Below are 127910 nucleotides of genomic sequence, written 5' to 3'. Positions count from 1 at the left end.
TCTCTGGACCATTCCATCAATGTTGAGGACTCCCAGCACCCACCTCGGGTGTGTCTGTCCCACCTGAAGCCATGAGACAGTGGAACAGGACAGACCCAGGAATGGTGATGGAGGAGTCTGGGACATCGGCTGAAAGTTATGATTCTGTTAGTATGACTTTGTTAGGCTGCTGCTTGACTAGTCTGTGGGACAGTTCTCCCAATGTTGGCACAAATTCCAGATGTTAGTGGGGAGGATTTTGTCGGGTCGACTGGGCTGGCTGTTGATGGTGCCGAGGTCGATGCCGGGTGGTCCGTCCAGTTTTATTCTTCTTATTGTTTCTTATAGCGGTCTGTTACAAATGAGTGGCTTGCTAGGCCATTTCAGTTAAGAATCAATCACATTGCTGTGGGTCCAGAGTCACATATTATTCACAGCAGATTTCCTTCCCTAAAGGGACATTAATGAACTAGATGGACTTTTACAATAATCCAACAGTTTCATGGTCACTATTATTGAAACTAACTTTTTATTCCAGATTTATTGAATTCACTGAATTAACTTTATTGTCTTCCCTCTAAACAGAGAGAAGCACCACAGGCCCAGAATTAACATGTATACCAGCTTGCTGGAAGACATTTATCAAGTTGTTAAAGTGTGCAGGGAGTTGGGAAGGTGTTGGTTGCTAATGGAAGGCCCCTGACCACACAACTTTCCCCCAGTCATGGCAGCGTTTCTTGCTGCAGCAGGTCAGGCAGATGGAGCAGAGGCAGCAAAGAAGACAAGCTGCTCACAGATGGAGGAGGGGGAGGGGGACGTGGGCGCTCAACGGGTGGCCTTCCCCACCTCGAGTCTTCAGCAACGTTCCCTCATTTTTGGGGTGGGTGCCCGGCCCATTCACAATTTTGTGCTTTTGCGCATGCGCAACGTTTTACATTGAAAAAGCCGGTCCCGGGTCGTGCACCTTATAGGGAACGTTGGTCTTCAGGGCTACCCGCACCTCAGCCCACAGCGGAGCGTTTGATGGCTCAGCTTCACAAGGTGGTGCTCACAGAACTCTGCCACCTCAAGGAAAGAGACCTGCAGCCTCAGAGCAGGACAATGGTGGTGCTGCTGGTGATGCCTCCAGGTGACCATGGCCCCGAAATATTTTCGCCAGCGCATCCTTCCAAACTGGAACAGGCGACATAGCAAACATCTTGCAGTTTGCCGTCCGTCGCTGCATCCGGGAGGTCACAGAGGCTCTGTACACTAGGCGAGGGGACTTTATTGTCTTCCCTCTAAACAGACTGAAGCAAGAGGAGCGCACACATGGCTTTGCCAGGATATTGGGCTTCCGCATGGCAGGGAGCCATAAATGGCTTGCATGTTGCTTTGCGGGCACTGTATACGGTAACCACAAAGGCTCTTTTAGCTGTGCAGTTGGCGTGAAACCATGGCCAGCAGTTGCTGATGGTCAATGCCCGGTATCCTGGCAGCAGCCATGATGCCTTCATGCTGCGCCAGTCCCCTGTGGCAGCAATCTTCCAGCCACCAAGTCGAGCCCGAGGGTGGCTGCTGGGCGACACAGCTATCCGCTCTGTGCCTGGCTGATGACTCCCCTCCAAAACCCCACCACTCGTAGCCAGCAATCATATAATGACAGCCATGCAGCCACAAGGAAAGTCATTGAGCAGACCATCGGGTGCTTAAACAACGGTTCCACTACCTTGGCCACTTGGGAGGAGCCCTCCAGTACTCATCAGCGCAGAAGTCCCAATTCGTGGTGGTCTGCTGCATCCTCCACAAACTGGCCATCATGAGGGCGCAGCCCTTGCCACCACGTGTTACGGGAGGATGAAGAGCAGGAGGAAGAGGAGGAAAAGGAAGGGAGGAGGCAGCCTGCAAATCCCCATTCCAGATGAGCTCTCCATGAGCGTATCGTCAGCCTCCAGTTCCCCTGAATGAAACACCAGATCCCCATTGCTCAACCCTTCCCCACCTTACCTTCCCTCTGTCTCGGAACATCACAGCGTCCTCTTGGCCACAATGCTGAAATGAAAGCCACCACAAAACAAACATATTTATAAATGATTAATTACAAAACTACATTATAAAGTCAACTAATCCCCCTTGTGCATTCCCTTATTGTGTGTCTTCCATGTGCTTTTGCTCACTCTAGTGCTCCTAGAAGTGCTACCCTAGTGGCTGCAGCATGGCTGGTGGTAGGCTGCTGACTTTCATTGGGTAAGATTGCAGATGGCCTTGCAGGACAACCTCGAGCAGCTCTGGGCCTCGAAGACCCGGCTGTGGACTGCACCACCTCAGCATGGGCAGCAGCAGTCTGGGCTAGGCTGGCTGACAGGCAACTGCAATGGCACCGGCGGAGTGGCAGTGGTGGAAGTACGAATGTTGTCATCCTGAGAGAGTACAGCAGGTACGAACTCCACAGAGCCACTGCCACTTCCCCCGGGGTGATGCCTCAGCATTCCTAACCAACTGTTGGAGGACAGATTGCAGGAACTGCAGGAAAGGTAACTTCGATGGTATGAGGCGTGAATTGGCTAGAATAGACTGGCAAACGATACTAAAAGGGTTGATGGTGGATAAGCAATGGCAAACATTTAAAGATCACATGGATGAACTTCAGCAAATGTACATCCCTGTCTGGAGTAAAAATAAAACTGGGAAGATGGCTCAACCATGGCTCACAAAGGAAATTAAGGATAGTGTTAAAGCCAAGGAAGAGGCATATAAATTGGCTAGAAAAAGCAACAAACCTGAGGACTGGGAGAAATTTAGAATTCAATAGTGGAGGACGAAGGGTTTAATTAAGAGGGGGAAAATAGAGTACGAGAGGAAGCTTGCAGGGAATATAAAAACTGACTGCAAAAGCTTCTATAAATATGTGAAAAGAAAAAGATTAGTAAAGACAAATGTAGGTCTCTTGCAGTCGGATTCAGGTGAAATTATAATGGGGAACAAAGAAATGGCAGACCAATTGAACCAATACTTCGGTTCTGTCTTCACGAAGGAAGATACAAATAACCTTCCGAAGGCACTAGGGGACAGTGGGTCTAGTGAGAAGGAGGAACTGAAGGATATCCTTATTAGGCGGGAAATTGTGTTCGGGAAATTGATGGGATTGAAGGCCGATAAATCCCGGGGCCTGATAGTCTGCATCCCAGAGTACTTAAGGAAGTGGCCCTAGAAATAGTGGATGCATTGGTGATCATTTTCCAACAGTCTATCGACTCCGGATCAGTTCCCAGTGACTGGAGGGTAGCTAATGTAACACCACTTTTTAAAAAAGGAGGGAGAGAGAAAATGGGTAATTATAGGCCGGTTAGCTTGACATCAGTAGTGGGGAAAATGTTGGAATCGATCATGAAGGACGAAATAGCAGCGCATTTGGAAAGCGGTGACAGGATCGGATCAAGTCAGCATGGACTTATGAAAAGGAAATCATGCTTGACGAATCTTCTGGAATTTTTTGAGGATGCAACTAGCAGAGTGGACAAGGGAGAACCAGTGGCTTTTGGCCAGGTCCCACACAAGAGATTGTTGTGCAAAATCAAAGCACATGGTATTGGGGGTAACATACTGACGTGGATAGGGAACAGGTTGGCAGACAGGAAGCAGAGAGTCGGGATAAACGGGTCCTTTTCAGAATGTCGGGTAGTGACTAGTGGAGTGCCGCAGGACTCAGTGCTGGGACCCCAGCTCTTTCCAATATAAATTAACAATTTGGATGAAGGAATTGAGTGTAATATCTCCAAGTTTGCAGATGACACTAAACTGGGTGGCGGAGTGAGCTGTGAGCAGGACGCTAAGAGGCTGCAGGGTGCCTTGGACAGGTTAGGTGAGTGGGCAAATGCATGGAAGATGCAGTATAATGTGGATAAATGTGAGGTTATCCATTTTGGGGGCAAAAACACGAAGGCGGAATATTATCTGAATGGCGGCAGACTAGGAAAAGGGGAGGTGCAATGAGACCTGGTTGTCATGGTTCATCAGTCACTGAAAGTGGGCACGCAGGTACAGCAGGCGGTAAAGAAGGTAAATGGTATGTTGGCCTTCATAGCTAGGGGATTTGAATATAGAAGCAGGGAGGTCTTATTATAGTTGTACAGGGCCTTAGTGAGGCCTGATCTGGAATATTGTGTTCAATTTTGGTCTCCTAGTCTGAGGAAGGACGTTCTTGCTATTGAGGGAGTGCAGCGAAGGTTCACCAGACTGATTCCAGGGATGGCTGGGGTGTCATATGAGGAGAGACTGGATCAACTGGGCCTTTATTCACTGGAGTTTAGAAGGATGAGAGGGGATCTCATAGAAACATATAAGATTTTGATGGGACTGGACAGGTTAGATGCGGGAAGAATGTTCCCGATGTTGGGGAAGTCCAGAACCAGGGGACATAGTCTTAGGATAAGGGGTAGGTTATTTAGGACTGAGATGAGGAGAAACTTCCTCACTCAGAGAGTTGTTAACCTGTGGAATTCCCTGTCACAGAGAGTTGTTGATGCCAGTTCACTGGATATATTCAAGAGAGAGTTAGCTATGGCTCTTACGGTTAAGGGGATCAAGGGGTATGTAGAGAAAGCAGGAAAGAGGTACTGAAGGAATGATCAGCCATGATCTTATTGAATGGCGGTGCAGGGTTGAAGGGCCGAATGGCCTACTCCTGCACCTATTTTTCTATGTTTCTAGGTTTCTATGTTTCTGTGGACTGCTGCGACACCCTGCAAGCCCTTATCCACACTCGTAAATCCAATCACGATGACAGCAGTCTGAGCTTGTGTGGCGGCAAGCTGAGCCTGTATGAGAGCAGTTTGAACTTGCATGGCACCAATCTAAGCCTGAATGACAGACGTCTGAGTTGCCACTGCAGCACTCAGATGTTAGGTTGCTTTCGCTTGTGCTACAATGACAGCCAAGACATCGCCCATCACACCCAGCATCCTGGTTGAGTCCACAAGTGTTCCAATGGAGTTGCCCATCACTTCCATCCTGGAAATTACGAGCTCCAAGCTCTGCACAAAGCCCTGTGTGGTACACTCATAATAAAGCTAGAAACTGAGTACTGTGTACAACAAGCAAGTGTGACCTTAGCTCCTTTAATAAGATTCCAGAGTGCAGGTACCTCATGGGTGGTCTGCTTATATACTGTGCTCCCAAGGAATGCTGGGATCCCTTGGGACTCCAACACGTGGGCCCTCTGGTGGTCAGGTATCATGCAGGTTACAAAGGGTTAAATACATAACATCACTCCCCCGTGAAGTCAACAGTACACTTATTTACAAGGTGAGACAATATGGGGCTTTACACTCCCGTGATGATTGTCTCAGTACAATTGCGCGTGTGGTGGGTTGGTCAGTTCTTCGCTGAGCTGCTGGGGATGATGAGTTCGGTTTCGTGGTCAACCATGATGTCAGTTGCCACTTGTGTGTGTGTTGGAAGGTCAAAGTTGGTGGTGTCCTCTTCGGGTGTTTGTAGCTGTTGATGAACCGCAATTTGATTTGGTCCAAATGTTTTCTGTTCACTTGTCCATTGGCCAATTTGACCTGAAACACCCTACTCCCCTCTTTGGCTGTGACTGTGCCAGCGAGCCATTTGGGACCATGTCCATAATTGAGCACAAACACAGGATCATTGATCTCAATATCCCGTGACAAATTTGCGCGGTCATGGTACACACTTTGTTTGTGCCGCTTGCCCGCCACGTGATCATGGAGATCAGGGTGGACAAGTGAGAGCCTTGTTTTAAGCGCCCTTTTCATGAGCAGTTCAGCTGGGGGAACCCCGATGAGTGAGTGGGGTCTGGTGTGGTAGCTGAGCAACACTCGGGACAGCTGGGTCTGCACGGAACCTTCCGACACACGTTTCAAGCTTTGCTTGATGGTCTGAACTGCCCGTTCTGCCTGGCCGTTGGATGCGAGCTTGAACGGGGCAGATGTGACATGTTTGATCCTGTTGTGGGTCATGAATTCTTTGAATTCAATACTGGTGAAGCACGGCCCATTGTCGCTAACTAGGACATAGGGAAAGCCGTGCGTAGCAAACATGGCTCGTAGGCTTTCAATGGTGGCCATGGATGTGCTTACAGACATTATTGTACATTCAATCCATTTTGAGTAAGCATCCATGACAACCAAAAACATTTTGACTAGAAATGGGTCCGCACACATGGATTCTTGACCATGGTTTTGAGGGCCACAACCACAAACTTAGCGGTGCCTTTCTGGGTGCATTGCTCAGCTGAGAGCAAGTGTTGCACTGGCGCACGCATGACTCTAGATCTGAGTTGATGCCGGGCCACCATACATGGGATCTGGCTATAGCTTTCATCACTACAATGCCTGGGTGGATGCTGTGCAGTTCACATATGAAGGTGTCTCTGCCTTTCTTGGGCAAGACCACGCAATTGCCCCACAATAGACTGTCCGCCTGCAGGGACAACTCGTCTTTGCATCTGTGGAACGGCTTAATCGCCTCCTGCATCTCCACTGGGACATTGGACCAGCTCCCATGGAGGACACAGTTTTTTTTACCAAGGACAGTAATGGATCCTGGCTGGTCCAGCTCCTGTTCTGCTGGGCCTTAACTGGGGATTCTCGTTCTCAAATGCCTCCATGACCATGAGCAAGTCCGCTGGCTGTACCATTTCCACCCCGGTGGTGGGCAATGGCAGCCGACTGAGAGCATCTGCGCAGTTCTCTGTGCCCAGTCTGTGGCGGATTACATAGTTGTATGCCGACAGCGTGAGTGCCCATCTTTGGATGCGGGCAGAGGCATTGGTATTAATCCCTTTGCTCTCAGAGAACAGCGATATGAGCGGCTTGTGGTCAGTTTCAAGCTCAAACTTGAGGCCAAATAAGTACTAATGCATTTTTTTTACCCCGTAGACGCACGCCAGAGCCTCTTTTTCAATCATGCTGTCGGCCCTTTTAGCCTTGGACAAACTCCTGGACGCATTAGCGGCCGGTTGCAAAATCCCCGATTCATTAGCCTGTTGTAACACACACCCGACCCCGTATGATGACGCATCGCAAGCTAGCACTAATCATTTACAAGGGTTGTACAGGACAAGCAGTTTGTTAGAACACAACAGATTTCTGGCTTTCTTAAAGGGAGCCTCTTGTGAATTCCCCCACAACCAGTCGTCTCCCTTGCGCAGTAGTGCATGCAGGGTGCTTAACCCAGGTAGGAAATTACCGAAATAGTTAAGGAGTCCTGGGAACGACCGCAGCTCCGTCACGTTCTGTGGTCGCGGCGCGTTCTTGATGGCCTCCGTCTTGGCGTCGGTGGGCCTGATACCGTCTGCTACGATTCCCCTTCTCAAGAACTCGACGTCCTGTGCCAGGAAAACACACTTCGAGCTTTTCAACCTGAGTCCCATGCGATCCAACCGAATGAGAACCTCCTCCAGGTTCTTCAAGTGCTCCATGGTGTCCCAACCTGTAACCAATATATCGTCCCAGAAGACCACTGTACAAGGAACCGACGTTAGCAGGCTCTCCATGTTCCGTTGGAAGATCGCCGCGGCCGACCGAATCCCGAACGGGCACCGGTTGCAGATAAACAGATCTTTGTGCGTGTTGATGCAGGTGAGGCCTTTCAAAGACTCCTCCAGCTCCTGCGTCATGTAGGCAGAGGTCAGGTACAGCTTAGTGAACGTCTTCCCTCCAGCCAGGGTCGCAAATAGGTCGTCTGCCTTGGGTAGAGGGTACTGGTCCTGTAGCGAAAAACGATTAATCGTTACTTTATAGTCCCTACAAATTCTCACCGTGCCGTCGTCCTTGAGTACCGGGAGAATTGGACTGGCCCAGTTGTTGAATTCCATCGGCACGATGATGCCTTCCCGTTGTAGCCTGCCCAGCTCAATTTCTACTTTTTCACAGATCATGTCCGGTACCGCCTGAGCCTTGTGGTGGATGGGTCGCGTACCGGGAACCAAATGGATCTGCACTATCGCCCCCAAGAAGCTTCCAATGCCTGACTCGAACAATGATGGGAACTTGCTCAGAACCTGGGTACATGAGGCATCGTCAACGGATGAAAACGCTCAGATGTTTCCCAGTTCCAGCGGATTTTTCCCAGCCAGCTTCTGCCAAGCAACATGGGACCATCCCCTGGCACAATCCACAGCAGGAGTTCGTGTACTGCTCCATCATATGAGACATTGACTTCTGCACTGCCAATTACAGGGATTAGTTCCTTGGTGTAAGTCCTTAGTTTGGTGTGAATGGGCCTGTGAGCCTTTCTGCTCCACAGCCTGTCGAAGGCCTTTTTACTCATTATGGACTGACTTGCCCTCGTGTCCAGCTCCATAGATACTAGAACACCGTTCAGTTCAACTTTCAACATTATTGGTGGACATTTCGTAGTGAATGTGTGTACCCCGTACACTTCTGCCTTCTCAGTACGAGTCTCCAATTCAGCCTGACCTACAGTAGATCGATCTTCCTCTGCAACGTGGTGATTTGCAGGGTTTGCAGCTCGCTTGCACATTCGTTGGAGGTATCCCATTGTTCTGCAACCATTGCACGCATTGTGCTTAAAGCGGCATTGATGGGACTGATGATCACCTCCGCAGCGCCAACAGGTTGTTAACTGCCTCGTATTAACAATTGATGGCGGACTCTGGGTTATCTTAGGTCATGCAGCAGCAGCCGGTGTGTACGTTCTGCCATGTACATTTCTGCTCAAGACCGACGTTACTTTATGCACAGTGCTGGCCGAAATTTCTTTAATCTGCGAAATCTGCTTGGTGTTGTCGCTGGTGGACATAAATGCCTGGGCTATCGTTATGGCTATACTTAGATTTGGAGTTTCTACAGTCAACAGTTTGCGAAGGATTGTCTTGTGTCCAATGCCCAGTACATAAAAGTCTCTGAGCATTTGGTCCAGGAATCCCCCAAATTCACAATGTCCTGCGAGGCACCTTAGTTCGGTGACGTAACTTGCCACTTCCTGGCCCTCCGATCGTTGATACATGTAGAACCGGTATCTCGCCAGCAAAACACTTTTCTTAGGATTTAGGTGCTCCCAGACCAGCATACACAATTCTTCATAGGATTTCGCTGTCGGTTTTGCCAGGGCCAGGAGATTCTTCACGAGGCCATAAGTTGTTGCCCCACAGACAGTTAGGAGGATCGCCCTTCGTTTGGTAGCAATCTCGTCCCCTTCCAGCTCGTTGACCACGAGGTATTGGTCGAGTCTCTCCACCAAGGCCTCCCAATCATCCTCTTCTGAGAACTTCTCCAGGATGCCGACTGTTCTTTGCCTTTTCGCACGGTTGTTCATTACCTCGCCGCCAGTTGGTACACTCATAATAAAGATAGAAACTGAGTGCTGTGTACAACGAGCAAGTGTGACCGTAGCTCCTTAAATAAGACTCCAGAGTGCAGGTACCTCGTGGGTGGCCTGCTTATATACTGTGCTCCCAAGGGCTGGTTATGTGACTGGTTATGTGGCACTGATTATGTGACAGCTTGGCCTGCAAGAGAAAGGGAAGTGCATCAGTGAGTATGATGCAATCTGTTTGGGTGATGTGCCCATCATGGTTGAATAGCTCCCATTGTGCGAAAGGTGTTAGATGCCGGTGTGAGGCTTGCAACAGTGGTAAATGTGTGAGAGTGAGGTGAAGCTATGATTGTGAGCTATGAATCATGATGGTTCATTCACTTACCTTGACCATTCGTGTGAGGTCATTAAATTTCTTCCGGCACTGGATCCCGGTCCGGGAGGAAAGACTGGTGGCACTGACCGCTTCAGCAATCTGCACCCACTACCATTGCACAGTGTGTCTGGAACACCTCCTGGCCCCCTGCAGTTAGGGGACCTGTTTCCTCCTGTCGACTCCCTGCACTTAGGCTGCCAGTGCTGTGTCCAAGAACCGAGGTGCCCTTTCCCTGCCCAGCTGCAACATTGGTAACTTCCTCTTTCCTTTGCTCCACTAAGAATGAGGTGCTTCTTTCAGAGATCTCCTCCTGTTTAAGAAGTGCAGAGAGCTTTTCACTCTGCAGGCATCCTTTAAACACAACTCAGACTTCTCCTGGTATTGGGCCCCCTGCTGAGCACTGAACCAACCAGCAGCATGTTCAGTACTGGGTTCAGTACCTCAATCATGTTAATTAGCAGACGGCACAAATTTCACGTGCTGCCCGCATTACTTTCAACTGCCGCAGGCAGATTACGCATCGCGATCACCATGACCATTTTAGGGCCTTATCCAATTTAGCCCCCTTTATATCTTAGCCAGGGGTTTTAGTGACACTACATTTCCGTGTCAGCACAGCAAACCTTCGCTAACTTCATGATCAATTCCCTTTTAGTGCAGCAGATAAACACTCCCCCCATGTGTAATCTGTCCTTTCTCTCTTGTACTGTACTGTGAACAAGCGCTACCGGGGAGAGTGAAATACACACGGTTCCGCTTTCAGAGTTGTGATCGGGCTGTTAATTTCCGATATGGGACAGACCGTGTACATTTGCAAACCTAAATTTGTCTGAGGAGTGATGATATTTTTATAGTCCAGCAAAAACAACCCCATTTTCCATCTTTTTTTGAGGTTCCAGACCCGTACTTTTCAGGAAAAGAGCAAATGTTTCCTGGACACCAAGGCGAAGCATTGAAACTTACAAGATCATTGAGGCAGCTGTTGAGAATCATTGAACGTAGATAGGCAGGAAGGAAACCGGATCCACCATGAGACAGATTGTGGGTGAGGAAGTAGTCAACAGGTGGGTCACCACTGAGAAACCCAGAGAGGCACACATGAACTGGAGACCAGGAATAAGTAGGCACTGGGGGAACTTGAAATGTGGTAGATTTATATTAAGATATACACACATTAATGCGAGAAGCATTAGAAATAAGATGGGAGAACGGTTGTGCAGTTGAGTAGTGGGATGTAGTGGGAATATCTGAAATGCGCATAAATATTTATACTTAAATATAAATATATTTACTGGAAATGAATACAATGTTCAGTATGTTTAGAAAAGGCAATGGACAGTAAAGGAGGTGTAGGCCTATATGTCAGGGACACCTGGGCAGTAACCAAATCCTGTGGCAGGCAGAAAACGACAGAATGATCCACTTTTGGGAGAGTTCTCAAATGCATAAAAGACCGCTATGAGAAAGAATAAAACCAGACAGACCACCCGGCATCGACCTCGGTACCGGCTACAGACACGACAACAGCACACCCAGCCCAGTCAACCCTGCAAAGTCCTCCTCACCAACATCTTTGGACTTGTGCCAAAATTGGGAGAGCTATCCCACAGACTAGTCAAGCAACAGCCTGACATAGTCATACTAACAGAATCATACCTTTCAGCTAATGTCCCAGATTCCTCCATCACCATCCCTGGGTATGTCCTGTCGCACCAGCAGGACAGGACAGACCCACCAGGGGTGGCGGCACAGTGGTGTACAGTCGGGACGGAGTGGCCCTGGGAGTCCTCACCATTGACTCCAGACCCCATGAAGTCTCATGGCTTCAGGTCAAGCATGATCCTGCTGATTTACACCGACTGTCCTCCCGTAGCTGATGAATCAGTATTCCCCCATGTTGAACACCACTTGAAAGAAGGACTGAGAGTAGCAAGGGTACAGAATGTACTCTGGGTGGAGGACTTCAATGTCCATCACCAAGAGTGACTCGGTAGCACCACTACTGACCAAGTTGGCCGAGTCCTGAAGGACATAACTGCCAGGTCTGCGACAGGTGGTGACAGAACCAACATGAGGGAAAAACGCTACTTGACCTCATCCTCACCAATCTACCTGTCGCAGATGCATCTGTCCATGGCAGCATTGGTAGCAGTGATCACCGCATAGTCATTGTAGAGACAAAGTCCTGTCTTCACACTGCAGACACCCTCCCTTGTGTTGTGTGGCACTACCACCGTGCTAAATGGGATAGATTCAGAACAGATCTGGCAGCTCAAAACTGGGCATCCATGAGGCGCTGTGGGCTATCAGCAACAGCAGAATTGTATTGCTCCGCAATCTGTAACCTCATGGCCCGGCGTATCCTCATTCTACCATTACCGTTATATATTCAGACTATAGATATGCTCTCTGGGTAGTCACTGTATAGTTGCATAAGATGGAGACTTGTTACCTGATGTACTATCAAATAAGGTTTACACTGTGTATATACTATGCTGGCACCACTAGAGGGTGCAACTGGAGGAGACCAGGATTTCCTGCCTCTGTGGCAGAGGCTGTCCACCAGAGGGCACTGCGGTGGGAGACCTGAGCATCACCTGCATAGGTGTGTAGGGCCCAGTATAAAAGGCTGCCCACCATGCTTGTGCCTCACTCTGGAGTTACGAATAAAGGAACAAGGTCACTACAGTTTGAGTACAACACATTGTCTCGTGGAGTCATTCATAAGTGCATTACAGACATAACAACTGGCGATGAGAATACGGACTTTCATGCGATTATGGCTACCTTTAGCACACTAAAAGACATCGCAGAGGGTGATGATTGGGATGCCTTCACGGAAAGGCTCGAGCAATATTTCATGGCAAACGATCTGGCAGGGGAGATGGACACATTGGCGGAGAAGCGCTAAGGCTATACTGCTGACCAGTTGTGGGCCCGAGGTCTACCGCCTCATCAGGGACTTGCTGGCACCCATGAAGGATAAGACATACAATGAGCTGACTGAACTAATTCGCGATCAACTAAAACCAAAACAGAGCATCCTCACGGCCAGGCACAGATTCTACACTCAACATTGACCTGAGGGCCAGGAGATTGCAAAATATGCTGCCGACCTCAGGAGACTTGCGGCACCGTGTGATTTCAGCACGCACCTCAACAAAGCATTCGTTATAGGAATTGGCCACGAGGGCCTCCTTCACAAGCTATTATCTGCCGACACCACAGTCAACCTGCAGAAGGCCATCAGCATCAGTCAGGCGTTCATGACCTCGACCTGCAGCACCAAGTAAATGATTCATCCTGTGGACTCAAACCCGGCAAGTACTGTACACAGAATGGTGCCTTTCACAGGCAAGACTGTAGAAGGTGGCTCTGCCCAGGGCAGAGAGCACAGACCTCAGGGTTCCAGAACTCAGAGTCCGCCGAGGGGTGCTAATCGAGTAGCACCATGCTGGCGTTGCGGAGGAAACCACCGGGCTCACCAGTGTCGGTTTGCTGAGTACGTATGCAAAGCCTGTAACACGAAGGGCCACCTCCAGCGTATGTGTAAAAGAAATACGACTCACCATCTAGCAGAGGAGTCGGTAGATGACTTTGAATCCAGCGGGGAGTATGATGATTTGGCCAGAGAGGCAGCTCAGCCCCAAGAAAAAGTGTATAGAGTGTATACCAGCACCACCGATTGTCCTCCAGTGAAAATGGCGTTCCAGTCTGCATGGAAGTGGACACGGGAGCGAGCCAGTCAGTGATGAGCCAGAATGCCTTTGAGAGGCTATGGAACGAAGAACAACCCGAGCTGGTTCCAGTACAGGAAAAGTTGTGCACCTACACCAAGGAGCTGATCCCAGTCCTTGTTAGTGTGGATGTAAGTGTAATCCATAATGGCGTGGCGCACAAGTTACCTCTGTGGATTGTTGCCGGTGATGGTCCAACGCTACTCGGAAGAAGGTGGATGGGGAAGATCCAGTGGAAATGGGAAGAACTCTTCACTCCAGCAATCGATGTCCGCCGTGCTCAGAGGCAGAGCAAAACCTCACCTTCGCTTGGGCCAAGCACCAGAGAACAGACCAGCGCAGCACCTGAGGCACAGACCGTCCATCACGACTGCGTGGCAATGATCCGACCGGAACGACCTAAAAGTACCTTCCTGGCTCGCCACAGAAAGTAAGTCTTGTCACTATAAGCGCAAGTACCCTCAACGACACGATAAATGTTATTACTGCCAATCAACCTCTCTGGCACTGAAAATGAACTATTACAAGTGTGGAGTCTCTTTCCTTCTGGTATTAATTGTTGTTGGAGATTTTAAAAATTTCAAATTTAAATGTTTTTAAAACATTTTATGCTTTTCCTTTCTGTCTCTTTTTTCTTTCTCTCTTAATCCAATCTTTCTTTTTCTCTCTTTATTTCTCTTTCATTACCTGATTTGGCAGTAAATTCACCCACTAATTTACACCTCCTTCCCAGTCCGCTGTTAATTTCTCAATCCTTCAATCTGATTGGTTAAGGAGATACACAGTTGCTTGCCCTGTTTACTTTGGTCCCAGTTATCCAGTTTCCCTCGCTGTGCCGTTATCAGATCGCACTTTCAGCAACTTGCCACGCAAAAAATTTGAAAACTGAAACATGCACGGGCAAGTCTAACTAATGGCAGATGGCGTTAGATACCCAGCCACAGCAAAATCTGTGCATTATACAGAACATATCGGACAAACAATCCTGATCAAGGCGAAACTAAATGCAGCCCTCAACAATTCCAGATGGTGAGGCTCCAATCAAAGGATTAGAGTTCTCAAATACTTCTTCAAAGGGCTTCACTACATGTGAGTGGATCTCCTGTGAGTTTGAAAGAAAGACTTGCATTTATATAGCGTCTTTCTGACCACCAGATGTCTCAAAGCGCTTTACAGCCAATGAAGTACTTGTAGAGTGTAGTCACTTCCAGTGCAGTGCATTCTCTGCAAGAAGGACAAGAACATTTTGGAGAGACACAGCCAAAAGAACCGAAAAAAGAAGCTGGTACAATGCGAGACTAACGTTGCAGGTAAGCTGCTCCTTGCAGCAGAAACCCACAAAGATGAGGCAGTCCTTTAATGTGAGAAACAAGGCAGCCAATTTGCACACTACAAACAGCAATGTGATAATGATCAGATACTCGACTGAGGGACAAATATTGGGCCAGGACACCAGAGGATAACTCCCCTGCTCTTCTTCAAAATAGTGCCATGGAATCTTTTACACCAACCCAAGAGAGCAGAATGGACCTCAGTTTAACATCTCATCTGAAAGATGGCACCTCCAACAGTGCAGCACTCCCTCAGCACTACACTGGAGTGTCAGATTAGATTTTTGTGCTCAACTCCCTGGAGTGGGACTTGAACCCACAACCTTCTGACCAAGAGGCAAGTGTGCTACCCACTGAGCCACAGCTGACATGCTTGTGTGAGGTGGAGGATTTGCTATTTTATAATGGCAGGAACATTATGCTATGTAAACTACAATATATTAGATTTACTATGCAAGTCACACATTCTTTATTTGAGGATCACCATTTGGTCATGCCTCTAAGCGGCAACTTGGATAATTAAGCTACCGGTTACACTGCAGCTGCGCACTTCTACCACCAGATGGAGCTTCATACTGTAGAAGTTGCAGATCTCCATATCAACAACACCACACTCCCTAACAGATCCAGGACTGTGCCAACATTCCTCGCCCTTCTGCTGGAACACTGCTCACCAGTTTCTTGTTCCCTTTCTCCCTTTTATATGTTTAAGTAAATGATCCTCCAGACTGTTGCAGCCATCTCCCCCCCCCCCCCCCCCCCCACACACAGGGCCCATTTCCTTCCCTGATAAGATACTTGCCTATAGGTTGTTTTTAAGCATTTCTGGCTGTTTCTTGCCCCTTTTGGCACTAGGGCAGGTTTGCCTCTCTCAGAGATTGAGTCTCCCAGCTCTTTGTGCCCCCTCCCCATCCCGCGGAAGTCCAAGGTCACGTCTGCAGGGTCCCTCCTCCAACCTGCGAGTGCCCACAGTGCTGGGCATAGCTTCTAAATTTTAAATGTGCTGAATCACTTGTGGCCTCGCTTTTGGCAGTCTGCCAGATTCAACTAACTAGGACATCCTGGTTAACCTTTGCCACTGGATAAAGACCTAGCTCTGTCGAGCCAGTGTGGTGGCTGATGTGCAACGGTCACCACATGTTAAAAAAAATCCACGCACAGGCATCTTCCACCGCCTCAGCTGGAGTTCAGGACTGGGACATCGGAGGTGGCCTTGGAAATAGTGGATGCGTTGACAGTCATTTTCCAACATTCCATTGACTCTGGATCAGTTCCTATGGAGTGGAGGGTAGCCAATGTAACCCCACTTTTTAAAAAAGGAGGGAGAGAGAAAACAGGGAATTATAGACCGGTCAGCCTGACATCGGTAGTGGGTAAAATGATGGAATCAATTATTAAGGATGTCATAGCAGTGCATTTGGAAAGAGGTGACATGATAGGTCCAAGTCAGCATGGATTTGTGAAAGGGAAATCATGCTTGACAAATCTTCTGGAATTTTTTGAGGATGTTTCCAGTAGAGTGGACAAGGGAGAACCAGTTGATGTGGTATATTTGGACTTTCAGAAGGCGTTCGACAAGGTCCCACACAAGAGATTGATGTGCAAAGTTAGAGCACATGGGATTGGGGGTAGTGTACTGACATGGATTGAGAACTGGTTGTCAGACAGGAAGCAAAGAGTAGGAGTAAATGGGTACTTTTCAGAATGGCAGGCAGTGACTAGTGGGGTACCGCAAGGTTCTGTGCTGGGGCCCCAGCTGTTTACACTGTACATTAATGATTTAGATGAGGGGATTAAATGTAGTATCTCCAAATTTGCAGATGACACTAAGTTGGGTGGCAGTGTGAGCTGCGAGGAGGTTGCTGTGAGGCTGCAGAGCGACTTGGATAGGTTAGGTGAGTGGGCAAATGCATGGCAGATGAAGTATAATGTGGATAAATGTGAGGTTATCCACTTTGGTGGTAAAAACAGAGAGACAGACTATTATCTGAATGGCGACAGATTAGGAAAAGGGGAGGTGCAAAGAGACCTGGGTGTCATGGTACATCAGTCATTGAAGGTTGGCATGCAGGTGCAGCAGGCGGTTAAGAAAGCAAATGGCATGTTGGCCTTCATAGCAAGGGGATTTGAGTACAGGGGCAGGGAGGTGTTGCTACAGTTGTACAGGGCATTGGTGAGGCCACACCTGGAGTATTGTGTACAGTTTTGGTCTCCTAACCTGAGGAAGGACATTCTTGCTATTGAGGGAGTGCAGCAAAGGTTCACCAGACTGATTCCCGGGATGGCGGGACTGACCTATCAAGAAAGACTGGATCAACTGGACTTGTATTCACTGGAGTTCAGAAGAATGAGAGGGGACCTCATAGAAACATTTAAAATTCTGACGGGGTTAGACAGGTTAGATGCAGGAAGAATGTTCCCAATGTTGGGGAAGTCCAGAACCAGAGGTCACAGTCTAAGGATAAGGGGTAAGCCATTTAGGACCGAGGAACTTCTTCACCCAGAGAGTGGTGAACCTGTGGAATTCTCTACCACAGAAAGTTGTTGAGGCCAATTCACTAAATATATTCAAAAAGGAGTTAGATGAGGTCCTTACTACTAGGGGGATCAAGGGGTATGGCGAGAAAGCAGGAATGGGGTACTGAAGTTGAATGTTCAGCCATGAACTCATTGAATGGCGGTGCAGGCTAGAAGGGCCGAATGGCCTACTCCTGCACCTATTTTCTATGTTTCTATGTTTCATTGAAACATCTGTGAACTCTCATGAAAGCAAGCCTTCCTCGTTCAAGGGACTGTCTATGATGATGATGAGATTCTTCTCAAACAGAAATGGGTAAATTATCTGAAATTTGTATTTTCTCCTTTCTTCTTACAAATGCATTTGATGGGAAATTTGGATTGTCTTCACTTTCCACAGCAGAGATCCACTAGTATAATATAATATAAAGGAGTGCTAATGAAAAACAATTTTATGTCTGCATTTTTTCCTCACTCATTTGTGACACTCTCTGATTTTATTTTGTTTCTGTCCTTTTTTGCTCTCTCCTTCTGTATGATAATCATAGATTTTTCTCATTGTCGTGGTCATGTCTTTCCCACTCTATCCTTCTCCAATGCCTCTCCACCAATGTCCAGCTGGGTGGGACTGCACTCACTTGGTTCCATTCTTATCTATCTAATCGTAGCCAGAAAGTCTCCTGCAATGGCTTCTCTTCCCACTCCCGCATCGTTACCTCTGGTGTCCCCCAAGGATCTGTCCTTGGCCCCCTCTTATTTCTCATCTATTTGATGCTCCTTGGCAATATCATCTGAAAATGCGGTGTCAGTTTCCACATGTACGCTGATGACACCCAGCTCTACCTCACCAAGACTTCTCTCGACCCCTCCATGGTCTCTAAATTGTCAGACTCCAGTCGGTGATGAGCAGAAATTTTCTCCAATTAAATATTGGGAAAACCGAAGCCATTGTCTTTGGTCCCCGCCCACCACAAACTGTGTTCCCTGGGCCACCGACTCCATCCCTCTACCTAGCATCTGTCTGAGGCTAAACCAGACTGTTCACAACCTAGGTGTCATAGTTGACATTGAACTGAGCTTCCGGCCACATAGCAGTGGCATAACTAAAACCCGCCTATTTCTAGCTCCGTAACATCGCCCGTCTCCGCCCCAACCTCAGCTCATCTGCTTCTGAAACCCTCATCCATGCCTTTGTTACCTCTAGACTTGACTACTCCAATGCACTCCTGGTTGGCCTTCCACATTCTACCCTACGCAAACCTGAGGTCATCCAAAACTCGGCAGCCCGTGCACCAAGTCCCGCTCACCCATCACTCCTGTGCTCGCTGACCTAATTGGCTCCCGGTTAAGCAACGCCTCAATATCAAAATTCTCATCCTTGTTTTCAATTCCTCGATGGCTTCGCCCCTCCCTATCTCTGTAATCTCCTTAAGCCTCACAACCCCTGAGATGTCTGCGCTCCTCAAATTCTGCCCTCTTGAGCATTCAGCTGACTGGACCATAAACTCTGGAACTCCCTCCCTAAATCTCTCCGCCTCGCTACCTCTCTTTCCTTTTTTAAAACACTCCTTAAAATCTACCTCTTTGACCAATCTGTCGTAACTTCTTCTTATTTGGCTCGGTGTCAAATTTATTTATTTTTGTCTTATAACACCCATGCGTCAGTTCATCTGCTGCTGAAACCCTCACCCATGCAATTTGTTACCTCTAGACTTTGTAACAATATAATGCATAGCGTCCTCTAGCTTGGAGTTATAGCTAGAGTGGAAGCAAGTCTTCCTCGATTTCGAGGGATTGCCTATGCTGATGATTGTAGTGTATGCAGGCACCTTTGGTAATGACTCCACGAGGCAGGGTATGGTATTAAACTGTGTAGACTGTAGTCCTTTATTTGCAGCTCCTCGAGTGAGGACACCAAGCTGCGAGCTCCCTTTTATACTGGGTTACCTGGAGTGTGTAGGTAACCCTTAGGTCTCCAGCAGCAGCACCCTCTGGTGTACAGTAAGGTGTGTACAGTGTAATGTATAATCAGTGTTACAGACATCATATAACAATACAAGCATGCATACATAACAACACTCCCCCCTAAGCATTTTTCAAGTCCTTATTGTAATGACCAGGGGAGGTGATCAGTGGTGGGCTATGGGAGGTTGTGGTGAGGGTTGTGTGGTTGCCAGGTGTGATCCCAGCTGTGTACTCGTACAATGATATCCCGACCGGGGTCAAACAGGGCTGCGTCATCACCCCAACCCTCTTCTCAATCTTCCTCGCTGCCATGCTCCACCTCAAAGTCAACAAGCTCCCCGCTGGAGTGGAACTAAACTACAGAACCAGTGAGAACCTGCTCAACCTTCGTCGTCTCCAGGCCAGGTCCAAGACCAACCCAACCTCTGTCGTTGAGCTACAGTAATCGGACGATGCCTGCGTCTGCGCACATATAGAGGCCGAACTTCAAGTCATAGTCGACGTATTCACTGAGGTGTACGAAAGCATGGGCCTTACGCTAAACATCCGTAAGACAAAGGTCCTCCACCAACCTGTCCCCGCCACACAGCACTGCCCCCCAGTCATCAAGATCCACAGCACGGCCCTGGATAATGTGAACCATTTTCCATACCTCGAAAGCCTCTTATCAACAAGAGCAGACATTGACGACGAGATTCAACACCGCCTCCAGTGCACCTGTTCACAACCTTCGGCCACCTGAGGAAAAGAGTGTTTGAAGATCAGGCCCTCAAATCTGCCACCAAGCTCGTGGTCTATAGGGCTGGGGTAATACCCGCCCTCCTGTACGGCTCAGAGATATGGACCATGTACAGTAGACACCTCAAGTCGCTGGAGCAATGCGCATGCGCTGAAAACCGGCTTTTCTGATCTGTCAAGTTTCTGGCTTGACAGATCATCCGCAGATCGGGAGCGAGGACACTTGCAGGGCAAGATTTCCGATCTTGACGAATATCTTGCCCTGCAAATGTCCTTTAAAATCTTGCGCCTGAAAAAGCAGGAGTATAGCCGACTTTTACAGGCGCAAGTGTTTAAAAATAGACAGAAACATTTAAAAATAAAGTTATAAAAACACATTTTATTTTTGAAAACCCTCCTCACCACGGCAAATTTATTTTAAGGCTTAATTAAAAAATCTTTTTAAAAAGTCGGGAAAATATTTTTTTTATAAGAACTTTCATTTAAATGAATGTTAAATATGTAGTTTATTTTCTATTTTTTATTGTGTTTTGGGTGTTTGGCGGGCCGGGGGGGCGGGTTCTCATTTATAGTAACAGGAGTTCCAGATTTACAGAACTCCTATTACTATGAATGAGAATCTATACTTCACCTGATTGGCTGCTGTCACCAGATCCCGGCCTGCCACGTCCCCACATGCACGCGCTGCAACGCGCAGTCACCAGAGGCCTCAAGCTCGGAAGTTCCAACGGGCGGAGCAGCAACAGATAAGTGCGCATCTTTTTTCTCTTTTTCTGTTGCTTGCCCGTGGGACGAGCTCGAACGGAATTTCAGGGCCTTTATCTCCTTATGTGGCTAGGTGTCGAACTGTGTTTGATAATTCTGCTGTGAAGCACCTTGGGACAGTTTTACTATGTTAAAGGCGCTATATAAATGCAAGCTGTTGTTGTTGGTAGTGTCTCTCTACATTGGCAACTATCTCTTGTCCAGCAGTGCTTGAAGGCTGTTCAGTTTGCCTCTAGCTTGACTACCTGGATCAAATTACACATTCCAGGCAGCAAGCTCAGTGAGTGGTTTCCAATTACACCTCCCACTTCTCCACCGTCTCTATACCTGTACACTGCACAGCACAACATTGTCTAGAAATGCATGCTAAACAAACCACAGGGAATGGAGTCTATAGTAGACATGAGTGGCAACATTATTATTTCATTTGCTAAGAGTCCTTTGTTTTCTATTATTTCTGCCCGTCTAAAAAGAGGGCACTTTTTGTTAGGAAAAAAGAGTTGCATTTATATAGCGCCTTTCATGACCACCAGACGTCCCAAAGCGTTTTACAGCCAATGAAGTACTTTTGGAGTGTAGTCACTGTTGTAACGTAGGAAACGTGGCAGCTAATTTGCACACAGTAAGCTCCCACAAACAGCAATGTCTTCTCGATCTTCCTCGCTGCAATGCTCCACCTCACACTCAGCAAGCTCCCCGCTGGAGTGGAATTAAACTACAGAAACCAGTGGGAACCTGTTCAACCTTCGTCGTCTCCAGGCCAGATCCAAGACCGTCCCAACCCCTGTCGTCGAGCTACAGTACGCGGATAACGCTTGTGTCTGCGCACATTCAGAGACTGAACTCCAAATCATAGTCAACATCTTCACTGAGACATACGAAAGCATGGGCCTTACACTAAACATCCGTAAGACAAAGGTCCTCCACTAACCTGACCCGCCACACAGCATTGCCCCCCCAGTTATTAAGATCCACCAGTGTGGCCCTAGACAACGTGGACCACTTTCCATACCTCGAGAGCCGATTATCAGCAAGGGCAGACATCGACGACAAGGTTCAACACCGCTTCCAGTGCACCAGCACAGCCTTTGGCCGCCTGAGGAAGAGAGTGTTCGAAGACCAGGCTCTCAAATCTGCCACCAAGCTCATGGTCTACAGGGCTGTAGTGATACCCGCCCTCCTGTATGGCTCAGAGACGTGGACCATATACAGTAGACACCTCAAATCGCTGGAAAAATACCACCAACGATGTCTCCGCAAGATCCTGCAAATCCTCTGGGAGGACAGACGCACCAATGTTAGCATCCTCGATCAGGCCAACATCCCCAGCATCGAAGCGCTGACCACACTCGAGCAGCTCCGTTGGGTGGGCCACATTGTTCGCATGCCTAACACAAGACTCCCAAAGCAAGCACTCTAATTAGAACTCCTACACGGCAAGCGAGCCCAAGGTGGGCAGAGGAAGCGTTTCAAGGACACCCTCAAAGCCTCCTTAATAAAATGCCCGCCAATACCTGGGAGACCCTGGCCAAAGATCGCCCTAAGTGGAGGAAGAGCATCCGGGAGAGCGCTGAGCACCTCAAGTCTCGTCGCCGAGAGCATGCATAAAACAAGCGCAGACAGCAGAAGGAGCGTGCGGCAAACCAGTCCCACCCACCCTTTCCTTCAACGACTGTCTATCCCACCTGTAATTCCCATATTGGACTGTTCAGTCACCTAAGAATTCACTTTTAGAGTGGAAGCAAGTCTTCCTCGATTTTGAGGGTCTGCCTATGATGATGATGACATCAGGGAAATCAGGGATAGTATTAAAGCCAAGGAAGTGGCATACAAATTGGCCAGAAATAGCAGCGAACCCGGGGACTGGGGGAAATTTAGAACTCAGCAGAGGAGGACAAAGGGTTTGATTAGGGCAGGGAAACTAGAGTACGAGAGAAAACTTGTAGGGAACATTAAGACGGACTGCAAAAACTTCGATAGATATGTAAAGAGAAAAAGGTTAGTAAAGACAAACGTAGGTCCCCTGCAGTCAGAATCAAGGAAAGTCATAACGGGGAACAAAGAAATGGCAGACCAATTGAACAAGTACTTTGGTTCGGTATTCACTAAGGAGGACACAAACAACCTTCTGGATATAAAAGGGGTCAGAGGGTCTAGTAAGAAAGAGGAACTGAGGGAAATCCTTATTAGTCAGGAAATTGTGTTGGGGAAATTGATGGGATTGAAGGCCGATAAATCCCCAGGGCCTGATGGACTGCATCCTAGAGTACTTAAGGAGGTGGCCTTGGAAATAGCGGATGCATTGACAGTCATTTTCCAACATTCCATAGACTCTGGATCAGTTCCTATGGAGTGGAGGGTAGCCAATGTAAGCCCACTTTTTAAAAAAGGAGGGAGAGAGAAAACAGGGAATTATAGACCGGTCAGCCTGACATCGGTAATGGGTAAAATGATAGAATCAATTATTAAGGATGTCATAGCAGCGCATTTGGAAAGAGGTGACATGATAGGTCCAAGTCAGCATAGATTTGTGAAAGGGAAATCATGCTTGACAAATCTTCTGGAATTTTTTGAGGATGTTTCCAGTAGAGTGGACAAGGGAGAACCAGTTGATGTGGTGTATTTGGACTTTCAGAAGGCTTTCGACAAGGTCCCACACAAGAGATTAATGTGCACAGTTAAAGCACATGGGATTGGGGGTAGTGTGCTGACGTGGATTGAGAACTGGTTGTCAGACAGGAAGCAAAGAGTAGGAGTAAATGGGTACTTTTCAGAATGGCAGGCAGTGACTAGTGGGGTACCGCAAGGTTCTGTGCTGGGGCCCCAGCTGTTTACATTGTACATTAATGGTTTAGACGAGGGGATTAAATGTAGTATCTCCAAATTCGCAGATGACACTAAGTTGGGTGGCAGTGTGAACTGCGAGGAGGATGCTATGAGGCTGCAGAGTGACTTGGATAGGTTAGGTGAGTGGGCAAATGCATGGCAGATGAAGTATAATGTGGATAAATGTGAGGTTATCCACTTTGGTGATAAAAACAGAGAGACAGACTATTATCTGAATGGTGACAGATTAGGAAAAGGGGAGGTGCAACGAGACCTGGGTGTCATGGTACATCAGTCATTGAAGGTTGGCATGCAGGTACAGCAGGCGGTTAAGAAAGCAAATGGCATGTTTGCCTTTATAGCGAGGGGATTTGAGTACAGGGGCAGGGAGGTGTTACTACAGTTGTACAGGGCCTTGGTGAGGCCACACCTGGAATATTGTGTACAGTTTTGGTCTCCTAACTTGAGGAAGGACATTCTTGCTATTGAGGGAGTGCAGCGAAGGTTCACCAGACTGATTCCCGGGATGGCGGTACTGACATATCAAGAAAGACTGGATCAACTGGGCTTGTATTCACTGGAGTTCAGAAGAATGAGAGGGGATCTCATTAAAAAACTTTTAAAATTCTGACGGGTTTAGACAGGTTAGATGCAGGAAGAATGTTCCCAATGTTGGGCAAATTCAGAACCAGGGGTCACAATCTAAGGATAAGGGGTAAGCCATTTGGGACTGAAATGAGGAGAAACTTCTTCACCCAGAGAGTGGTGAACCTGTGGAATTCTCTACCACAGAAAGCTGTTGAGGCCAATTCAGTAAATATATTCAAAAAGGAGTTAGATGTAGTCCTTACTACTAGGGGGATCAAGGAGTATGGCGAGAAAGCAGGAATGGGGTACTGAAGTTGCATGTTCAGCCATGAACTCATTGAATGGCGGTGCAAGTTCGAAGGGCCGAATGGCCTACTCCTGCACCTATTTTCTATGTTTCTATGTTTCTATAATGACCGGATAATCTGTTTCTGTAATGTTGATTGAGGGATAAATATTGCTCAGGGCACCAGTAGTTAAAAACGTCCCTACTCTTCTTCAAAATAGTGCCCTGGGATCTTTTATGCTCACCAAAAGAGCAGACGGGGCCTCGGTTTAACGCCTCATCTGAAAGACGGCATCTCCGACAGTGTCAGCCTAGACTTTTGTGTTCAAGTCTCTGGGATGGGATTTGATTCCACACACTCTGGGTTAGGTTTTTTTGTTTAATAACACTGGGGCAACCCATTGTCTCTTTATCAATGTAGTTAAAAGAGGTATCCTAAACAACCCCACTAGCTCCACCGCCTAGAAGGACAAGGGCAGCGGGTGCATGGGAACCCCACCACCTCCATGCCACAAACATGTTCGAAATAACATTATTATTCATTTGCTAAGTTTTCTTTGTTTTTTTATGATTTGGGTTTTATTAGTTGTGCCCTCCAAAAATGCGCCACTTTTGTTAAGATTTCTTTCTTTGGGTTGATGTCACTGGAGCAACCCAGCATCTCCTTATGGGTTAACAGAAAAAGGCAAATCATCCCCACTTGGACGGGTACTAATCCTCGGCCTTGCTCGTGATGTCCATATCTCGAGAATGAATAAAGTAACCTTAAGTTTTCAATTTTAAAATTCTTATCCTTGTTTTCAAATCCCTCCGTGAGCCCCATTTCTCCCTATCTCTGTAATCTCCAGCCCTACAACCAATGTTCCCTGTCATTTTTTTTGTGCACAGGCTCTTTAACTGGCTGCGCAGCGGCCCATTCAATTTTCCGCACTTGTGCGTTTTTTCCGTTGAAAAGCCGGTGAGCGGCCTGCGCAGGACCTCCAAATTGCCATGCAGCTCAGCGGGAACGTTATCTACACACTCACCCCAAGATCTCTACGCTCCAGCAATTCTGGTCTCTTGAGCATCCCCGATTTCAATCACTCCATCATTGGCAGCCGTGCCCTCAGTTGCCAAGGCCCCAAGCTCTAGAATTCCCAAAACCTCTCCACCTCTCTACCCTCCTTTAAGACGCTCTTAAAATCTACCTCTTTGACCAACCTCTGCGTTAATAGCTCCTTATGTGGCTGAGCGTCAAATTTTTTTGCTAACACTCCTGTGAAACACCTTGGGATGTTTTACTACGTTAATGCTGAGAGGATGTTTCCCCTGGCTGGAGAGTCTAGAACTAGGGGGCACAGTCTCAGGATAAGGGGGCGGCCATTTAAGACTGAGATGAGGAGGAATTTTATTCACTCATAGGATTGTGAATCTTTAGAATTCTCTGCCTCAAAGGGCTGTGAATGCCGAGCCGTTGAGTATATTCAAGACTGAGAATGATAGACCTTTGGGCTCTAAGGGAATCGAGAGCCGCTTTTCTCGTGAAAAGAGAATGCTGAGGGGTGACCTCATAGAGATCTTTAAAATTATGAAAGGTTTTGATAGAGTAGATACAGAGTGCTTCCACTTGTGGGGAAGAGGCCATCAATATTAGATAGTCACCAAGAAATCAAATAGGGAATTCAGAAGAAACTTCTTTACCCAGAGAGTGGTGAGAATGTGGAACTCGCTACCACAGGGAGTGGTTGAGGCGAATAGTATCGATGGATTTAAGGGTAGGTTAGATAAGCATATGAGGGAGAAGGGAATAGAGGGTTATGCTGATAGATTTAGATGAGGACCGACTGGAGGAGGCTCGAGTGGAGCATAAACTCCGGCATGGACTTATTGGGCCGAATGGAATGGCTGTTGAAATGCAAAGAGCTGTGGTTGCAAGTTGCAATACAATAGCCGCCCTCCACCTGTCGGGTCCCAGAGTGAGAGCGAGCAAGGCAAAGATTCAGGTGAGCCGCAAGAACAAAGCACTGGCGAATTCCGGTTAAAGGTTGTCTTGTCCCCTGTTGGGAGAGGCACGTGTTTGGTTTGCTGGTTTAATAATTAATTCCTGTACAAAAACTAAAATCTGTGGGGAGTGTTTATTTTCTCAAATGGAGTTGACTTCAAGTTCTCCTTATGTTTGAATCGGAATATCTTTGGGCTGCGATAAAGTGCTCTCAGCGCCCGCTGAGTTGGAGCGATGCCCAGACGAGTATGTGGACCAACCCGATAAACCAGTTCCCTGTTTACCTCCCATTCTCCTGCTTTCGCTCAACACTGCCGGGGAGAGACAGGCGCTGGCTTTATCTCGGTTTGACCTGAGGTTTGGATAATCTTTGCTTTTCCTCCTTTTATCTGCACTTTTCTTTTGTATGTACCTTTGAGATTTGGATGGTAGTTTGTGGGGTGTAAAAGTTGGGTCACTGGTGAGAAGTTTGGGGAGTTTTTATGGTGTGTGTGTGTGTGAAGGGCTGTGTCCTGCGCTCCTCTCATTCTATGATTCACCTGGGGCCGGCAGATCCCTGTCACAAAATGTGAAACTAGCTCCTTCCGTGTGTCGGGCCCACTCCATAGTGAGCTGTTTTTCTTTCCCCTGTTGTCTCCAACCGTCTAAACTCTGCCCCTGTGCCATACATGAACACCCCTCTTCCTTTTAACGTAACGCAGCGCCCATATTTACTTCGCTACAATGGCTATTCCTCCGCCCTTTTCTTTTCGACTGGAGAACCACTTTTCTCCCCAGTGCCAGCTGGGGCTCAGTGGGCAGCACTCTCTCTCTCTCTCACCTTGAGCACAAAAAAAAATCCAGGCTGATGCTCCCGTGCAGTGCTGAGGGAGTGCTGCTCTGTCGGAGGTGCCGCCTTTTCGGATGCGACATCAAACCGAGGCCCCCGTCTGCTCTTTCTGGTGGATGTAAAAGATCCCACGGCACTATTTCGGAGAAGAGCAGGGGAGTTATCCCCGGTGTCCTGGCCAATATTTTATCCCTCAATCAACATCACTTAAAACAAAAATAGATTATCTGGGCATTAAAACATTGCTGTTTGTGGGAGCTTGCTGTGTGACAATTGGCTGCCGCGTCTCCTACATCACACCAGTGATGTATCAGAAGAGTTTCTAGTCCCCTTCGTTTCAACTATTTTTGATTCAGTCCCAGATGCTGTGGGCATTTAAAGAGGAGCTGGGTAACTGTGAAAACCATCTTCAGTTCTTTGCTAGGAAATGGGGAAATGTTCTTGAAAAGGAATAAAACCGAAAGAATGCGTCTTCAGAGTATTGTTGAAAGCTGTATTAAATAACATGTCTGTAGTAGCATTCCCCAAGACCCTGTCCAGTGACCCACAGAAATTAGCTTCTCCTATCTCATCACTTCTATTCTCTGAAGAAAAAGTACAACCTGCTAATCAGTTATAGCAAAACAAAATGGGGTATTTTGCAAAAGGATTGAATTGCTTTTATATTAGTTTTTTACAATGTTCTGTAGTTGCACGACTCTAAACTACAATCAACTACTTGTATTTATATAGCGCCTTATTAACGTGGTCCCAGGGCGCTTCACAAGAGCGTTATCAAACAAAATTTGACACCGAACCACAAGGAGATATTGGGGCAGATGACCAAAAGCTTGGTCAAAGAGATAGGTTTTAATGAGTGTCTTAAATGAGGAAAGAGAGGTAGAGAGGTTTAGGGAGAGAATTCCAGAGCTTGGGGTCTTGGCAGCTGAAGGGACAGCTGCCAATGGTGGAGCGATTTAAAATCAGTGAAATAAGAAACTATAAATAACAATTCTGATGTCATTTAAAAGAGATATTACATTCTGGATTCTAGTATTTGCAGCGTTCACATTTCCAACAATTTCTCAATGTAATAATTCTTTGTGAAGTCTCAAAGATTACTGTGTGTGACAGTTCAGGGAGACCAAATCTTGATTGCACTTTCAATAGCAAAATGTTATTAAACATGGCACCAACATTTTCAATGTAGTTGGTTTAAGGAATTTTACGATACAGGCGGAGCAGGCTCACGGGGCCGAATGGCCTACTCCTGCTCCTAATTCTTGTGTTCTAAAGGGAATCATTGCTTTTGCAGCAGAAGTCCTACCCCAAAGTGATTTACTGCAAAGTTCCTTTCCCTTAATTTAGTTAGGAGGAATCTTGCTTTTAATGTCTCCCCACAGCATTTAGGGACCTGACCTTTCCCAGTTAGGAAGTCGCCAGAGAGCGGCTCAGCTGACATTATGTATTTCTGTTGAACTAGTGAGATTAATATTTGTTCATTCTCAATATCATTCCAGAGTAGTCAGCCATGTTGAAGTCCAGTAAACCGTGTAGTAAATCTCTGGAACATAGAAACATAGAAAATAGGTGCAGGAGTAGGCCATTCAGCCCTTCGAGCCTGCACCACCATTCAATAAGATCATGGCTGATCATTCCCTCAGAACCCCTTTCCTGCTTTCTCTCCATACCCCTTGATCCCTTTAGCTGTAAGGGCCATATCTAACTCCCTCTTGAATATATCCAATGAACTGGCATCAACAACTCTCTGCGGCAGGGAATTCCACAGGTTAACAACTCTCTGATTGAAGAAGTTTCTCCTCATCTCAGTCCTAAATGGCCTACCCCTTATCCTAAGACTGTGTCCCCTGGTTCTGGACTTCCCCAACATCGGGAGCATTCTTCCCACATCTAACCTGTCCAGTCCTGTCATAATCTTATATGTTTCTATGAGATCCCCCCTCATCATTCTAAACTCCAGTGTATAAAGGCCCAGTTGATCCAGTCTCTCCTCATATGTCAGTCCAGCCATCCCTGGAATCAGTCTGGTGAACCTTCGCTGCACTCCCTCAATAGCAAGAACGTCCTTCCTCAGATTAGGAGACCAAAACTGAACATAATATTCCAGGTGAGGCCTCACCAAGGCTCTGTACAACTGCAGTAAGACCTCCCTGCTCCTATACTCAAAACCCCTAGCTACGAAGGCCAACATGCCATTTGCCTTCTTCACCGCCTGCTGTACCTGCATGCCAACTTTCAATGACTGATGAACCATGACACCCAGGTCTTGTTGCACCTCCCCTTTTCCTAATTGCGAGCATTCAGATAATATTCTGCCTTCGTGTTTTTGCCACCAAAGTGGATAACCTCACATTTATCCACATTATACTGCATGTGCCATGCATTTGCTCACTCACCTAACCTGTCCAAATCACCCTGCAGCCTCTTAGCGTCCTCCTCACAGCTCACACTGCCACCCAGTTCAGTGTCACCTGCAAACTTGGAGATATTACACTCAATTCCTTCATCCAAATCATTAATGTATATTGTAAAGAGCTGGGGTCCCAGCACTGAGCCCTGCAACACTACACTAGTCACTGCCTCCCATTCTGAAAAGGACCGGTTTATCCTGACTCTCTGCTTCCTGTCTGCCAACCAGTTCTCTATCCACGCCAGTACGTTACCCCCAATATCATGTGCTTTGATTTTGCACACCAATCTCTTATGTGGGACCTTGTCAAAGGCCTTTTGAAAGTCCAAATACACCACATCCACTGGTTCTCCCTTGTCCACTCTACTAGTTACATCCTCAAAAAATTCCAGAAGATTTGTCAAGCATGGCAGATGAAGTATAATGTGGATAAATGTGAGGTTATCCACTTTGGTGGTAAAAACAGAGAGACAGACTATTATCTGAATGGTGACAGATTAGGAAAAGGGGAGGTGCAAAGAGACCTGGGTGTCGTGGTACATCAGTCATTGAAGGTTGGCATGCAGGTGCAGCAGGCGGTTAAGAAAGCAAATGGCATGTTGGCCTTCATAGCAAGGGGATTTGAGTACAGGGGCAGGGAGGTGTTGCTACAGTTGTACAGGGCATTGGTGAGGCCACACCTGGAGTATTGTGTACAGTTTTGGTCTCCTAACCTGAGGAAGGACATTTTTGCTATTGAGGGAGTGCAGCGAAGGTTCACCAGACTGATTCCCGGGATGGCGGGACTGACCTATCAAGAAAGACTGGATCAACTGGGCTTGTATTCACTGGAGTTCAGAAGAATGAGAGGGGACCTCATAGAAACATTTAAAATTCTGACGGGGTTAGACAGGTTAGATGCAGGAAGAATGTTCCCAATGTTGGGGAAGTCCAGAACCAGAGGTCACAGTCTAAGGATAAGGGGTAAGCCATTTAGGACCGAGATGCGGAGGAACTTCTTCACCCAGAGAGTGGTGAACCTGTGGAATTCTCTACCACAGAAAGTTGTTGAGGCCAATTCACTAAATATATTCAAAAAGGAGTTAGATGAGGTCCTTACTACTAGGGGGATCAAGGGGTATGGCGAGAAAGCAGGAATGGGGTACTGAAGTTGAATGTTCAGCCATGAACTCATTAAATGGCGGTGCAGGCTAGAAGGGCCGAATGGCCTACTCCTGCACCTATTTTCTATGTTTCTATGTTTCTATGATTCCCCCTTCATAAATCCATGCTGACTTGGACTGATCCTGTCAATGCTTTCCAAATGCGCTGTTATTTCATCCTTAATAATTGATTCCAACATTTTCCCCACTACTGATGTCAGGCTAACCGGTCTCTCTCTCCCTCCTTTTTTAAAAAGTGGTGTTACATTAGTTACCCTCCAGTCCATAGGAACTCATCCAGAGTCAATAGACTGTTGGAAAATGATCACCAATGCATCCACTATTTTCAGGGCCATTTCCTTAAGTACTCTGGGATGCAGACAATCAGGCCCTGGGGATTTATCAGCCTTCAATCCCATCATTTTCCCCAACACAATTTCCTGCCTAATAAGGATATCCTTCAGTTCCTCCTTCTCACTAGACCCTCGTTCCCCGGGTACATCTGTAAGGTTATTTGTGTCTTCCTTCGTGAAGACAGAACCAAAGAATTTGTTCAGTTGGTCTGTCATTTCTTTGTTCCCCATTATAAATTCACCTGAGTCCGACTGCAGGGGACCTACGTTTGTCTTCACTAATCTTTTTCTCTTCACATATCTATAGAAGCTTTTGCAGTCAGTTTTTATGTTCCCGGCAAGCTTCCTCTCGTACTCTTTTTTTCCCCCCCTCCTAATTAAACCCTTTGTCCTCCTCTGCTGAATTCTAAATTTCTCCCAGTCCTCAGGTTTGCTGCTTTTTCTGGCCAATTTATATGTCTCTTCCTTGAATCTAACACTATCCTTAATTTACCTTGTTAGCCATGGTTGAGCCACCTTCCCTGTTTTATTTTTACTCCAGACAGGGATGTACAATTGTTGAAGTTCATTCATGTGATCTATAAATGTTTGCCATTGCCTATCCACCGTCAACCCTTTAAGTATCATTTGCCAGTCTATTCCAGCCAATTCACGCCTCATACCGTCAAAGTTATCTTTCCTTAAGTTCAGGACCCTAGTTTCTGAATTAACTGTGTCACTCTCCATCTTAATAAAGAATTCTACCATATTCCACCTGTATCTAATGTTACTTCATTCTACACATTTAGGTCGTACCACTACTGTAAATAAAATCCTCCTCTTGCTGCGCTTTATATGTGTTGTGTAGCCAGTATGTTTACTCATATTGCAGAACTATAGCTTGTCACTCACTGTGCATTGTTTCTTTGATAAGAGTTATTAGTTGTATTTTGGCCACTCTTTATCGCTGTACATAGAGATTACTGTATAGATTGCTTTTGTATATAGTTTACAGATGTTAGTTTTGTGTCATGGTGACAAATTTATCTGCTTAATGAAAAGCAGATATTTTTATGGTGGACTGGGCAAAGGTCCTTGGCCATATGTAGACTATGGAGATGTATTTAGCACACTGTAAATATTCCAGTTGTACTCCTGAATATAGACTAATTAAAACAAATTTGGAACCAGTTTCGCTCGTAATGTTTTGTGCTAGCCTTTCTGTAAGAATTATTAAAAGTTTTAAGATCGTATGCCAAAGTAAGTTTTCTCCTTTCCACACAGTTTTTCTTGGCTGTACTTTCAGCTCCAGATTTGACGTGTAGACCTGGGAACTAATGAAGCTGCAAAATGTCTGACTCAAATAAAGTTTCAAGAAATTCTGATGGAAGTCGACCCTCTAATAGGCCACATCGAGAAAGAAAACACCAAGACCGTTCGAATGGTGGGAGTAATCACTCTGGTAGCCGTAGCAGAGAAGATCCCAGAGATCCCAGAGAGTCTCGCCAAAGCAAACCATATCCTTCTAGGCAACCGTACCCTTCTAGTGAAAGGTATATTCCATTTTATAATGGTTTTCCACCCTGTCATGTGATACATTCTTTATTTTTATAACCAAGTAACATTAAGTAATCATTTTTTTAGTGTGTGAGAATTCAAAGGCACTTGTTCAGATCAGATGAAGTGATAACGTTGGGCTGGAGTTTTGGCTTTGATTTTTTGTGGCGGTAATGGCGGCGGGGTGTATTGGGGGGAACTATTTTTTTTTTTTTAAATCACAAAAACATTCCCAAAACATTGCCCACGTCACCACAACACAAATCGTAAAATAAGTTAAAAGGAAAAACAATCACACTTACCTTAGGAGTCCATTACTTACCTCTTCGTGCCGGTATCGTTGGACCGCCTGATTTCCCAGGCATTCCCTGCGCGGCGCGCTTTGGGGCATACGGGTTGGGCAAGAGTCAAACCAAGTGCCAGTGTCGCAAACAGAGCGGTGCTGCTCTGCACCGCCGCAAAACCAGACCCAAGGTTCGCTGCGGGGCACTGGAGGCTGACTGCCCGGCCAGAACATCTCATTGCCGTCACTCCAGAGCGAAAAATGAAGCAGAGAGGAGCCGAAAATCCGTCCCAACATCTTTGGATTCAGATTCAATGCAGTTGTGCATTTTTATATAGGGTACTCTCTTGTTTAGTATAGAACAGTATATACGATTTTCCTACCCTGTGCAGTTTGTATGCATATACTTTGAAATGAAAGAATAAGTGTAAATACAAGGTGTAGAAGATCACAGTACATATGATCTTTGGCAGGGATTTTAAAAATCCTGTGACGTTGTGAATTCAAAGGGGATAATCTGTGGCTTGTGAAGCGCTTGGGGCTTCATATGTGTGGTGTCAGCTTGACTCAGTAGGTAGCCTTGCCTCTGAGTCAGAAGGTGGAGTTCAACTTCCAGCATGGCCTTTCACCACATGATCTCGGTTGATCTGGTAGTGCAGTACTGAGTGTGTGCTGCATTGTTGGAGGTGATATTTTTCTGATGAGATGCTAAATCTAGGTTCTGTTGCCTGTTCAGGTGGGCATAAAAATATTTTGTGACGCTGTTTGGTGTCTTGACTAAGATTTATCCCTCTACCAACACCACTAAATATAGATTGTCTGGTCATTTGTTCATGAGCTGTTTGTGGAACCTTGCTGTGTGCAAATTGGCCATCACATTTGCTCATATAACTAACTATATTTCAAAAGTAATTCACTGTTTGTGGAGCCAATTGAAATGTTCAGAGGATGTCAAAGTATCTATATGAATGCATGTTCTTTATTCTTTGAGGAACACTGGAATTTCTGTTGGACAAAAACTTAGTTGGGGAACGATCTTAGTGCAGCATATCTGATCATGATATTTTTCACTTTAGAGGATTATTAATATGACTTAATATATGACTTGGCTGACAAAAACTTTAGGGTTGATTTGCATTAAAAGTAACAACGTTGTCAAGCTGTATCTAGAACATGTTCTGATTTATTAAAAATAAAGCAAAGAATCTTGGCAGTTGAAAGTCTTAGAATTGATGCAATCCATGGCTTTTTGGTACGATAATGTATTGATACATTGTGCATTCATCAAAATGGCTTCCTCTTCCTAGTTGGCTTTTTGGAAAGAATGATGTGCAATCAAAATGATTCCAGCAAAGTGTCAAAGGTATGCACCAAATTTTAGAAAATTGGGATTTGTCTAATTTTTAAAAAAACTGAATGGTCATGTGCACATGCAAACCACAATATGTGGGTGAGGTAGTGTTCGAAAAGGTAGTGATCTAATTTGTGATGTGCCAGTCTAAATATAGGGCCAAGCAGGTCTCTCGCCACAAACATTCAAGTGCCTTTCCCAATGGGAGATGCCACTAACAACTTCTGAGAAGGGATTGGCCCACCACAACTGACTTTTTTTTTTATAAAGAAAAAGGAGGGATGAGTAAAAAATTGCAGACGAAAGACTGGACACTAAAGTTATTTATTGAAGCGGTTTTATAAAAACAAATCATAACTAACAGCGTATACATTTATATTCGTACACTGGCACTCTGCAGCATTGTATGCAGTGATCCTGAAAGATTTGATAAATTGGGCTGTTGGGCAGCTAGACTCCTCCCTCTTCCAAAAGTGCCGACACAAAAGGCGACTTGAGCCATAGTTGTCACTTTTCAACCTTTTATGAATCTTTTAAAACTGATGAAATTTGATAACTTCAGTATATATTCTGTTTCTGTAGACATGACCCACCCGAAGAATCTTACTCCAGACCACCGACTGCTCGATCTCCACCATCTGAACCAAACAGTCGGCCGTCTTCTTCAGCACCTCCCTTTTACAGCTCTGTATCGCAAACCAATAGTACACCAAAAGATTCCTGCGGGACAAAGTGTTCATATTTGTGCTCCAGAAGAGGTATGTATAGTGTCACTGACCTACTGCTGACCTTCAATTTAAAAAACAATGCATCTTACCGTATCATTTTAAAATTCATATACAAAATGTTTTTGCTTTGAGAATATAGGTGATAAGCTTGATGTAAAACAGTCTGTGACTGCTTTACATTCACACTGGTTTGCTGAAAATAATATTTCCCGTTGGTTAAATATTCAGCTGCATTTCATATTAATATATGAGCATGTGGATCTTCACAATACAACGATCCAATCAGATTTCATGTTCAGATCCACATATTCTGAGAGTACAAAAGAATCGTTTTCCATATTACAATATTTTGATCAGCAATACAGTTGAATCCAGGGAAGCTTAAACTAGTTTGAGAAAAATGCTATATTCTAGTACAGGGGTAATTTTACACCTGTGATATCTCGTGCCCAGTATTCTTCAACAGTGAATGCTTTTTCATTGCTTATTGAAGTCTCTTTACTCTCCTTTTCCTTTCCTGTGCCTCAGTGGGTAGCACTCTCACCTATAAGTCAGAAGGTTGTGGGTTCAAGTCCCACTCCAGAGACTTGAGCACAAAAATCTGGGCTGGCACTCCAGTGTAGTACTGAGGGAGTGCTGCACTGTCACAGGTGCCGTCTTTCGGATGAGCTGTTAAACTGAGGTCCCGTCTGCGCTCTCAGGTGGACATAAAAGATCCCATGGCACTATTTCGAAGAAGAGCAGGGAGTTCTCCCCTGTGTTCTGCCCAATATTTATCCCTCAATCAATTTCACAAAAACAGATTATCTGGTCATTATCACATTGCTGTTTGTGGGAGCTTGCTGCCACGTTTCCTACATTACAACAGTGACTACGCTTCAAAAGTACTTCATTGGCTGTAAAGCGCTTTGGGATGTACTGAGGTCATGAAAGGCGCTATATAAATATAAGTTCTCTCTGTCTCTGACTATGTTGGATTATGAACTTGTTTTGGACACTGATTTGGCTTTACATTAAGTGTAGGATATTAAATTTCTCATCTGCAAACCTGGTGTTCTGTGAGATGCTGCAACATTTTGTATCATCATTCCGAGGTCATTTCAAAAAAAGAGGTGGCAGAGAATAGATGCATTTCAGACTGGAATAATGCTGATACTCCGATCTACTAGTCTGACAAAGCACAGGCCAGGAATTTCTATACGGCATCACCGCCAGTTAGCAGTGTTGTCTGGTAGGTCAGCCAGCTTTCAATGAAAAGCTCCACTGCTGGATTGCTTTTCCCACCCACTCCCCTTCCACTTACCAAAGAAAACAACCTACTTACTTTTAGAAACTAATGTATAAGTTGGTCGGAGCATAAACCAGGAAATAGTGAGGGCTTGTAAAAAGGGAACAGCAATAATCATGGGTGCTTTTAACCTCCATATTGATTGGACAAATCAAATTGGTCAGGGTAGCCTTGAGGGAGGGTTCATAGAGAGCATAAGGGATTGGTTCCATTACATACTGCTCAAGGAACCCATCAGGGGGCAGGCTATCTTCGATCTGGTCCTGTGTAATGAGACAGGATTAATAAACAATCTCCTAGTAAAGGATCCCCTTGGAATGAGTGATCATAGCATGATTGAATTTCAAATTCAGATGGAGGGCGAGAAAGTTGGATCGCTAACCAGCGTACTAAGCTTAAATAAAGGAGACTACAAAGGTATGAGGACAGAGTTGGGTAAAGTGGACTGGGAAAATAGATTAAAGTGTAGGACAGTTGATAAACAGTGGCGTACATTTAAGGAGATATTTCATTACTCTCAAAATATATTCCAGTGAGGAGGAAAGGGTGTAAAAGAAAAGATAGCCATCCGTGGCTAACTTAAGAAATAAAGGATGGTATCCAATTAAAATCAAGGGCATTCAAAGTGGCCAAAACTAGTGGGAGGCCAGAAGATTGAGAAGCTTTTAAAAGCCAGTAAAGAATGACTAAAAAAATGATTAAGAAAGGGAAGATAGACTATGAAAGTAAACTAGCATGAAATATAAAAACAGATAGCAAGAGTTTCTACAAGTATATAAAAAGGAAAAGAGTGGCTAAAGTAAATGTTGGTTCCTTGGAGGACAAGACCGGGGAATTAGTAATGGGGAACATGGAGATGGCAGAAACTCTGAACAAATATTTTGTATCCGGCTTTAAGGTAGAGGACACTAAAAATATCTCAACAGTAGATAGTCAAGGGGCTATAGGGGGTGAGGAAATTAACACAATCACAATCACTAAGGAGGTGATACTTAGTAAGATAATGAGACTAAAGGCGGATAAATCTCCTGAACCTGATGGCTTCCATCCTAGGGTCTTAAGAGAAGTAACAGCAGGGATAGTGGATGCATTGGTTGTAATTTACCAAAATTCCCTGGATTCTGGGGAGGTCCCAGCAGATTGGAAAATTGCAAATGTAACACCCCTATTTAAAAAAGGAGGCAGACAAAAAGCAGGAAACTATAGACCAATTAGCCTAACATCTGTGGTTAGGAAAATGTTGGAGTCCATTATTAAAGAAGCAGTAGCAGGTCATTTGGACAAAGCATAATTTAGTCAGGCAGAGTCAGCATGGATTTATGAAGGGAAAGTCACATTTGACAAATTTGCTGGAATTCTTTAAGGATGTAATGAACAGGGTGGACAAAGGGGAACCAGTGGACGTGGTGTATTTGGATTTCCAGGAGGCATTCGATAAGTTGCCACATAAGAGGTTACTGCACAAGATAAAAGTTCACGGGGTTGGGGGTGATATATTAGCATGGATAGAGGATTGGCTAACTAACAGAAAATAGAGAGTCGGGATAAATGGTTCATTCTCGGGTTGGCAATCAGTTACTAGTGGGGTGCCGGAGGGATTAATGCCATCTATTTACAATCTATATTAACGACTTGGAAGAAGGGACTGAGTGTAATGTAGCCAAGTTTGCTGACGATACAATGATGGGAGGAAAAGCAATGTGTGAGGACATAAAAACCTGCAAAAGGACATAGACAGGCTAAGTGAGTGGGCAAAAATTTGGCAGATGGAGTATAATGTTGCAAAGTGTGAGGTTATGCACTTTGGCAGAAAAAAATCAAAGAGCAAGTTATAATTTAAATGGAAAAAAATTGCAGTACAGCAGGACCTAGGGGTCCTGGTGCATGAAACACAAAAGTTTAGTATGCAAGTACAGCAAGTGATCAGGAAGGCCAATGGAATCTTGGCCTTTATTGCAAAGGTGATGGAGTATAAAAGCAGGGAAGTCTTGCTACAGTTATACAGGTTATTGGTAAGGCCACACCTAAAATACTGTGTACAGTTTTGGTTTCCATATTTAAGAAACGATATACTTGCTTTGGAGGCTGTTCAGAGAAGGTTCACTAGGTTGATTCCGGAGATGAGAAGGTTGACTTATGAGGAAAGGTTGAGGAGGTTGGGCCTCTACTCATTCGAATTCAGAAGAATGAGAGGTGATCTTATTGAAACGTATAAGATTATGAGGGGGCTTGACGAGGTGGATGCAGAGAGGATGTTTCTACTGATAGGGGAGACTAGAACTAGGGGGCATAATCTTAGATTAAGGAGCCGCCCATTTAAAACTGAGATGAGGAGGAATTTCTTCTCTCAGAGGGTTATAAATCTGTGAAACTCGCTGCCTCAGAGAGCTGTGGAAGCTGGGTCATTGAATAAATTTAAGACAGAAATAGACAGTTTCTTATATGATAAGGGGATAAGGGGTTATGGGGAGCGGGCAGGGAAGTAGACCCGAGTCCCTGATCGGAACAGCCATGATCATATTAAATGGCGGAGCAGGCTCGAGGGGCCGTATGGCCTACTCCTGCTCTTATTTCTTATGTTCTTATAAGTGTTCGCTATAGGAGAATGGCAAATGCAGTTGCAGAAACACAGTTGTGGCATGCATGATGAGGACTTTCCTAGTTCCACAATGTATCCAGGAGAAGTACACATGAAGAAAGTGTTGGAAGATTTGGGTGCTTGAACCGAAAAGTGTTGAGCGTGAGCACATGTTGATCAGACACTGCACCATACAGCAGGATGGAAGGTTCGTGGAATGCAAGTCCCAGGAAGGGGTCACTCCACAGGCAGAGAAGAGTCAGAAGCAGAAGAAATGGTGACCAATTGTAGGGCAGAGAGGAGCAGAAAACCCCTGTGCATCTGAAACGGTCCAAGTTCTAAGTGCCTGTGAGAAGGACAAGTTTGGAGATGCGGGGGTGGGTACTGCTTAGTAATACTGTTGAGCAAGTGGTTACACAGGGGGACAAAAAGAAAGAGGAGAATAGGTAACCGGTAGAGATACATTAGAGGGATAGGTGGACTTTTTTTGCAGCCATGACTGCAGATCCCAAATGGTGCATTACCCACTGTGTCTGTGACGGCTCTTTGAACGAGTTATCCAATTAGTGCCACTCCTCTGCTCTTTCCCCATAGCCCTGCAAAATGTTCCTTTTTCAAGTGTATTATCCGACTCCCTTTCACCGTTACCATAGAATCTGCTCCCCCACCCCACCCCCAACAGGCAATGCATTCCAGATCATCAGACCTCGCTACGTTAAAATATTCCCCATATCTGCCCTCTGGTTCTTTTGCCAATTATCTTAAATCTGTATCTGTGTCCTGGTTATTGACCCTCCTGCCAGTGGTAACAGCAGAGCGGATGGGAAAACTCTTGGAAAGGAATGGAGAGCAGCCGTGGACGTGGTCCACTTAGTAACAGTGGTGCCAACTCTGGTTGAACGTATTCCTGGAGCTTTGATTATATGACATTTGCCCGACATTTTCAAATGTTGCTGCATTTGGCTTATTAAGATTGGGAGCCCCGTAGTTGAGTGTCTTTGCTCGTGATTGTCTTTCTTCTTGTACTTAAGTTGACTATTTGCTGCTTTCAGTAACACTGGAGACCCCCACAACCCAAGCATTTTCCTGGTTCGGGGTAATTCCCCAAGCAGGATGGGCTTCGACTACAATTCCCACTAGTAAGCGGGAGCCCGCTGCTCAGCGTTGGAAGAGGTGGATACTGGCCAGGGATTTAAAGGGAGCGAAAGAGCCCCGAAGAATATTCCCAAAATTAATTAAGGTCCGAGCCGGATTAAAAAGTCTTGGGACACTAATAACACACATCTGTAGTAGTTGCAGAGTTGGGAAGGATGACCCCGGGTATAATTGAAGCGACAGGCTTTGAAGTTGGGCAGAGAAAGACAGGTTGAGGGGTTTGATGAGAAAGTACACTTAAAATAATGAGTTAAAATCATTTTACAAGTTACTGCAATTTACACTATTTCTAAAACAGTGCTGCTAAACTACTGAGGGTCCATTTTTGTTCTTTCTAAATTTCATCCAATGAGAGAGACTTGATTTGCTGTACTCCATGACTGTGTTCTGCCTGAACATCAACAACAACAAATTATATTTATATAGCGCCTTTAACGTAGGGAAACGTCTCCAAGGTGCTTCGTAGGAATATTATGAGACACAAAGAAAAATTGACACCGAGCCACATAAGGAGAAATTAGGGCAGTTGACCAAAAGCTTGGTCAAAGAGTTATATTTTAAGGAGCGTATTGAAGGATGAAAGAGAGCCAGAGAGGTTTAGGCAGGGAGTTCCAGAGCTTGGGGCCTCGCCAACAGAAGGCAATGGCTGAGCAATTATAATCAGGGATGCTCAAGAGGGCAGAATTAGAGGAGCGTAGACATCTCGGTGGGGATAGTGGGGCTGGAGGAGATTGCAGAGATAGGGAGGGGTGAGGCCATGGAAGGATTTGAAAACAAGGATCAAGTGACAATCAGCCATTGAGTGACACACCACCCACCAATCATGGCTTTCAGACTTCCGCTTTTCTCAAGCTGCCATGTTTGGTGGATAGGATGGGCAGGGCATTCTGGGAGTCGTAGTTCTGCACTCTTGGAGACCTACCACTACCAAAGGGCAGAAGCAAGTGAAGAACTACACCTCCCAGGAGACATGGCGCCCAGATGATTATAAGTGTGGAAAGGTCAGTCATTGGCATGGCCAGGAGAGACATCACAGGCATGAACCACAAATTTTATTTCCCTGTTTTCTCCTGGGTTGCTTGCAGCAGTGCCCAGAAAATTAATCATGCATTCCTGGTGACTCGAGGACAATCAAAGCGGGTTGGCAGCCCTACGTAGGAACAGTGATGCAAGAAAGAATAGAATGGAGGTAGGCAGTGTTGGCAGTGGGACTTCCAGTTAAACCATTGCTTCCCCACTGCTACTGCTTTCAAAGTGAATAAGAAAATCTTGAATAAAAAAGACAGAAAATGCTGGAAATACGCAGCAGGTCAGGCAGCATCTGTGGGGAGAGAAACGGAGTTAATGGCCCCAAGTTTCGACATGATTTGCTCCTGATTTTTAGGAGCAACTGGTGTAGAACGGAGTATCTTAGAAATCGAAATTCTCGCCATTTAGTTTGCTCCAGTTCTAGTCAGTTAGAACAGTTTCACTTTGGAACAGAATTTTTTTTTCAAAAGGGGGTGTGTCCGGCCACTTACGCCTGTTTTCAAAGTTTTGTCAGTGAAAACTTACTCCAAACTAACTTAGAATGGAGTAAGTGAAGATTTTTGTACGCTCGAAAAAACCTTGTCTACACTTTAGAAAATCAGGCGTAGGTTACAAATCAGGCGTAGGGAATGGGGTGGAGGGGGTTTAAAGGGAAGTTTACAAACATTAAACATTTCAGTTTTACAAATAAAGAGCCATCATCAATAATAAATGATAAATACATCAATAAATCAATCAAAAAAAATTAATAAGAAATAATTCTTTTTTAAAAATCAATAAATAAAACATTTTCTACTTACCGACTGCAGCACCGGGAGCCCTCCAACAGCTTGCTGGGATGCCCTCCCCAGTGTGTCTCTGTCAGTGTCTCTCTCTGTCTGTCTGTCTGTGTGTGTCTCTCATTCTCTGTCTGTCAGTGTCTGTGTTTCTGACAGCGAGGGGAGGGGGAGGAGTGGGGTAGGGGGGGAGAAGGGGGAGGGGGAGGAGGAGATGGGGGGAAAGGTGATGGGGAGTGGGGGGGGAAAGGAAGGAGATGGAGGGGGGGAAAGGAGATGGGGGGTGGGAAGGAGATGGAGGGGGGGAAAGGAGAAGGGAGGGGGGAAAGGAAATGGGGGGGGTGGAAAGGAGAAGGGGGGGGAAAGGAGAAGGGGGAGGGAGGCTGAACGGGCCGAGCCTGGCCGGGCCCGAGACTTCGGGCAGGGCCCGTCCCAAGCACCAGATTTACAGGTAGGTGGCGTTGGGTCGGGTCGGGGGGAGCGCGGGTCGGGGGGGGTGGGGTGGTGGTGGGAAGGAGGTCAGTTCGGTTTAGGTCGGGGGGAGGGAGGGAGAGGGTGGGAGGGAGGTCAGGGAGGTCAGGTCGGATCCAGTCCGGGGGCCCGGGGGGGGGGGGGGAAGCGGGAGTCAGGTCAGGTCTGGTCCAGGGGTGGGGGGGGGGAAGCGGGAGTCGGGCCGGGTCCAGCCTGGGGGGCGGGGTGGGGGGGAAAGCGGGAGTGGGGTCGGGGTCGGGTCCAGTCTGGGGGCGGGGGGGGTGGGGGGAAGCGGGAGTCGGGTCGGGGTCGGATCCGGTCCAGGGGCGCGGGGGAAGCGGGAGTCGGGTCGGTGTCGGGTCCGGTCCGGAGGCGGGAAGCGGGAGTCGAGTCGGGTCGGGAGGAAGCAGGAGCTGGCCGTGGGAGGAGCCTTATTCACGCAGCCCCAGTGAGGTCATTCGGCCAGGGCTAGGGGCTGCGTGCTTCGGGCCCTTCCCACACAGTTTCGGGCGCCTGGAGCTACTGCACTTGCGCACCCACTGTAGCGCGCGTGTGCAGAGGTCCCGGCACTGTTTTCAGCGCAGGGACCTGGCTCCGCCCCCTACAGCTCCTGCTGCGCTGCGCCGAGGGCCAGAGGACCTGCAGGGAGGTGGAGAATCTGGAAGTTTTTTTTAGGCGCACTTTGTGGCGCGAAAAACGGGCGTCCAGGTCGGGACTGCGCCGTTCTAGGCGCGGCTCGAAACTTGGGCCCAATGCTTCAGGTCGCTGACCTTATGTCAGAACTGGAAAAGGATAGTGATGTGTAACAGGTTTTAAGCAAGTGCAGAGGCAGCCTAAACTGGGAAGGAAAGAAAGACCAAAAAGGAAGGTCTGTGATAGGGTGGAAGGCAGGAGAGATGAAATGACAAAATGGATGGATGATGGTGCAAGGCGGCAGGAGATGGTAATGGGACAAATAAAGAAACAAAGATCGGTCTAGAAGAAGCTGTAAATGGGAATACAGGTTGAGTGTCCATAATCCGGAAACCTCGAGACCGAGGCCGCTCCGGATTTTGGGTATTTCCGGATTTCAGAACTTCTTTCGGACGTCCCGAATCTGGAAACGCCCAAGCCGAGGTTTGGGTATTTCCGGATTTTGGGTCGTCTTTCTGTAGTCCTTTGCTGCTTTCTCTCTGGTGTATTGGTACAGGACAGCTGTTTTGTTGTGCCGTTCGGGAAGTGCTGTTTGCGGAGTTTCGCCGGCAGTTTTAGACGGACCGTGTAAAGTCCTGACCCTGCAGTACAGACTTACACGAGGCACATGCCGAAGTCAAGGTCACTCTGGACCTGCACCTTTATTTCACAGCTCTCGAGTGCCACACTTGCCTGAGACCTGCCTTTATATACCTGTGTGGGACAGGTATGCAGTGTCTCCTGCAAGTGCACCCCTGGTGGTAAAGTAAGCTTGTGGTTACAGGTCATATCTAGTTACAGTCATGTATAGCATGGTAAGATACAGTTATATACAGTAGTGTGAGATACATGACGGACCGCTGATGAGCAAGGTTGGGCGTGCCATGGTCGCCGTGCTTTGCAGTTTTGGTGTGCCGGTGCCCTGGCTGAGGGAAGACTCCCGTGGGGGGAACCTGCATTGCAGATCCAGGAGCAGCGGTGCCTGTGAGTGTGAAGACCTGCAGAAGTCGGTTGGAGTTTTTGTGTTTTGATTCTTGAGTGTTTTGAGGGTTTTTGTTTTTTTTGCGTTTCCCTGATTTCGGATTGGATTCCGGAACATATTCTGAATTTTGCACGCTCAACCTGTAGCCATCAACAGCTGCCGTCTGGAAAAATGGGAGCAGAGGTTATGATCTTAATATCATGGTAACACCTTGACATATCTAGCAGAAAGGTCTCAATACTCTATTATCCTGAAGCAAAGTTGTATGAAAATTATCCATCTGGCTTGAATACACATCAACTAGCCCTCTTGCTAGAGAATTTAACCTTCTGACAGTAAACTTTAACTTCAGTAATATTTTACTATAAATCGCACCATGATGAAATCGTCGAAATCCTACGATGTGATATATGGTAATGTGTCTTATTTTCTAGTAGATTACAGAAAGATCTACTTTATCCTATTAATAAATTGTAGATCCTGTAGTTCGTCATTACTGCAGTCATGGCACCCTTCAGATTTAGAAGTTTAAGTATTAGCTACAAGCAAAATAGTACAACAACAACTTGTATTTATATAGAAACTCTTAACGATGTAAAACGTCCCAAGGCGCTTCACAGGAGCATTATCAAACAAAATTTGACACTGAGCCACATAAGGAGATATTTGGGCACAGCTTGGTCAAAGAGGTAGATTTTAAGGAGTGTCTTAAAGGAGGAAAGAGAGGTAGAAAGGCGGAGAGGTTTAGGGAGGGAGTTCCAGAGCTTGGGGCTTTGGCAGCTGAAGGCACAGCTGCAATGTTGGAGCGATTATAATCCGGGATGCTCATGGGGTCAGAATTAGAGGAGCGCAGACATCTCGGGCGGTTGTGGGGCTGGAGGAGATTAGCGAGGTAGGGAGGGATTTGAAAACAAGGATGAGAATTTTAAAATCGAGGTGTTGCTTAAACGAACAGGAGCCAATGTAGGTCAGCGAGCACGGGGGTGATGGGTGAGCGGGACTTGGCGTGACTTAGGACACGGGCAGTCGAGTTTTGGATGACTTCAAGTTTATGGAGGGTTGAACGTGATGACTGGCCAGGAGTACATTAGAATAGTTAAGTGTAGAAGTAACAAAGGCATGGATGAGGGTTTCAGCAGCAGGTGAGCTGAGGCAGAATTGGGTGATGTTACGGAGGTGGAAATAAGTGGACTTAATGATGGAGTAGATATGTGGTCGGAAGCTCAAAACTATAGATAAGCAAAAGGGAAAAAAATAAAATATGGTTCTGTTTTGTTGCACAGTAATTGATTTTATAGGTTCTATTATGTTTGTTTCCATATATGCCCTTAAGAAACTACGGTAACCAAACCAGTTTTAACTAGCCTAGTTTCAGAAAAGAGTTATTAAGCCACACCCATGTAAGCACTTTTTCATTGATGCATGGTAAATTTTGAGTTGTCATTATATTGAAACTGTGATACAAGTTTTGACTGACTAACCCACAGCTGTACAGCAGGCATTACGTTATAGCATTTGCATGTGGCGCGTGACTTGTGTCAGCCACGTTTTCCAGCAGTAAATAGTAGATGTACTTGGACTTGCACATTTTTCAGGCAAAACAAAATGTATCTGAAAATGCACTAGATTTATTTTTAGCCACTTGGGAAAATTAAGAATTTTGAATTTGCTTTTGTTTTGAGTAGAGCCGAGCGTGAGCGACACGCAGACACAGTAGTCTAGAACTTTTACTCCTTGGAACGGAATTCAGGTGTAGTGCTGGCTTTGGGGCAGAACCTGTCTGCACTGGGTTTTTGCCCCATGGAAACGAAAGAGTAGCAAATTCTGTGAGTGGGAGTGTTCACGCGCTTCTTCTACCTGCTCCCCCAGGAATCGTGTCAGATATGCCGCCAAAAGGCCCAGGATTTGGGGTGGGGTCATCATGGGGAGGGCGGGGGGAGGGCGAACCAAAGCAGCAGACAGAAGTTCTGCTCTGCTGCACTTACTGTGGTAACAGTGACTACACTCCTAAAGTACTTCATTGTCTGTAAAGCGCTTTAAGACGTCCGGTGGTCGTGAAAGGCGCTATATAAATGCAATTCTTTATTTTCTTTCTTTTTTCGTTTCCTTTTCTTTCCTTTTCTAGAAATTCTAAGCTAGTTACCTTAAGTCAGAACTTTCCTACTATTTTCTGAACTGAATTGAAGTCGACTTTCTAGAGTTTGGGAATTTCAGTTAAGAGGGAAGGACAAACTAGAGACTAAATGTACTATATGTGTCATGCCTTTGTTGATGCTGCAACTAGGTGCTCTGTAATGCCACAGAATATATTAGACTCTATATTCCAGCATTAGTGGTATGGCTCTAATTGCATTCCCAACTCTTGGTGGAATGTCCTTTCAATGCTCAACATTGTGCAGGCAGCTTCCCCAATAGCAGCAAGACCTCCAAAGTACCAACCTTCTATCTATTTTGTGCTGTTTGCTGCACTTACAAAGAACCAGAGGACAGGTAGTCAACTATACTGCAGCAACATTGAAATAATGTTGAAAGAAAAACCAGACTACCTCGTGACGTTTGACCAGTACTGTGTCACTATTTGATAACTTACCTTACGCGCAAGTAATCTTTTAATTGGCTGCCCACCTTCTAAATTCATCCAAGGGCGTCTGCAAGTGAGAATAAGCCTATTAAGATTCCGTTAGATTTCAATTTGTGCTGCAGTCCTTTCAAATCTCTTCAGCCTGTAAATCTGGAAAGGTCATTTTGTGGTTCTTCGTGAATTTCTTTTTAATTGTAAATGCAGGATATAGCAACATTCTGCAACCTCTAAACTATGCAGTGTGGTGTATTTATACAGATCCTAGCTTTGTTGTAGTCTCCTGGTAGCATAAATGTGTGAACTGTGCCACTAGGTGTGGGAGTGGAGGAGGAGGAGGAGGTCTGAATTGCTGCTGTGACTTTTTCATCCTTTGCTTTCACTAGCCGCTGCCTAACCCCCTATGGTAGTGATGAACTTGCCGACTTGCTGGAGGATGATTGGAAGAAACACCATATGTAAACCAATCGGAATCCTTCATTTTCAAATAAGTAATTGTGTAATTAAAGAACTGCAGCTGATGGTATTTTTTTTTAAGTTTAGATATTAGTTTGCTGAAAAAATCGTCAGAACCTCTTGTGCCCATTCTTGTTATATCCTTGCTGATTATTACTGTTATGAGTGTGATGTGCTCAAATATAATTGGCAATTCAAGAAATGAATTGCTCAGAATTGGACTTACTTAACCTATTGCAGCATTATGTGAGGAAACTCGTGGACACAAGTTAAGTTACCAATTGTAGAGATTCAGATATGACCAATTTTTAGTTGTATTGTCTGTAAAACAAATGATAAGTTCTTCTGTTTAACAAGTCACAACTGCTTACTACTAGTCGTTTCTTCACACTACCTTTGACTTCCAAAGATTTTGAATGGTGCTTTCCTAAACTAGGTACCAAAATGCACTAATGAAGTGATCTCAAGGCTTTGAGTTCATCCCTCTAAATATAGGATAATAGATCTTGCTGTCAAACGGAGAGAGACTCAAATTATGTATTTGTCACTGGAACCCCAATTACTGCATTAAGCGTGCTCAAAGCTGCTGGTTTGTGTATTTTGGTTGAGCAGTTGTACATTACGGGTAGTCTGCAGTACAGTTGTGATGTTCAGCTGGAAAGCAGACCTACCCTGTAAGGTCATTGAAGAAGTGTAAATAGATCCTGAAGTTGAAGGTTATTGTCTGAACTTTCCCCGGGTTGAGGAGGTAAATGTGACACTGGTTGGGCTGAATGATCTGTTGCTGTAACTTCTATGTTTTTCCTTGCTTCCTCTCCGTGGATAGACCAAGTTATCTCAGGCTGGAGGAGATATTGTATAGCCATCTATGACCGTTGTACCCCGAATTCCTCGAGAACACTATCTCATTAATCATATCGAAGACAGACGCCAGGATAAGGAATAAGATGATGTGCTGTATTTGGTGCATCTTTTGCGCAAAAGCCTACTGGTCCTGGTAAAAGCAATAAAACTAGATTAATGCCAAGTGAATGGGGTCTCATTAGGGAAGCAGGTAACTTTGTAGGCATATTTGTACAAATTGTAGATTACCGTGATTTCACAGCAGAAACCACGTTAATTTTAGCCATCTCGCTTTGGGCTCACTTTAATCACTGTTGGGTGGGAGGACAGTTAGCATATTGTTGCAGTGCGATGGAAGTTGAAGGTACACGGCAGATTGCAAGCTACCATGGACCTGCATAATAACAGCCAAGTAGCAGAGAGGTCTAGGAATGCAAACTGCAACTCCAGAGTTGTAATGCTGTGCACTTTTCCAGTGTAACCTGAACTCGGTTCATGAACTAGATTGGACTATACCAATGTATGCAGTTTTAAAAACTGAAGATGCTGGAAACACACAGAAGGTCAGGCAGCATATGTGGAGAGAAAAGATGCGTTAGCGTCTTGGATGTGGACAGTTTGTCAAGACTGTGTTCATGAAGAGTCCACGCCTGAAATGTTAACTAATCTGTTCTCACCACAGATGCTGCCTGACCTATACCATTTTCAGTTTTCATTTTGGATTTCCAGGATCTGAAGTTTTTTGTTTTATTGTCTCCTAGTCCTGAACAGTTAAATGAACCTATAAGTTGCATAACTATATCTTGCTGTGTTTAATTAAACTTAAAGGCACCAATTTACACTACAAAGGCGATCAACACATCAGATTTCATTGGTATCATTTAGACTAGAGTATCAACAATACAAATTACATACAAGAAAAACAGGCGCATTTTAATGCTGTGTAGCATTTATGTTATAACATTGTTGCTTGATCCATAAGTTTATCTATTAAAACCACATTGAAAAATCTAATCTTTATAGCAATTTCTAAGAGCTGTATATTCTAGTATTTATTACCAAGTACTTTTTTAACTATAATACAGGCTAGTTATGGACCATTTCTCTTATGCACTCTGGTTCTCCATTATATCCTGTAGTGGTCTGTTCTGGTAAGATAAAAACAGAAAATGCTGGAAATCTCAGCGGGTCAAGCAACATCTGTGGAGAGAAAAGTGTAGTTAACGTTTCAGGTCGATGAGCCTTCGTCAGAACAGCCGAATGTTCGAAATGAACAGGTTCTTAAGGAGCACTGAAAGGGGGAGGGGAGGAAAGGGAAGGTCTGTGATAGGGTGGAAGAAAGGAGAGATTAGAGAGACAAAAGGGATAATGGGCCGACTTGAGATGGTAATCGCAGAAGTTAGAAAAAGGTTTGTCTAGATAGGGTACGAATGGTGGAATAATGATTAGCTGCCATGGGAGACAGAGAGAAAAAAATTACATAAGATCAGGGGGCGTTTTAAAAAAAAAAAAGGAGGAAAGGGAGTCAAAATGGCAGAGATTATGGTCTGAAATTGTTGCACTCGATGTTGAGTCCAGAAGGCTGTAAAGTGCCTAAACGAAAGATGAGGTGCTGTTCCTCGAGCTTGGGTTGAGCTTCATTAGAACAATGTAGGAGTCCGAGGATGGAGATATCGAAGTGGGAGTGGAGCGGGGAATTAAAGAGACAGGCGACCGGAAGCTCAGGGTCACGCTTACGGACTGGATGGAGGTGTTCAGCAAAGCGATTGCTCCATCTACGCTTTGTCTCCCCAATGTAGAGGTGACCACATTATGAGCAGCGAATACAGTATACAAAACTGAAAGAAGTACAAGTAAATCGCTGTTTCACCTGGAAGGAGTATTTGGGGCCCTGGACAGAGGAAGGGAGGAGGTAAAAAGACGTTGCATCTCCTGTGCTTGCACAGGAAGGTGCCAAGGGAAGGGAAGGGGGTGCTGGGGATGACTGAGAAATGGACTAGGGTGTCGTGGAGGGAGAGGTTCCTTCAGAATGCTGAGCGGGGAGAGGAGGGGAAGATGTGATTGGTGGTGGGATCACATTGGAGGTGGCGGAAATGGCAGAGGATGATCTGTTGAACGTGGAGGCTGATGGGGTGAAAGGTGAAGACCAGGGGAACCCTGTCATGGTTCTGAGAGGGAGGGGAAGGGGTGAGAGCAGAGATGCAGGAAATAGAACGGACATAGTCGAGGGTCATGTTAACCATGGCGGAGGGGGATCTTTCGTTGAGGAAAAAGGAAGACATGGGCTTATAATGAATGTTTGTCAATAGTCTATCCCCAGAAATGGAGGCAGAGAAGTCGAGGAAGGGCCACCCTTCCCTCACCTTCACATGGTCTATCTCCGACTCTTCCCTTCCCTTCCTGGATTTCTCTGTCTCCATTTCTGGGGGTAGACTAGTGACAAACATCCACTATAAGCCCACTAACTCTCACAGCTAACTGGACTACACTTCCTCCCAACCCGCATCCTGCAAGGACTCCATTCCATTCTCCCGGTTTCTCCTTCGCATTTGCTCTGACAGCACCACCTTCCACACTAGTGCCTCTGGCATGCCTTCCTTTTTCTTCAACGGAGGATTCCTCTACGCCATGGTTAACATAGCCCTTGACCATGTCCGTTCTATTTCCCGCATCTCTGCTCTCACCCCTTCCTCTCCTTCTCAGAACCATGACAGAATTCCCCTTGTCCTCACCTTTCACCCCACCAGCCTCCACGTTCAACGGATCATTTTCCACCACCTCCAGTGTGATCCCACCACCAATCACATCTTCCCCTCCCCTCCCCGCTCAGCATTCCAAAGGGACCTCTTCCTCCACGACACCCTTGTCCATTTCTCAGTCATCCCCAACAGCCCCTTCCCTTCCCATGGCACCTTCCTGTGCAAGCACAGGAGATGCAACGTCCTTTTACCTCGTCTCTTCCCACTGTCCAGGGCCCCAAATACTCCTTCCAGGTGAAACAGTGATTTACTTGTTGTACTTTCAATTTCGTATATTGTATTCGCTGCTCACGATGTGGTCACCTCTACATTGAGGAGACCAAACACAGATTGGGTGACCGCTTTGCGGAACAGCTATGTTCAGTCCGTAAGCGTGACCCTGAGCTTCCAGTCGCCTGTCACTTTAATTTCCCGTTCCACTCCCACTCTGACAGCTCCGTCCTCGGACTCCTACACTGTTCCAGTGAAGCTCAACGCAAGCTCGAGGAACAGCACCTTATCTTTCGTTTAGGCACTTTACAACCTTCTGGACTCAACATTGAGTTCAACAATGTCAGACCATAACCCTCTGCCCATATTTGGCTCCCTTTCTTCCTTTTTTAACTCCCCCCCCCCCCCATCTTATGTAATTTTTTTCTCTCGGTCTCCTATGGCAGCTGGTCATTATTCTTCCATTCGCACCCTATCTAGACAAATCTTTTTCTAACTTCTGCCATTACCATCTCAAGTTGGCCCATTATCCCTTTTGTCTCTCTAATCTCTCCTGTCTTCCACCCGATCACTGACCTTCCCTTTTGTTCTTTCCTCCCCTCCCCCTTTCAGTGCTCCTTAAGAACCTGTTCATTTCGAACATTCGGCAGTTCTGACCAAGGGTCATCGACCCGAAATGTTAACTCTCTTTTTCCCTCCACAGATGCTATCCCGACCCGCTAAGATTTTCAGCATTTCCTGTTTTTATTTCAGATACCAGCACCCGCAGTATGTTGCTTTTGTATTAGTGTTCTGGTGAGGTGTTGGGACTGAGTGTGCTGTATTTTCCCATTAACAACTTCCTCAATCTGGTTGTTGCAGGATTGTTGCAGATGTTTGAAATCATTCTCAACCTGGTGGTACTGATCTGTGCTGCAGCAACCCAGAGTGCCTCTGCAGGCTTCGATAGTATTGGCGGCTTCGGGAGTGCCTATTATTACAACATGGGTTATGCCAACAGTGGATTTCTAAATCACGAAATACAACAGATCGGCGAACTAGATGTACAGTACAACAAGATGAAGTCGGCCACTGTGTACTGTGTAGTAGGGCTTAGTGCTGTTCTGTTTTCATTTGCTGTGGCCTTTCTTGTTGTCGGGTGCGTAATACAGCACAACAGATCCTCCATGCACCACAGTAAATACTCAAACATCCTGATTATAGAATGTGTACTGAAGGCTCTCGCAGCTGTGGCCTACATCATAGGAGTGGCCTTGTACCTCCACTTCATTCATAAAATTAATGCCACTGATACGTGCAAGCAGAGGGAGTCGCTCTACAATCGACATGGCTACAGCTCAGTGAAATGTGCCATACTAGGCACAGAAGTTGCAGTTTCCATCTTTGCTGTGATGCTGATAATTGTTTACATTGCCAGTGTAGTGTTTGGAGTGTTGGCTTACCGAGAGATGCAGGCGGCACAACCAGAACATACCAAATCTCCAGGGACTTCTACTGTGCAGAAACAAGCTACCTCCCCGGAGATGGTGCCAATGAAATCTGACCTTTCATACATATAAGCTTGGGGGTTACTGGTCCAAAATTAAAGCGCCATTTTAATAATACAAATGGCAAAGATATATTTGCATAATTTTTGGTTTTCGGACGTTGGTCCTTTATCAGCCTGCAGCCAGTTTAACAGGCAAGAACTGCCAACTCGGTCAACCGTGGGGTTAGAGAACACTGAAATCCAATGCTAATTTTATGGACTAGATTCTGTAAGCTGAAAATTGGTTAAATTCCTGCAGTTGCTACCTGAGTTTTAAATAATGCTTTATCTTGGGCTTCACCTACAGGCTTAATTTTGACTTTAAAGAAAAGGGTAACTGTTATTCCTGCACTGTTGAAGCATACTAAGTAACAGGACAGCTAACTTACGGCATTAATGTGTACGTAGGCTGGAGCAGGGTGGATATATGAGCCTCATTAGAGAGAAAGGAAGAAAATCTACGGTAATCCAATTAGATTTTTTCCCAACTATCCATGAATACTGGCTGCAGGCTGATTAAAGATGATTTGCCATCAATTTTTCTTTTTATTTGGTGTCCTTTTGCCTAAATCAGGGGTGTCAAACTGAATTTACATGGTGGGCCTGGTCCGACAGCCTGGCACTTGCCGTGAGCCACAATTAGCAGAAGTTATTTAGAGACATTGGGATAGAATATGTATGCAGTTTGCCTGTTTTCTGGGCGTAAAATGAGTTGGACGTATACCAATTTCTGGGCGCAAGGTCCTACCTAATCTGCACGACGGCATATTTAATCACATTGGTCCTCACTGTCTTTAGGCTACCTGATGATTGCCTGAAATCAGCATTGGATCAATTGTAAATACTCAAAGAAGGGTCCAGTGGCTGTTTGAGGTCCCTTCTTCAAAATCCATGGCAGATCAGGTGGAGCATGCGTCGTGCAAGTTCCAACTAGTCTTTCCAGTTCTACATTGGTCCTCAAAGGGGCCGCTGAAGAAATGCGAGGGAAAGTTTTTATTACTTCCCCCTGTGTGGAGCGTGGAGGAGGAGGGCTCCTCGCAGTACAACAGCACTATTGTGGCCCGCTGCCAGTCTGCACTCAGCCCTCCTGCATCTCCTCAATGTATTGGAGCACGTGATGTAAAATTAGGGCCTGCAGCTCCTCGCATGCATCCTCAGTCTCCGTCACTTTGTTCCCCATTCGCCCCCATCTCCCCCCACCCCACCAGTGGTTCACTATTTACCCAGAGTAATGTTACCAGGCTCCATTCACCCTTTGACTGGCTGTTCCTCTCTCAGCGCCACTCCCACTCACCATGTTGCTTCTTCTGCTCCTGGCTCTGCAGGAAATGCTGGGCCCTATTCTCACCCCATTCTCCAGTCCTCTCTTTTCCCCCATATCCCAACCGCCCTGACTCCTAGACCCTGGTTTCTCTCTCTCTTCCGCCGCCCAAGCCCCATACTGCTGACAACCATTCCCAAGTCTCCATCCCTCCCCCGAGTCCCCAGTTGCTCTCTCCCCAGTTCCCTGTTACTCTCTCCCTGATCCCTTGAGTCCCAATCGCCTGACTCTTCTCCTCCTGTTGAAAGCAGTGCTCGGAGACACGCCACAGCACACTTTGGGCCATATGTGTGACACCTCTGGTCTAAATGGTTGCTAGCCTCATCATCCTGATTAATATCCACAACTGCATTCATTAACTGTGGGTGTCTTAGACATGTTGTAATTCATATATGTTTGTGATCAACATTTCTTACGTGGAACTCCACCTCCAAAGCAGCTCCGTAATACATCGCTCACTTTCAAACATTATTGTAAGTAAAAGTTGAGGTAAATCAGCACCTTTTAGCATTTGATTCCACTTTGCCCACACCACAATCCACTCCCTGGTGAAGAGCATGACTTGCTTCAAGAGCACCACAAACTCTGTTCTTGAACCAGATACTGTGAGGTGGGTAAGATGGTGTCGGAATAAGTTTATTCAATGACCCTATTTATTTATTCCCCACATTTGTTTGGAAATACCTACCCCTTATTTGGCAGTGATGTAATGGAAAGACTCCCCTCTTCAAATGCTGAAATAAAACAAAAAATAGTACGTGCAATCGGGTGACGGACCGCAAAATGGTAAATTTGAATTGATCATAACACTTTATTTAATATAACAAGACATATTCTGCTGATTCGACAAAGTGTAATGGAAGTTAGTGCTGTGTTATGGATACGTCAGACATGGCTTTTTGCCCTCTGTTTCAAAACTAGATGTGTACATATATGCCAGTAGTCTCTTGCATAACTGCAATTTTACTGTTGACATGATTGAGATGAATTGAACAAATTCATATATAAGCTATTATAGAAAAGAAGTGATATATAATGTAAGAATTTTTTAATACATGTGTAAAAGCTGCATTTCTTCGTAAACCATTGAAGTTGGGATTTCTGAAGGAGGTAGGTTAACAATGTAAATACAGAATACTGATGCAGTCTTTGTCAGAGTTTATGCAGTTTGTTTTTGGAGATTGTACTCCGTGAGGCTCCTGACTAGGGAGTGCGGACTTGTGAAATTACCTCCTATATGTTTAGGTCCAACTATCATTAACCCGTTGAAGTGGCACTAGCCTTCTGCTGCTTCTCAAATATACATTGAGATTTGTTTTGTCCCTCCATCCTTTTGCAACCCCTTGAAGTAGCAGAGAATTCTCAGGAACATTCAATATGTGAAGTCACTTGCTTTGAAAGCTCTGCTGCAGACCAGTTGTGCCAGATGCCACAGGATGGTTCTTCTACAGCAAGTGCTATATCTGATTTATAGCACAGCTAAGCTAAAAATGAAATTTGTAGCCCTGGATGTAATTGCCACTGATATTGCACTGATCCGTGACCTCCACCACCTAGAAGGACGAGGGCAGCAGGCACATGGGAACACCATCACCTCCAAGTTTCCCTCCAAGTTACACACCATTCTGACTTGGAAATATTTCACCGTTCCTTCATCGTCACTGGTTCAAAATCCTGGAACTCCCTCCCTAACAGCACTGTGGGAGCACCTTCACCACACGGACTGCAGCAGTTCAAGAAGGCGGCTCACCACCACCTTCTCAAGGGCAATTAGGGATGGGCAATAAATGCTGGTCTTGCCAGCGATGCCTACATCCTGTGAATGAATAAATTTTTTAAAAATCATATGATTGTGTTCGCATTTTCCTATACTTCACCTTGAATCATCATGTGATGGCAGATATATTTTGAAAGGCCAAATTTTCTACAGGCCAAAAGTTTTATCAATTTCCAATGCCATTATATATTGGAATTCTTTATAACCATTAGGTCTTGAGCTCTGATATTTCACTTACTATCCCAAGCAATTTCAAATTGCTTTGTTACACTGGAACTTTCAACATCTAGTTGAAGGAACTTTATTGTAAGAGCAATGATATAGAAACACACAAAAATGAGAGCATGTTACAAAGGAATAAAAACAATGCTCTCATGTTACTTGAAAATAAAAGGGAAAAGTTAACTTTTTGGACATAGGCCCTTTGAAACTGGAAGATACGCAAGCCTCATTTTATAAGATTTAGTCACTTAACGAGAATGAACATGCTGGAAGAGAAAACGATCCGTGGCATTTTGGTAGATGTGTGTTCAGCAGCAGGAGGTAATTCTGCGTGGACTGCCATTAAGGTAACCCCAAGCACAGAGTATGATTTATTTATCAATATTATCGAAACCTTGAGACAAATTACTACCTTAAAGTTGATGGCAGCTATTTTGTTTACATTCTTTAGTGTTTTATTTAGCAAATGTATTGAGGCAGTGTGATGTGTAGGTGAAAAATTAATAATTTGGGGGACTAAAGATATATGGAAATATTGTATCTGCTCTTTTATTGTTCAGTTTATAAAAAATATATTGTCTGTTCATGTAGGGGTTTGCTGTGTTAAGTACAAAAGTGTTTTGGAAATTTACTGTTGCTCTAATGCAAACATTTGACATCCTTGTTTATAGTTTCATTGGGCTCAAGTTTCTGTCCACTGTAAAAACGGCGCACCTTCATAAGGTACGCCGACCTTCTAGAATGAGAAGGTGCCGAAAACTTGCCTGCTAATTCTCCGAGCTCCTCGGGACGTCTTCGGGCTCGGCATAGCGCAGCACAAGGGGTGGGGTGGGGGCGGAGCCAGGTCCCGGCGCTGAAAACAGTGCTGGGACCTCTGCACATGCGCGCTAGAGTGTGCGCGCATGTGCAGTAGCACCTCGCAAACCGATGCTCTGCAGTTCAGCCTCCTGAACAGCCCCTCCACGTTCAGCCTGCAGCAAAACATTTCCCACGTGGATATTATTTTCTCCAGTGGTCAGCCCTGTTACTGTTTTCTGCACCTTTTTCGTGCATTGTTTGCAAGTGTAAATTTACAACTAAAAAAACACAACACAACGCATTATATCAAGTTGGCTGTAGGCTGCAAGTTAATTGACTAGCATTAATTAAAAAAATGTTTTTATTGCAAACTGTGAAATCGTCATGTGGAAAAGCGGATTTTGCGTTGTTGATCAATGCTCCCTTCGAGTATAGCTGCTGTTTCTGGTAAAATATTAGTACCATACATCATCTTTCAAGTACGTGTTTTCTGGTATTGAGTAAATGCACAACGTTTGTCTGCCCCCCCCCCACCCCCGTTCAGCTTCCCCCCCCCCCCCCCCCACCCGCACGTTCAGCCACCCCCCCCCTTCTGGTTCAGCTCCCCCCCCCCCCCCCCCACCCCTCACTGTGAGAAACAGAGAAAGAGACACTGACAGAGACACTGACAGAGACACTGACAGAGACATTGGCAGACAGAAACAGAGTCTGACAGAAACACCTTCCCTTCACATAAAGGTAGGACTTCTATTTTTTATTTGTTATTGATTGGTTGCTTATTACTTTGGTCTTGGTGCTTTAGGTGCAGGGTTCCTTCTATTTTTTATTTGTTAATTAATTGCTTCTTATTTTTTGTGCTTCATTTAGTGCTTGGTGCTTTAAATGTAGTGCTTTGTTTAGTGCTTAGTGCTTTAAATGTACTTATGCTTCTTTAATGTTGTTGTGAAGGTGTCTAGTGCTTTGGAAAATCCTCCAACTTCCCTCTTCCCCTCCCCTCTCTTCCCCCCCCCCCCCCCCACCTCCCCACCATTGATGTTGATGTGTTTGCCTCAGTCAGGAGCCTACACTTGCTTATTTATAAAAAGAGAAACAACTGTCCTCACTCAGCAGATATAAGGCAAAATATCATCACAAGAGATTTTAGGCCATTATATGTGATGTGTTTAATGCTTTAGTTCTTTGTGTTTAATGCTTCCCACCCCCAGTCTCTAGCTGTGCCTGCTCTGAACTTAACTCAAGATAAGGTTTTTCAGAACTTACAAAAGTGGACACTTACTCCATTCTAAGTTAGTTTGGAGTAAGTTTTCGCTGCCTAAACTTGCAAAACAGGCCTAAGTGGCAGGACGCACCCCTTTTTGAAAAGAAAACTGAACTAAAACTAAACTAAACTAACTCACTAGAACTGGAGCAAACTAAATGCCGAGAATTGCGATTTCGAAGATACTCCAAACTAAACTAGTTGCTCCAAAAAAATTGGAGCAACTCCACCCGAAAGTTAGGCCCATTATGTTAGTAGTGATTTTCTTACAATTGTAACACAATGTGATTGATTTATATAACTTAAATTGGTGGGGGGAGAACACGACAAACTTGCTATTTGGTGTTACCCAGCAACGCTGGGATGTTACTGATAGAATTTCAGCCAAATGTAAATTTTGGGAAAGCTAAGACAGGAAAGCTCACGGATGATGATAAATGTGCAAACAGGATACACGACAGGCTATTGGGAGGTTACGGAGTGTAATACATAGTGATAGGATACAGATTTACTCCCTCCATTCTACAGGGAGCAAGTTTTTAATTTGGGGGTGGGGGAAGGTCAGAGAGAAAATTGGGCAAGTGGTCACCATAGCTTCTTGATTGGATTACTGAGGAATGTCTGAGGTCTTTGACATTTTGGGAATGGTGTGTATACTTATGTAAGGCTGGTGGAAAAAGGATGAGTGTGAAATAATATGTTACTGGATGTAACAGTCTTGGGGATTGATGCTATTTTGTTTTTTTAGTATTTAACATTCACTGTTGAGTTTTAGGACAAAAGAATCCATTAATTATGTTACAGTTTATATTGTTGAAATATTACATTGTCCATCCCTATCATTTTCACGGATTTTGTTTCTTCAAGAAAGAAAGTAGATGATAATTCAAATGGATAAGAATTTCTTAATTCAAATTACCTATTAATTTAAAGAGAAATCGATCAACAAAAAAACACCTCCAGTACTGTTAAAATTGCTTAATTTAAACTACTAGATAATTTGTTTGTTTAATCAAGGAAAAATACAATTTTGAATGAGCAGGAGTAGACAGTATACATTCTCTTCCATGCTGTAGGAGCGGAACCCTAAGGCCTTAATCTCAATCTTGCAGCACTTTTCATTTGTGATTTTAAAACTGGTTTACAGATGCCATATTGACCACGACAGCATTTATCAATCCCACAGTTCACTCAGAACTGCATGTTTACTTCTGTCTAGAGCAATATCACCCTGTTACATATATTTAAGTTAATATTATGATCTTGCAGAGCCAATGGAAAGCCTTCCATGGTGTAACGCTCACAATAAAATGATACGAACACAATTATAGGTCAGTTTTCCACTTGCTTTGTTAAAGATGGTTGAAGCTCCAGAATCTCATTTTATTTATTGGTTTACATAAGATCTCTTTTAGTGGCAGTCTGATGACAATATGGTTTTGACTTTGTATTTGAATTCTACTGCAGCAAGGGTCAGCGCCTTAAAAAATACCAGGACCCCACTTTTGCCAGACCAGAGCGAGTTATCAATGCGCGATTATACCTGGGGACATCTACCTTCCCGATCAACAAGGATAGAATAGATAATGCAACTAGCTGAAGCGAAAAGTGGGACAGTATTTCAAAGCTTATTTTCACTACGGTCCTGAAATTTTCTCACCGGTATTTTTTTAAGGTGCTGACCCTTGCCTCAGTAGAATTCTACAAGTGCTGCCTTCCTGGAGTAGCTACTCTCCATGTGTAAGTCTAGGTGATGAGTGTCGGTAAACTATCTGACTGGGGAGGGCATCGCAGCTCAACCCAATCCTCCTTGCACAATGTTCACACATGGATGTACTGCCAGAAAATCTGAAGTAGGAACCCTTCCCAGCTTAGGGGGACTGAGTTTTTAAAAGCCCAGATAACATGTCCTTGGCAACAAACTGGTGAAAGTATAGTGTAGTATATTTTAGTTTTTAATGTGCTTTTACAACCTGCAGATGCAACCATTACAATGTTAGGTTAATGCTTAGAATCTCCCCCCTCCCTACACACACTCACCGTGTGCTCCCCCTTCAGGGACGCCCGTAGCCGAGGAAGAGAGGCGGGCAGTCGGGGAGGATGGTTTCCCCCAACCATGTGCCGATTGGACCTGTTGATGGCCACCTTGGCCAGACCCAAAAGCTGACCCATGAGGAGGTCCTGACTTGCCCGCTCCCCTCTGCACCAGGTGGCCAAAGATCAGGAGCATGGGACTGAAGTTCACCCAGAAGTTGAGGAGCAGCCCCTTCAAATAATTGAAGAGGGGCTGCAACCTCTCGCACTCCACATAAAAGTGGAAAAGGGACTCTTCCAGGCTGCAAAAGTAGTGGGCAGGTACCAGTTTCTCAATTTGTAAGTAGAAATTACTCTTGTAACATCTACAAATAGTGGCAGAAAACCAGTACTACATTATCTTCACTATTTTAGTTTTGTAATTAAGATAAGAACATGAGTTTCTTCACTATGCATTTAATACTAATTTCCTCATGGGTGTAAGTGGACAACTATTTATATCTGTTTACTCCAAACCCAGCTCGATGTTTTCTGAAGCCAAGCTGTTGCATACAGTATCTTTGTGAATAGTAGTAGTTGGATTAAGTACAGCTTTGAAAGATTTTTGGATATATAGATTAGAACTGTATTTTTAGAATATAGGTATCTTTATAAAAGACTACAGTTTTCTGTATTGAAGAATATGTGGCATCAAGTTGTTTTAAGTGGTGGTTTGGTATAAAAATGTTCAGCTCAACTCTTCAGCTATCCCTCTTAACCACTGAAGGATTATTTTTATTCTCAAATGTTTTGGTTAACTTTTTATAACATTTGTAGAGTTGCGAACAGAACAGTGCATACTCCAATGAAATGTGTTAGTATAAAATACAATTTTAGGAAAATGTTTGATTTTTATATGCAATGAAGAAACGTTGCTCCACTTTACAAATGTGATGACAAATCCAATGTTTTTTTTGTAAACTGTAAAATGTGATATGAAGATAAATTGGCTTGGTTTCAGAGATGCAAATTTTTGCAATAACTTGTTTATGAATGGGGGAAATTTGTTTTCAGGCTCGCACATTAAACTTGAACATAAATGTTAAATAGTAACATTTAGATTTGGGTAATGTGTGTATTTTAACTTCATGCTGTATTTTATTTAAGAAAATAAATTGTCTGCTTTTTTTCCTTTTTATAAGTGTTCTTTATTACATCGAATTAAATATAATTTGCTACAGAATATACATTGATGTCTCCTTAAAAGTGTAGAAGATTTTGCAAGAGCTAGGTGGAATATAAGAGATTGATTATAGTCTGCATACCAGGTACTGAGTTCTCAAACTTTTCATTGCCAAAACAACACGACTATTGAAAATGGAGAGAGTGAATTCCAGAATTCTAAAAATGGAAGTAGAATTTTTCCCAAGTACCTGAAATGGAAAAATGTTCTAGTTTTGTTTTTTGAGGAATTGAAACCATAATAGTCAATGCAAGAGCCATGGGCACAAGCCTGAAGGCGTGTGCCTGTTTTAAGGGGGAGTGAAATAGCAGGCTGTTTTCTACTGCATGTCTTGAATGAGGTGAGAATGTAATACTGTACTTCTCTAAAGAACAATGCTAAATTCATTAGCTCTGCAATCTACAGCTTGCCTTTACTTGCAAGTCTTCAGATCATGAGCAGGCTCAGTGGGTAATAGTATTTCTTTTAATAACAGAAATCTGACACTTTATGTGCTGTGAGCTAAGGATGAGAGCAAACGCACTAGTGGTAGGTCACAATGAAATTAATAACATTGGTTTTTTTTGTCAGCAAGTCTTCGGTTTATGGCAGTTGTAAATCCAGCCCCTTGTACAATCTACATAAAAGTTGACAAACTTTGAAACTGCAGCTATTGTCAACAAATGCCTTTATCAAACTAAATTTGTGAATTAATTTAGCCACTGGCTACGAGAGTGTCAAACCATGTCATCATCATCATCATCATGGGCTGTCCCTCGAAATTAAGGAAGACTTGCTTCCACTCTAAAAGTGAGTTCTCAGGTGACTGTACAGTCCGATGCGGGAATTACAGTCTCTGTCACAGGTGGGACAGACAGTGGTTGGAGGAAAGAGTGGGTGGGGAGTCTGGTTTGCCGCACGCTCCTTCCACTGCCTGCGCTTGTTTTCTGCATGCTCTCGGCGATGAGACTCGATGCTCTTCCTCCACTTAGGGCCGTCTTTGGCCAGGGATTCTCAGGTGTCGGTGGGGATGTTGCACTTTACATGGTTTGATAAACACATGCTAATCATTTTATCAACCAATTATTAACACCCAATCAATCTACCAGTTTGAAGAATTCGTTGACAAATATTGACAATCTGTGATCTCAATGTCTATATAATATAAGAATATTGGCATCAAAAAGTGGACATATTTTAGTTATCTTTAGATTCATCAAAACCTTTGTGTATATCTTAAATACCAAAAAAACTTATTTTCAGTTACAAATCACGCTTTTGAAAGTACCATGCTTAAAAAAATGTTGTCCGACTCCGCACGTATGTTTACACGCCCATCCAAAAAGATACTTGCATCATTAAACATGACCATGTGATCAATCAGTACAAAGTAGAGGTAAAACTCTTAATCGGCATCCTCTCTCTATCTCCACCCCATCCCCATTTTAAATAAATTAAAATAAAATTAGTTTAAAATTAATAAAATTATAGTCAAAACAAAATGTTTTATACTTTTGCTTCTGGATTTTGTTCTCTTTTTCTTTTCCTTGTCTATGCCCTTTTATTCATATTTCTTGCACTCATCAAGGTCCAGAGTTTCCGTGGAGCATAGAGCACTTTCGGTAACCAGTATCAGCAAAAATGCACTCCCGGGTCAAGGAAAGAAAGAACGAAATGGCTAGAAATTGAGTAGCGCCCCATTTGGGCGATAACTTTTGCGGGAGCGCGAAGGTATCGCCGGACGCTTCCCAATTCTAGAGGATACAAACTTCTGGTTTAGTGCTCCAGGAGGGAAGTGCTCCATCACTTCCCTTGGGTCGCTAAACCAGGCGAGAGGGGCGATAGTGGCAGAGCGTGGCACAATGTCCCGTCCTCGGCGATGGCACCCGCGATCCGCGCCGATCAGCCCCAAGCGGAAGAAAATTTGAAAAAGTGAGCTGAGGGCTGAATAAAAAGATTTCCCCTACCTCACCGGCAATCACCAACTACCGCTCTCCAAGCAGCCGGCCTACCTTGCAACGCCTCCTGCAGCTGCCGGTGTTGATGCCCAGCGAAGTTTACTCCCACGGCGCTGCGCACCAGATGATGTCACGATCTCCGGGGCGCAGGAGATCGTGGCGTTTGGATTTACTGCCGCTAACCTGCAAGGGATGTTTGCGGGCGTTGGTACTCTCTCCGCGCCCGGTTGCAAAGCCGCTAGCGCACCACTACTGCCCACCCCCCCCACCCCTGGAATGCGCTAACTGGAGACGCAGAGGACGCCAATTTCTCCCCCAAAGATTTGCATTTATATAGCACCATTCACGAACACCGGACGTCCCAAAGCACTTTACAGCCAATGAAGTTGTAATGTAGGAAACGTGGCAGCCAATCTGCCCAAGGCAAGCTCCCACAAACAGCAATGTGATAATGACCAGAAAATCTGTGTGTGATATTAATTGAGGGATAGATAAATATTGGCTAGGACAGCGGGGAGACCTCCCCTGCTCTTCTTCGAAATAGTGCCATGGGATCTTTTACGTCCACCTGAGAGAGTAGGTTGGGCCTCGTTTTAACGTCTCGTCGGAAAGACGGCACCTCCAACAGTGCAGCGCTCCCTCAGCACTGCCCCGGAGAGTCAGCCTTGATTTTTGTGCTCCAGTCTCTGGAGTGGGACTTTGAACCCAAAACCTTCTGACTCAGAGGCGAGGGCTGCTGCCCTGTTACTGCAATATTTAACCGTTACAAAATGTAAAAGGATTTTATATGATTGCATGGTTTTAAAATGTTTGCGTTTTGTTTACAGGTGTCTTTCAGTTTACTGAAATTGTAACCAATCTCTTGGTCCTGATCTGTGTGGCTGCTTCCCACTCGGCAATATCTGGGTACACGTCTATGGGAGGACTTGGGGCAGGTGCTTTCAGCATTGATTCAGCATATAGCCCTTTCCAAGGCACTGAGCTGAAGGAGGTCCGGGAACTCGATATGAAATATAGTCAAATGAGATCCCCATGTGTTTATGGAGGGGTAGTTTTTAGCATTGTTGCAGGTTCTCTCACCCTTCTCTTTTTAGTGGGTGGCGCTAAACCTCTTCACCGCATCTCCTCAAAATTTCTCAAAGCTGAATTTGTGTTTAATATTCTTGCCTTCATCGGGTATATAGTGGGCGTTGGACTTTACCTGCATCTTATAATTCAGGTAAATAGCACAGAGACCTGTAGGTTAAGACACCGTTTGTATGCAGGCCGTGGCTATAACTTTATGAATTGTGATGTTCAGGGAGGAGATGCTGCCGTAGCTTTATTTGGCTTAATTTCTGCTTGCTTGTATTGCGGAAGTGCAGTAATGAGTATCCTGACACTGAGAGATTTGAAGAGAATTGGGAACGATATGTATGTGAGCAATGCAGTCCAACATGACTTCGAGGAAGGTGAATATAAAAAGCGTACAAACCATCAGGGGGGCCACACCGATCAACCACTGACGACCCTTGTGTGAAGTAGTTCGTTTTTCTTTCCCCAGTGGCTCAGCAAGTTTAGTTAGTGAGTAGCTGAGCCATTGAGACCAGGAAAGTCCCCTGTTCAATCTCTGGTCTGTGTTGAGTTAGCTAATCTCATCTGGGGTGACGAAGGGACGCTAAAATTGACCACCATTCCCAAGGTGAGGAAAGAGGACAATCGGTTAGGGTTTCCACTTCTAATCTGCTATCCAGCAACCTCTGCAGGAAGTGTGCACGTATGGATGTTAAGCGAGGACCCAGCCAGACTTGGTTATGATGCCTCCTGGGTCCAGTAGACTGCTGGCACAAGTTGAAGCTCGCATGCGAATAAGGATCACCTGGGTGAGATACTGGAAGGTGTCTACGACCAGTTAAACTGTATGCTTGCAAGGGCAAACACAATTTTTTAAAAATTTGTTCCATTAACATGCTGATAGAATGTGTTTTTAAGAATTAAATTGTACAGTTGTGGTGAAGGCTTATGATCTGGATGTATATTTTTTATAACAGTGACATCACTTGGAAATGACTGTATCCACATGTTTAGTAGCTTAGCTAAGGAAATTAATTGGAAGATACCAGGTTTTACCTCATATTGAAAATAATACATGCTGTGGAAGTTATGATATTCCTCTACACAAATCAGTAAAATCAAATCTGAATGTTGCTCATCAAGTCAATTGTGAAGGCCTGCTGTCCATCATTGTCTGATGGCAATGAAATTGTAAGAAGGCCAGTGTTCATTCTGTACAAGATACAGGTGTAATAATACATCTTGGATTTGAGTCAATGTTGAACCGCTCAAGTTTCACTCATTTTGTCCGACATCCTCTCAATCCTTTTGTTCCTACCTTAATTTTTTTTAAAATATTCATTCGCAGGATGTGGGCGTCGCTGGCAAGGCCAGCATTTATTGCCCTTGATGGTGAGCTGCCACCTTGAACCACTGCAGCCCGTGCGGTGAAGTTACTCGCACAGTGCTGAATTTGTCACAGCAGTTTGGTACAACTGCGTGGCTTGTTCGGCCAATTCAGAGGGTAGTTAAAAGTCAACCACATTGCTGTGGGTCTGGAGTCACATATAGGCCAGACCAGGTAAGGACAGCAGATTTCCTTCCCGAAAGGACATTAGTGAACCAGTTAGTAGTTTCTTGGTCACTATTACTGATACTAGCTTTATAATTCCAGATTTATTTAATTTAATTTAAATTCCCCAGCTGCCATATGACCGGGTTTGAACTCAGGTCTCTGGATCATTAGTGCTGGCCTCCGGATTACTAGTCCAGTAACATAACCACTATGCTACCATACCCATCTATTGCCACTACCAAATATGCATGCAATGATGAAGCATGTCATGTTGCAACAGTTTAATAAATCATGTAAAAATTCAGGTTAATCTAGTGCTTAAGTAGTAAATTTACTGAAAGTAGCGTGCTTCTTACTAGAAGAAAGAACTCAAAATGTTGTTGTCTGATCGGGCAAGTTCACATTTGCAAAGAGTTCTGTAAATGAGGTGAAGCCTAATCTATCAAATGTACAGTAAAATGTTTAATTTTATATCTGATCTTTATTTACTTGAGGCTTAGAACTAAAATGTCCTTTTCCCAAGACTGTCTTGAAAATTGTACTGTAAATAAACTGATTTTCTGAAGTATGCCTTTCATGTGTGTTCATGCCAATCGAGTGGATCAACCTGAGAATTCTGTGCGAGAAAGTATTGTGACAAAGTTCCCCATTTGATCAAGCTCCACATGTGAATGGGAACTTCCAATCATCCTATAGGGAACACACACAAGGTCACTGTCCTGAAAGAATGTTGTTGCCATCTTGATCAGGTAGCCTTCCACATTATGCCAACGATAAGGCATTCTGGTCTGTGCACATAGTATTCCCCTGTCACTAGCAGCAGTTTGTTGTATTGCTTTCCACGTCAAAAACATTTTTGAGCAATGAAATGCAGAGCTGTTTATGAAGCTTATTTTATCTGGCAGGGAGAGTCAAGATGCTAAATTGAGGATTTGAATGAAAAAGGAACAATCAGAAAAAATACTAACCATATGCCATCCAATATCAAACACAAATTATAATTGTGCCAGGACTTGTCATTTGGATTCCAATGGGAGTGAAAATGATGGACCCCATGACAAATGTAAGGGCAAAGTCAGCCAGTGGCTCAGTTGGTAGAACCCTCACCTCCGAATCAGAAGGTTGTGGATTGTCGGAGGTGCCGTCTTTCGGATGAGATGTTAAACCGAGGCCTCATCTGCCCTCTCAAGTGGACGTAAAAGATCCCTCAATCAACGTAAAAAAAGATTATCTGGTCATTATCACATTGCTGTTTGTGGGAGCTTACTGTGCGCAAATTGGCTGCCGCGTTTCCTACATTACAATGGTGACCACTCCAAAAAGTACTTAATTGGCTGTCAACCGCTTTGAGACGTCCAGTGGTTGTGAAAGGCACTATTTAAATGCAAGTCTTATTTAAAGCTCCAGTTGGGGTGGTGTAGAATGTTTCGCAAGGGGTGTCGCGGTTGTGTGAGGCGGATTGGTTGGGCTGGGTGCTCTTTACCTTTCCGTCTTTGTTCATAGGTTTATATGTAACCTTCATGGCTGCTGACCCGAGGGCCGTGTGGCTCTTTGTCGGCCGGCACAATGGGCCGAAATGGCCGCCTCCTGCACTGTAGATTTCTATGTTTCTAAAGACAAATGGAGAATGACCTGAGATGAGGCATTTTGGAGTGGGGGGAGTGGGGGCTCTTTATGCATTCACGAATGGGACAGAAAAATAAATCTGTACCTCTACTTACTGATACACCAGGGCAGGAAGACAACAGGACACAGGAATTTTAGGATGGATTCCAAAGTACTTCTTCACAAGAGGAATGGGTAGCAGAATGTTTGAGACAAGGTCGATGTGTTCATTTAGGCAATAGTCAGATCCTGCAATGGGAGCAAGGTGGTAGTATTCTGGAAGTTTAGAATAAAATAGGGGGGGGGGTGAATCCGCTCATATCGCTAACATGTAAGAGTTGAGTAAGATGAGGGAGGGGAAACTAAATCGTGCAACTGGATCAACACAGAAACAGGAAATGCTGTAACATCAATTTAATTTGTTTTAGAACATCGAGTTAATCTTTGTTGACATTTTAAAAGAAAACAACCTTCGAGTCAACACTGAAATTGTTACTTCTTAAAACTTTGAGGATTTGCAGGAGATGTAGCTTATTTTCTAACTGCATTCTCAACATGCGGGACGACTTTCTCAGCTGACTGTGGCTCTGTCCTGAACAAGTCTGCCCCACCTCTCTCTCTCCCGCCCCACCCAAGTGTTGACGGGCTGGCGCAAGGAAAGGCGAAGGTGGGAGAGTGAGCGGTAGGAGCGCGATGGAAATCGAAGAAGGAGAGATTGCAAACCTTAAAGAAGGGTAAGAATTGCTTGAGAAAGAAAACCGGCTAGACCCCAGTAAGTACAGCAAAATGGGGAGAGAAAAGGGAGGAAATCCGAATTTTCGGTCCTAACTTAGTTGAAGGGGTGTCTGATGTTGCAGGTACCATTTGCGGGAAAATGGCCAAGGTCAAACCATCAGTCTTCATGTTTAGGTAGAATTTCCAGCAATATTCTCAAAAGAGTATTGCAAATAATGGATAGCAGTATGTGTAGAGACACGCCGATCCTGTGTTTTTAACCTGATTTACCTTGAATGTTTACCATTGACAACATTGCAAAATGTTTTTTTTTTTGGAAACCAGGCGATTTTTATGAAACTCACTTGTGCTTTCCAAATAGGAGAGGCAGAAAGAAAGTGATTTTATACTAAAGTATGGAGTGACGCTGTAAACATGTGTCACGCACTCGCCGTGTTGTGGCGCCAGCTCCAAACATTAAGTGAACGGGATGATGAAGGGGACAGGGGTTTGGAAAGTCAGGGTGTGAACGGGCTGGTTCAGCTTGGAACAGCGGCCAGGGAGAGAGGTGGAATCGGTGCTGTGAATGAGTGCAGGGTTTGTTGCAGGGCCCGAAGACAATGAATGGCTTCAGTCCTTCCCGCTCTTTAACAGACAGGAAATTGTGGCTCATCGAAGATTTGACGTCGGACAAAAATCTGGCAGCACAGAGGCAATAGACCCCAGGGAGTGAGAACGTACCCGTGAAAATAGTCTGCCGTACAGAAGGTAAAAATATCTGGAGTCAAAAAAAGGATAAGATGACCTACAAATGTAGCAATCGCTTGCATATTTCTTGTTCAGATTTGTAACTTTACAATGCATTAGCAGTATTCCCATTTTCCATAGATGTTTGGAACATTATATTTAGTCTTGCATATCTCCTGCCCAACCGTTCAATATTTTGGGGTGCATACCATCTGAGCCTGGTGGCTTTTCTACTTTTAGTCCCATTAACTATTTAAACAGGGTTCTTTTGAATATTTAGATTGAGTAATGAATGAGAAACATCCTCTTCAGAGAGTCCGACAGTTTCACTTATCTTGGTAAACATTGAGGCAAAATGCCTAATAATGCGTCTCTGGTATTTTCTGACTTCCAAGTACAGCGTAACTCCTTTCATCTTCAGACGACCCAAATCCTTTTGAAACATTCCTTTTTAAACATTCCTTTTGTGCTTATAAAAACTCTTGCTATTTCCCTTTATGTTGACTACAAGTCTCCCATGTATTCCATACCTTCCCAATTTTGCTTCTTGATATATTTCTCCTAGTTGCATTTGTTATTATGCCCCCTATGTTTATCATATCATAGAATCATACAGCACAGAAGGTGATGATTTGGGCCATCGTGTCTGTACCGGCAATTACCTTAAAGCTGTCCAATTAATCCACTCCCCCCTGCTCTTTCCCCATAACTGCAATTTTTACCCTTTTCAAGTACATATCCAATTGCTTTATGAAATTGCTATTGAATCTGCTTCCACCATCCTTTCATTCAATACATTCCAGATCGTAGCAACTCGCTGAATTAAAAAAATTCTCCTACTTTCCCTCCCTGGATTTTCTGCCAATTACCTTAAATCTGTCTTCTGGTTACTGCTCCTCCTGCCAATGGAGACAATTTCTCCCGATCTACTCTATCATAGACATAGAAACATAGAAAATAGGTGCAGGAGTAGGCCATTCGGGCCTTCTAGCCTGCACCGCCATTCAATGAGTTCATGGCTGAACATTCAACTTCAGTACCCCATTCCTGCTTTCTCGCCATACCCCTTGATCCCCCTAGTAGTAAGGACCTCATCTAACTCCTTTTTGAATATATTTAGTGAATTGGCCTCAACAACTTTCTGTGGTAGAGAATTCCACAGGTTCACCACTCTCTGGGTGAAGAAGTTCCTCCGCATCTCGGTCCTAAATGACTTACCCCTTATCCTTAGACTGTGACCTCTGGTTCTGGACTTCCCCAATATTGGGAACATTCTTCCTGCATCTAACCTGTCTAACCCCGTCAGAATTTTAAATGTTTCTATGAGGTTCCCTCTCATTCTTCTGAACTCCAGTGAATACAAGTCCAGTTGATCCAGTCTTTCTTGATAGGTCAGTCCCGCCATCCCGGGAATCAGTCTGGTGAACCTTCGCTGCACTCCCTCAATAGCAAGAATGTCCTTCCTCAAGTTAGGAGACCAAAACTGTACACAATACTCCAGGTGTGGCCTCACCAATGCCCTGTACAACTGTAGCAACACCTCCGTGCCCCTGTACTCAAATCCCCTTGCTATGAAGCCAACATGCCATTTGCTTTCTTAACCGCCTGCTGCACCTGCATGCCAACCTTCAATGACTGATGTACCATGACACCCAGGTCTCTTTGCACCTCCCCTTTTCCTAATCTGTCACCATTCAGATAATAGTCTGTCTCTCTGTTTTTACCACCAAAGTGGATAACCTCATATTTATCCACATTATACTTCATCTGCCATGCATTTGCCCATCACCTAACCTATCCAAGTCGCTCTGCAGCCTCACAGCATCCTCCTCACAGCTCACACTGCCACCCAACTTAGTGTCATCCGCAAATTTGGAGATACTACATTTAATCCCCTCATCTAAATCATTAATGTACAGTGTAAACAGCTGGGGCCCCAGCACAGAACCTTGCGGTACCCCACTAGTCACTGCCTGCCATTCTGAAAAGTACCCATTTACTCCTACTCTTTGCTTCCTGTCTGACAACCAGTTCTCAATTCATGTCAGTACACTACCCCCAATCCCATGTGCTCTAACTTTGCACATCAATCTCTTGTGTGGGACCTTGTCGAACGCCTTCTGAAAGTCCAAATATACCACATCAACTGGTTCTCCCTTGTCCACTCTACTGGAAACATCCTCAAAAAATTCCAGAAGATTTGTCAAGCATGATTTCCCTTTCACAAATCCATGCTGACTTGGACCTATCATGTCACCTCTTTCCAAATGCACTGCTATGACATCCTTAATAATTGATTCCATCATTTTACCCACTACCGATGTCAGGCTGACCGGTCTATAATTCCCTGTTTTCTCTCTCCCTCCTTTTTTAAAAAGTGGGGTTACATTGGCTACCCTCCACTCTATAGGAACTGATCCAGAGTCTATGGAATGTTGGAAAATGACTGTCAACGCATCTACTATTTCCAAGGCCACCTCCTTAAGTACTCTGGGATGCAGTCCATCAGGCCCTGGGGATTTATCAGCCTTCAATCCCATCAATTTCCCCAACACAATTTCCCGGCTAATAAGGATTTCCCTCAGTTCCTCCTCCTTACTAGACCCCCCGACCCCTTTTATAACCGGAAGGTTGTTCGTGTCCTCCTTCGTGAATACCGAACCAAAGTACTTGTTCAATTGGTCCGCCATTTCTTTGTTCCCCGTTATGACTTCCCCTGATTCTGACTGCAGGGGACTTACGTTTGTCTTTACTAACCTTTTTCTCTTTACATATCTATAAAAACTTTTGCAATCTGTCTTAATGTTCCCTGCAAGCTTCTTCTCATACTCCATTTTCCCTGCCCTAATCAAACCCTTTGTCCTCCTCTGCTGAGTTCTAAATTTCTCCCAGTCCCCAGGTTCGCTGCTATTTCTGGCCAATTTGTATGCCACTTCCTTGGCTTTAATACTATCCCTGATTTCCCTTGATAGCCACGGTTGAGCCACCTTCCCTTTTTTATTTTTATGCCAGACAGGAATGTACAATTGTTGTAGTTCATCCATGCGGTCTCTAAATGTCTGCCATTGCCCATCCACAGTCAACGTCTTAAGTATCAATCGCCAATCCATCCCAGCCAATTCACGCCTCATACCTTCAAAGTTAGCCTTCTTTAAGTTCTGGATCATGGTCTCTGAATTAACTGTTTCATTCTCCATCTCAATGCAGAATTCCACCATATTATGGTCACTCTTCCCCAAGGGGCCTCGCACAACGAGATTGCTAATTAATCCTCTCTCATTACATAACACCCAGTCTAAGATGGCCTCCCCCCTAGTTGGTTCCTCGACATATTGGTCAAAACCTGTTAAGTATCAAATAACTCCACGAGGCTAAGTACAGTGAGCGAGATCAGCCATGACCTTACTCCAGTTTATTTATTCTCAAAGTGAAGATTCAACATGGCTGCCTACATTGTATACACGGCTTGCACGTGTCTGCCAGTGACCATTAGGACTCCGACATTCGCCCCGCCCCGTGGCAGGTACAACCCAGTTAACGTACATAACAAAACCCTTCATAATTTTGAACATCTCTATTAAATAGTCCCTTAACCTTCTCTGCTCTAAGGGGAAAATTCCCAGCTACCCAATCTCCACATAACTGAAGACCCTTGTCCCTGATACCATTCTAGTAAATCTCTGCTCCCTCTCCAAGGCCTTGGCATCATTCCTGAAGTGTGATGCCCAGAATTGGACACAATACTCAAACTGAGACCTAATTAGTGATTTATAAAGGTTTAGCATAACTTCCTTGCTATTCTATTCTATGCCTCTATTTATAAAGCACAGGATCTCGTAATTTTTAACAACCTTATTAACATGTTCATAAACGTGTGCAAAATTAAAGCACATGGGTGAAAAATTAAAGCACATGGTATTGGGGGTAATGTACTGACATGGATAGAGAACTTGTTGGCAGACAGGAAGCAGAGAGTCGGGATAAATGGGCCTTTTTCAGAATGGCAGGCAGTGACTAGTGGGGTACATCAATGATTTGGATAAAGGAATTGAGTGTAATATCTCCAAGTTTGCAGATGACACTAAACTGAGTGGCGGTGTGAGCTGTGAGGAGGATGCTAAGAGGCTGCAGAGTGACTTGGACAGGTTAGGTGAGTGGGCAAATGCATGGCAGATGCAGTATAATGTGGATAAATGTGAGGTTATCCACTTTGGTGGCAAAAACATGAGGGCAGAATATTATCTGAATGGCGGCAGATTAGGAAAAGGGGAGGTGCAACGAGACCTGGGTGTCATGGTTCATCAGTCATTGAAAGTTGGCATGCAGGTACAGCAGGCGGTGAAGAAGGCAAATGGTATGTTGGCGTTCATAGCTAGGAGATTTGAATATAGGAGCAGGGAGGTCTTACTGCAGTTGTACAGGGCCTTGGTGAGGCCTCACCTGGAATATTGTGTTCAGTTTTGGTCTCCGAATCTGAGGAAGGATGTTCTTGCTATTGAGGGAGTGCAACGAAGGTTCGCCAGACTAATTCCTGGGATGGCTGGACTGACATATGAGGAGAGACTGGATCGACGGGGCCTTTATTCACTGGAGTTTAGAAGGATGAGAGGGGATCTCATAGAAACATATAAAATTCAGACGGGACTGGACAGGTTAGATGCAGGAAGAATGTTCCAGGTGTTGGGGAAGTTCAGAACCCGGGGACACAGTCTAAGGATAAGGGGTAAGCCATTTAGGACTGAGATGAGGAGAAACTTCTTCACTCAGAGAGTTGTTAACCTGTGGAATTCCCTACTGCAGAGAGTTGTTGATGCCAGTTCATTGGATATATTCAAGAGGGAGTTAGATATGGCCCTTACGACTAAAGGGATCAAGCGGTATGGAGAGAAAGCAGGAAAGGTGAATGATCAGCCATGATCTTATTGAATGTTGGTGCAGGCTCGAAGGGCCGAATGGCCTACTCCTGCACCTATTTTTCTATGTTTCTAAATCCCCAGGTGTCTTGCAACCCCATTAAAATTGTACCATTTAGTTTATTTTTTCTCTCCTAATTTTTCCTTCCAAAATGCATCACTTCACACTTCTTTGCATTAAATTGCACCTGCCATGTGTCCATTTCACCACGCTATTTCCTCCTGAAGTCTGCGACTGTCTCCTCGCTGTTTACTACATTTCCAAACTTTGTGTCATCAAACACAGCAATCAATTTGCACACAGCAAAGTCCACAAACAACAGTGACATAAATGATCATTTAGCCTATTTTAAGAAAATAAAGGCTTGCATTTATATAGCGCATTTCACAGACCTCACGACGTCCCAAAGCACTTTACAGCCAATTAAGTATTCTGAAGTGTAGTCACTGGTGTAATGTAGGAAACATGGTAACCAATGTGTGCACAGCAAGGTCCTACAAACAGCACTGAAGTAATGCAGAGATAATCTGCTTTTATTAATGTTGGTTAAGGGATAAATATTGGCCAGGACTTCTCCTTTACTCTTCTTCACATAGTGTCATGGGATCTTTTATGGCCACCTGATGATGCAGACAGGACCTCAGTGTTTAATTCTTTATTTGATAGGATTAAAGTTTCATCTAACGTACTCACTCAGTAGTATACTGAAATGCCAGCCTGAGTTATTGTGCTCAAAGTCTTGAACCACATCCGACTGTCTCAGAGGTAAGGATACCATCTCCCAGTCTGGGCACGTATTCTTGATCGTCCTAAGGTGTATCACAGGAGTCTCATCAGACAAAAATTGATACCAAGTCAAATAAAGAGATATTAGGATGGGTGACTAAAGGCTTGGTCAACAAGGTAGGTTTTAAAGAAGGAGAAACAGAAATGTTTGGAGAGGGAATTGAGAGCTTAGGGCCAAGATGGCTGCAGGCCTGGCCGCTAATCGTGGGGCGAAGGGAGTGGGGGATACGCAAGCGGCAAGAATTAGAGGAACACAGAGTTCTCGGAGTGTTGTAGGGCTGGAGGAGATGTCAGAGATAGGGAGGAGCATGAATGTGAGAATTTGAGGCATTGTTGGACTAGGAGCCAATATCGGTCAAGAAGTGATGGGTGAGTAGGACTTGGTGTGGGTTAGGACAGTATTATCCAATATGTTGGGCACTTGCCACATGTGGTTAATTGGGAATCCAGTTGTGGTGAATGTACAGTGAAACCTTTACAAAAGAATATCCCAGAAAATGGAGACTGGGGAATGGGGGCTTGGTGAGGAGAGATGGAGAATGGAGGCTCGGGAGAGATGGGGGCTCAGGAAGGGTGAAAACCAGGCAAGGGTTCTCGGGCACCGAAGGAGAAAGGGAAGAGAAGGGTACTTGGGAGTCAGGCATTTGGGGCTCAAGCGAGGGGTGGGGTGGGTTGGTGGAGGTGTAGAATGGGGTGGACACTAACATTGTTTGCAGAGCCAGCAGCAGCAGCAACAACATGGAGTGGGAGCAGCACTGAGAGAGGACTAGCCAGTAAAGTGGAAGTACCAAGGGGAAAGGTTCTTAAACTGAGCACGATTAGACCTCACCATATCCTTCATTACATGTGGCTCTTGAGGTAAAGACCAATATTTAATGTGAAACAGAAGGGGATAAATATCTGAAAGGAGGAATACGAAGGGATCTGGGGGTTACAGAAGATAGCGCCATCACCAGGGACTGAAGGCCTCCTTGTATGTTCCCCCTCGCCGCTTACTCATGGGTGGTCCCCTGGTTCTCGGAACTTCTCACACAACAGTTGCTGGCGTGTAACCCCGAGCAAAGAGACTCAAGTACAAGGGACCCAATCATTGTCAGGTAAATACAATAATATTTGTAACAATCATGCGATCAAATGTCATGTGATTATGCATCATGTGGTCAGAACATCACGTGATCAAACCTCCAGGAATTCTTCAAACCAGAGTTGGTAACCCTATCCGGGCAGTCCTTCAAACGTCAGTCTGTCGAGCAGCGGGCCATCTGACTTCAGGTGCTGGAATCCATTATTTTTTCCCATTCCTGTCAAAGATTATCCGATATTTGTAATTTTAAATGATATTATCATCATAAGCAGCCCCTCGAAATCGAGGAAGACTTGCTTCCACTCTAAAAGTGAGTTCTTAGGTGGCTGAACAGTCCAATACGAGAACCACAGTCCCTGTCACAAGTGAGACAGATAGTCGTTGAGGGTAAGGGAGGGTGGGACAGATTTGCCGCACGCTCCTTCCGCTGCCGGTGCTTGCTTTCTGCATGCTCTCGGCGATGAGGCTCAAGGTGCTCAACGCCCTCCTGGAGTGGGGTGATGATGGCAGATTTGAAAGGGGGGAATGGGAAGTACCCGAAAAGAGGGAACCACTTACTGGCATGCGGGCCAGGAAAGAACGTTGGGTGGTCAGCAGTTTAGTGGGAATAGGGTCAAGAGAGCAGAAGGTGGGCCTCAGAAACAAGTTGAAGTTGGAGAGAGCTTATGGGGAGATGGGAGAGAAACAAGAGGAAGATGCCAATTCAGGAAGGAAGTTTGGGTAAAGGGAAGGGAGAGATGTGGCAGAGGCAACTGAACGGATGGTCTCCATCTTACTGACCAAGAAGTCGTTGCATTTGTTATTGGAGCTAGGGGATGTAGGGGAGAGGGGTTTAAGGAGACAGCTGGTCGTGGAGAAATGAAGCCGGAGTTCTCTTTGCATTCCAGAATGTTTCTGGCAGAGGAGAGCAGATCTGGCAATGAAGGGCTAAATCAGTTGTGTGCCATAAACGTTCAGGCCTGCGCCCCTTGGACTTAAGGGAGTGAAGATGGGGGCTGTACTAAGAGGGTTCAGTCATGGCGGGAGAGAGCAAGGCATTTACTGGGGATATGGGCATCAGAGGCGGAGGTGAGGGAGTGATTAAGCAGATCAATAGCTGCGTAAGTATCTTAGGGAATGGAGGGCCAAAGCCTAGAGAGTTGAGAGTTTGTATGTCCGGTCTTAGAGATTCAGACCCACTCTGTCTCAGAGCTGAACTCTTTGCTGCGTTCGCTCAGCAAAAACACGTGCGGTCAGCTTCTCAAAGGGCTCCAGAGTATCGGTGCAAGGAATGAACCGATGAAACCATGTGCCTTAATTCTGATCTGGGAAGGCATTTCCTGCTGCTCTGATATAATTTTTAGCATTTCTGACATCAGTCATCCTTTGGCAACCCCTGAAGAATATTGTACCAATTTTTTCTGCAGACTCATATTGCTTTAAACTGGGTTAAAATTCCCCAAACACATTTGATGTGGGCTCTTGCTACTTACACAGATTGGAGTTTCCTGTCACCAATCTGGATGGCTCTGAACCCAGAGTCCAGAAGTAAAAGAATGGTTTGTAATCCACTGTACGACCCAACTTCTCTCTGAAATGCATACTCTTTTTTTCACAAAAATCTAAATGGATAGTGCAACTACTTTCCACCAAACGAAGCATATTACAGGTTGAACCTCCCTTATCCAGAACCCTCGGAACCTGGCCTATTCTGGATAAGGGATTATTCCGGACGAGGGGTGGTCACGTTAAATTGGATGGTACAGGTACTGAGCAAGGGGATATCAGGGCTGGCTAGCTTAGAGCTGGGAGTGCGGCAGAGAGATCGTGGGGGACGCGGTGGATTGCGGGGTCAGGCCAGCGATTGTGGGACTCAGCAGCGAGGAAGGACTTCAAATTGTTCATGTCGGAGTTCTGCGCATGCGCCACCTGGTGGCTGGGAATGGTTCTGGACGAGGGGTGGTTCTGGATAAGGGAGTTCTGGATAAGGGAGGTTCAACCTGTGCATGCAAGTTGGAAGAAATGTTACCATATTCCTTCAGGTAATGAAATCCTGTTCCTGTTCCGCAGAGGTTTGATTAACTCCAAATAGTTGCCCAACATAATGCATAAACCGTAACTGTTTATAATTTCTTTTAATTACAGTCCGTCTGATTCCATTCATGATTTGCAAAACAGGCAAGATGAAACGGAGACAGAATTGAATAATACAAAATCCGGGGAGGCAGTTGTGAGTAGTGCATCCGTTGGGACAACGATTACTTCAACATCCGCGTCAAGTCACAGAAATACAGTGATGGACTTCCGCAAGAGAGAGGAATATCAAAAGAAGAGCAGGGAGTTGAGTTCTACCACCAGGAAACCAATATCCTCTATCACAAGTCGTACTAAGGCTGTACAGAGCTCTGATAGAGTCAAGAACCACGCATCAGTAAGCCAACCCCCCGTAGGATCCAATCAAGTGGATTTGCAGTCGTCAATATTAGGAAAATCTCTTCAGACAGTGGGGAGTTTATCTTCAATTACTGTACCCATGCGTCTGGATGTTCTTGCCTATTTGCTAAATCATGCTGTTATGAGCCCTTATAATGTGATGTCCCAGGTGCCATGCTTTGCCAACCAGTGCAGTATAGCTGCATGTCGAAACACTAGCCCTTACAGCCCTTCCCCTCTGACCTACTGTCCCTGTCATGGGGGAACTCCTAGTGCAGTTGACTGTCATTCAGCATCTATATACTTGAACCAGCAACACAATTCCACAAATGCAATTTATCCCAATCACGCAAGTATTAGTACAGGATACCATCCTGGTCCAATAAACTCAGTGCAAGGTCAGAATTATAGTTATGTTGACCAGCATGTTGCTAATAAAGAAATGGCACTTCATTCAGACAGAATATGGGAGCAAACCAACTCTTCACCCTCCAGAACAAGCGCAAAGAAATGGGATGATACTTCCAGACCAATGCAAACCTTTAATGAAGCTTCTTATACTGAAAGGCACAATAGCAGCTTTAAAGAGGCAAGGAGTTCTTTCACAAGAAATGATTCCAGAAGTACCTCACTTCAAGGAAGTTCTGGGAACTGGAAAAGTAGTCAGAATGATGATCGTGAATGGCAAGGCAGGAGTTTTGGTAGGTCCACAGGAAAGTTTAATGATGATTCAAGTGCCAGTTATAGGAGGGGAGGTGCAGGAGATCGTTATAAAGGGGGGGGCTTTGGCAGAGATAGATCATTTGGGTCAGACTTCAGAAGCAGGAAGAGAAATGAAGGAGAAAACTCCTGGTCCTCGAGTCAGGATTCTTTTCCAGCTCCAATGAGCTGGCAGCAAATAAGAGGGCAACCTGGCTCCACACAACAAGAGGAGCATGAACGCTTGGGAGAGAATTGTAGGTCCAGAATGATTGAATCTACAGATAAAGGGAAGACATCGGTCTTTGCTGGAAAAAGAATTGCATCTGTTGAAGATTGGGATGCAGAGTATGACACAAAGCAATCAAAATCTAGTGGCCGGGAAGAAAAATCATCCATACTTCAACATGCCAAATCAATACACGAAGACTGGGAGACTGAATATTCTGAGGGAAAGGATTCTAAGCAAGGGGGCTCGTTACAGCTTCCACACACAGAAGAAGAAGTTATAGATGTTGGAAAAGAGGACATCAGCGAGCCTGGCAAGAAAGATCAGTCTTCGCTGGGCCAGAACAACGCATCATCTGAAGTAGACAACATATTTAAGATTATGGAGAAAGATGCTACATGCGCTGTTGCAGTGGGTGCGTCTGAAGACAAAACACCCACAGTAGAACGACACGCTATCTCTGGAGCAGTAGATTCAGACATTTGTCAGCATGCTGATGAGTGGAAACCCACAGTGGAAACAAGTGAAAGGGGCCATCAGAGACCATTTGTGGAGACTATTGAGAAGCCTGTAAACGATGCAGTGAAGACTGCTCTGGGAAACGAGTATATTGAGGATACAAACAAAGGACATGAAGAAGAGAGCCCAGCAATGCAGAACGTTAGTGATTCTATAACTTTGATCATGCCCTCGGAGAAATATGAATCTGTGCTATTTTTTGAGGTGGTAGAGTCTGATGTGCCAACTGCAAGTGAAAATGTGATTGAATCCATCAGTGTGTCAGAGAACAAAGAGCTGACAGACATATTTGATTGATAACTTGAGGGGTTTTTTTTACAATTTGAATGAACAAAACCTGGAACAAATATGCACGGGAATTATTTTTTGTTTTGTTTGACTTTTGTAGAATCTTAAATGATAGCACCAGTTTTGCTTTTAACAAAAACAGCAGTTAAGATGCACACGAGAGTTATTTTTTGTTTTATTTAACTTTTGTAGAATCTTAGATTATAGCATCCAAGAACAGCAGTTTAACAAATGGCGAATTTGAGCTTTAGTGTATGATGAGAACATTTTACACAGAAAAACATATGGAAGGCAAAGGCTGGGAATTTTCTCATAGCTGCTCCTGCTCCATGCCATAACTTCGTCGGAAGTGTAACAGAAATCTCGCCACAGAAACTGCATTGTTGACAAAGTTATGGCGGAGGAATGGAAGTAGTTATTGGGACGTTCCGAGCCAAAGTATGAGAGTGTCTGATCCTGTGTGTTGGCTGCATGTCAAAATGATCATTAGTGCATCGTGTTCTATTAAAAGGAAATATTTATTATTCAGTACAAGTTTGGTAGGAACAGAACTATTCAGTCTGGCACCAAATCGGCCCTAGATGTTGAACACAGCTACATCCTTTTAAAGTACCAATGGAAGTTTGGCTTTGTAGCACTACCCATTATTTTTGACCACACTAATAATGTTTATTTTATATACAGCATTAGATAGTCAAAAAGGGATAACATTTTGATTACTCAAGTCTGCATTTTTTACACGGCAGTATGCCAGTGCTTTGGTTAGAAGGATTGTAATTTAAGTTTGCTAAATCCGAGTCTTACATATTTGTCACAATTTGACTGCTGCATCAACGAGCTGCTGCTATCATTGGTACTTTAAAAAATAAACATAGCTGCCAGAGTCAAATTTAACATCCTTTTTGCCTGTTGGCTGATTTGTTTTTTGTGGAATGTTTCTATTCAAATGGTAAATGCTGCTGACATAATCAGGGGGCTGCACCTGTAAAAAAAATACTAAGTCTGAGAGTGTGAGAAAATCGAACCGAGCTTCACAGGCACAGGTCGGTAACCTGCATGCTTCAGTGTCAAGTGCACACAGCAGTGTAGGGCACTTGCTGTCACAAAGTTTCTGCAAGCCTGTTTGTTTTTGAATACAATTAGTATTCACTATCATTTAAATAAAAGGATATTAACACCGTTTTTGACAGATACTTTTTAAAGAAGAACTAATACCCTGTACTGATAGCTATTTGAGCTACAGGGTTATGGATCAAGAGCTGGAAAGTGGGATTCAGCTGGATAGCTCTTTGTCGGCTGGAACGGACACGATGGGCCAAATGGCCTCCTTCTGTGCTGCAAATTTCTATGATTGTGCTGACCAAAGTGCAAGTCAGAAAATACTTATTTTACTCTTTATTATCTATTTATTTTCCGATGATATTTTGAGATTTAATAATTTTCCTCATGCTGAAACAATTGTGCAGGCAAATTGAGAAATGGGACTTATAAAAGTGAGGTGCCCACCATAAATTTTATAGATCCCAGAATGCTTGGGGCAGATAACTTGAATAAGTGAACCTAAATTGATCTACTTGATATTTGATCACTTGATGCTTTAAATGAGTAAGGACTATTTTTTTTTTACTTAAATGGAGTTGGCAATATTCCTGGTGTAACTACCGTGCAAAAGCTTTGTAATGGAGGGGGAAACCATACTCGCCTCACTCATAAGTTGCATTGTCTGCTCGAAGTACCTGGCCGAACAAGGATTTCCATTTGTTCTGATGGCCAGGTAGGAAGTAGTACCAGAGAAAGATTGGATGCTGAGCAAAGAGATGAAAGTTAGCACCCAGACAACTGTAGACTTCAAGTACAGCTTTCTACTCCAAGTCTAGTTGTACCAAGACAAAAGTACATTCCTTTAAATTATTTGGTAAAGCTCTGCTTTTGTACTTGTTAACACCAACTCTCAACCAATGCTACTTGCAACAGATTTAAAAAAAAAATAATTTCTGATGGAGGAAAAATTGCCACGCCTGTTGAAAATTAGCTTCTTGACATATCCAGGGGAGGCGGAAAGTCGTTGTTAATGGAGTGAATGCATTTTCATAAGCACCAGGTCTAAAATGCATTGGGAATAACATTGACAATTGCCATACCAAGCCTTTAGTTTTACTCCACATTTTGCTAAAGTGTGAATTTGGAAAATCTTGTTTCCCAGTGTTCCTGAAGTTTCAGCCTTTGAATGATTTAGAAAGAATGCATGTACAATATAGTATTTGTAAGCTCTGGTTTGAGTTTTTACTCTCCTAAAGTATATTTATGGAGAGCTATTGTTTCTGTTACTAACTGTTCTGCAGTATTTGCATGCCATTTTGTTTTTTTCTGTTGGCTCAATGACTGTGAGAATTGGGATCGATATCAATCATTTAGAAAGTTTTGTGTCCACGAGGTACTAGTGGAAGATGATTATTGCTTTTATTTTCAGAGATGCAACAATAATGCAGTGAGATTTAAACTTGCTGATGCTGTTTTGAAATTTAAAATCGACTGACCACTCAGTCAGCATGATATACTGGAAGGAAAAATCAATGTGTAGATAATTGGCCCATCACAGCATAACAATGAGAAAGAATGGCGATGGTGTAATATCATTAGTAGATATTTATTTAGCAGCTTGTACCAGCCTTAATATGTTGAAATGTGTTGTGTTTTAGAGTTTTCCTTATTTGTTTTTACTGTAGGTGATGTTTATTGATTTTTTTTCTTTTGGGTATAACATTTTTGAAAAGCAAGCAAAAAGAATGTGATGATGTGCTGTTTTATTTCATGATATAATCTGATTATAAATATTTAACTTTCTGCTATTAATGAATAGTGTACTGCTGTAAAAGTTGCCCTTGCACCCCTAATGGCATGTAGTAGTAGCACTCATGCATAAGTCACACACAAGTTCACAGTTCTTAAGACTCTGCATAAAGTTGCAAGTTATAGACCAAATTTTACAATACATGTTATTCAATCAACAATCTGCAAAGCCATTCCTAGTCAAATGTGTTATGATTCCGACCATTGTTAATCTTGTAGAGCAGACTGATTTGTTATTTTGGGCTCCTTGATGTTCTATGATCTTGCATACTGACAGTTCAGCAAGTACTGTGCTACCACATGCATGTTTGTTAACTTCTGGCTATCAAAGTTGTTGCATCCCTGGTGACTTCTGCATTTGTGCAGAAACCATTACCTATTTGCAAACGGCAATTTTAATTTTTTTCGGGACTATAGCTTTAGTACTTCATTGATGAACATTTGGAACAATGCCTGGTTTTGTTACAGTGATATATTGTGTAAACACCTTTTGATAAGGTATTGTAACCATTTGTTTCAATGTGTAACAATAAATAATTTGGTGGAAACTATTGTCTTAAGTATTGTGTTACTCTAAACTTTGACTGTGTACATTACCAAGTTACTCTTCATGTTGTCACCAATGCAATAATTTGTTTCAGTGCAAACAGCCTCTTAGAGCTCCTGATACTACAGTATCTCTCAAATGTCATGCATCGTGCATTTGACCTGACCTCAATGTTCTACCTCGCCACTGGCTAAAAATCAGCCTGTGCAGTTGGTTTGCAGCCGATGAAATCCAGGTTTTACTGTGGGCCTCAGCTCCAAAGTAGGTAGTGGGACATTGGAGACGTAGGGAAAACAGGTTAAGTTTAGAATTTAAAATAAATACATGCAAAATAAAACCTAAAGTAGAAAATATAGGAGCAAGCAGGAACAAAGAAGTGGTAGATTAGAAGAAACATTTTAAAAACTAATTAACACACCAGTTTTGAAGTGTATATAATAATATCTTAACATTACAGTAATAACCATCATTTTGACATCTCTGCAATTACTGTAATGTTTGATTCTTCACTGTCACTGAACTGAAAGATCTATCCATATATTAAAAGTCTTGTGTATGAAGCTTACATCCTGCTCACAAACTTTACTTGTTTACTTTCTGTTGTCCAGACTTTTGAGTAACATTTTCTATGTCATCTAGCCTACCTCAATATGGGTAATGTTTGCCTGAAGCTAAGTTGAAAGTGCTAAGTTGGCTTTCCTGCATAAAAAAAATAGCAACGCTACAGGTGGCAAAAATGTAGTGTCCCATTGGATAGGTAATGGGGCCTATAGTCAGTTTAAAATTATATGTTGGTTAATCCCTGCAATGTGTAGAATGTCAGTACTTTATTGATAGATTGCTATAAGCTCCTGCAAACTTTAGTTTTAATTTAGGTTCTGCACACTGCTCTCATTCACAATGAACCTTAGTCATTTTTTATAATTGCAGTAATCTAGGTCTGATAATGCTCACACCTAAAAGGGCCATGTACATGGAGCTCTCTAGTTGGTTGATTTCAAATGTAAGAAATTGACCTGAAAGTGAAAAAGGGAGCACAGCAACTTTAAATCTCATTGGTGTAAAATTTCCAGAAGAATTAAAGTAAGTGATCCAGTTGCATAAATTTACAAAGCACTAAAAGCTGTCTGCTGGGTAGACGCTGAGGCTGCAGACTTATGGCCATGTTATACTGCAGGTACTACCCACTTTAGCACAATGTGAGCAGGCATAAGTTATACTGATGGCTCTGCACCACTGTTCTTGGAGGTCTGCTCATCATCATCATCATCATAGGCAGTCCCTCAGAATCGAAGAAGACTTGCTTCCACTCTTAAAAATGATTCCTAGGTGGCTGAACAGTCCAATACGAGAACCACAGTCCCTGTCACAGGTGGGACAGGTAGTCATTGAGGGAAGGGGTGGGTGGGACAGGTTTGTCGCACGCTCTTTCCGTTGTCTGCACTTGATTTCTGCATGCTCTCAGCGACGAGACTCAAAGTGCTCGGCGCCCTCCCGGATGTACTTCCTCCACTTAGGGCGGTCTTTGGCCAGGGACTCCCAGGTGTCAATGAGGATGTTGCACTTTTTCAGGGAGGCTTTCAGGGTGTCCCTGTAACGTTTCCTCTGCCCTCCTTTGGCTCGTTTTCCATAAAGGAGTTCCGAGTAGAGCGCTTGCTTTGGGAGTCTTGTGTCTGGCATGTGAGCGATGTGGCCTGCCCAGCAGAGCTGATCGAGTGTGGTCAGTGCTTCAATGCTGGGGATGTTGGCCTGGTCGAGGACGTTAATGTTGGTGCGTCTGTCCTCTCAGGGGATTTGTAGGATCTTGCGGAGGCATCGTTGGTGGTATTTCTCCAGCGACTTGAGGTGTCTACTGTATACAGTCCACGTCTCTGAGCCATACAGGAGGGCTGGTATTACTACAGCTCTGTAGACCATGAGCTTGGTGGCAGTTTTGATGGCCTGGTCTTCAAGCAGGTCTGGAGGTCTGTTAATGTGCAGCCAAATATAGTAACTTTCTAAAGAAAATTGGATAAATACTTTGAAGGAAAAAAAATTCAGGACTATGAGAAAGAGAAGGGGAGTGGGAATAATCGGATAGCTCTACCAAAGAGGCACAGGCACGATGGGCTGAATAGTCTCCTGTGCTGTATCATGATACGATGAAACACACTTAGAATGGGATTTCAAATGGCAACAGTTGCTTGTCATACAGTTGCAGGCCTCTGGCCACTAGGTAGCACTGTTGTGCTTTCTATTCCCACCACCCAAGTTCTGTCCCTCTGTTGACTGGGTAAGAGTTTGTATAACATTAAAGTGCTGAAGTAGCTCAGTGTGAGCTTCTGACCTGAATTTGTTTGAATTAAACTATCGGGTAATTCCCTCTTCACCTTACTTACCAGACCCTCCGCTGCAACACCACCTACTTACATTGCTGCACTGAAAGGGGTACTGAGGTTGAATGATCAGCCATGATCTTATTGATTGGTGGTGCAAGCTCGAAGGGCTGAATGGCCTGCTCCTGCACCTAATTTCTATGTTTCCCATTGCTGGCTCCCACACACACCATCACTATGAGGGTACGGTATAGTATAGTAGTTATGTTACTGGACTATTAATCCAGAGACCTGGAATAATAATCCGGTAGACGTGAGTTCAAATCCCACCACGGCAGCTAAGGGAGTTTAAATTCAATTAATTAAATCATTAATATCAGTATTGGTGGCCATGAAACTATCGGATTGTCGTAAAACCCCAGCTGGTTCATTAATATCCTTCAGGGAACAAAATCTGCCTATATGTGAATCCAAGCCCACCGCGATGTGGTTGACTCATAACTGCCCTCTGAAATGGCCTAGCAAGTCAGTTGTACCAAACCGCTATGACAAAGTCAGCACAGTGGGAGTACCTTCATCACACGGATTGCAGTGGTTCAAGAAGGTGGTTCACCATTACCTTCTCGAGGGCAATTAGGGATGGGCAACAAATGCTGGCCTTGCCAGCGACGCCCACATCCCAGGAACAAATATATATCTAAAAAGACCTGCCTCCTTCCACTGCCTTGCTCCAGTGCTGTGACTCGGCTCTGTCTGAGATATTGCGGCAAGATCCCAAAGGGACCTCCTCTTTTCCCCTTATCCACCCACATCCTTGCGATGGTAGATGCTCAGTCCATTTCTATTCATTTTCTACATTAATTCCTCCCATTCACCACCATAGAATCACAGCAGTCTCCAATGAAATAAAACCGTTAAAAGAGTGAAGAAGGGGAATATCTAAAGTCGCAAGACACTCCTGATCCCAGAATTACAAAGCCCAATCTTCTCGACCATCCCATAAAAAGTTGCCCATTTCCACTCGTTCTATGCGACTTGTTCATAGCTCATCATCTGGCATTCTCAGAAAATAACTTTCATAATCAATATACTTTAAAACCATTACTCTCAACTTTTTTTCTGTGTGCATAAATCTATCTCTTCAACACTCCTCAAATTCACTGTGAGCAAAATCAGAAACATAAAAACATAGAAATTTACAGCGCAGAAGGAGGCCATTCCGGTCCATCGTGTCCGCGCTGGCCGACAAAGAGCCACACGGCCCTTGGTCAGCAGCCCTAAAAGTTACATATAAACCTATTAACAATGACGGAAAGGCAAAGAGCACCCAGCCCAACCAATCCGCCTCACCACAACTGTGACACCCCTTATACGAAAACATTCTAGACTCCACCCCAACCAGAGCCATATGATCTCCTGGGAGAGGCAAAAACCAGATGAAAACCCATGCCAATTTAGGGAGAAAAAAATCTGGGGAAATTCCTCTCCAACCCATCCAGGAGATCACCCTGGCCGCATTCTATCCCCTGCAGTACTTACCATTACATCTGCTCCGTCCAACAAAAGGTCATCCAGTCTAATCCCAATTACCAGCTCTAGGTCCTTAACCCTGCAGGTTGATGCACTTTAAGTGCCCATCCAACCATCTCTTCAAAACATGGGAGATCCACTAGTTTAAAAAAACAAACTCAACCCCAGAGAGTTCCCCGAAATCGCCGGCAGTATAAGGGTTACAGGTATTGTGATAAATGTATTTGTCTTAAGATTGACACAAAGTCAAGATTAGTTTATGGTTGGACTCTTGATAGCTGATAGGCTAGCAGCTTTAAATGGCAAGTCTATTGGCTGCACTAAAAGTTTGGTTCAGCTTATTACTAATGTGCTCATAGCTTTGGCAATGATTCCAAGTGCTTGTGGAACCTTATCCTTCTGTGTTGACATAGTAGAGTTGGTTGCTATGCCTTTCTCTGGGATTCTTGTGGCAGCCTTTTGGGGTGTCAGAGTAACGAATCTACATCCTCAGATAATGCCTCTTTGGATCATCTGTTTTCTGGGTAGGTCCGTCTTAAGTGTTGGTAGGTATACCTGGAGCTGGTTAAAACCTTATTCTCAGGGAAGCTCCTCGTATATTTAAGTTGCACTCTTAAACGTAACTATCTTTGGCTAGTCATGCCCACAAATCTCAGTTTCTGTAAAATCTCTCTACTGCCTTTACAGGAAGCTCTAGGGTCACTTTTTCCACCAGATTTATAATATACCAAAAAACACCATCTTCTACCATTGATTCACAAATAATTGATTTTATCATTAACCAATCCGAGTGACACACACACTGCATGATTTCAGCTCTTTAGATCTCAATCACTTTAAACAGGAATTGTATTGATACCATATAAACTATATACAAAAACATGTTTCAGGTTTACTCCCATAACCTTGCAGTTTTCAATAATAAAGAAATTTAACAAGTCCAGATAAATGTGGCATTTTTTTTAGTCTTTTGACACTAAGCTGTGACCTTAACAACGTAGGTCTACCACTCTGAGGAACGCTTTGTTTTACAGAAGTGTTCATGAGTCTTAGCATTAGGTTTCTCAGAGTTTATCTGGTCTGCTGAAAACTCAATTTTGAGGACATTTTTAAAGTACTTTTTAGGGTATTTTGACTACAGATAGCTTTATTGATCTGGTCCTTGCATGAAGATCCATCTTCCCCATGGCTACAAAGGCAGGTGTTGCTTATTCGAGGAACAGGATTTGATTCATAGACAGAGGTTTTGATGTGACATGACCGCACCTTGTATAGTGCAGTGGAGTTCACTATAGGAAGTGTATGCAATCTAACTGTTTTGTGCTTGTTGAGGGAGGGGGTGGAGGAGGATGCGAGAGGGCGGGGGTGGAGGGAGAGGGAGGGGTAAGAGGGAGAGGGAGGGGTAAGAGGGTGAGGGGGAAGAAGGGAGGAGGGGGGGTGAGGGGGAAGAGGAGGAGGGGAGAGAGGGAGGGATGGATGCGGAGGAGGGAGGGATGGATGCGGGGGAGGGAGGGTGCAGGGGAAGAGGAGGAGGAGAGAGGGAGGGATGGATGTGGGGTAGGAGGGGAGAGAGGGTGAGGGGGAAGAGGAGGAAGGGAGAGAGGGAGGGATGGAGGAGGGGAGGGAGGGTGCGGGGGAAGAGGAGGGGAGAGAGAGGGAGGGATGGATGTGGGGGAGGAGGAGGGGGTGGGGGTGGAGGAGGGAGGGGTAGATGAGAGGGAGGGAGAGATGGAAGGACAGGAGGAGGGAGAGGTGGGGAACTACAATGACCACAATGCAGTGCGGCTGCACGCGGGGGGCTCTGGGAGCAGCGGTCGCGCGGCCAGCCAGCTTCCGGCGGGTTGGTGAGGTTAGATCCGGGCGGGCGGAGTGTGTGCGGGGCTGGGCGCTCGGTGTGTGTCAGTGCGGGGAGAGCGGGGCCGGCGATGCGGGCCCGGGGCTGCAGTGAGCGGCCGGCAGGCCTCTGACCCAGGCCCGGTGCGGCTGTTGCCCTCCACACTCGGTGCTGGCCGGGGGAGAGGCCGGTGCCTGCGGCGCTTTGACCAGCGGCTGTGTGTGTGTGTGTTTAACTCCAATATGTTGCAGATCTGAAGGCTCCCAATATGTTTGGGCTGAAGGCGACCTCTTTCACCACCCTGATTGTCGGGGTTTTTGTCGCCTATGTGTTGCACACGTGCTGGGTGATGTATGGGATCGTGTACACCAAGCCCTGCCCCAACCCCAAGACCAAGAACTGCATCAAGCCTTACCTCGCTGCTAACCCCAGGATCCAGGTCAGTGGCTCGGCTTCTCGGCACTTGCCGGTCTCCAGTATCATCCTATGTGGCAACTGAGTTGATGCCTTCTGTGGTATATATTTAGATCAGCATGTCAACATGATGTGCCTCAAAGTTTTTTAAAGAATGTAGTTTTAACCTGTTTCTTCGCCATTTCTGAGCTGTGTGTATGTATAGTACATATATTGTGTATGTGTGTGTATATATAGTATCTTTAGATCAGCATGTCAACGTGATGTGGCTAAAGTTTTCTAAAGAATGTAGTTTTACCTCTTTCTTTGCCACTCCTGAGCAGTGTGTGTATATATAATATATGTATTTTGTGTGTGTAAATATATAATGTGTATGTATATGTGTGTGTATATAATATATATATAATATAGCATCTTTAGATCAGTTTATCACAATGTGGCTTAAAGTTTTTTAAAGAATGTACTTTTATCTGTTTGCCACTTTTGAGTTGTGTGTATATCGTGTCTTTAGATCAGCATATCAACATGACGTGGCTTAAAGTTTAAAAAAAATGTACCTGTTACTTTGTCAGCTGTTTGGTTGTTAGCTGCACATTTGTTTATTAAGCTGATTTAAATATTATGGGGCAGTGCATCAACTCACTTCAGAAATGTGCAGTTTTACAGTGTGAAGCTTGTGCTGAGTAATGTTCCACTCACAGTCACTCCTCTTGCTGTAGCAACTGCTCCATTGATGTTGTGGAGAGGCAGGTTCACTTTAAAACTACTGTGACTGCAGTTTTAAACCACACTGACTATTTTGCTGAGGATGGTTGCTTCTAGAAAGGTCGGGGAAGGTCTGAACCGTGCATGTTTGAAAATAAAATGATTTTGGGGAGGGTGGGACTGTGGCCAGTGGCCACTTTTTGCAGCTTGTGCCTCAGGTGGAGCTGAAAATCCCCTATTTGATGATGTGTACTGCATTCATCCCATTTAAAAATTTGTAGTTAATGTCGGAGGTCTTGTTGCTGGCAAATTACCAAACTAACCATAGCATATTGAATTGGGTCTGCCAACAGATCCCTGAAGTCATCAGATTTCTCTCATTGGATTTCTGCATTTATTTTTGTATTTGTTGACTTGCTAAAAAGTTGTTGCTGTTGCTGTGTACTAGTAAATGCTTTTTTGAAATGCGGGCACTGTGGTAATGCAGGAAACGTGGCAGCCAATTTGAACACAGCAAGCTCCCACAATCAGCAATGTGATGATGACCAGATAATCTGTTTTTTAGTGATATCCACCTGAGAGAGCAAACAGGGCCTCGTTTACCATCTCATCCGCAAGGCTTGCCCCTCCAGCACTCCCTCAGCACTGCACTGGAGTATCAGCCTAGACTTTTGTGCTCAAGTCTCTGGAGTGGGACTTAAACCCACAACCTTCTCACTCAGGCGCGCGTGCGATCCACTGAGCCATTGATCAGAGTGCAAACGACTAGTTGTGGGCAGTGTAACTCATTTGTTTCTAGTGTTTGAATTATGCAGCCACTCAAACAGCTTATTTTCCAGTACTTGAGATGCATCCTCTATGTTCCATTTTCGAATCGGGTTATTGATACAGGCAAAAGCCCTTCGAATAAGATGTCGTGTAACCTACTTGGGTTAATATTGGCTGTTGTCGGGTTTGTACTGTCTATGGGCCCAAGTTTCCACATGATTTGCGCCTGATTTTTAGGAGCAACTGGTGGAGAACGGACTATCTTAGAATTCGCAATTCTCCACATTTTTTTTTCTGCAGTTCTAGTCAGGTAGAACAGTTCTACTTTGGAACAGAATTTTTTCTTCAAATGGGGGCGTGTCCGGCTACTGACGCCTGATTTGAAAGTTTCCACAGTGAAAATGTACTCTAAACTAAAGTAGAATGGAGCAAGTGAAGATTTTTGTAGAACTGAAAAAACCTGTTCTACACATTAAAAAATCAGGCGCAGGTTACAAATCGGGCGTCCAGAACGAGGTGGGGGGGGGGGGAAGGGAACTCATTAAATTCTACAATAAATCCTTATTTATACTTATACAAATATTATACAAATAAATCCAACCTGAATAAACATTTATAAGCAAAGAAAAGATTAAATAAACCATCTTCCTACTTGTGTGAAAGTGCTTCAGGCACAGAGAATGGTGTAGCAAGCCTCACAAAACGAGGGAGCCGACCGAACGCGGGCGGTGGGGGGGGGAGGGAGCCGACCGAACGCGGGCAGGGGGGGCGGGCGGGCGGGAGGAGGGAGCCGACGAACGCGGGGGGAGGGAGGGAAGGGTGCCGACGAACGTGGGGGGAGGGAAGGGAGCCGACGAACGCGGGGGGGAGGGAAGGGAGCCGACAAACGCGCAGGGGGGGGGGGAGAGGAGGGAAGGGAGCCGCCGAACGCGGAGGGGGGAGGGAAGGGAGCCGATGAACGCGGAGAGGGGAGGGAGCCAGGGAGAGAGCCGACCGAACGCGGGGGGGAATGGAGCCGTTCCAGACGTCTGGCAGGAATAGAAGGCTGCAGGAAGCCTCAGAAATTGAGGAGCCATTTCCCGACGGCAAAAGGGGGAGGTCGTCGGGAACCGACTGCCTCAACTTTCTGAGGCTTCCTGCACCCTTCTCACTGCTACAAGAAGCCTCTGTGCTGATGGCAATGTACTTTTATTAAAAAATTTTAAAAAACTAAACTGCTACAAAGAACTACAAAAATGGCCGAGTGCCAATGTTTTTTTCACACTGAGCATGCGCGAACGCTTCAACGCGCACGCGCAACGTTGCCGGCAGGAAAAAAACTAATTTAAATAGTACCTGCCCCCTCCCACTTACAAAATCGGCGTGAGTGTAGGCTCCGCCCCCCTGCACGCCGCGCCAGGCAGACAAGGAGCTGCAGAACGCTCCAGAATCGCGATTTTTTTTTTTTAGGCGCGAAAAACGGGCGCCCAGCTCGGAGGGCGTCCGTTTTTTTTCTTGTGGAAACTTGGGCCCTATATATGGTGCCTCTTTCCCACGTACATTGCTATAGCTGACCTTGAAATAGTTTGACGCACAACATTACAAAGTTGGTTTTTAAAATGGCAAGGAAATTAAAGCTGAAATCTTCAAATTGTTTGTGTTGATATGTACCTGTTTTTATTGGAACTTGAATAGTTCGTATTTTTTAAAATAAGTTCATATTAGCTCAAACAGTTAATAGGTGACAGCTTTATGTTCCCTTGCCTTGTTAAAAATCAACTTTGTAATGTTGTGTGTTGTCAGCTGCAGGATTGTGCTGGGAAACAGTCGCCCAATTCCATTGAAGCAGGAGCAGTCCAAGTAACAGCACTAAAAATACACCTTTTGTCAAACTAACAGTGCTAAAAAAAACCCAACCCTGACTAAGCTTCCAGAACCACAAAACTCTAAATCATCACAAACCAGCAATTCAGAAATAAAATTGTGAATAGGACCAGGTTGCCTGTTCTATAAGGGCTGGATTGTCAGGATTTAGGAACAGGTTGAACACCCTCCCATATCATCATCCGACCCCAACGCACAGCGTTTACTCCCAACCCCGAGATGTCTGCGCCCCTCTAACTCTGCCTTCTTGAGCATCCCTGATTATAATCGCTCAACCATTGGTGGCCGTGCCTTCTGTTGCCTAGGCCCTAAGCTCTGGAACTCCCTGCCTAAAGCCCTCCACTGCTCTTTCCTCCTTTAAGACGCTCCTTAAAACCCACCTCTTTGGTCATCTGTGCTAATTTCTACTTATGTGGCTCGGTGTCTCATAATACTCATGTGAAGCGCCTTGGGATGTTTCACTACATTAAAGGCGCTATATAAATACAAGTTGTTGTAACCCTCCTCCACAGCAGATAGAATGAGCCTATGACAGAACATTGTGCTTTCTGGGATAATTGTCAGCCTGTAGCTGGGCCGAGATGTGCAGCTGCAACCTGATCAGATCGTCGATGGAATGTGTTCACTTTGATCAGACCACCTTATATTTTCCTCCCAAAACTGACTCCCATCACCCTCTGGCTGAAAAAAGTTATCCTCAACTCCCCTCTAATTCTTCTACCAATTACCTTTAAACCAGGGGGCGTAAATTTAATGTAATTGATAGAAGGATTTGAGGAAAACTTTAGTCACCCAGAGGGCAGTGGGGGTCTGGAACTCACTGCCTTGTAAGGTGGAGGAGGCAGAAACCCTCATAGCATTTTAAAAGTACTTGGATGTGCACTTGAAGTGCCATAACCTACAGGGCTATGGACCGAAAGCTGGGAAGTGGGATTAAGCTGGATAGCTCTTTTTCAGCTGGCAGACACAATGCTGTACTGACCAAACGATGGATATCCTCTCCCTCTCCCTCTCCCTCTCCCTCTCCCTCTCCCTCTCCCTCTCCCTCTCCCTCTCCCTCTCCCTCTCCCTCTCCCTCTCCCTCTCCCTCTCCCTCTCCCTCCCTACTCTGAGCTACGCTAGAGAATGCACTGGGAATGACAATTTTCCCTCCTCGTAGAGATGTACTCTGCTTCCAATCGATGCTTCGGCAAGTTGGTGGTGTGAGGCCTTTGAGCTTGCAATCCACTACTTTCTGGCAACAACAACTTGTATTTATATAGCGCCTTTAACCTAGTAAAACGTCCCAAGGCGCTTCACAGGAGTGTTAAAAGACAGAAAAAAAAAATTGCCACTGAGCCCCAAGAAGAAATTAGGGCAGGTGACCAAAAGCTTGGTCAAAGAGAGAGGTTTTAAGGAGCGTCTTAAAGGAGGAAAGAGGCGGAGAAGTTTAGGCAGGGAGTTCCAGAGCTTAGGGCCTAGGCAGCTACCGATGGTTGAGCGATTATAATCGGGGATGCTTCGGAGGGCAGAATTAGAGGAGCACAGATATCTCTGGAAGGGTTGCGAGGCTGAAGGAGATTAGATATACGGAGGGATTTATAAACGAGGATGAGAATTTTGAAATCGAGGCGTTGCTTACTGGGAGCCAATGTGAGCGGGACTGGGGCTGCCGAATTTTGGATGACCTCAAGTCTACTCCATATGTTTCTCCAGTGAGGTGCGCCACACAAATGAGAAATAGAAATGAGGCTGCATAATTCTTTAATAATCAGATTGTTAGTGGTAGAATTAAAGTACTATTGATTTTGCTGCCAACAGTTGAGACGTTCTTTTAAACGCTGTCATTTTAAGTGTTTTGCACTCGCAAATGTTGCTTGATGTGCCTTTTTTGCATTGCTTGTATCACTGATGTTAACTGACATTTTATTCAATTATTCCTTCAAGAACATGTTCAATTTTGCAGCCTTAAAAAAAGTAATAGTATAATTGTTTTAATAGTTTGCTTGCATTTTGGATTTGTATTTCAGCTGAGCATCTATACTTCGACAAAAAGCAGTGTTAGTGGTGGAGGCAGTCTAAACCTCATGTTGAACATAGAAAACTTTGATGTGAACTCTAAATTTGAGAGGTAACTATTTTCTGCATTTTATTATGTATTTTAGTGTGTTTAGTAACCCATAAGTCTCTTGAATTACAGTGAGTCTTCCACACTAGTCTGTGGGTAGAAGAGTATGTTCATAGTGTGAAGGATGCTGCTCTCTAGTTCAATTCTTCAGTATTTTTTCCAGGATGCAGATGACAGGAAAAATGAATTATTTTTGCCATTAATTCCCAGGTTTCAAACATTGCTTCCTGCTGGTGTGCCACTAAGGAGATATGTACAGTTTTCTACAAATGATGCCCACCTGAATATGAGTAGGGTTCCGGGCCAGTGGTGTGTGTTTGTGGAGGGTGATGTTTTAGAAATTGGAAGGAAGGATGACTAATCCCATGGAAGATTAGTACCCAGGATTTGTGCTTTATGTGATTGCTGTATGCAACCCCCTTTAGTGCTTAATAAGCTGGGTTTGAACCTTTGATTGTAGTTATAAAAATGCTAACTAGCTACATATTAAGATACAACCTACTCTTAATTTGAATTCAGCAACTTTCAATTATCAGTAAATTTTGATTTTTTTTTTAGTACAAAATGCTGCTTTTGTTTTATTTGAGTTACTGGGTAATTCAGATTTTTCACGTAAAAATGGCTTTGAATGATCAGGAGTAGAATAGTTGCTTACTCATTAAGATGGGAATTCTAAATGTAATAATTGGACATAGGCTGAAAAAATGAATGCTTATTTCTGGCTGAACCTTGTAGCTAGAATTTTTCCTGTGGCATATCCTTCTGACATTGAACATTATGCAGCCAACTCCTCTTATTCCAGGGTCATCCTGGAGGGCAAGGACAGCCCAAGCTGTGAGCAGCGAATGGACTCCAAAAATCTAGGCCATCTGCACAGCTGTGTTTACTATAGCTCTCACTTTTCTAAACCGCACTCCCGTGCTCTACATCCTTCCCAATTTCCCCTGCAGCCATCGTCCGATTCTCCAGGATGCCCATATTTGGTCTTTCAGCTTCAGACCATGCAGTGTCTCTTTCTCAGCTTCATACTTGCTGACCTGGCCAACCTCATTTATCCTTCCAGCATTCTTCCCATGTGTTGTAGAACTTTTGTTACTAGCCCTTTGTTAATAATCCCATGCTTGACATTTCTAATCTCACTTATTATCGCTCTGTCTCTAATTTCTCCTTTTCTGTCCAAGCTCCTTGGACACATACTCAAGTTATTGCTACTCATTGAATCTCAAGTTCCAGTTTATGACCAGGCAGCAGTCCTCTGGTCAAAGTCACCAACTTCTCAACTATCTTGACACTGTTGACTATTCCATTCTCCTCAACGGTTTCTCCTCCACACTTTACTACTATAGCACTGCACTTTTTATGATTCTAATCCTGTGTGTACCAATGTAGTTGGTGCAATAGTTTCTTGTCCTATACCCACACAGTCACCTCTGTCCCAGGGCTCCCTGTTTGGTCTGTCCTTATGAATAACTGCAGTTGAACATCCAAATTGAGAGGCGCAAGGCTTATAGTATGATGTGAAAGTGAGGATGAGGATCTTGAAATTGATTCGTTGTAACCTCGGGAGCCAGGGGAACTGAGAGAGAATGGGTGGGGGAGTGATGGGTTTGGGACTTTGTGCATGAGGACTCTCGTGCCTTGGAGTTCTGGATTAACTGGAAGGTAGGGAGGCCAGAAAAGGATGGTGCTTGAGATATTGATCCTCAAGGTGATGAAGGCCACATCGTCCGCATGCCCGATATGCGACTCCCAAAACAAGCACTCTACTTGGAGCTCCGACACGGCAAGCAAGCCCCAGAAGAAACACTTCAAGGACACCCTCAAAGTGCAACATCCCCACCGACACCTGGGAATTCCTGGCCCAAGACCGCTCAAAATGGAGGAGAAGCATCCGGGAAGGTGCCAAACACCTCGAGTCTCTGCGCATGCTCTCCTCTTGCTCCCGGCAAACAGCAGAAGGAGCGCACGATAACCCAGGCACCCCACCCACCCATCCCTTCAACCACTGTCTGCCCCACCTGTGACAGAGGACTGTAGGTCCCGCATTGGACTCTTCAGTCTCCTGAGACCTCATTAGTATGGAAGCCAGTTACCCTTGACTCCGAGGGACTGCCTGAGAAGATGAATGAATGGAGGTGGATTTTGACGGCAAATACAGTGAAGTAAGATCAGAAGCAATTGATGGTGTTGGTGGGAGAAGATCAATTTCTTGTTTACTCTTCAATGCCAGAAATTGGGGTGTGGATTAGACATTTCAACTTGGCTAACTGCATTGAATAGAGTGTGTCATTTGCTAAGTAACTTGTGTTCAATTTGGGTTAGCATGGATGAGGTGTTTGATGACCATTTCATAGATCAGTAGTTTCCTGGCTAATTGTTAAAGATTTGGCACCTTACAGAAGAGCTGCTCAGTGGTGGAAACTCGCCAAGTGAGAGATATCAAGTTGGAGAATTTGTGGATTAACTTTGTCACTAAACCTTTTCATCAAATCTAATGCATTGGATTGGGTCGTGCAATATATACAAGAACACTATTCTTTCACCTCTGACGCCGAGGTTTCCGTCCATCCCAGAACAATTGAAAGTCTTCTCTCTGTCATGATTGTAATGGTGCTATGTTGAGGGCTCAGCTCTATTCCTACTGGATATGAGTCTATAGTAAAAAAAAAACTGTCCTTAAACAGAGCACATACTTCATTAATATGAAAACTGATACCCTAACCCTAAATGCAGTTGTCTCCTGCTCCCTTGGTGAGAATATGTTGTGTCCATCTATTTAGGGCATTCAATTTTGCTAAGATATTTTTTTTTCTCTTGTGAATTATGGATGTCAAGGATAAATATTAATACAGACTGGTTGGGCCAAGTGGACAGTTTCATTGTTGTAAATATTCTTCATTACACAATATCATTCACATTAAAATAATTGCTGCTGTGTGGGAAGAGGCATGTACTTTATGCAAGAACTGTGAGATCTTCATTGTGTTGTGTTCACCTATAATTCTTAAAACCGAGAATTCCTGGTAAAATGAGTGAAACAAGTATTTTCTGGCAAAACGTGTAGCCAGAATGAATGAGCATAGTGTGTTTTAAAGGATTGAGAAATAGAGAAACAGTGATCTGCAGATTGAACCCCATCACAGAACTCAGGAAAACTTGGTTAAACATATTTGTAGTGCGCTGCACGCTTCAGTACTTGTCTGCTTTTATATAGAGTAGTGATAACTGGCTAATGACATACCTGGTAAATGTCCTTTTGAATTCCAGCAATAGCTGTCAAAATTATTGGAGATAATTAGGTAGAATGAGTTTTCATTTGGATTTAGTTTCTAACAATCCCCTGAATTTATTTTGAATTCTACATTCTTTGAAATTCAAACTTGGTTTATCATTTTATTAATGGTTATCGAACAATGCTAGGGTAATATGCATATAATACATAACCATTTCTTCTATGAATCATTCTACCTCTTATACTCTTCTTTATGTTTTTAAAGGGCCGTCAATGTTTCATTACCAAAGAAAACGCGTAGCAATGGGACACTGTACACTCATTTGTTTCTCCATCATGGTGGTCAGCAACCTTGGTATGACAGCAAGCATGTGTATGCCATTGGACATCTTACAACCTACATGATTCCTAAACCCGAGGAAATCAACCTAATTACAGGAGAGACCGACGCCCAAGTACGTGTTGTTTTAAATATGATGGATGGAATTATAAGTAAAATTAGAAAGTAGATTTTCTTTTTTTTGCTGTTTGAAAAATAAATTGAAAACATGTAGCACATTCAGACTGGGCTGCTGTTGATGGAATTGGTAGCAAACTGACACTATAAGCAAGGAAAGCTTCTGTATTCGGAAATGGTGCACTTTGTGAAAAGAGCTGATTTCAGCAAAAGTGATCATTTTTTGATGGTTAATGGGCCGAGCAGCTGAAGCATTCATACCTGCACTGCACAGCGAAGTGGTTTAAATTTCTTATTTCCAATCATTGACGATGATAGTAGCCCTACCACTAGCAAATGGTTGCTGTTTCTGACTTTAAAGCCTGTGTCATTAATAAAATGATTGCAGTGTAATTTTGCATTTCCCAGTTGCTGTGCCAGATAGCCTAATCGGTGCTGCTAATGGTGACTCTTCACCCTGACTTTTGCGAAGATTCTTAATATTTGAAGGTGATGCAAGGCAGTATGGAACCTGCTGCTTTTAAAAGTAAAATCTCATTATATATTGCCTTTGTGGCAGTGCAGTCCCTTTTTGTTTTCTAAACTTTCTTTGCACTCATCGACCAAACTGCCCAGAAGGCTCAGAGAACCTGTGCTGGAGTATTAAGGGGATGCTCAAAAGTATTCTGCTGGCGCATTATTGTGGATGAGTCCGAGGATCTTGCTTTTCTCAACACTAGCAAGACCAGAACCATAAAAATATAAGAAATAGGAGCAGAAGTAGGCCATATGGCCCTTTGAGCCTTTTCTGCCATTCAGTAAGATAATGATCTGATCTTGGCCTCAACTCCACTTTTCTACCTGTTCCCCATAACTGGTGACTCCCCTATAGTTCAGGGATTTGTCTATCTAAGCCATGTCCAGTAGACACCAAGTCGCTGGAGAAATACCACCAACGATGTCTCCGCAAGATCCTATAAATCCCCTGGGAGGACAGACGCACCAACGTTGGCGTCCTCGACCAGGCCAACATCCCCAGCATTGAAGCACTGACCACACTTGATCAGCTCCGCTGGGCAGGCCATATTGTTTGAATGCCAGATACGAGACTCCCAAAGCAAGCGCTCTACTCGGAACTCCTTCACGGCAAACAAGCCAAAGGTGGGCAGAGGAAATGTTACAAGGACACCCTCGAAGCCTCCCTGATAAAGTGCAACATCCCCACCGACACCTTGGAGTCCCTGGCCAAAGACTGCCCTAAGTGGAGGAAGAGCATCTGAGAGGGCGCTGAGCACCTCGAGTCTCGTCGCCGAGAGCATGCAGAAATCAAGTGCAGACAGCAGAAAGAGCGTGCGGCAAACCACTCCCACCCACCCTTTCCCTCAACGACTATCTGTCCCACCTGTGACAGGGACTGTGGTTCCCGTATTGGACTGTTCAGCCACTTAAGGACTCATTTTAAGAGTGGAAGCAAGTCTTCCTCGATTCCGAGGGACTACCTATGATGATGATATTCAATGACCCAGCCTCCACAGCTTTTTGGGATAGAGAATTCCAAAGCTTCACGACCCTCAGAGAGGAAATTCCTCTGTTTTCAATCAAACCACCCTGTTTTGCGCCCACTGAAAATCCTGCATATTATTTCTTGCTAACATTGACTTTCCTGGGAGTCTGCTTGAGCTCAACCCAATGGTACACCGCCTTGGTGTCTTGTTCAACCTTGCGCTGAGTTTTGAGCCCCATATCCATATCACAGGACTGGCCACTTCCATCTTTGAAATGCCTAACTCCGCCCCACTGCAATCTCAGTCCATGCCTTTGTTACGTTGAGACTATATTTTTCCGATGCTCTCTCCACTTTACATAATCTATAACTCCCGGAACTCTTGCTACCTGCACAAATTCCTGGTTATCTCTCACTGGGCTCTAAGTGACTTCCATTCTCAGTGCCCCCATTTTAAAATTCTCATACTTGGCATCAAACTTCTCTATGGCCTGCTTTTCTTCTGCAACATCCTCAACCCCTGCATCCAAGCCCTCACTGCTTTTCCTTCCTTCTGGTCTACTGCACTGTCTCCTTCCCCTCCTCCCTGGGCCCTGCAATCAGGGGAGGAGCCTTTCGCCATCTTGCACCCACAGTCTGGAACTCTATCCCTAAACCCCATTTGTCATGTTACATCTTCAAAAGCCTACTTCAAATTCTTGGCGGCACTTTTGGTCACCACCACTTCTTCCTACTTGGATGTATGACTCGCCTTGGGAAGCTTTGCTGTGTTAAAGGCACTGTATAAATATACGTTGCTATAACAATCTTGGTTCAGTGGGTGATCTTGTGCTCCATATTCAAATTTCTGTGCATGAGGGATTGAATTCTAGATCGCAACACTTATTTGGGAGAATTTGAATCTTGATATTCTGTGAAGAGTTTTTATATATTAAGATTCCAATTTATTGTATAAACCTGGAAGTCTGCTTTAAGTCGTGATATTCCGGTGATCTGTTTCAGAGAACTAACAAACTGGCGATATCTCGGCAGTCTTAATAAGGGTCTACCGTAGCATGGAGTAGGCAATACTCTGTGTTTTGTTGCATAGATATTAAAGTTCAACAGCCTGAAAGTAGAATAGGGCATGGTAGTTAATCCACGAGGATGACTGACTAGGATGTGTGTAGAATTGTTGATGTAGTCTAATGTTGCCACTGGTGTGTTTACCTGGATATTTATCTGAATAACAGATGGTTATTCTGGATTAATCAAATCCCAATGCCCATGCTAACTTATTTTAAAAGTTTCTCCTTTTAGGAGTTTTAAATTCTGTTTTCTGGTTACTCGTGAGATTATCATTGAGCAAGATTAACTACTGTTTTCCTTTGCAGAATCAATGTTGACTTTCTTTTCCCCACAAAACCAGGAAACAGCAGCTAATGCTGAAACTAAAGTTCCAGACCAGCCTGTCGCGCACTGGCGGTCAAAGCTCACCATCAATATCATGGCTGACAACTTCACTTTTGATGGAGCTGCACTTCCTGCTGATGTACACCGATATTTGAAGTTGTAAGTTTATTACTAATTGTACAGATTGCAAACAGCTTCATATTGTTAAGTACATTTATATTTATCTAGCTGATGAGCTATGTAAAATTTAACAGAAACTTTGAATTACTGCACGTTGTAACACATTGATTTTTTTTTAAAGCTAAGGGCACATATGAGGAAAATCTGTTTTATGCAACGAGTGGTTAGGAATTGGAATGCACTGCCTGATAGAGTGGTGGATACAGACTCAACAGTAGCCTTCAAAAGGGAATTGGATAAATACTTGGAGAAAAAATTGCAGGGATATGGGGAACGAGTGGGATTAACTGGATGGCTCTTCGAATGAGCCAGCGCAGAATTGATGAACCTAATGGCCTCCTGTGCTGTACTATTCTGATTCTATGCTCTGTAGAATCACATTTACATGTGGGAGTACCATGTGCACAATTTTACGCATGAAATGCCTTTCCAGATCTTTGAGGAATCTCTGAGGGAGACGAAGTCTGAGGGGCTTGCTGACACAGCCATTATTCCCAAATCCCCACTCGACTCCCACTAACTATTGCTTGGAGCAATATGAAATAGATGTACTTCATGAGAAGACTCTTTTCTGTTCTTTTAATATTTCATGTAAAATAAACCCATTTGATGATTTGTAATTTGCCTTGTCTTAGCAGTATTCTTTTCAGTCTGTTTTCTGAAAGATAGGGGAACCCCTATTGGTGGCACGTGTGAAATCACAGTAGGCAACACAGAGAGCTAGGGGTCTTTGCGTGGCATGGGGACCGTAACGATATCACCGAACTACATATTTGGCAGTAAAACTACTCTGCAGATCACAGGTCAGCTTACAGGGCTAGGGGCATGATACTGAACCCAAGAGAATATTTAGTACAGACCTGAATTTGATGATAAACTAGGTCGGCTATGCGGCCTCCCATAGGGAAATAGCTTGCGAACACTCACTGCCTAGGCTAAGACTAAGACATGACCACTTGGTACGAGTGGCATCCATGGGATAGTACCTCAGCAGGATCCAAAAGCTTCAGGAAATGAGAGAGAAAATTGGCAGAATAAACCATTTTTAAAAAAAGTGTTCTACACAGAGGACTCCTACAAGGTAGAAACAGATTGCATGCTATTAATCTATTAAGATGTTTTGATCCATTTGGTATGTTTATAGAAAAATAACATTTATGCAATTTGTATGCAATAAGTATTATTTTGATCTCTTTCTGTATTTTCTTTCTATCTCAAAATGTGAGTACCAAGACGGACTCTTTAGTCTCTTACTGGCCAAAAGCCTCTTCTCTTATTTAAGCTGCGGTTTAAAATCCTATGCACGTAGCTTAACTGCTCCCCTATTAATTCCTACTGCTAGTGGTTTGACGTGAGGGATGTGTAAGAAATTTGATCTGTTGAATTTGGGATTGTGTCCAGAGCTCTGATTTTCTTCCCCAAATACAGACCTGTTAATTTTGAGAGTTAATTACAAACTAAAATGCAGTCTCATTCAGAACACAGATTTCTGTTAAAACATCTAAAACCTTTTTTCCCCACGTTCATATGTTTTTGTAGCCAAATTAAGCAACTAGCTGGCTGCTGAGTCTGAAGTACTTCAGCACACAAAGGTATCATTCTGTGCTTTTAAAAAGGTTTATGTGACCAAGTTCCTACTCCTTTTTACACTTCAATTCTGATGTTTGGAAGGTGAGAGACTGAGAAATGTTTGCATTTAGAGGGACCTGGATGTCCTTGGACATGAATCACAGAAAGTTTAACATGCAGATACAGCAAGCAATTAGGAAAGCAAATAGTGTTTGTTACAAAGGGATTAGAGTATAAGAGTAAAGAAGTCTTATTGCAATTATATAGGGCATTGATGAGGCCACACCTGGAGTACTGTGCACAGTTCTGGTCTCCTTGCCTAAGGAAAGACATACTTGCCTTAGTGGGAGTACATTCCTGTCTGGCGTAAAAATAAAAAAGGGAAGGTGGCTCAACCGTGGCTATCTAGGGAAATCAGGGATAGTATTAAAGCCAAGGAAGTGGCATACAAATTGGCCAGAAATAGCAGCGAACCTGGGGACTGGGAGAAATTTAGAACTCAGCAGAGGAGGACAAAGGGTTTGATTAGGGTAGGGAAAATGGAGTACGAGAAGAAGCTTGCAGGGAACATTAAGGCGGATTGCAAAAGTTTCTATAGGTATGTAAAGAGAAAGAGGTTAGTAAAGACAAACGTAGGTCCCCTGCAGTCAGAATCAGGGGAAGTCATAACGGGGAACAAAGAAATGGCAGACCAATTGAACAAGTACTTTGGTTCAGTATTCACTAAGGAGGACACAAACAACCTTCCGGATATAAAAGTGGTCAGAGGGTCTATTAAGGAGGAGGAACTGAGGGAAATCTTTATTAGTCGGGAAATTGTGTTGGGGAAATTGATGGGATTGAAGGCCGATAAATCCCCAGGGCCTGATGGACTGCATCCCAGAGTACTTAAGGAGGTGGCCTTGGAAATAGCGGATGCATTGACAGTCATTTTCCAACATTCCATTGACTCTGGATCAGTTCCTATCGAGTGGAGGGTAGCCAATGTAACCCCACTTTTTAAAAAAGGAGGGAGAGAGAAAGCAGGGAATTATAGACCGGTCAGCCTGACCTCAGTAGTGGGTAAAATGATGGAATCAATTATTAAGGATGTCATAGCAGCGCATTTGGAAAATGGTGACATGATAGGTCCAAGTCAGCATGGATTTGTAAAAGGGAGATCATGCTTGACAAATCTTCTGGAATTTTTTGAGGATGTTTCCAATAAAGTGGACAAAGGAGTACCAGTTGATGTGGTATATTTGGACTTTCAGAAGGCTTTCAACAAGGTCCCACACAGGAGATTAATGTGCAAAGTTAAAGCACATGGGATTGGGGGTAGTGTGCTGACGTGGATTGAGAACTGGTTGTCAGACAGGAAGCAAAGAGTAGGAGTAAATGGGTACTTTTCGGAATGGCAGGCAGTGACTAGTGGGGTACCGCAGGGTTCTGTGCTGGGGCCCCAGCTGTTTACATTATACATTAATGATTTAGACGAAGGGATTAAATGTAGTATCTCCAAATTTGCGGATGACACTAAGTTGGGTGGCAGTGTGAGCTGCGAGGAGGATGCTATGAGGCTACAGAGTGACTTGGATAGGTTAGGTGAGTGGGCAAATGCGTGGCAGATGAAGTATAATGTGGATAAATGTGAGGTTATCCACTTTGGTGGTAAAAACAGAGAGACAGACTATTATCTGAATGGTGACAGATTAGGAAAAGGGAAGGTGCAACGAGACCTGGGTGTCATGGTACATCAGTCATTGAAGGTTGGCATGCAGGTACAGCAGGCGGTTAAGAAAGCAAATGGCATGTTGGCCTTCATAGCGAGGGGATTTGAGTACAGGGGCAGGGAGGTGTTGCTACAGTTGTACAGGGCCTTGGTGAGGCCACACCTGGAGTATTGTGTACAGTTTTGGTCTCCTAACTTGAGGAAGGACATACTTGCTGTTGAGGGAGTGCAGCGAAGATTCACCAGACTGATTCCCGGGATGGTGGGACTGACCTATCAAGAAAGACTGAATCAACTGGGCTTGTATTCACTGGAGTTCAGAAGAGTGAGAGGGGACCTCATAGAAACGTTTAAAATTCTGACGGGTTTGGACAGGTTGGATGCAGGAAGAATGTTCCCAATGTTGGGGAAGTCCAGAACCAGGGGTCACAGTCTAAGGATAAGGAATAAGCCATTTAGGACCGAGATAAGGAGAAACTTCTTCACCCAGAGAGTGGTGAACCTGTGGAATTCTCTACCACAGGGAGTAGTTGAGGCCAATTCACTAAATATATTCAAAAGGGAGTTAGATGAAGTCCTTACTACTCGGGGGATCAAGGGGTATGGCGTGAAAGCAGGAAGTGGGTACTGAAGTTTCATGTTCAGCCATGAACTCGTTGAATGGCGGTGCAGGCTAGAAGGGCTGAATGGCCTGCTCCTGCACCTATTTTCTATGTTTCTATGAGGGGATTGCCCTAGGAAGAGAGATTGAGTAGACTAAGCCTGTATTCCTTAGAGTTTAGAAGAATGAGAGGTGACCTAATTGAAACATATAAAATTATTAGTTAGGAAATTGTGTTGGGGAAATTGAAGGAACTGAAGGCTGCTAAATCCCCAGCGCCTGATAGTCTGCAACCCAGAGTACTTGAGGAAGTGGCCCTAGAAATAGTGGATGCATTGGTAGTCATTTTCCAACATTCTATAGACTTTGGTTCAGTTCCTATGGATTGGAGGGTAGCTAATGTAACCCCACTTTTTAAAAAAAGAGGGAGAGCAAACAGGGAATTATAGACTGATTAGCCTGACATCGGTAGTGGGGAAAATGTTGGAATCAATTATTAAAGCTGTAATAGCAGCGCATTTGGAAAGCAGTGACAGGATCGGTCCAAGTCAGCATGGATTTATGAAAGGGAAATCATGCTTGACAAGTCGAGTTTTTTGAGCATGTAACTAGTAGAGTGGATAAGGGAGAACCAGTGAATGTGGTGTATTTGGACTTTCAAAAGGCTTTTGACAAGGTCCCACACAAGCGATTAGTGTCCAAAATTAAAGCACATGGTATTGGGGGTAATGTATTGACGAGGATAGAGAACTGGTTGGCAGACAGGAAGCAAAGAGTGGGAATAAATGGGTCCTTTTCAGAATGGCAGGCAGTGACTAGTGGGGTGTCGCAGGGTTCAGTGCTGGGACCCCAGCTATTTACAATAGACATTAATGATTTAGACAAAGGAATTGAATTTAATATCTCCAAGTTTGCAGATGACACTAAGCTGGGTGGCAGGGCGAGCTACGAGGAGGATACTAGGAGGCTGCAGGGGGACTTGGACTGGTTAGGTGAATGGGCAGATGCAGTATAATGTGGATAAGTGAGAGATTATCCATTTTGGTTGCAAAAACATGAAGGCAGATTATTATCTGAATGGTGATAGATTAGTAAAAGGGGAGGTGCAATGAGACCTGGGTGTCATGGTACATTAGTCATTGAAAGTTGGCATGCAGGTACAGAAGGCAGTAAAGAAGGCAAATGGCATGCTGGCCTTCATAGCGAGGGGATTTGAGTATATGGGCAGGGAGGTCTTACTGCAGTTGTACAGGGCCTTGGTGAGACCACACCTTGAGTATTGTGTGCAGTTTTGGTCTCCTAATCTGAGGAAGGACATTTTTGCTATTGAGGGAGTACAACGAAGGTTCACCAGACTGATTCACAGGATGGCAGGACTGACATATGAAGAAAGACTGAATCGACTGAGCTTATATTCACTGGAATTTAGAAGAATGAGAGGGGATCTCATAGAAACTTATAAAATTCTGACGGGATTGGACAGGTTAGATGCATGAAGAATGTTCCCAATGTTGGGGAAGTCCAGAACCAGGGGTCACAGACTTAAGGATAAGGGGTAAGCCATTTAGGACTGAGATGAGGAGAAACTTCTTCACTCAGAGAACCTGTGGAATTCTCTACCACAGAAAGTTGTTGAGGCCAGTTCGTTAGATATATTCAAAAGGGAGTTAGATGTGGCCCTTATGGCTAAAGGGATCAAGTGGTATGGAGAGAAAGCAGGAATGGGGTACTGAAGTTGCATGATCAGCCATGATCATATTGAATGGTGGTGCAGGTTCGAAGGGCCGAATGGCCGCCTACTGCACCTGCACCTAGTTTCTATTTCTATGCCAGGAAAATGTTTACCCTGGCTGGGGAATCTAGAACACAAGGTCACAGAATAAGGGGTAGGCCATTTAGGACTGAGATGAGGAGAAATTTCTTCACTCAAAGGGTGTGAATCTTCAGAATTCTCTACACCAGAGAGCTGTGTATGCTCAGTCGTTGAGTATATTCAAGGCAGAGATCGATAAGCTGTTGGTAACAAAGGGAATTAAGGGATATGGGGATAGTGCAGGAAGATGGAGTTGAGGTAGAAGATTAGCCATGATCTTGATGAATGGCGGAGAAGACTCGAAGGGCCAAATGGCCTACTCCGATTCCTATTTCTTATGTTCTTCGTTTCTTTGGTATCTTAGGATGCAGCATGGAAAAAGTGTGCAGTATCTTCCTATATTGTTTGTTGATGAGCTAAGCAATCGAGTAAGAGATTTGCGGGTGAGTTCCTTTTTCTTGTAACTGGAAAAACCCTTGTCACAACACATGACTGTATGGCTATGCTTCGTTCCATGTTCAGTCACTGCCAAATTTAGTCTTGCGGCAATATTTTTAAAACTCTTTTTTTCAACTATTCTTCCCTGATCCTCACCATGCCTGCTCTACTGGTCTACTGCTCTCTAACTACCCACAGGGAAGTGCCAAAGAGTTCCTCAAGTTCTCTCAGCTAGTGTAGGAGCATCTGGCGTCCCCATAATATGTTGTTTGAAATCTGTAACTCATCTTGTGGGAAATCATAGAGGCAAATTCCCAGTTTACCAATCTGTGATACAAAGCATTGGTGCTCCAGTTTGCTGGCTATGATATTTCCAAGAACTGATGCATTTTGATTTGCAGAGTAGTGTCTGGTCCACTCACTATGTGGGTGAATGGCAAACCTCAAAATGAAGCAATATTAGCCGCCAATATAGCATGGCAACTCGGAGGCCTAGTAAATTACACCCAGTACTACTAATCGACAGAGGGAAGTAATGATTGGGTTAGACTGGCTGTTTGAGATTTTTATGTATGAGCGTGTTTTGTGAAATTCTGCTGGATTTCAATCAGAAAATGGCTGTAAATTTGACATTTTCGTGCAAAATTGCATTCATGCTTCCCTTGAACTGAACTCTTTCAATACTTCAATGCATTTGCATTTTTCAGAACAATTTGCTCTCTGTTGTCTAATATTTCCAAACTTTCTATTGCAGATTATAAATGCTACATCGATTACATTACCTCTTACGATCTGTTATGATGCTATATCACTTGGGAAACTACGGTTTTGGACCCACATGCAAGAGGCTGTCTTTTCCTTACAACGGTTTGGTATGCTCTGTGTCCGTGAAAATGATCAGTTAATCTCTCCTTTTTAAAAAAAAAAAAATGTCCCTTTTGTCCTCAAATTGAGGAATGTCCGTATTGGGGAATGGAATTCCTCTTCCATTTTGGGTAGCCATGTAAATATTCAATCGCACGGAGAAAAACTTCTTCAACTCTGGTGTTGAGGCATATTGTTGTTGCAGTCTCCGAGGAGCACCATTTTTCTGTACTGTACTAGTTTTGCATTTTCATTTCCCACTTCAATTATCCTGTGCCGCATCGTTTATGTTAGCTGATTTTAGGAGCTGTATTTTGGGAATCTTTGTGCTGTAGGCCATACCACTGGGACCTGGTTTGGAGCTAGCCGATATTTCAGAGTTGGAGAATTTTATTACTGAACTGTACAGTAGGGACAGATGAACACATCAGTAATTTTGGCAGTATTTCTAAGGATGTTATTGTAGTCAGTGAAATCCAATGAACTGTTTCAGTTATGCTTTTAATTAAAATCTTATTGTCTTGCAAGCCCTGCAAACACTAGAATACTGTTGTAACCTTCCATTTGATTGCTACATTTATCACATCCCTTGTACCTCAATTCACCGTGGGTTAAGAAAATAGGTTGAGTTTGGAATAAGAAAGGGCCATTTAGTCGTGGAAGCTCATCCTTTATGTGCATCAACTCTCGACATTCCATCCAATCATATTTTAAATAATCGCAATACTCACTTTGCTTCTGTGATCCTGTTGAACACTTGGCATTCTGAGTAAATAAGTTTTTCTGAGATGTTCTAAATTTACTTTTCACTAAAAGAAACTTGACTTAATGCCGTTCGTAATTGTTTTGTGAATGACATCGAAGTGTACACGTGAAATGTCAAAAATTACACCGATCACTTCTGATTTTGTTGCTTTGGATGTAGTGATATAATTGTCTGCAATTATTTCTTGCTGGAGGCACTTCCTCCTTCAGTACAGGAAATCTGTTCACACCTACGCCAGCTCATCGAAAGAAGACCCAGCTGTTGAATTATTTTACACGAGTTATAATGGTGCTCATTATTTTGAATTCTGAATTAGTTGCCGGTATTATTTCTGCACTTTACCCCCAGAAGTAGCATTATAGGAAGGAATATTGTTTATCCAAAAATTCAGTTTGTTAATCTGATTTTATTTTTTAATTGCTCTTTCCACGGTGTGCATTTTAGGTTTCACTGAAAAAGATGTTGATGAAGTAAAGGGGATCTTTGTGGACACCAACCTCTACTTCTTAGCTTTAACCTTCTTTGTTGCAGCATTCCATGTAAGTTCTAGCTAAAACAGGAGCTTTATTCTCTTGGGTGTCATTCTGTCTATTGTTTAATATGCTTGGACTAGGGGAGACTTCCTAGTGACTGTGAGCCAAATCCATCGCTAAGAGTTGTTTCATTGGGGTGTTTTGTGGAACGTAGTGTCTTTTGTCCAATTCAAGAAGCCAATGTGCATAAAATAAGTGTTTTATGGGGGAGTGAGGGAGACAATTTTTTTTAATGCTGGTCTTCGATAATTCTGCAGGCTAGATTTTAAAATTAGGACCAACAGCAGCTGACTCTCTCAATTTTTTTTTATTTACTGGTTTTGCCTTTAAGATCTATAAAATGTTCCTGGGCCGTATTCAAAACTATACAAACTATAAAAGTAGTTCATTTAATGTTGTTTTCAAAGCAAAATATGTTTATATAAGCATTAATTCATGTGTACTTATTGGTTGATGAGTGCCTGTATGATTATGAACAAACGAGCTTATAAACTTTTGAAAGCATTCTCCATGCCACAGGTGCTATGGTTGGTTGAGATTGGGATTTCTAGGCATGGCAAATCACGGGCATAATCCTGTATGGGGTGCTCATGCCTCCCACGTTCAACATTTTCGTAAAATTAAATTTGAAGCAGTGCAGTAACATGGAATTGAACCACCCGCCATCTAACTTGAGAGAAAAAAACGCAGGATTCACAAGCATGGATTATGTTTTGAGATAGTCCTTCAACTGTGCCTTCAGTTACCCACCCTAGATTGCCTCTTGAGCTTCTGCAGTGTCCAGTCCCTCTTGTGAAACACTTTTGAGATATTTTCCGACATTAAAGTTGCTGAGACGCTTCTTAAAACCTACCTCTTTGACCAAGCTTTTAGTCACCTGCCCTAATTTCTCCTTATGTGGTTTGGTGTCAAATTTTTTGTTTCATAATACTCCTTGAAGCGCCTTGGGACCTTTTAACACATTAAAGGTGCTATATAAATACAAGTTGTTGTTGCATAAATGCAAGTTACTGTTGCAGTCTTACATTAAATATCTATTTGCTTTTTCTGTGCAGCTCCTGTTTGATTTCTTAGCTTTTAAAAATGACATTACCTTTTGGAGGCGAAAGAAAAACATGGTTGGCATGTCCACTAAAGCGGGTAAGTGATAAATGCAGTTTAATGAACAGTGTATAGACCGGCAACAACTGCTGTACTGACATCACAAAAACAATGTTACGGCAGCAATGACCACCGGCTTGCTTTGTATAGTGCCCACTTGTTTCGCTTTATTGCCCCTAGACATCCCATTTTAGCTTGCGCTGTTGATTGAATGCTTTGTTTCCAGGACAGACTGGTTGTGATAATCTTGGAGCTCCTGAAATCCATCTTAACAACAAGCTGCAAAACTAACACAGGCTCCTTTTTAATAAGCAAACTGTTAAAAAAATGTGTTTATATTTTTAAAACAAAATTATCCCACTTTTTTTCTGTGCATTCGTTTTAACAAGTTTATAAATGTGCTGTTTGCATAGCCAATACTGGGATTGTGTAGCCATTTCCACTTGATCAGCAAAATGTGATAGAAATGCACTTTAATAGGTGTACAGATTATTTTTACATAACCTATGTTGTAGTATGGTCCCTGCCATTTAAAACATTCATGTTTAAAACAGGCAGTCTAGTTTATCGACCAAAAAACGGTAACCATTTAATTTTGCATTAATGTCAATTTCAAAGTTGCTGGTTATAGCGTCTTAAGTGCTCCGCTTATTTTGGGCAGAAACAGCTGTGTTTACCCACTAGTTCGCAGATTTCACTTCCCTTGGGCTTCCATTTCTTCTACAATTTAAAATGCAGATTTAGTATCACAGAGAATTGTTCCATTGCTGCAATCCACAGCACAGGAGATAGTAGGTCAGAGGTAGTGAATGACAAGACTGCAAGAGTTGGTGATACTGTAAACAGTGGTAGTGGAACCTCAGCAGTTTGTTAGTACCGTAACTGTCAGATTAGATCACTGCTGCTCAACCAGTACTGTGTGTTACTAGATATGAAATTTGTTCTGAATCTCTCCTGGTGTTTTTTTTCACCGACTAAGCAACGATGCAAACTGGCTCAGGATTTGACAAATTTGCTTAGTGAGGTAAAATACTGCCAGACTTGGTGGAATATATATTTTTTCGTATGTGAATTAAAACGCATCTCCTTTTCGCATATTAAAATTCAGCTCATCCGTCACTCAAGGGCAACTAACTATATATATCAGTGGTAGTGTTAATAACATTTAAAATCACATGAAAAAATATATATTCCACCAAATCTGGCGGTATTTTACTTCACTAACCAAATTTGTCAAATCCTGAGCCAGTTTGCATCGTTGCTTAGTCACGAACGGCCCGCTGTAAGCAGCGGGGACTGTAACGCTATCTGATAGAATAGTTGCCTTGCATACAGAATAGGAAAGATCCAGATTCAATTTCTGATCTGTATCGAGTTCGCGAATCTGAGAGGGAACAGCAGCATCAGTTGGTTTTTATGATCTCTAGACTGCTGGCTGCTTAAGCTCAGAACTGTAAGACTACTGCCTTCAGAAAACAAGAATTAAGGAGAGAAAATTGGACATTAAAAAAAATTAAAACCTTATTATAGTCCTTGTCTTAGCATGCTCTTTTATAGCTTGAACATAACCACGCAGCTATTTAAATATTTGACCGTTTGATGCTAGCCTGTAATTTAACTTGAGGGAAAATCAATAAGGAAATGATTAGTAGAATGTAACTTTTTCTTCCTCTGGTTCTCTTTCCTGCAGTGCTTTGGCGATGCTTTAGTACTATTGTGGTATTTCTTTTCCTTTTGGATGAGCAAACCAGCTTACTAGTCCTTATTCCAGCTGGCATTGGTGCAATCATAGAGGTAAAGTAAAAATCTTAAATTACACACAATTTCTGCATCTACTCTTGGGTATTGGATCAACTTTTAAAGAGCTTAAAATATTTGAATACCTTTTTTATTCTGAGACTTTCTTCAGTGTTTGATTTTAGTTTGCATGTAAATATAAAGTAATTTAGTTGTCTGCTCATTTATACTGCAGGTCTGGAAAGTTAAGAAAGCCTTTAAGATGACCGTGAAATGGCATGGCTTAAGACCAATATTTCAGGTGAAGTATGAAAAGAAAATTGGAATGTATATTTACCTATGCAGTGGGCATGACTTTAATTTATGTTCACTGCGTACTGATTTTAGTTTGATTTTAGTTCGCATGGGCTAGCTTTTAAGTTGTGAGGTATGCCAAGTTCTTCAAATGTTAGAGAGTTAAGCGTTTAACCTACAGTGTTGTTCCAGACATGTTTGCCATTCCATGTGTTTTTTGTTATTTTAAAGCCATCACTAAAACTTGCTGGTCTAGTATCTTAACTACTAAGATATGGTAGTCTAATGGTTATGGAACTGGGTTAGAAACACAACAGAGCGGACTTGCATTTATATAGCGCCTTTCACGACCACCGGACGTCCCAAAGCACTTTACAGCCAATGAAGTGTGTTTTTTGAAGTGTAGTCACTGTTTTAATGTAGGAATGGCAGCAGCCAATTTGTGCACAGCAAGCTCCCGCAAGCAGCAATGTGATAATGACTGGACAATCTGTGATGTTGCTTGAGGGATAAATATTGGCTAGGACACAAGGGATTAACACGCTTGCTCCTCTTCGCAATAGATCTTTTACATCCACCTGAGAGAACAGACGGGGTTTAACTTCTCATCCGAAAGACTGCACATCTGACAGTGCAGCACTCCCTCAGCACTGCACTGAAGTGTCAACCTAGATTTTTGTGCTCAAATCCCTGGAGTGGGACTTGAACCCACAACCTTCTGACTCAGAAGGGTGCTACCAACTGAGCCATGGCTGACACCTTTTAATGAGTTTCATGCCCACCTGTCCCCTGGCAAGTTGAGAAATAAGCATTAAAGTTTGCAAATTATCGTCCTTGCCAACCTACGAGTCCATGATAGCATTAGTAGAAGCAGCCACTGCACAGTCCTTGTATAAAAAAAAATAATAAATAAATAAAGCCATGTCCCCACCTCGGTCATCCTCCATAGCTAATTTGGACAGACGAAGCAAAGCTCGGCATTCATGCGGCACTGAGGGTTATCGACAGCAGAAACCACCACAGTTTGTAGCCTGGCACGTCCCTCACCCCTTGATCACCATTAAGCTAGGATGGCTGTAATATGTACATTCCACAGGATGTACTCGCATGTTACTTAGTGCCTCCCTCCCCTGTGACCACCAAACTGCTCAGCAAATCACACACCATCCTGACGTGGACATATAATCACCGGGTCAGTTTATGGAATTCCCTGTCCAGCACTATTGTGGGAGCAGCATGAGGGCTGCAGCAGTTGAATAATGTCCTCCACCACCTCAAACCAGCTAGGGATGGGCAATAAATGCATCCTTACCAGCGTCGCCTGTGTTCGAAGAACAAATAATTTAAAAATCACTTGCAAGTACATAATTTTCTGCTGCATGCTTGTGCCATCTACCAGTACTGTACGAAGTAAAATACTGCATACCTAATGTTCTTTCGTTCCTCAGACAAAAACACATAGGACTTTTCATATGAAAGAGCTGTCGATTTTATAAGCAAAAGGTGCATTGGAATGTAAACCGTTCACTAGCTGCAAACATCAGCTTAAAATGTATCTGGGTATTACATAAGAAATAGGAACAGGAGTAGGCTATATGGGCCCTCGAGCCTGCTCTGCCATTCAATAAGATCATGGCCGATCCGATCATGGATTCAACTCCACTTCCCCGCCCACTCCCCGTAACCCCTTATCGTTCAAGAAACTGTCTATTTCTGTCTTAAATTTATTCAATGTCCCAACTTCCACAGCTCTCTGAGGCAGCGAATTCCACAGATTTACAACCCTCAGAAGAAATTTCTCCTCATCTCAGTTCTAAATGGGCGGCCCCTTATTCTAAGATCATGTCCTCTAGTTCTAGTCTCCCACATCAGTGGAAACATCCTCACTGCATCCACCCTGTCAAGCCCCCTCAAAATTTTATATGTTTCGATAAGATCACCTCTCATTCTTCTGAATTCCAATGAGTAGATACCCAACCTACTCCACTTTTCCTCATAAGTCAACCCCCTCATCCCCGGAATCAACCTAATGAACCTTCTCTGCCTTCAAAGCAAGTATATCCTTTCGTAAATATGGAAACCAAAACTGCACGCAGTATTCCAGGTGTGGCCTCACTAATACCTTTATATAGCTGTAGCAAGACTTTTCTGCTTTTGCACTTCATCCCCTTTGCAATAAAGGCCAAGATTCCATTGGCCTTCCTGATCACCTGCTGTACCTGCATACTATCCTTTTGTGTTTCATGCGCAAGTACTCCCAGGTCCCACTGTACTACAGCACTTTGCAATCTTTCTCCATTTAAATAATAACTTGCACTTTGGCAGAAAAAAAATCAAAGAGCATGACCTCACACTTTCCAACATTATACTCCATCTGCCAAATTTTTGCCCACTCACAGCCTGTCTATGTCCTTTTGCAGATTTTTTGTGTCCTCCTCACACATTGCTTTTCCTCCCACTTTGTATCATCAGCAAACTTGGCTACGTTACACTCAGACCCTTCTTCCAAGTCGTTACTATAGATTGTAAATAGTTGGGGTCTCAGCACTGATCCTTGCGGCACCCCACTAGTTACTGGTTGCCAACCAGAGAATGAACCATTTATACCAACTCTCTGTTCTCTGTTAGTTAGCCAATCCTCTATCCATGCTAATATATTACCCCCAACCCCGTGAACTTTTATCTTGTGCAGTAACCTTTTATGTGGCACCTTGTCAAATGCATTCTGGAAGTCCAAATACACCACATCCACTGGATCCCCTTTATCCACACTGTTTGTTACATCCTTTCGTGCAGGTTTCTGGGTGCAATCACATTGGGGGAGGGGGGTGAATATTGAGTCCAGTTGCTCAGTGCTTCCAATCTTGACTCTGAATCAGAGGCCATGAGTTCAACCCCACTCCAGACACTTGAGCACATTATCTAGGCTGACACTTCACTGTAGGAATGAAGGAATGCTACAGTGTCAGAGGTGCCGTCTTTTGGATGAGCCGTTAAACCAAACCCTGTCTGCAGTCTGGTCCCATGGCACTGCACACAGGAGAGCAGGGGAGTTCTCCAGTCCTGGCTAAAATTTAGCCCCCAAATATAATCTCTAGTCATTAGTGTTTGTGGGACTTTGTTATGTGGAAATTGGCTGCTGCTTTCCCTAAATTACAATAGTGACTGCTCTTCAAAAGTACTTCATTAGCTGTGAAGCACTTCGGGACATCTTGACATGAATCAAGCACTATGTAAACAGTTTTAATTTATGCAGCACCACCTTAATATGGAAAAGGTGTCCAATGGCACTTCATGGAGATGGGATCAGACACAAATGGACGCCGAGCCAACGAAGGAGATATTATGGTGACAAAATTCTTGGCCAGAGAGGAAGGTTTTAAGGGGAGTCTTACAGGAGAAAATGTAGGTGGAGAGGCAGAGGTGTTTGTGTGGGGAAGTAGTTCCAGAGCAGGGGGCCTTGGTGGCTGAAGGCATGGCCGTCAATGGTGGGGCAAAAGAAGGGGGGAGTGAAAGAGATGCCAGAGGAGTGGAGAGTTTGGGGGCAAGTTATAGGGTTGGAAGTGGTTCTAGAGATGTGGAAGGGCAATATCATGAGTGCATTTCAACACTGGTGAGAATTTTAAATTGGAAGTGTTGAGGGACTGGCAGCAAATCTAGATGAGTGAGGACATAGGTGAGGGGTCTGGGATATGGGCAGCAGCGTTTTGAATGAGCTGAAGTTTGTGGAGGATGGCACGCCAGCCAAGGGAGCATTGGAATAGTCTGGAAGTGACAAAGGCCTAAATGGGTGTTTTGGACGATAGGCTGATGCAGGATTGGAGGTGGCCAATGTTCGAGAAGGCAGTCTTTGTGATGGAGCAGATATGGGTTCTGAAACTCATCTCCGTGTCTAATCAAGGTTTTGATCAGTTTGGTTTAGCTTGAGACAATGGCCAGGGAGGGGCTACATCTGATGGTAGGGGTATGGAGTTTGTGACGGGGCCCAAAGACAATGGCTTCAGTCTTCCCAATACCCATCAGAAATTGTGGTTCATCCAAGACAGGATTTCAGACAAACAGTCAAACAATTCACAGGCAGGGCCCGAGCAAGTTGGTGGAGATGTAGATCTAGGCGTTGTCAGCATACATGTGGAACCTGACCCTGTGTCTGGATGATTTTACTAAGAGGTGACATGTAAATGAGATGGGGCGAGCTATGGATAGATCCTTACAGCACTCCAGAGGTAACAGTGCAGAGATGAGAAGAGAAGCCATTGCTGAAGATGCTCTAGCTATGATTAAATAGGTAAAAGTGGAATCATAGAAGGGCATCGCTACTGAGCTGGATAATGAAGGAGAGGAGTTGGGAGAGTAATGGTGTGGCTGACCATGGCAGAGACAAGAGAAGTCGAGAAGGATGAAGAGAACAAGGAGGGATAAATGCTCCATGGCCACAATTGTGGAGGATGTCATTTGTGACTTTGGTTAGGGTTGTTTTAGTGTTGTAGCTGGAGTGGAAACCTGATTGGAAAGCTTCATATTGGGAGTTGCAGGAAAGTTGGACACAGATTTGGGAAGTGACCACACGTCAAGGACGTTGAAGAAAGTTAGATTAGAGATGGGGTGGTAGTTTCCAAAGACACAGGAGTCCAGGGTGGGTTTATTTGGCGTGGGGTAATGATGACGGTTTGAAATGGGCAGGGGCAATACTCGAGAAGAGTGAACTATTTACAATGTCAGCTTGCATGGACCCCAGGATAAGAAGTTGGGTGCTCAACAGTTTAGTGGAATGTGGTCAAGGAAGCAGCAGGTGAACCTCATGGAGAGATGAGCAAGTGGAGATCGGGGAGAAACTAGACCGATTGCGAGATCAGAGCTAGGGCAGAGAGGAGCCAAGGGAGTGGGGGGTTTGGCTAGAAGAATTTGGCTGAACCCAGTCTTTTCCTCACCAATTCTCCAAGCGGACATTTGGGCAAGGCCTATTGGATAGCAGGAATTTATGTTGACTCTTCTCCTCTCAAGCCTCAGGAAGCTGTGGCCATATTTTGTCATGCACTGCCCAAATTGAAATAAGATAACTCTGCCTATACCAGGGCATTCCTCTTTATGTACGCTTACACGTTGCCTGTGACGAATATAAATTTAGCTGAACAGTAAAATAGATTACTTTGTATCTCCTATTTGCAGTTTGGAACATTTGATGAATCTGAAAAAAAGACTGAAGAATATGATACTCAGGTATTTGGCTCGTTGCATGTGCTTGGCATGGTTGTTTAAGAAAATAAATATAATATAATCCATTGAAATTATATGGGTAATTGACCTTGGGCCTCACCAGCTATACTTTGGAATAATGCATATTGTATATACCCATGTAAGCTCAAGTTGACTAGTGTAAGGAAGACTGCTAACCGAATCTAAATAAAACAAAAAGTGAAATATTTAAGAATTTCATGCAGTTTTTAAGAAATGAATGTTCGTTTTCATAATTTGTAGTGGATGTGATTATCTCTGTCTGTCCTAAACCTGTTCTGATGATGTGGATTTTGCTCCCTCTCTATTTAGGCAATGAAATACTTGTCCTATGTACTTTATCCACTTTGTTTTGGTGGAGCTGTATACTCCTTATTAAATATGAAGTACAAAAGGTAATTATTAATGGCCCTCGAGTCGAGCTTAATTTATTTTTCAATCTTCAAGAATAAGTTATCTGTAATGCATTGCATTTACAATATTTCATATCTTTTCAGTTGGTACTCCTGGTTAATAAACAGTTTAGTAAATGGTAAGTGCCTCTCATAGATTGTTTTCTAACTTTTTTTAAAGTTTTTTTTTAAAGATCCAGTCATTTATATATTTGCTACATGCTTGTTTTTAATGCATGCCCATTAAAATGACCTTGTGGTTGTTGCAGGTGTCTATGCTTTTGGATTCCTCTTTATGTTGCCTCAACTGTTCGTTAATTATAAGGTTAGTGATGAGACAATTAATCCTGCCTGTGTTGTAGCTATAATTAGGAGAAATCAACTGGTCTTAATTGGAAGTGGAATGATCCAGATGCCATTTTGTAGTATTTGCATCTTTTGTTCCTCCCCTTCCCGTATTAATTGTGGATTATATTCTCCCCGTCTCTTTTGGTGGTCACAAATGCATGCTGTTTCTTTGAGTGGGCAGGCTGGTTTTTAGAAGTGTGAGACTGTGGTTTTGGGTGCCTTGCCCACCCGCACTCCTTTTGTCTTTTTTTTTTAATCCTGTGGGAAAGCCAGAACTCCGATCAAGGAACCATAGGTATGAACCAGCACCTGGCATCACATATCGGATCATCTATTAGATTTATCAATTGAGTCTTCAGGGAAACTTTACCATGTTGGGAGAGTGGTGTCATAAAAAAAACAAGTGGCCACCCTGGCTCTGTACCATTAGCTTATTTCAGCTGTAGCAGCAGTGGGGGGGGGGGGGGGTGCAAACATTGTGGGTACCCATTCAAGATCAATATGTAGTGAACTGTGGTGGAAACTGCATGTGTTAGCAAACGAGCCAAAGATTGGCAGCAGAAACATTACAAGGACACCCTCAAAGCCTCCCTGATAAAGTGCGACATCCCCACTGACCTCTGTAGTCCCTGGCCAAAGACCGCCCTAAGTGGAGGAAGTGCATCCGGGAGGATACTGAGCACCTCCAGTCTCCTCAGCGAAAGCATGCAGAAATCAAGCGCAGGCAGCAGAAAGAGCGTGCGGCAAACCTGTTCCACCCACCCCTTCCCTCAACGACTATCTGTCCCACTTGTGGCAGAGACTGTGGTTCTCGTAATGGATTCTTCAGCCACCTAAGGACTAATTTTAAGAGTGGAAGCAAGTCTTCCTCGATTCCAAGGGACTGCCTATGATGATGATAACATTGATGTGGAAAGGATCAGGCTTGACTGTGATTCTCAGTCACAATAGCCTGTCAGGACTCTCAGCATAAGTTACACATGAAGAATGATCCAGACAAAGTACCAGAGGGCCGCTGGCACTATTGGAGCTCAATCCCAACAAGAGGCAGGAAGCAATTTTTTTGAAACTTTTAGTACACCAAATATATATATTTTTTAAAAGTGTCCTTGTACATCCACACTTGAAATTTGTATTGATTTAGAAATTATGATGCTGGGAAACTGCAACACTAGTCCTCCAATCCCTTTAGTGAATCCATGTCAGTGAAATGTGTAAATATTGAGCATGTTCTAAGATACAAATATTGGGGTAATTTTAGTAATATAATAAAAGTAAGTGGTTTTGTGTTGGACTTGAAAACCACAAAACAGTTTGTGTGGCATTACAGTTGCATGTAGTACACATGTTTATCAAATTAGAGACACTGGAAGATTCAAATTCAGAATACTGATGGGCAGTATTTATTTTGTTTTGGCATGGTGTTTACTATCTCCACACATTTGACCCTTAAAGAGAAGCAATACTATTTGGTGGAAGAAAGTACTTTAAAGTACTGCCTGGAAATAATTTTTTAAAAACTCCATTCTTGCTCAGAGGCACTGTTATTTTTTTTTAATACAGCTTTGTGAAGGCATGCTACATTGACTGATCCAGATGAAGATGCTTGAATTTGAATGACTTATTTGGCAGGTTCATCTATCATCTGCCGTTGTGGTGACTGGGGTTGGTTGTTTTTCCAATCCCAATAAGTATTGTATCCCCTATAAAGTAATTTGACATTTAGTAAACAAATTTTAATCAGTCTTGGACTTTCACAGCATTTGCCGTTGAATCTAGTCTGCAGTTTAAGCTCTTGCAATGTCATGTTTCTAAAACACTGGATTGTGTAATAAGGCAAGGTTGGTAAAGTACTCATTTGATGTTTTCAATTAAGTTCAACTTGTACTTGAAGGTACCCATCAACAAGGCAAGTTACAGATATTCAGAATTTTGCTGTACTGGGTTATAGTTCTGCAATCGCTGGTAGCCTTCTGGTATCTCACTCAAGCGGCCATTCTTCATGTGTAAACTTGGACAATGCGTGTCAGCGTGGGAATTTAATTATGGTGGGAATCAGTCCAGTCCTGTTCCCAACTGAAGTCCACACATCTGCACTCGAGCATGGGATCCTGGCTGATTTTTTAAATGTTTTCTCCCTGACCTCTTCTTGGGAGGTGTATCTGACAGCAGCATTCTACTGAGATACTGGGGCTTCCTTGTCTATGTAGCTTAGTACTATACCAGTTAACATCTTTAACCTCTAACCTATCAGGGAAGCTAATTACCGTTGTCTCTAATGGGAATGAAACTTGCTTGCTGCAAAATAATGTTTTTTTTAAAAACTTGGGCATATGCAAATTAATGTTTTTCATCTACTTGCAGCTGAAATCTGTGGCACATTTACCATGGAAGGCTTTTATGTACAAAGTAAGCTATTTTAAATTTTATTTATATAATCTAAACTGATTCAAGTGTTACACGTACAAATGAATTGGAACGAACAATTCCCTGTATACTGTACCTGTGATCTACCACCTATTGGTGAATTTTTGGCAGTGCCTGTTTGCTAGCTACCATCTTGTAAAGATCACGGAGACATCTCTTTGTACATGAGCACAATAGAATGCCTGTTAGTGCTAATACCGGTGTCACACTGATAGCTGTATAGCTGGTCATGCAATTCTGCATACAGCCTCAAATTGCATCAATGTGACTAAAAGTCGCAATTCTCTCAAAGATTACTGTTTTGTTTTGAGAGTTCAGAGATCTCTCTGACTCGTACATACAGGCAACTCTCGATTATCCGCACACGGATGAAACGGGAAACCATTGTAACGGCATTTAAAATTCCGTGTGTATGCACGCTGTTGCAGCTGCTGTCTCGCGGCCGCCACTGACGTCGGAGTCCTTTTGGCCCAGGAAGGCATCGGGCCGGTGCGTTCGGAGTTCTTTCGGCCAGGGAAGGCAGCGCGCTCCGGAACCCCGGAGCTAGACAATCTCCTCCTCGAGGCCACCTGCATGCATGCTGGCAATGTCCATACTTAACTGCCTTGTTACTGTTTGTAGCTGATTGCACAGTATTTATTCATTGAAGTTTTAACTTTATAATGTCAACTCGCTTTAACGGAGAAATCGCTTACCCGGCATAGCCCAATCCCCGAGGGACCCGGATAATCGAGAGTTGCCTGTATTTAATTATAAAGATTTTGCAGCATTAACTTGGCTAATTTAATTTATAAACATCATTTTTTTTTTTAAACTAGAAATAATTGTGCACCATTCTCTGATTGAGAAGTTGGCTAGCTGACCTCCTTTCAGACCTTTGCCAGTGTCCACCCTGTTAGCTTTGTATGCTAGGGTGATCTATCTCAGTCCGACGGCATTCATCATCTTCAACTCTTCCCTCTGAAAGTGCAGCCAAGGTGGGGAACTGGAGCTTGCTGGCGGGGTAATCATTGGTATGGATTCCACATCCATCACTTTCTAACAAGAAGGCTTATATTAACCCCAGCAGTTGTGATTGGATGTTGATTTTTATCCATTTACAAATCCAAAAAAAATAAATTTTGGAGATTAAAATAGGGGTTGAAAAGATGCATACTGTTATAAAATATTTCAGTAGATTTACTAAAACAAATGTGTATTGGGTTGTTCAGCGACAATAATATATTTTCAGCTGAACATTTTCATAAGTACTGTAAAACACTTGATCAAGTTTTAGGTCTTGCCTGAGAGATTCTCTCAGGTACAGCAGTGCTATTTTACGCAGCGAGTTATAATTTTGTATGCATTTCCTGAAAGGGTGGTGAAAATAGATTCAGTAGTAATGTTCAAAAGGGAATTGTAGGAGTGAAAATGTAAGGGCTATGGGGAGAAGAGCTGGAGAGTGGGACTAATTGGACAGCTCTTTCAAAGGGCCAGCAAAGGCATGATGGGGCGAATAGCCTGCTTCTATGCTGTATGATTCTGTAAGCAGTCTGTGAGTATCTTGCCTTTGGGTTGTGCCCGTATGACCCAATATCTAACCATATGATAGCGTAATCCAGGGGTGTAACAATAGTGCCCTCTTGTGATCTGAAACGGATATTAATGTCTATCACATGTGCGCCTCTAATCTTTTCGATGGTGGACCAAGATGAGGTCATATACAAATTGGTAAGCAATTTTATTTCACAGCAAGTGAAAAAAGAGAGACCATTATGATCAGAGTTAAATCAGTACAACTTATCTTCCAGTATTAATACAAAATAATGGACAAGCTATTAGTGAGTTCCATCAATGGTTTATCTTTTACATCACTTAAACAAAATAACGAACAATCCTTCTGCATTCTTTCTCTGAGCCTAGCCAAAGATTGCCGTCACAGCTATTTGTTTGAAAACCTGATTGGCTGTCTGCTGGTTTTTCTATCTCTGGTTTTATCGTTCTTTGCTCACCGGCAGAGGGAAAAATCTGCCAGGTCCCCCGACTTCTCTCTTTCTCCTCCCCGCCCCCCTACATCCCCACCAGCTAAGTGGCCAGGGTCAATGGCTTCTCAACATAATTGGTGTGAGATGTTTACTAATTACAGAGAAGGGCTAATGAATTCCTTGTCATTTATAGTCTTTGGGAAGGCAACATCAAAGCTTTGCTCGTTAGCCACCTTTCGTCTCCGTGCATATTAAAAAAAATGGGTATGAATACACTTGGCATGAAAAACACGACTTTTTAAAAATCCAACATCTAAATACAGCTCTTTTTTTCTCCCCAAAAATGTTTCTATTGAAAAATGGTCAAAAAGCCCTCACCGAGTGGCACTGGCAAAAACATCTCCAGTGCTGGTATTACGTCTGTTTTCATTTTTATTTTCTCAACCCAGTGGTTGGCTCAATTCTATTCATTTATATTAATGTTTACTCATGAGTCGCCAAAAACATATTTCTATTCTGGAATGGCTGTTATATAGTTTATATTTCCATTGAATACGGTGGCACTTCCGAGACTTGGATTATCAACAGAACAAGTCAACCAGTTGCCTAGACGCACAGTGGATTGAGAGGCTATTACTGGATAAATGGAAAAGAGAAAACGACATCAATATATTAATGAATATATTTTAATCATAACATCTTTCGACAAACAGGAAAGCAAGCAGTTATCTTGTTTTGTAACCAAATGTGTGTATAAAGCACAGGATGAGTCCCTTTCTTTTCAACCACCCTTCTCCCCAATGTAAACACGAACACAAAACTGATCTCTATATTCACCTCCTTGATATAGCCTAGCAGGGATCATTAATTAGCTTTGGAAAATTGAAAGCATAGACTTGTAATTTATCATTATGTTCATCATGTTGGTTCAACAACTTGTTTTGTCATCAGATAGCCTCAACAATTTAATGTGCATTGTGTAATATTTTCCCACTATTCTGACTTGAAATAATGTTACTCTTGTATTGCCACAACCTATCTTCTGTTGCAGGCATTCAATACCTTTATTGATGATGTATTTGCTTTCATCATCACCATGCCAACGTCACACAGACTAGCTTGCTTCAGAGATGATGTAGTGTTTCTTGTTTACCTGTACCAGAGATGGTAAGACTTTCTAATCTACATTATTGCAATGTAATAATTTGAGAAAATAAAACTTTTAAACTGTGCTATATTTTATATTAGCAGAAATGTAATTAGAAAGCTAAGGGAATATATAAAGTTGCACCCCCATTCTTTCTTTTGCTGAATTTAAAATCAGCCCAAAGTAACTGTTTTCTTTCCACTGGCTGGAAGAATCTCGACTAAAAGATTTGAGCATTCGCAATTATTTTCCTGAAAAGCATATTTTGGCAGTAAATTGGCCATTTCCCTCGAGCCACAAAAGCAGCTGATACAAGCGATGAAAATGTCGCCCTGCCCTGCAGGTTTTTTGAGGCATGTTATTGAAGAATCAGCCAGGCAGTACGTGGCTTGGGAATGCTGACACTACAAACAAAAAGTGGAAGAATGGCCCAGAAATCCCGGCTTCCCCAGGTCCGTACGGAATTTCTACGGACCCAGGAAGGCATTGGAAAAGCCGGTTTTCAGCGCACAACGAGCATGCGCTGGAAACCGGCTTTTGCGATCTGTCAAGTTTCTGGCTTGACAGATCTATCGCGCATATCGGGAGCGAGGACATTTGCAAGGGCAAGATTGCGGGATTTACGCATATCTTGCCCAGCAACTGTCATGGTCTGCTTTTACAGGCACAAGAGTTTTAAAACACACAAAAACATTGTAAAATAAAATTTTAAAAATGCATGTTATTGTCAAAAACCCTCCCAACTACGGTAAGTTTATTTTAAACCATAATAAAAAAACTTTTTAAAAATTGGGAAAATATATTTTTTTATATACATAAACAATTTAAATTAATAAAAATATGTTGTGCATTTTTTCTATCTTTTATTATTGCATATTAGTGTTTTGGGGGCTGTTTCTCATTCATAATAATGGGAACTCCAATTTACGGAGTTCCCATTATTATGAATGAGAATATACTATACCTGATTGGCTGCCCAGAACCATGTGACTCCAGCTCCAGGCCTGCGCACGTCCCAACCCCTAGCTCCATTGCGCAAGAAGAGGAGGCCTTGACTCCGGGATCTCTGGCTAGCATTCGACCAAAAGGTTGGTGCGAATCTGCTGTCATTTTTAGTCAAACGCCCGCGGGAAGAAGAAACCGGGATTTCTGGGCCAATATTTCATTCCTTCGTACCAGTGATGAGCACAAAACTTCTCCAATCACATTTTTTAAATGGAGTAAGAAAGGGATTAAGTTGTCTCAAGGACTTTCTTTTGTGAATACATTACTGCCTTTTAAATGGTATACAAGAATAACCAGATACATTTACCTCTTTTTTTTTTTCCCTTCTTAATTCTGAAATTCAATGTTTTTTTCATTGCAGGCTTTACCCAGTGGACAAAACCAGAATAAATGAGTTTGGTGAATCATATGATGAAAAGGAGACTGCGGGAAAACTGCATAAGGAGTGATTTCAGACTGGACTTTTTCTGCAACCGACCACTGGTCAGCTGCTAGCCACCTTTGTAGAGCTCTGCTGCCTTCAGCACAGCCACTTCGTTACTGATCCTTTCCTGATTGTGACTGCAGTATGAATATATTTGCAGCAGTGCCAACCTTTTTGGATTTCGAATTCTGGGTCATAGCTCATGAGGGTTAAACAGTATTACTCTTATAAAGAAGATAGAGATTGTAAACTTATAATGTTGCTGTTTGACAGCACGGTTCAAATTTGTAACCGCGTCATTTGTTTCAAGGGTCCATTTAACTAGAAGAAAGCCTTTGGGGTGTTAACTAACCAGTACGGTAGATACAGTTGGTCACGGTCAAATGCTACAACTTCATTTAGGCATCCTCGCACAGTACTCTTCCTGGCTTGCTTTTTAGTTTACTGATCTGCAAACATTTTTTTTGAATGGGCATTCCAACATTTACAATATGAATGGCTTATAGCGACTTTAATAAGCATCATCGTTTTTGTGTGACTGGTTATTACAGGAGCTGTAGTTCTGCATTCCATTTATTATATTCGTAAACTGATTTGGCATAATGAATGATTACTCACTCAGATTAGTTTCAATTGTTTCACAGAGTAATCTCTTTTATAAAAAAAAAAAATATCAAATCTATTGTTAAACTTTACCACATTATTGATTTTATAGAGGGTATAATAAATATTTTAAGTTACATCCACAAAAGGTAAAGGGACAATTTGTTTGAATTTGTTGGTCTGGAAATCAAACCTATACAACACTTCCTTTTACTTTATTTTCAGCAGTATCACTTTAATTTGATGGGGTTTAAAAAAAGCCATTCTAGCCAAATAAGATAAAATGGATATAACAGGTAAAAAATGGTGTTTCCTGCCAAAATGTAATATTTTACATAAGATTTTAAATTGGCTCTTTAGAACTTCTGATTTCATTTTGACTGAGGAGTGGTCATTTTAGGCTGATGAAAGTAAACGTTGTTTCCAAGTTCAAAATGGCTTTATATGTCTCTGTTGATTTAATACTTGACTTTGCTGGATAATCTGCTCGGCTCAAGGTAGTGCTTTATCTAGGTTTTTCTGACTATTGGCAAAATTTGTTTTGATTTGCTGAACAGATGCAATGATCTCTCAATTGAATATGCATTCCTTTTTTGTGATTGGTTATAAAGTTATTTTTTAATAATACTCATCAAAGGTGTGTTCTGCAGTTTTTATGTAGCTGTGGTGAAGTTGGTGCATCGTTTTCCAAATTTAAAGCTTATATTGGTGCTAAATGTTAAAATCTTTGCAATGATAGCCAACCTTTTGTAAGGAGCAAGTCCAAGAGATTAAGTACTGAATACTGCTAGGTAACTTTTCTTTTTAGTGAGAGTGCATACGCTCTCATGCTCTGGATGATATTTTTTTATTAATTAAAATTGCACCATTACAACCTCTCAACTAAGCTGGTCACTTCTTCCAGATCAGCTGGAGTGATATCAACTGCTCACTTTCATGGCTGTTGCTGTGCTGTGAAATTGGGCTTTTTAGGTAGGTGTTTTTCTAATTTAGTTGAGAGTAGAATTAAAATAAGGTGATTGTAGTGCAGTACTAGCTAAAATATCACTCCTTTTAATAGAGGTTGGTTTCAAATGGGTAATGGCAATGCTACATGGTGTACAACGCCTTTACATAGAAAGAGGTGAATCCAGGTTGTGGTATGCAAGTGAGTCTTCTGAATCAGGCCAATGCCAGCAATGTTGAGTGCACTGATCTGATACAGTTTCGTAATGCCAGCAGTTTTGTAAGAGGTGAAAATGGAAATTGCACTCGAGGTCTCTGATAAATAAGTTGCTGTTTTTTACCTGACCTTTAATTAAAAGTACATGCATTTGCACACATACCGTAAACCACACAGCTATTTAAAGCGACGATGTTTTTCTTTACCATCTACAAAATTGTTAGGTAGCAGTCTTGAGCTTCAACTGCGACAGTACAGTTGTGAACAAATCTAGTCTGGGACTGGATCTATCAAGAGCATAGCCCAATTGTGAGCTCTCTCTGTTTTTCCCCAGACACCATTTCTGATTCGGGTCTGTGTATTAAAATATGGAAAAGTGCTTGAAGCCTCCTGATACCAAGCTGAGATTTTCAACTTGTTTGCGGAATCACAGCTGTGATCTTGTGTTACCATTTTGTACCAATCATATGTGGGCAGGTAAATGGAATGTGCAGATAGGTGACTGATGCAATTTAACATGGTGGAGTGTGATGCATTTTTGGAGGAAAAGCAGGCAATGGGAGTATAAACTCAATGGAAAGATGCTGAAGGTTG

General features: G+C 43.8%; 2 protein-coding genes across 4 annotated transcripts; both read left to right on the top strand.

The window, feature by feature from the left end:
- Positions 1 to 26691: 26691 nt before the first annotated feature.
- LOC139263766 (MARVEL domain-containing protein 3) lies at positions 26692 to 66034 on the top strand. Of its 3 annotated transcripts, none has more exons than XM_070879814.1 (4): positions 26692 to 26731; positions 32372 to 32640; positions 34861 to 35036; positions 63728 to 66034. In XM_070879814.1, exons 2-4 carry the CDS (start codon positions 32438 to 32440, stop codon positions 64417 to 64419), a joined length of 1071 nt encoding a protein of 356 aa, XP_070735915.1. In that variant the 5' UTR covers positions 26692 to 26731; positions 32372 to 32437; the 3' UTR covers positions 64420 to 66034. The 3 variants fall into 3 exon arrangements, with proteins under 3 accessions (XP_070735915.1, XP_070735913.1, XP_070735914.1); XM_070879812.1 differs by lacking the exon at positions 63728 to 66034 and adding an exon at positions 51665 to 52465; XM_070879813.1 differs by lacking the exon at positions 63728 to 66034 and adding an exon at positions 51665 to 52465 and having other exon boundaries at positions 26710 to 26731; positions 32394 to 32640.
- Positions 66035 to 88576: 22542 nt separating this feature from the next.
- clptm1l (CLPTM1 like) lies at positions 88577 to 127036 on the top strand. The gene is made up of 17 exons (XM_070880409.1): positions 88577 to 89020; positions 94341 to 94441; positions 97936 to 98125; positions 101019 to 101161; positions 107241 to 107319; positions 108069 to 108186; positions 109389 to 109483; positions 110533 to 110617; positions 112269 to 112372; positions 112551 to 112616; positions 117779 to 117829; positions 118157 to 118239; positions 118342 to 118376; positions 118506 to 118561; positions 120949 to 120993; positions 124027 to 124142; positions 125489 to 127036. The coding sequence occupies exons 1-17, from the start codon at positions 88850 to 88852 to the stop codon at positions 125574 to 125576; spliced, it is 1626 nt and encodes a 541-aa protein (XP_070736510.1). The 5' UTR covers positions 88577 to 88849; the 3' UTR covers positions 125577 to 127036.
- The last annotated feature ends 874 nt before the right edge of the window (positions 127037 to 127910 follow it).

This window comes from Pristiophorus japonicus, chromosome 5 (assembly GCF_044704955.1).
Source record: "Pristiophorus japonicus isolate sPriJap1 chromosome 5, sPriJap1.hap1, whole genome shotgun sequence".
Taxonomy (NCBI): domain Eukaryota; kingdom Metazoa; phylum Chordata; class Chondrichthyes; family Pristiophoridae; genus Pristiophorus; species Pristiophorus japonicus.
The sequence above is the reverse complement of the archived record's forward strand: the minus strand, read 5'-3'. Positions and strand labels throughout refer to the sequence as shown.

What these genes read in the sequence shown, in the direction of transcription:
- LOC139263766 (XM_070879812.1), top strand. Translation starts at nt 32,438, where the DNA reads ATGTCTGACTCAAATAAAGTTTCAAGAAATTCTGATGGAAGTCGACCC. An exon ending in CCGTACCCTTCTAGTGAAAG is followed by an intron (nt 32,641 to 34,860) that starts GTATATTCCATT and finishes CTGTTTCTGTAG; the next exon opens with ACATGACCCACCCGAAGAAT. An exon ending in ATATTTGTGCTCCAGAAGAG is followed by an intron (nt 35,037 to 51,664) that starts GTATGTATAGTG and finishes TGGTTGTTGCAG; the next exon opens with GATTGTTGCAGATGTTTGAA.
- clptm1l (XM_070880409.1), top strand. Translation starts at nt 88,850, where the DNA reads ATGTTTGGGCTGAAGGCGACCTCTTTCACCACCCTGATTGTCGGGGTT. An exon ending in GCATTGGTGCAATCATAGAG is followed by an intron (nt 112,373 to 112,550) that starts GTAAAGTAAAAA and finishes TTTATACTGCAG; the next exon opens with GTCTGGAAAGTTAAGAAAGC. An exon ending in GGAAGGCTTTTATGTACAAA is followed by an intron (nt 120,994 to 124,026) that starts GTAAGCTATTTT and finishes CTTCTGTTGCAG; the next exon opens with GCATTCAATACCTTTATTGA.